The sequence below is a fragment of the Sapajus apella genome, unplaced genomic scaffold (genome assembly GCF_009761245.1).
Source record: "Sapajus apella isolate SASKATOON/1434 unplaced genomic scaffold, GSC_monkey_1.0 scaffold122, whole genome shotgun sequence".
Classification (NCBI taxonomy): domain Eukaryota; kingdom Metazoa; phylum Chordata; class Mammalia; order Primates; family Cebidae; genus Sapajus; species Sapajus apella.
The window spans coordinates 491857-618592 of record NW_022437062.1 but is presented as its reverse complement, the minus strand read 5'-3'; the positions used below and the strand labels follow the sequence as shown (position 1 = coordinate 618592).

General features: G+C 43.4%; 3 protein-coding genes across 10 annotated transcripts in view; 2 read left to right on the top strand and 1 right to left on the bottom strand.

Annotated features, from left to right (window-relative positions):
* The first annotated feature begins 14035 nt into the window (after positions 1-14035).
* BUB1B (BUB1 mitotic checkpoint serine/threonine kinase B) lies at positions 14036-84547 on the top strand. The gene is made up of 23 exons (XM_032261178.1): positions 14036-14270; positions 18445-18588; positions 22981-23040; positions 23651-23795; positions 30317-30513; positions 44189-44358; positions 45937-46151; positions 46630-46721; positions 59243-59469; positions 62277-62389; positions 63135-63250; positions 63804-63853; positions 65247-65307; positions 65428-65533; positions 70214-70488; positions 72650-72783; positions 73365-73505; positions 74155-74255; positions 76411-76560; positions 77246-77388; positions 81224-81395; positions 82178-82284; positions 83989-84547. Exons 1-23 carry the CDS (start codon positions 14236-14238, stop codon positions 84182-84184), a joined length of 3150 nt encoding a protein of 1049 aa, XP_032117069.1. The 5' UTR covers positions 14036-14235; the 3' UTR covers positions 84185-84547.
* A 17873-nt stretch (positions 84548-102420) lies between these two features.
* PAK6 (p21 (RAC1) activated kinase 6) overlaps positions 102421-126736 on the top strand; it is a 37881-nt gene continuing 13565 nt past the window's right edge. Inside the window, exons 1-4 of one of the 8 annotated variants that reach the window (XM_032261170.1) lie at positions 102993-103643; positions 104081-104290; positions 104432-104514; positions 115996-116108. The gene's annotated coding sequence lies outside the window, so the exon portion shown is untranslated. The other 7 variants (XM_032261169.1, XM_032261168.1, XM_032261171.1 and 4 more) reach the window with 7 other exon arrangements.
* Positions 113531-115708, bottom strand: CUNH15orf56 (chromosome unknown C15orf56 homolog). Its single transcript, XM_032261177.1, is given in 3 exon segments — positions 113531-115307; positions 115309-115359; positions 115478-115708. Coding segments are annotated over 3 exon segments (477 nt in total). The 3' UTR covers positions 113531-115112.

Genomic DNA, 126736 nt, shown 5'->3' with positions numbered 1-126736 from the left:
TATATTACATATTATATATATAATATGGATTATATATTATATAATATGGATTATATATTATATATAATACGTATTATATATATATAATATAAAGGGGAGTTTATTAAGTATTAACTTACACAATCACAAGGTCCCACAATAGGCTGTCTGCAAGCTGAGGAGCAGGGAGAGCCAGTACGAGTCCCAAAACTGAAGAACTTGGAGTTTGAGGGCAGGAAGCATCCAGCATGGGAGAAAGATGGAGGCTGGAAGGCTAGGCCCATCTTGCCTCTTCACTTTTTTCTGCCTGCTTTATATTCGCAGGCAGCTGATTAGATGGTGCCCACCCAATTAAGGGTGAGTCTGCCTTCCCCAGCCCACTGACTCAAATGTTAATCTCCTTTGGCACACTCTCACAGACACACAAGGATCAATATTGCATCCTTCAATCCAACCAAGTTGACATTCAGTATTAACCATCACAGGCCGGGTCAGAGAATTGCGGGATTTTATAGCTTGTAGGCCCTTCTTGTGGGCCATCACCTTCTCTTTATGGTAAGATGCCCAAACTCAAACTCTGTCATCGTGCTTCCCTTAATCTGGAGCTTAGACCACTAGTGAAGACCACTCCCTAGTCCCTGTAGAAACCTGCCTCTAAGCCCTCAGCAAGGCAGCAGGTATAAAGAGAAGAGGGGTATGGCTTCTGCCTGGGGTGGAGGGTCAGGGGTGAAGAAAGCTGGTTTATCAGCTTTCGGGCCATTCTCAGAGACCAGTAGACAGGGCTGTGTGCCTGGAGATCCAGTCCCCAAGAAGCAGAACCAGAAGGCCAGGGCACTTGGCTGCTGAGAATGGTGGAAATTAACCTGGCGTTCGACCCCATCCCCAGCGTGATGGAAGGCCAGCAGGAGGGTCCAAAGGTACCACGCCGCAAACTTAGGAAGGCCATGTGTCTGGATTTGCTTAGGACAGTCCCATTATATAATAGATAACTTTTATCTGAGCATATCTATTGGAAGTTCCCCCTTTTTCTATCCTATTTTAGACAATATTTCTATGGTCATCCCAATGTAACTCCAAGACTTTGACCACAAAGGCTAAGAGGTGGGGTTGCTGAGCCCCTGTAGTGGCCCTCTGGGGCCTCCCTTCTCCCATGCTTCTGTGCTCTGAATCATTCTAGATATACCTCCAGCATCAAGTACAGGCAGGAATATGGTTCCTTTGGGGAGATGATGCTTCTCAGAAGCCCTAGAAGCTTAGCCTGGCCACAGGGCAGCTCCAGAAGGGTAGAGAAGGCACCTGGAGGCACTCTGGGGCTGAATCAACATCTGAGATGGCTGAAGATGCCCCTTGACTGCATCCAAGCTCCAGCCAGGCCTGTTCTAAAGCTGACGTAAAGCCCTTTGCTGGGAAGAAGCAGGGCTTGGGACAGAGCACACACTTCCGGGATATTTGCATCATGAAGTTAGACTTTCCCCTCATGGGATAGGGCTGGGGAGACAGCAAGGTCTGTAGAGTGGTGAATCTCAATCCAGGAAGGCACTACCGCAAGGCAAGGTAATTAACTAATTATAAATAAAACTACAATAACTCTGTTCATTGACTACTAACTTTGTTGCAGGCTGCCTGGGGGCTAGCTCTAGCATAATTCAGCTACAAGACCACACCCTACCTACCTTGTCCCCAGATTTGCAACTCAATAAAAGTGAGAGCGTCCCGGCATTCGGGGCCACTGCTGGTCTCCACGATTTGGATAGCAGTGGACCCCTGGGCCCAAACTCTCTTTTCTCTATGTCTATGTCTTCTGTATTGTATTTCTACAATGTCTCGTCTCCACACCAGCTGGAGCGGCTCACAGAACCCTGTAGGGCTGGACCCTATACTCCACGATGCTGTCAGAAAGCCAGGGTCTCGGCTGGGCGCGGTGGCTCACGCCTGTAAACCAAGCACTTTGGAGGCCAAGGTGGGCGGATCACCTGAGGTTGGGAGTTCAAGACCAGCCTGACCAACATGGTGAAACCCCATTTAAAAAAAAAAAAAAAGAAAGCAAGAAAGCCAGGGTCTCCCTTTGCATTCTCCTTTCAGTTAACCTGTTGGCTTTTGTCTTTCTGCCTTCACCTCATGGCCACAAGACGCTGCCCATCTCTAGACATTTCACCTATATTCAAAGTAGGAAGAAAGGCAAAAGGGTCATGCCAAACATGATGTTTCTGCCCCAATCTTCTCTAGACTTCCATTTGGGTCATACCTGGATCACAAGGCTACTCCTAGAGGCAAGGGAGGCTGAGAAATTGGGGAACAGATTTGTCATGACAGAGTTGGGCAAATCATGACTCATTGCTTGGGCCACTCATGGCACATTGCCATCTCAACCAAACATCTGGTTAACAAAGGAGAGCAGGGAGAATTGGTTTTGGGCAGGCCAATAATACTAACAGTTGCAATGAAGCTTCCTAAGGCTGGGGAGGCAGCCAGTGCACAATGTGAACAGAAACTGAGAGAGCACTGTCTTTAGAGACATACTGTCCCTAAAAAGTGCTCATGCCCAGTTCCCCACTTTAGCGAGAATTATCAAAACCACAAGGTGCAGAGACCACCCTAGACACAGTCAGAAGACTCCTCTGCAAATCTTCCACAGCCGCCTCAGCATTTCTCCCTCCTCCATGTGCCCCAGCTTCATATTAAATTCCTGTTAAATCTCCAACCCCACTGTATTGCAATTATCTTTCCAGACAAAGCTGTCCTCACCCACTAGACTGGGGACTACTTTGAGACAGAAATTCTGTCTTGTTTTTATCTGTGATCCCTTGCCCAGTTAGTACCTGGCATAAAATAACAATAACAAATGCTCAATAAGGGCAAGGAGCTGTGGCTCACAGGTGTAATCCCAGCACTTTGGGAGGCTGGTACAGGAGAACTGTTTGGTGTTCAAGACCACCCTGTGCAACATAGCAAGAACCCATCTCTACCAAAAAAAAAAAAAAATTAGCCTGGCCATGGTGTTGTGTATCTGTGGTCCCAGCAACTCGGGAGGCTGAGGCAGGAGGATCGCCTGAGCTTGGGAGGTAGAGATTGTAGTGAGCCATAATCGTGCCACTGCACTCCAGCCTGGGCAAAAGAGCAAGACCCTGTCTCCAACAAAACTAAAACAAAAAACCCCACAAATGCTCAATAAGGATTTGTTGACCGAGCAACTGATTGACTAAAGGAATAGGAGCTGGGTTGTGCTGCCTATCCTAATATGCTGGTGACCTTGGGCAAATAACTTTTCTGAACCTGGGTACTTCATCTGTCAATTGGGAGAGTTGCACTATTCTTGTTCTGACATTTGGTGATTTTTTAACTCCCATCGTAAACCATAGAACTCCATCCTCTGGAGTTATTTCTTTGGCTTGAGGCATTAGCTATCCAGATATTCTCTTAAAATGTATATATACCATATGAAGAAGTTATCCAAATAAAAATTCCATCAGCAGCCCTGAAGAAAAGTCTCTGGTGTTCTGATTAGCAGGTCTTAGAGCGAAGTGTCTTGAGAGAGGGAAGCATAGAGAGAGAAGCTTTGATGTGGATAGGAAAGTCTGAAGTGGGATATCCTGTCCAGGTACTTTGGGACTCATTGGGATTCTGCAAGAGGAGGCAGGCAGCCTGGGTAACTGGAATGTAGGTGACATAAAGACAGTGGGGAGTTATGGGGGCATAGAAAGTTGCCAAAGAAAGTGCCATTAATTTGTTCATGCCTGTCTAGCAGAATAGCTGAACATGAAGGAGCCAGGCTGTGTGTTGCAGAGGGACATTGAGGCAGGGATGGAGCAAAAAGTGATGCTTTGCTCCAATCAGGGTGGCCAGAGGACCTGATGGGAGACCATTCTGGGCAGGTTGTCAGCGTGTGGCGTGCAGCCATCTGTCTTCCACTGTGAAACCAGATGGGACAGACCTTAGGGTCCCTGCATGGTGAAACTGAATGGAAGAGGGAAGAGCCTGTCACTTTTTCATTAGCCTGTATCTTCCGGACCCTTCCTCTACCATGGCATGAACAGGGCAAAAGTCACACAAAAGGCAAGTGGCATTCTTCCCAAGGTGCATACTTTTGTCTTTTTGCATAACCTGTCATGTTCTCTCCCCCTCATAGATATTTTTGCCATGAGTATAATGGCATTAATTTATTATTAGTCATCGCCATGGGTAATTCACTTTTTTAAAAACCTCATGGTACATTGGATTAATCACAGTCTTTGGTTCATAATCCTGTCTTTTTATTGATCCAGGCCTGGTCCATGTTTGTGATTATTTTTATTTAATTACTTATTTATTTCAAAATAATGTAAGAAACACTCAGAAACTACCGCCTAGGGCTAGAACTGAAATATGAAGCATATCCACATCTACCTATGTGCTCATCATCTGTCCTATCCCTCCATCTGCTGTCCTGCTACCCCGCTTAGATTATTATTTTATTGATTTATTTTGAGACAGGGCCTCACTCTGTCACCCAGGCTGGAGTGCAGTGGTATGATCTCAGCTCACTGCAGCCTCAACCTCCAGGGCTCCAGTGATCTTCACACCTCAGTCTCCTGAGCAGCTGGGACTACAGGTGCACACCACCATGCCCAGCTATTTTTTTGTAGTTTCTGTATAGATGGAGTTTCACCATATTGCCCAGGCTGGTCTTGAACTCCTGGGCTCATGTGATTCACCTGCCTGAACTTCCCATAGTGCTGGAATTACAGGCATGAGCCACCACACCCAGCCTAGAATTTTTTTTTTTTTTTTTTTTTTTTTGAGGCAGAGTCTTGCTCTGTCACCCAGGCTGTAGTACACAGGCCTGATCTTGGCTCACTGCAGCCTCTGCCTCCTGGCTGGGTACAAGTGATTCTCCTGCCTCAGCCTCCTGAGTAACTGGGATTACAGGCATGTGCCACCACACCTGGCTAATTTTTGTATTTTTAATAGAGACAGGGTTTTGCCGTGTTGCCCAGGCTGGTCTCGAACTTCTCAGCTCGAGTGATTCACCTGCCTCAGCCTCCCAAAGTGCTGGGATCACAGGCATGAGCCACCGAGCGTGGCCATCAGCCTAGATTATTTAAAAAAAAATTTTTTTTAATTCTTTTTATTTTATTTTATTTTATTTTAAAGACAGGGTTTCACCATGTTGGTCAGGCTGGTCTTGAACTCCCAACCTCAGGTGATCTGCCTGCCTTGGCCTCCAAAGTGCTTGGATTACAGGCGTGAGCCACCACGCCCAGCCTATTTTTAAAATTTGATCTCTTAAACTGTGTGAGCTATGAGGCTGTGAGCAGGTGTGAGGCTTATGAAGAATCACACCTACTACCACAGTTGATTCAACAGGACCTCAGCCAGTGCTTCTAAGTCCTAATTGGCTGAATTTGCTTATGCCTAGAGGGCCAATAGCTCAGACTATCCCATCCCCATTAAATGCTCACAATGCTCCCCAGTGCCCAAGACAACTAGACACTTCCTTGGGGTGTGAACCCCAGAAGAGGAGAGTCCCTCCATCCTTAAGACCTTGGATGAATGCAATTTGCCTGACAATAGGACTGCCTGTCTGCAGATGGGTCGAGAGAAGAGAAAAGATGCAGACGTCCCAACATCGCAGTGCTCTTCATCATGGCTTCCAGGGGTAGGGGCTTGCTGGGAAGTGCCAGATGATAAGCACTGGCCGAAGGGAGCCAGAGCCATGAGCCTAGCATATCCCAGCCAACATCCAAGCTGTGGGCAGTGAGGAGTGGAACAGAGAGATATAGGAGCCCTCCGGGAGAAGGAGGAATTACAAAGTGCTGCCCAACCAGACAGACCAGCTGGGCCAGTTCCCCCTGAGTCCCGGCAGCCTCCACGGGCTAGTTAGGATAAAGCAAATAATGAAAACAGTTTGGCACCCAAGAGCTGTGTCTGGCGTGAGGAAGGAAATACATACAGGTGGGTGAGGTGCTCATTCTGTGCCCCACCCCCTTCTCACCTGCAGGCCCTCCCAGAAGTGGGAGGAATAGGTGGCTCCACAGCTGGGAAACTTGAAAGCTCAGCAGAAGCCCCACTTAGAGAATGTAGCTGCATTCCCGGCCTGGGCTAAAAACTGAAGGGGCTGGGTTTGCTCCCCGCTTGCTGCTAGTCAGGCACAGTGAGCCAAGGTCTCCTTTCAGGTACTCAAAACTCTCCTAGGCTCCTACATGGCAACCACCTGCCCTGCACTTCCCCAGATGCCGAATGTACTCATGCACTCTCTCTCCCGCCTCCCAGTTCCTCATGCTATTCTCTCCACCTGGAAAGCTTGCCCCTCCTGTTAGTAACTCGTACTCATTTTTTATTTTTCTTCCCTTTCTTTTTTTTTTTTTTTTTTTTGAGTTGTAGTCTCGATCTGTCACCCAGGCTGAAGTACAGTGACGCGATCTCAGCTCACCGCAACCTCTGCCTCCTGAGTTCAAGCCAATTCTTCTGCCTCAGACTCTGGAGTAGTTGGGACTACAGGTACATGCCACCACACCTGGCTGATTTATATATTTTTAGTAGAGATGGGGTTTCACCATGTTGGTGTGGCTGGTCTCGAACTCTTGACCTCGGGTGATCCGCCCACCTCGGCCTCCCAAAGTGCTGAGATTTCAGGAATGAGCCAACGTGCCCAGCCAACTCCAACTCATTTTTCAAGACCCCTCTTGGCAGCACTCCCAACCTCCCTTTCTCTCGTTCTCTCAGCCCCCAGGCTCAGGTGTGGGAGGTGCCTCATCCTCTTTCAAGTTCCCCTAACTCCAGGCTCTCACTGGGACTACAGCTTATAAACTGTTATGTCATAGATTCTTTCATTTCTCTTGAGTATAGGACTGTGGCTTTTAAGACAGGGAGAATGTTGGCCAGCTCTGGCTGGGACCCACACCTCCAAGTAAAGCTTTAAAAGGACAGCCTTTAGAGAAGAAGGCAGAGATGAGAAAGAGGCAAATAGCTGTCGCCTCTCTTTAATTCTCAGAATCCCCCACATCTAGCTATAGCCAGTTTAGTTCCCACATTCAGCCAAACAAAGTTGCTTCCAATCATTTGGCCCCTCCCAGCCTAGGGGCCTCTGACCTCTGGCCTTTCTTTGGAAAAGCAACACAGAGCCCAGATCTGCAGGAGTAGCTCCCAGCTGGGCCCCTCAGGAAGGGAAGAAGCAAACTTTCCACGGTTTGCACCAAGCCCCAGGAGGCAGTGTCAGAGAGGAAGTGAGGAAGTCTGCCTGGCCGAAAGCAATAGAGGCTCCAACATATCCACCCACAGATGCTGCCTTCTCCTGCCAGTGTCCCCACACTGCATAGGCTCTGCCAGGAGCCATGCCTACCCTCATTCAGCTATCTTAGAATTGTCTCCTCCTCAAATAAGGACAGAGCATTATGTAACCCATTTCCTTAGGCCTCAGAGCTATGGAGTCACAGGCACACTAGTCAAGAGAATCCCACTGGCTCTTCCATAGGCCCCCAGGGCCACCGCACACAGGGCTGTGTGTGAATTAGAGGCAGGAGGCCCCTCTGGGCATTTTTGAAGGTGCTTTCTCTGAATAGACAAAGCACAAAAGTGTCCCCATTTGTGTGCCAGGCACTCTTGAATGCAGCAATATTTATGTAACTATACGTGTGGCCCTGAATGAGTGCCCCCCTTTGAAGCCTTCCCCAGGTGGTCTGGGTGTCTTCAGAGCATCTGTCATGTTCTTCCTGTCCTGCTCAAGCCCCCTCTGGTTGATGGCCTCTGTCTCCAAGACTACTGGAGAACATCCACTGGCGTCCACTGTGAGATGCTGATGTCTGGCTCCAGGGAGGGCCTCCTGATGCTCTCAGAATGGCCAAGTGAGGCTCTGCCCTTGGCACCTGGGCACAAAGGCAGTGTTGCTAGAGGCTGGCATCACACAGAACCAGCTTTTTTTTAAAAAAAAATGGAGTTGCACTCTTGTTGCCCAGGCCAGAGTGCAATGGCGCGATCTTGGCTCACTGCAACCTCCACCTCCTGGGTTCAAGCGATTCTCCTGCCTCAGCCTCTGGAGTAGCTGGGATCACAGGAATGCACCACTACGCCCAGCTAAGTTTTGTATTTTTAGTAGAGATGGGGTTTTGCCATGTGGGCCAGGCTAATCTTGAACTCCTAACCTCAAGTGATCCACCTGCCTCAGCCTCCCAAATTACACAGAACCAGTTCTTATGGCCACTGCCTCAGGCCCTCAGCCCATGAAACCGTAAGTCCTTGGGACCAAGCCAAGAAAGGGTCACAATCCAAGGTGGATATTATGTGCCCCTTTCTTCCAGTGCCCTCCAAGCCTACAGACAAACCCTCCTGCTTTCAGCATTCCTCTTCCTCAAAGACAAACCTTGCTTGCAGGGGGCTCCACCCATCAGTTCATGGGACATCCCTTACATATGGGAGTGAGTGGAATCCCCCACTACCTATGGTGCTGAGAGACCCTGAATTCACTTCTTCCTCAGAATGTGGTGCCCAGAAGCTGAAGTTTATTAAGCGTTAGAACAGATCAAATCTTAAATTAGAGCTGAGGTTTCTGGCACCCAGAGTTTGAAATAAGAAGTTGGCAGTATTTATATCCTACTCTGCTCTTCCTCATGGGCGACTCAACTCCTCTTTGCTTCTTAGAGTTTGGATCACCTCATGTTTAAAATAAGCACAATCATGAACACTTGGGAACTCTAAGATTCTCCAAGAGCTTCCTGGAACAGAAAATTCCAGGATAATATCAGAATAATGCCAGGGCAAAACAGCCTAATTTTGCACTTCCTCTTAGCTACATAGATTATTTACTCTACATCTTTCCTTGTTTCTTAATAACCCTGCCATAGGACTGCTTCTATTCTGAGTCTGTGGTCCCTTTTGACCTTTTGGTTCTTTCTTTCCAGATGCAGAAAAGTTGATACCTGGTATCTCTCCATTTATTGCGTATATCAATGTGGAAATTCTGGGTTAGGCTATTTCCAATGTTTTGAGAAGATCATGAAAAGTAGGCTACTTCTACCCAAAAGCAGAAGCATAGTACAGAAAGGAGTTTTCATTGAACTGAAGAGAGAAACTCAGCTCCTTGGAGAGTTCCCAAAGACCCTGTCAGCAACAGCTACTGTGAGATGCAACTGGGCAGAAGACAGCAGCCCCCAGCCTTGGGCTAATGCATCTTTTCACCTTTCACCTCCCTACCTCCTGGCAACACGAATTGGTTTGGCTTATTGTGCCCCCTTCTCATTGATTCTTCCACCTCAACATGCCTAATCACTGGTAAATGCCAGATGCCGCTGCTGTTCTGATTGGCAGATCTATTTACTGCTAAGGTAAAAGACCAGCATGGTGATGCTGCTTTCTCAGATGTGGCATCTTTCTGGCTCTCAACACCACCCTCTCCTTCAATTCTGTCCCCCTTCACCCTCCTCCCACCCCAGATAGTCCTTCCTTCCTTTCGTGGTTGCACAGTAAACAAGCAGTCCAAGGGTTCCCTGGAGGTCCAGAGATTTTCATGTTTGGAGCGTTTGGCCTACTAAAGCTGTTGTATTATCTAAATACAAAAGTCAAAGTTAGGCAAACCAAAGTTAGGGAAATCACCCTTCTCACAATTAAGAACACACACATATCCACAAACCCAGGCAAGAGATCATAGACTTTTGGACAAGTAAATCCATCTAAAAACCACTGATGCAAGTAAGGTTGGCTTTGATGAAAAGTAAGTGCATAGAATTGAGGAGTTTCCTAGAACAGTTCTATAGAGCTACCAGTTCCATAGAACAGTTCCATAGTGCTACCAGTTGCCACTGTGCCTGAAATTCCACCATTAAAATTTATTCCTGGCCGGGAATGATGACTCACTTCTGTAGTCCTAACACCTTGGGAGGCCAAGGCAGGCAGATCACTTGAGCCCAGGAGTTCAAGACAAGCCTGTGTAACATGGTGAAACCCGATCTTTACATCTCTACAAAAAGTACAAAAATTAGTTGGGCATGGTGGCATGCACCTACAGTCCTAGCCACTCAGGAGGCTGAGGTGTGAGGATCTCTTGAGCCTGGAAGGTAGAGACTGCAGAGCTGAAATTGCACCACTGCACTCCAGCCAGGATTGCAGAGTGAGACCTTGTCTCAAAAAAAAAAAAAAAAAGAAAAGAAAAAGATTTATTCCTTCATAAATTTTCTTCTCCTGGAGCCTCCTGTTATAATACAAAGAGCTCTGGAGGTGCAGTATATTGAGTAGCACGTCCCAAAATCTTTTATGAAGGAAGGAATGTGGAAAGGTTTCTTTCTTTTCTTTCTTTCTTTTTTTTTTTTTTGAGACAAAGTCTTACTCTGTTGCCCAGGCTGGAGTGCAGTGGTGTGACTTCGGCTCACTGCAACCTCCGCCTCCTGGGTTCAAGTGATTTTTGTGCCTCAGCTTCCCAAGTAGCTAGGATTACAGGGGCCCACCACCATGCCCGGCTAATTTTTATATTTTTAGTACAAAATTTTGTATTTTTAGTACAGGGTTTCACCATGGTGGCCAGTCTGGTCTTGAACTCCTGACCTCATGATCCACCTGCTTCAGCTCCCCAAAGTGCTGGGATTATGGCTCATGCGAGCCACTGCACCCGGCCGGAAATGTTTCTTTATGGTCAAGTAAGTTTCGAGATTCGAACATATTTTAATATTCACTGTGGTAGGCAGAATAACGGCCCTCAAAGATGTTTTTGTCCTAATGCACAGAACCTGTGAAGATGTTACTTTATGTGGCAAAAGGGATCATGCAGATGTGATTAAGGTTCAAGACCTTAAGGTGGAAATTGTAGCCTGTATCATCCAGGTGAGCCCAATTTCATCACACCAGCAGAGAAATTTGCCTGACTGCGGTCAGAGAAAGAGGCATGGCAATGGAAGCCAGGTGAGAGAGATGCTAAATTTCTAGCTTTGAAGATGGAGGAAGGCAACCATGAGTTAAGGTGTGCTAGTCTATGCCTCTAGAAACTGGAAAAACAGAAACAAATTTTCCCAGAGAGCCTCCTGAAAGAAACTGGGCCTTATCAATATTTTATTTAGCTCAGTGAGACCCACGTCAAATTTCTGATCTATCAAACTGTAAATAAGTGTGTATTGTTTGAAACTATTAAGTTTGTGATAATGTGTTACAATATCATTAGGAAACAAACACACCTCATCCTTGGAGAGTCATGGTGCGCTTTGGCATATTAAGAGTTCTAAGAAGCTTTTCATTTAACCCAGCACTTTAGAAACTTAATTGAACACCAAACTCTTAATCTCCGGTAACATACATTACATCTTAGAACATCATATGAAAAATACTGCATCTCAGCATTAACTTTTCTTTTTTTTTGAGATTGAGTTTTGTTCTGTTGCCAGGCTGGAGTGTAGTGGTGCGATCTCAGCTCACTGCAACCTCTGCCTCCTGGGTTCAAGCGATTCCCCTATCTCAGCTTCCCAAGTAGCTGGGACTACAGGCTCATGCCACCACGCCCGGCTAGTTTTTTGTATTTTAGTAGAGACGGGTTTTCACCTTGTTGGCCAGGATAGTCTCGATCTCCTATCCCCTATCCACTATCCAGTGACTGGTAGGAAGGGGTTAAGTAGGGTGACTCCTAAGTTTGAATTTGAACCCGTAAGGATAAAGTCCTGAACCTGTTTCCCAATGAGAATGACAAGTGCTGGGATTACAGGCTTGAGACACAGCATTAACCGTTAACATCTAGTGTGATTTAGTTCCTATGTTTTCAATGTGATTAAGTGAAAGAATGGGACACAGGACAGGTAAGTTTTGATGGCCCAGCATGGAGGTCTGAAGAGGTGAGACCTGGGTGGGAAAACTCATGGAGGAGTGATGAATAGATAGGTGGGTACATGCTACAGACAAACTACACAATGTGTGTTGTTGTGCTCAATAGTTTGTGCCAAGACCTCCTTGCCCTTCAGGTTCACCATCTTCTCTAGGATATTTTCCCTGGCCTCCTCTCCCAGGACTAGGTTGGAAGCCCGACTTACACGCTTCCACCACCTCCTGAGTTTATTTATCTCCGGCTGTGGCAACAACGTCCTGAAATGGCCTGTTTGTTTGCTTCTCCTACTGGCCTGAAGTTCCTAGAGGGCAAGTTCACTGTTCACATCTTCTGTGTCCCATCCTGCTTCAGCATATTGGGGAGAGCCTTTGTCTCATCCTTTTTAGACCACGAATGTGTACGAGCTTAATCCTGACTTTCCTTAGAATTGGTGGATACAGTTAAAGCCTAAATCTCCACCCTGGCCCCATGTTGGCTGCCCAGCTACAGTTCAGCCTAAGTACTCATGTTCCAAATAAAACCATGGAGCACCTTCTATCATACATTTTGGAGTTTTATTTTGTTTACCTACCTCCTTCTCTTCCCGTAGTAAAACATGCGAGGGGTTCAGCCTGAATGTGTTCTACATTATACCACAGTTTATGAGGCAGCCAACTAGGTTATAGGGGAGACAGATCAAAAGACCAAATGCTACACTGCCAAGATCGTTTGTAGGAAATGGTCAAAATTGAGAAGCTGTAGATATGAACAGGACACCCTGTTGAAAGGAAGTGAAGTGCTAGGTCAGTACTGGCATAAGGTAAGAGATCAAATGAGTCAGAGAGAGAATCCCATGTACCACATCTCACATAATCGAGGAAAGCTTCCTGGATGTGGAGGACTTGGATGTAAAGAGTAACCAAAATTTCCTGTGAGGAATCGCCCCTTTCCCTCTCTCAGTCCCAAGGGGAAACACAGGTCTTGGTTCTGAACAATCAAAGTCCTGAATCCACTATCCCCAGTGACTGGGAGGAAGGGGTTAAGCAGAGTGACTTCTGAGTCTAAATTTGAACCTGTAAGGATAAAGTCCTGAACCTGTTACCCAATAGAGAATGACAATAAGCCAATAACAAGAGCAGAGGCAAGAAATGGAGAGAGGGCCAGTTCACGAGTCCTGCGTTAAGCTTTATCTGAAGTTCTTTATATACAAAAGATAGTAAATTCCCTTTTTCAAGTAGGCCAGTTTGAGTTGGGTTTCTATTTCTTTGTAATCAAGAGTCCTGATGATTCAGAGGAAAGAAGGACGTATATAACATGAACAAAGACAGAACGCTGGGAACTAAGACTCAGGGAGTAGTAGACAGCATTCTCAGCACCCGCCTCGGGGAACGGCCACCTCTCCGACCATCCACACAGTCATAAAGGAGAAATTCCCTATAACTGGACCTACTTAAAAGACCCTGTTCCTGCATCAAGGTGGCTAGCACCTGTAATCCCAGCTACAGGGAGGCTGAGGCAGGAAGATCACTTGAGCCCGGGAGTTGGAGGCTGCAGTGAGCCATGATCGGGCTACTGCACTCCAGCCTGGGCAACAGAGTAAGACCCTGTCGCTAAAACAAACGCAACCAACCAACCAACCAAACAAAAAGACCCTACTCCCCTGGTCACATCTGAGCTGCCACAGTTTCTTCCTCAGTAAATTGGAATTGCGAGAAGAGTTTAATGTCAGTCAAGGCTAGTCTCCCGAAGGGGAAAAGAGGTGAGACCTTAGAAGCCATAGCATGGCTGTGTTTATCGCTTGTGGACTGAGCAGAAGAGAAAGAAAGACAATATCATCACTTTATAGATGAGGAAAACCGAGGGTCAGAGAGATTATGTAGCTTGCCTAAGGTTGCACATTTGGTATGATTTTACAGAGCTAGCGTTCGGCTTTTTAAAATTCAAGGGTGGGGCAGGAAACAGCTGGGTCAGAGTGGCGTAAGAACCCTGGACGGGTGAGATTTGGGGCAGACAGCACGGGTGGTCTCTCCAGAAGAGTCAGACCAAGTCCAAACACTCAGAGACAACTCTCAACACTCAAAACAGCAAAGAAATTCTGGTGCTTTAAGTGTTCCTCGCTTGGCTCAGAAACTTGCCTTCGAGTCAGGACGCAGACTGCACCTGCGACGAATTTGTCTCACATAAGCCTGCAGCGCTTCCGCGGCCATTGACTCCCGGAAACTACAATTCCCATTACGCACCGCGACTGTGCGGACTAAACTGGTATAAACTCCAAGCCCCAGAATGCATTGGGCGAGAGGCGAGCGCACGGGGTAGCGCAGGGGCGTGGCCACGTCTCCCGCGCGGGACCGTTAAATTTGAATCTTGGCGGCTAGTGATGTGGGCTTGAGGTGGCTGGTTTGTAACGGAGTCTTGTGCGTGCTTCGGTCGCTTCTGTAGCTCCGAGGGCAGGTTGCGGCCCAGAGGAAAGGCCTGCAGCCGAAGAGGACCTTAGCCAGGAATGCAGGATGGCGGCGGTGAAGAAGGAAGAGGGTGCTCTGAGGTAGGTACAGGAGAAGAGCTGCTAGGGGCTGGGCCTGAGAGACCCGAAGATGTCTGGTAAGTGACAGAGGCTTCGCTCGGAGCAGTCAGGGAGACCGGCACGGTCAGGAGAACAGGCCCCGCCGGAGCTTCCTTCGCTTTGGAGTCGGACGCCAGAGGTGGAGGTGAAAACGCAGTGGAGTGAGGGCACGTGCGAATCCTGCCGTATCCAGCTTCAAAGCGAAGAAGGCCGCGGGACCCCAGCGGGACAGAGAGCTTGGAAGTTGTGATGTGGCCTGTTTGTAACTCAGCTCAGCCATCTGCTAATTGTTTGACCTTGGGCAAATCGTTGGTATGGAAAATGCTGATGTTAATGCTGCTTTATGGAGCTCTGGCGGAATTCAAAGTATTTGTTAAGTAACTGCTTTCAGATAAGCGTTCAACTAATGGCAGGTGCTGTGTCAGTAGCATAGAGATCTAAAAAGCCTTTAGCCAATATAGAGATCTAAATTATTCCAGTAGCACAGAGATCTAAGCCTTTCTCTGCACGTTTGCAGCTTTTCCTTGTATTAAAAGGAACTACATAGCAGTTCTAGGTTGGAAGTCTGTATGTATTTTCACTATGGTGCCCACAATGCATTGATAAATGCTGTGTCGTGGGCTCTTTGATTCATGTAACAAATGTTTTTTGGCTAAGTTCTGGATGCAGCAAATACACAAAAAAAATCTCAACCCTCATGAAGCTTAAATTCTGGGATGGGATGAAGGTGGGTGAGTTAGACAGTAAAGACGAACTGTTAGATGGATGTGGTGGTCAGTACTTTTAAAAAAAAGCAAGTGGGGGTAGGCAATATTGGGGGTGAGGAGTGGTGCAATTTTAGCTTGAACATTGGAGCCTCACTGAAGAGATGTCATTTTTGTCAAGACTTGAATCTGAAGAGCTGGATGTTCTTATATCTGGGGGAATTACAAAGGCTGAGGGTAAGAGTTGCGGGAGGAAGTTGCACCTGTCATGTCCAAGGCTATGTCCCTGGAGCAGAATTAACTACAAGGGTAAAAGGAGGTAAAGTAAAAAAGGTGAAGATGCAGGCATTGTAAGGACTTGGCTTTTACTACAGTTGTAATCAAAAGTCCCTGGACGGTTTTGAGCAAAGGAAAGACATGATCTGACTTGGGTTTAAATGTAATCAGTTTGGCTGTTGTGTTGAATAGACAAAGGCAGCAAAGGATGGAAGCAAGGGATACCAGTTAAAAGGTTATTGAAATAATTTAGCCCAAAATAATTGAGCTCAAAAGTGAGTTGAGCCAGGTGGAAAACAGTGGAGACGATTAGAAGTGGTTGATTTCTGTATATATTTTGAAGGTAGTAGAGCCAGTAGGATTTGCTGACTGACTGAGGGGTATGAGAAGGGCATCAAAGTTGGCACTAAGATTTTTAGCTTGAGCAACTGAAGAATGGAATTGCCATTTATTTGAGAAAGAGGAAGACTGGGAGGAGCAGGTCTGGGAGGAAGTGGAGGCAGTTTTAGCTCAATTTGGGATATTTAACTGAGATTGTTTAATCACTATTATTAAGAGCAAGAGAAGAAAGGTCAGATGAATTCAACAAACATTTATTCAGGGCATAATAGTGTTATATCTTGTATTAAGTGGCGGGCATACAAAAATAAATGGCATGGCCCTTACCTTTACAGGCTACACAATATACCACAGGTCCTGGTATAATGTTTCATTATAATGTTGATGAGAAAAAAAAACAATTTATTGTTGGGCTGCTGTGTATGTGGAGTTTGCTTGTTTTCCCCATGTCTGCGTGGGTTTCCTTAGTATTCTAATTTCCTTCTACATCCCAAAGATGTGCCTGTTAATTGGTGTGTCTAAATGGTCCCAGTTTGAATGAAAGTGGGTGTGAATGTGAGTGCTCCCTGTGATGAAATGGTGGTCCTGTCGAGCGTTGGTCACTCTCTGAGTTGCTGAGATGGGCTCTGGCCACCCTCAACCCCTGAGTAGAATAAGTGAGTTGGAAAATGAATGAAGGAATGAGTTCAAATTATTGTAAAGTAAAAATCTGTAAAGTTTAGGCACGGTGTCTCACACCTGTAATCCCAGCTCTTCCGGAGGCTAAGGCAGCAGTATTGCTTCAGCTCAGCAGTTCAAGACCAGTTTGGGCAACATAGTGGGACCTGCCTCTACTAAAAAAAATTATATAAAGTGTACAATAATCATACAAATGCATGACAATAAGCAACACCTTATGAAAGTGCCCAGCAGCCCCACTATAATGTAATTGTTTGTTTTTGAACTTTGTGGTGGTAGAAGGTGCTTCTTAAAAGTTTGACTCGCAAACATTTATTCCTTCAGTTAACCCACAAACACCATGACTGCAGTCACTCACTGATTCACGAAAAATTGGGTAAATGATTATTTTTTGTTTTTATTAATTGTTCTTAAATGTATGGATAGCCCACATTTATTTCCATGTTTAATATTAAAAGTGTTTTGGGTCTTTATTTAGAAGTTTGATGATGTTTTTGTGACCAGAAATGTGCCATAGGAGCTTAACTCTTGTTTATATCAATCAGCCTGTGGCAAAACTGGTTTTGTTACACGTCATTTTGATTAAAGTCATAGTTTCCAAGAAGTTGTCTCCAACGTTAAGTGAAAACTTATCGTAGTTAAAAAGATGTGACTGATTACAACTCAAATTATTTTTATTTTTTTTTTTTTGAGACGGAGTTTCACTCATGTTACCCAGGCTGGAGTGCAATGGCGCGATCTCAGCTCACCGCAACCTCCGCCTCCTGGGTTCAGGCAATTCTCCTGCCTCAGCCTCCTGAGTAGCTGGGATTACAGGCACGCACCACCTTGCCCAGCTAATTTTTTGTATTTTTAGTAGAGACGGGGTTTCACCATGTTGACCAGGATGGTCTCGATCTCTTGACCTCGTGATCCACCCGCCTCGGCCTCCCAAAGTGCTGGGATTACAGGCTTGAGCCACCGCGCCCGGCCCCCACAACTCGAATTATTAATCACAGTTACTTTTTCAGCACTCATCTAGACCGAAGTCCCATATAACTTTCACTCTGTTTCAAAGATTAGCGCCAATCTGTCTCTCCTTTTGTTTCACATTCAGAGATAATATCTTTTAGAAGTAGTCTTCTATCTAACAATTGCAGGATTCTGAAGAGCAGAAAACATAACGATAATTACCTCCAAAATGTTTTGGGGATTCTCCCAGTAGGCTTGATAGAATTGGGTGTGGGGATGCAGGGAATTTTGACTAGTAAACTGTTTGCTTCTGCTCTTGGCTACCTATATGTACAAACTTCAGTTTTGAGTCATCTGTTGAAACATGGGACAGTAGTCTCACCAACACTTTGCTAATTTTATTTATTTTTATGAGACAGGGTCTTGCTCTGTTGCCCAGGCTGCAGTGCAGTGGTGTGATCCTGGCCCACTGCAGCTTTGACCTCCTGAACTCAAACAATCCTCCCACCTCAGTCTTCTGAGTAGCTTCAACCATAGACGTGTACCACCACACCTGGCTAATTTTTTATTTTTTGTAGAGATGGGGGTTTTCCTGTGTTACTCAGGGTGGTCTCGAACTCCTGGGCTCAAGCATTCCCCCTCCCTCAGCCTCCCAAAGTGGTAGGATTACAGGCATGAGCTACCATACCTGGCACTAATTTTAAATTAAACTAGGTGATGCATTCAGTGGTAGGCGTAGAAGTACTTGTTGCCTCTTTGCCAAATTTATAACTCTCTTGTTTCCTTCTTTTCTTTGTGCCTTAACTTCTATTCATTTTTCTTTTCCTTTCTTTTTTTTTAAAGGAAGAAGTGGGGTCTTGGTATGTTGCCCAGGCTGGTCTTAAACTCTTGGCTCAAGAAATGCTCCCACTTTGACCTTACAAAGTGATGGGATTACGGGTGTGAGCCACCGCACACAGCCACACTGTATTCTTATATTACTGTCCACAATATCCTTGCCAAATTGTCTTCAATTAGGCATTATTGTAGCCATAAACCTGAAAACCAGGTAACAGATAAAGAAGCTTAGGAGTATAATAATAATACTGTGTCATTCCACCATCTTCAACCCAAGACCATGAATAATCGCCTATTTGCAGACATTTACAATAATCTAGTGCTATAATTCAATGTTGGTATGAGATTTACTTTTGTTTCTTTCTTCACAGTGAAGCCATGTCCCTGGAGGGAGATGAATGGGAACTGAGTAAAGAAAATGTACAACCTTTAAGGCAAGGGAGGATCATGTCCACACTTCAGGGAGCATTGGCACAAGAATCTGCCTGCAACAATACTCTTCAGCAGCAGAAACGGTGTGTAGAATGGCTGAGTCTCAACCTGTCATCATTCATCCCCAACTGTTGTAGATAATGTGGGTGTAGATCCATGGGGAATGGCATAATGAGTACTCTTTAAATTTCTGTAGTACGAGAATCTGTTCCCTGCTTTCTCATCACATGACAACTATCCAAGGATATCCTCAAGTATAATTAAAAACAAAGGCTATAGGATTTAATTTCATTGTGGAGCAGGCAAACTATTTTTAGCAATAGAAATACGTTTTATACAGGGGGCAGTGATAAGCATAGTAAAGTAAGTATTACATTGCAATGTTTCCCAAAAGTATTATGTCATTCTGGACCCCTGAACAGACTTAACTCTTTGATGGTAATTGATAAGGGATATTGCCTCCTTGGATTGTGAGTACTAAGGGAGAGTGAATCTGCTATCTTTTATGTGTACTGAATTATTAACTTCCTAGGAAGTTATTTTTGAGAGTATGACAAAAATAAGTGGTCTCCAAACACATGTAAACCTCAGAAAAATTGAATTTGTACTAGAACGTTCTCAGTAATGACTTAACAAATTTAACAAATACAAATTTTTGTATCTTGAGTAGAGATGCGGTCTTGCCATGTTGGCATGCTGGTCTTGAACTCCTGAACTCAAGCAATCCTACCCACTTTGGCATCCCAAAGTGCTGGGATTACAGGTGTAAGCTACCGCACCCAGCCTCATTCATCATATTTTTTCATGTTACATGCATCAGTAGATTTTCTTTTTATTGCTGAATAGGATTTCATTTATTTATTCACCAATTGATGAATATTTAGATTCTTCTAGTTTTGTGCTTTATGAATAATGTTGCTATGGACATTCTTGTACAAGGCTTTTTGTTGACATAATTTTCATTTCCCTTGGAATGGAATTATTGGACCATAGAATAGATGTATGTTTGGCTGGGTGCAGTGGTTCACACCTGTAATCCCAGCACTTTGGGAGGCCAAGGTGGACAGATCACCTGAGGTCAGGAGTTCGAGACCAGCCTGACCAACATGGAGAAACCCCATCTCTATTAAAAATACAAAAATTAGCCAGGCGTGGTGGCACATGCCTGTAATCCCAGCTACTTGGGGGTCTGAGGCAGGAGAATTGCTTGAACCTGGGAGGCAGAGGTTGTGGTGAGCCGTGATCGCCACCATTGCACTCCAGCCTGGGCAACAAGATAAAAACTCCACCTCAAAGAAAAAAAAAAATAGAATAGATGTATGTTTAACTGTTGAAGAAACTGGTTTACCAAAGTGATTGTAACATTTTACACTCCTACCAGCAACTCATGAGAGTTTATTTGCACCAAATCCACTCCAGTGTTTGGTATTGTCAGTCTTTTTCATTTTAGCCATTCTAGTTTTGTGGAGTTAAGTTTCATTACTTCACATTTCCCTGGTGACTAATAATGGTGAACATTTTTTTCACATGCTGCTTGGCCTTTTGTATATCTTCTTTTGTGGTGTATCTGTTTAGATATTTTCCCAGTTTTCAAATTGTGTTGCAGGGGTTCTTTATTTACTTTTCCCAGGACCATAGATTCAAGTTTCCCTGATTCAAGTTTCAGGAGCATAGATTCAAGATTCCCTGAATCTGTGCTCCCCAGTAGGGTTCTTTATATATTCTGTATACCAGTCTTTTATCAAATATATGTGTCGGAGATATTTTTTTCCCTCATCCATGTCTATTTTCTGGGTGGCTTTTTTTTTTAAACTGCTAAGTTTTAAATATTGATAAAGTTCAATTAGTGTGGGTTTTTTTTTATGGTTAGTACTTTTTGTGTCCTCTTCAGGAGATTTTTGCCTACCCCAAAGTCACAAAGATGCTTTCCTATGTTTTCTTTTACTAGCTTCATGGTTTTATGTTTAGGTGTATGATTTATCTTAAATTTATCCTTGTATATGGTATGGGGTTGGAGTAAAAAAGTCCCCCCTCCCCCCACCCCTATGTGGGTATCTTTCTAGTTGTTCTGCCTCCATTTGTTAGAGAGTTTGTTTCCTTTCCTCATTGAATTGCATTGGGACCTTTTACAAAATCATTTGACCACATATGTGTGGGTTATTTCTAGACTCTGTATTCTGTTCCATTGATCAAATTGCCTATCCTTTCACCAATAATGTGGTGTCTTTATTAGTTTTATATAGAAAGTCCAGCAGGGTGAGTTCTATAGCCCTTGTTCTTTTTCAGAATTGCTTTAGTTATTGTTGATCCTTTGCCTTTGCAAACAAATTTTGAAATCATCTTGTCAATTTCTAGAAAAGAGCCTACTAGAATTTCAATTACATTGGTTTGAATCTATAGATCAATTGGGAGGATTGCTGATTTTTATCAGTAGCATCTTAGATTTTATTTTTTCACCATTTCTGCAGATAATGTCATTATCTCAGTTTAATTGCCATGTTAGCTTCATAATTGTGGTCCCTTCTAATGCCTGGCTATCCTTATAAAGTTACTTGATTAATCTTTTTGAAATCTTGTCATATTTAAGATACCCTCCATTTAAAGAACCAATGGTGGCTTGAGCAGATGGAATCCAAAGTCTTTAAATTTACATTTAAAGCATGTGCTTCTTACTTCTCCAGGTGTCTCCATTTGTTCTCAGTACTGACTTTATGTTACAGGTTAGGGTCCATTCAACTTCCTTTGGATAAACTCTTCCACCTTCATAATTTTATTCAATATTAGTTTCACTCTTTCTTGAAAAAACTGTTCTTTTTCAAATTCCCTGGTTCCTTCAGAGTCTCACCTTCAGAGGCTGCTTCTGTGATACCTCCTTTGACTTCTTAAAGCCTTTACTACCCATTCTTGGCAACTGTAATTTAGTATACTGTTTTGTATTACTAGTACATTTTTCATTTATTTACTTCTTTTTTAAATTAGAGTATAAATTCCCATGTGTCAGGGACTAATTTATTATTTTTAGATCAAACATAACTCATTATACAATTTTTGTTAGTCATTTATCCAAATTGTGGCTTATTACCTAATTCTTCTCTCTATTCTAACTGGTCAATCTTAATTTAGTCTTAGCCCTTTGCCTTTCCCAGCTTTTTTTTTTTTTTTTTTTTTTTTTTAAATAGAGATGGGGTTTCTCCATGTTGGCCAGGCTGGTCTTGAACTTCTGACCTCAGGTGATCCACCCACCTCGGCCTCCCAAAGTGCTGGGATTACAGGTGTGAGCCACTGCGTCCAGCCTCCCAGCTTTTTATAGTCATATTTTACCCTTTCTTTGATGTGTTCTCCACATTATCTATGGTATTATTCTTCTTTGACTAATGTTACCCATGGAATTTTTTTTGAACTTTAAAATTCTTACTTATATATTTGTTAATGTGTGTAAACCCTTTACATTTAATACTGGCCAACCTAATAAGAAAATACTATTATTATCCCCATTTTACAAATGCGGAAACTGAAAATATAGTTTTAAGTAGCTTGTCCAGTGTTAGTCATCTTGTGATTGGTGGAGCTGAAGTTGAATCTAGGTTGTCTTGTTTCAGAGTTTTTAACTGCTATGTAATTTTTTTTTTTTTTTTTTTTTGAGACAGTTTCGCTCTTTTTACCCAGGCTGGAGTGCAATGGCGCGATCTCGGCTCACCGCAACCTCCGCCTCCTGGGTTCAGGCAATTCTCCTGCCTCAGCCTCCTGAGTAGCTGGGATTACAGGCACATGCCACCATGCCCAGCTAATTTTTTGTATTTTTGGTAGAGACGGGGTTTCACCATGTTGACCAGGATGGTCTCGATCTCTTGACCTCGTGATCCACCTGCCTCGGCCTCCCAAAGTGCTGGGATTACAGGCTTGAGCCACTGCGCCCGGCTCTGCTATGTAATATTAATACTACTTTTCTGTATGTTGTCTTGAAATTTGTTCCTCTAATTTCTATATATTTTCTCCCTCTTATGTTATTAAGCAGAATCCTTTTTTTTTTTTTTTTTTTTTTTTTTTTGAGACAGAGTTTCACTTTTTGCTCAGGCTGGAGTGCAGTGGTGCATCCTCAGCTCACTGCAACCTCTACTTCCTGGGTTCAAGCGATCCTCTCACCTCAGCCTCCCAAGTAGCTGGGAGTATAGGTGCTTGCCATCACACTCAGCTTATTTGCTGGTGCTTGCCATCACACCCAGCTAACATGATGGGGTTTCACCATCTTCCCCAGGTCTCAAACTCCTGACCTCAAGTGATCCACCCCCTTGGCCTCCCAAAGTGTTGGGATTACAGGTATCAACCACTGTGCCTGGCCTTGTTCTGTTCTTTAGCAAACCCATAAACTCTACTGCAATAATTGAGATCAGTTACATGAATAAAAATGGAAGTGATACTTGTTCATTGGCTGTTGTCACTATTGCATATGCTAACATTTTCTGTTTAAATTTCAGGGCATTTGAATCTGAAATTCGCTTTTACACTGGAAATGACCCTCTGGATGTTTGGGATAGGTGGGTCTTTTTATTTAACAAGGACAATAGAAACATTAACAGACTTTTAATCCCAAGATTCTATGATTATATTTAATTGCAGTTGTTAAAAATAACAATTAATTAGAATTTATCTCTTTATTTTTGTTAACCTGGTGCTTGTACTGAAGAATAATATCATAAAGTAAAAAGCATAGTTTAGATCAATGCTACTGAAAGAAGGGTTTGCATACTGTTTGAGAGAAGTACTCAGATGAGTCCTTATGGCCATGTTTCTTAAATTGGGTATATGGAGTGTGTGTCAGAGTAGAAAGTGGTGTCATGGGGCCACAGAGATCCAGAATAATCATAATATATCTTCCTGAGGTGTTTAAGATTCAAGAAATTTCAAGTTTATGACATACAACATTGAACTACACCCTCCTATCCCTATCCTCAGTTTTCCCTAGAAGCATGTGTTAGAGACAATTTGGAGAAGTTTGAAGACACAGGCTTAGGGTATGTCACTGAGGACCTCAAAAGAAACATACTTATATTAAATACTTCTGCTTAAATCCAGAATGGGTCTTGGAGCAAGAACAAAAGTACATTTCAATTTAAAATGTGTTCTTAAATTTTTCTTCCCATTCAGGTATATCAACTGGACAGAGCAGAACTATCCTCAAGGTGGGAAGGATAGTAACATGTCAACGTTATTAGAAAGAGCTGTAGAAGCACTACAAGGAGAAAAACGATATTATAGTGATCCTCGATTTCTCAGTCTCTGGCTTAAATTAGTAAGTCTTTCTCAAGTGCCATCTGAGTTTTAAATATTAAACTAAGAGATTTTCTCCAGAGGAATCTGGTATACCAAAAAAAAAAAAAAAAAGTAAAACCTGAGCCATTTAGTAAATCGGAAACATTTAATAAATACTCAGTATTTTATAAATTAGTTCTACTTTTTTGTGTGTGTGACGGAGTCTTGCTCTGTTGCCAGGGTGGAGTGCAGTGGCACTATCTTGACTCACTGCAACCTCTACCTCCTGGGTTCAAGCGATTCTGCCTCAGCCTCCCAAGTAGCTGGGACTATAGGCACATGCCACCACACTCAGCTAATTTTTGTATTTTTAGTAGAGACAGGGCTTCATCATGTTGGCCAGGATGGTCTCGATCTCCTGACCTCATGATCCACCAACCTCAGCCTCCCAACCCAAACTGCTGAGATTACAGGTGTGAGCCACTGCGACTGGCCTAAATTGGTTCTACTTAAAGGAGGACTTAAATATAGTATAATACGTTTTTTTTTTTTTTTGCCCTCTTAAGATTGATTGCAGTCTGTAGATCTCTCAATGGGTATGGATTATTAATTAATTAATTTTATTTTTTAAGACAGAGTCTCACTTTCTCACTCAGGCTGGAGTGTGGTGGCTCTATCATGGCTCACTGCAGCCTAAACCTAGGCTCAAATGATCCTCCCACCTCAGCCCTCTGAGTAGCTGGAACTACAGGTGCTATGCCACTACATCTGGCTAATTTTTAAATTTTTAGTAGAGGTGACATCTCTTTCTGTTGGCCAGAGTGATCTCAAACTCCTGAGCTCAAGCCATCCTCCCACCTTGACCTCCCAAAGTGCTGGGATTACAGGTGTGAACCTACACTCCTAGCCCGCATTATTTATTTATTTATTCTAAACATAACTGGGCTGGGTGCAGTGGCTCATGCCTGTATTTCCAACACTGGGGGGCTGAGGTGGGCAGATCACTTGAGCCCAGGAGTTCAAGACTAGTCAAGGCAACATGGTGAAACCCCATCTCTACAAAAAATACAAAAATTAGCCGGGTGTGGTGTCATGTGCCTGTAGTCCCAGCTACTCAGAAGATTGAGGTGGGAGGATTGCTTGAGCTCAGGATGTCCAGACTACAGTGAGCTGAGATCGTACCACTGTACATAAGCCCAGGTGACAGAGTAAGATGTTGTCTCAAAAAACAAAAACAAAAACAGAAAAAACAACTGGACCATGAAACTGTACTGGAGGAGGAGGGAGCCAACATTTGCCAGCCATATGGGTGTTTGGGGAAAAATTCCCCTCGGTGATTCTGGTATCCCTTTCACCCCTTTATGAAAGTCATCACCATAAAAAAGTGATGTTTCAGTTTTTTATTGGTCTTTGTACTTTTTTACCTAGTATACTGCTATAGCCAAAAATATCTGCCTGGGCTGGGTGCAGTGGTTCACGTCTATAATCCCAGCACTTTGGGAGGCCAAGGCAGGTAGATCATTTGAGGTCAGGAGTTTGAGGTTTGAGCCAGCCTGACCAACATGGTGAAACACTGTCTCTATAAAAATATTAAAAAAAATTAGCCGGGTGTAGTAGCGCATGCCTGTAGTCCCAGCTGCTCGGGAGGCTGAGGGAGGACAATTGCTTGAACCCAGGAGGTGGAGGTTGCAGTGAGCCAAGATCATGCCATAGAACTCCAGCCTGGGTGATAGAGAAAGGCCCCATCTAAAAAAAAAAAAAAAAAAAAAAATGCTGCCTGACTACTTTGTACTGTTGCACTTGACATGTAGAAATAACATATTTTTCATAAAAAACAATGATCATGGTTTCTTAGACATTAGTATCATTGCTTTTATTTGAAAATGAATTAGAAAAAAAAGCAATAAATATTTAAAATTGTTCACAACCACTACATTATGATGAAATATTGACATTAAAGCTGATAAGGCTTCTTAGTAAAATCAATCTCTCTTGACATTAAAACTGATAAGATTTTATACTAAAATAAAATAAGAAATTTCTTATTAAGTCTTAAGGAAGACTTATTTTAAACCTCCAATATAGTTGACGCTTGAAGAACACGGGGCTTAGGTGTGCTCACCCCTCACCCAGTTGAAAATATGCATATAACTTTTGACTCCCCCAAAATTATTAATAGCCTGCTGTTGACCAGAAGCCTTACCAATAACATAAAGTCGATTAACACATAGTTTGTATGCTATATGTATAATATCTTTTTTTTTTACTACAATGTAAACTAGAGACTAGAGAAAAAAATGTTATTAAGAAAATTATAAGGAAGAGAACATATATTTACTAGTCGTTAAGTGGATCATTATAAAGATTTTCATCCTCCCTGTCTTCACATTGAGTAGGCCGAGGAGGAAGAAGAAGGGTTTGTCTTGCTGTCTCAGGGATGGCAGAGGTGGAAGAAAATATGTGTATATGTGAACCTGTGCAGCTCAGATCTGTGTTGTTCAAGGGTCAACTATAGTTACAAGTATAGAAAATTAGGTAAATCCTCAAGGCATAAAGTATCTTGATTTCCTCAGGACATTTTACAAATATTTTTACATCCTTAGTGAAAGGTTGGAGAAATTACCTTATGAATATTAGTTACAGAAACTTATAATGAAAAACGGCAACCAAAGAATGCTAAACAGATTTGTTAGCCTGGAGACTGTAGACCCTTGCAGTGTAACACAATGGTTACACCCAAATAAAGGATTTTGTCCTTCATTTGTCACTAACCTAAATATCTTTATGTGTAATTTATTGAAAGATTGGAGACTGGGTGTGGTGGCTCACACCTGTAATCCCAGCACTTTGGGAAGCCAAGGTGTGCATATCACCTGAGGTCAGGAGTTCGAGACTAGCCTGGCCAACAAGGTGAAATCCCTTCTCTACTAAAAATACAAAAATTACCATGCGTGGTGATGTGTGCCTGTAATCCCAGCTACTCACGAGGCTGAGGCAGAATAATTGCTTGAACCTGGGTGGCAGAGGTTGTATGAGCTGAGATTGTGCCACTTCACTCCAGCCTGGGTGACTGAGAGAGACTCATTCTCAGAAAAAAAAGAAATAATAAAAGATTGGACTAGCTGTACCTCTAAAGTGACTTTCAGTCCCAGGAATCTATGATTATATTTAATTGCAGTTGTTAAAAGTAACAATTAGAATAACTTATCTATTTTTGTTAACCTGGTGCTTGTACTGATGAAGAATAATATCATAAAGTAAAAAGCACAGCCTAGATCAGTGCTACTGAAAGACGGGTTTGCATACTGTTTGAGATAAGTACAAAAATTGGAAGTGAGCTTTTGGAAACTTTGGTAACTATTTGATATTGCTGGGACATTCAAGCACATCATCATAGTAAGTTCTAATTTTTGTTGTATTTTATGTCAGTCCATGATGGAACACACACATGCACATAGTAAAGCTGGCCCCTTCACCACAGATTATCTGAGAAACACTGGTATAGACAGCCATCAAATTCAAATGATCAACACTAGAATGATCAGCAATAATCTGAACTTTGTATGTGACAAACAAGGTACATAATAAACTATTGCTTTTTCTTTGTGGTGCTTGTCAAGAGTAGTAACAGATGAATTCTTCATACTACTTTCTTTTGCTTTGCAGAAGGAGTTCTCCAGTCAGTTATGTTATGTGACTCTTACAGTCTAGCTAAGGAAAAATTTGTTTCTAGAAAACATCTGGTATTTTTATTTAAAGGTATAGAATTATTTTAGTTTGGCAATTTAAGGGTTACCAAAAAAGGTTTATTTAACTTTTAGATCTATTAGTCTAACCATGTAGTCCTTTTATTTATGTTATTTCTGGTTTTTTTTTTTTTTTTTTTTTGAGACAGAGTCTCACCTTGTTGCCCAGGCTGGTGTGCAATGGCATGATCTTGGCTCACTGCAGCCTCTGCCTCCAGGGCTCAAGCAATTCTCCTCACTCAGCCTCCTGAGCAGCTGGGATTACAGGCACATGCCATCACGCCTAGCTAATTTTTGTATTTTTAGTAGAGTCGGAGTTTTACCATGTTGGTCAGGCTGGTCTTGAACTCCTGACCTCTTGATCCGCCCGTCTTGGCCTCCCAAAGTGCTGATATCACAGGCCTGAACCACCTCGCCCAGCCTGTTTATGTTATTTCTTAGGTGATCTCATTCAGCACTCGTATAACCTGATCTTTACTGGCTGTCCCATGCACAGGAACACCAGAACCATTCAGAAAGCTCTTCAAGTAGTGAAATCAATGTTAAACTATATTTATGTAGTGATAGATATCAAAGACTGGATTGTATGGTGGTAGCACATTCAGAATTATAACTTTTCTTGAAACACCACATGAGAAAGTATCACTAATTTAAATAAGCAAGAAAATCCATTTACTGCATTACTGCAAAATTAAACTATAAAATATGAATTATTTTTGTTAAAGATATAAAGAAAACATTTCACTTATTTAGCATTCGTTGTACTAGACCATGATTAATGGCTGGCATATAATAGATAGCAATGTTTTCTGACTTTGTAGAGCTTAGTTTATCTGGAAGACAGATGTGAAGCCATTAATTTTAACGGTAAATAGAATTTTAAAATGAGGCCGGGCGCGGTGGCTCAAGCCTGTAATCCCAGCACTTTGGGAGGCCAAGGCGGGTGGATCACGAGGTCAAGAGATCGAGACCATCCTGGTCAACATGGTGAAACCCCGTCTCTACTAAAAATACAAAAAACATTAGCTGGGCATGGTGGCGCGTGCCTGTAATCCCAGCTACTCAGGAGGCTGAGGCAGGAGAATTGCCTGAACACAGGAGGCGGAGGTTGCGGTGAGCCGAGATCGCACCATTGCACTCCAGCCTGGGTAACAAGAGTGAAACTCCGTCTCAAAAAAAATAAAAATAAAATAAAAAAGGATTTTAAAATGAGTTCTGTGGGAACACATATAAGAAAGACTTAACCTCAGCTGGACAGTTAGAAAGAGATAAATAGAAGGCATTTAGTAAAGTAACAAATGGTAGCCTCTCTAGTAGTGAAAGAACTCCGAACTAGAACCTTGAGAAATTAGGAACTGTTTTTAATAGTTTCTAATGCTAATTAGAGTCTGGTAGAATGAGTATTTTTGTGAATTATTAAATTTTAGTATTAAAAATTTTTACAACCTTCTCAGAAAGCAATTTACTTTTTAACATAGTTCTAGGAATCTCTCTTAAGGGAGTAATGTAAAATGTGAAGGGTTGTATGCATGAAGTTATTTATAATTGGGCAAAATTAGTAGTAGTTTAAATATCCAGAAGTAGATGAACAATTAAATTATGGAAGTTCTATTATATGAAACATTTGCATTAATTTAAAAATAACAGTGAAAATAATTCAAGGCTATAGTGAGCTATGATTGTGCCACTGCCATCCAGCCTGGACAACAGAGCAAGACCTTGTCTCTTGAAAATAAATAAAATAATATTGGTGAAGTAAAAGCAGGAGCATGGAAAAGTGAACAATGAAGTGTTATAGTGGAATAAAAGCCAATTTTATCATGATCAAACTTTGTAAGACAATATATATCCTTTTATCCTTAAGGAAAAAAAGACTGAAAAAATGTGTCAAAATGTTTATGATGTGGGGTTTTTAGGGATATTTTCCTCCCTCTTGCTACTAGAATTATTTACATTGTACCTGGTCTCATAATGTCCTTTCTAAAACACAGATTTGACTATATCATTCTTTTGCTTATAGCTTACCCACCCTAACACATATAACAGTTACTATTAGGCATATTCAAAATTGATTAGCTTGACATTCAAGACCGATCACAGCCTTTTTCTCCAGACTGCTATCTTGCCTGGACCCCTACATAACTTTTCGTCTTTTGTACCTTTGCTTATGCTATTTTTTCTGGCTGAAATACCCTTCCCTTCCCATTTTCCACCTGATGAAAGTCCGTTTCTCCTTCAGGGCTAAGCTCAAATGTTAGCCCCTTCCCTGCCCCTTTTTTTCCTTTTTTTTTTTTTTATTTCATACTTTAGAGACAAGGTCTCACGCTGTCACCTAAGCTAGAGTGCAGTGGCAGCATCATAACTCACTGCAGCCTCAAACTCTTGGGCTCAAGTGATTCACCTGCCTCAGCCTCCTGGGTAGCTAGGACTACAGGTGTCTGCCACTGTGCCCAGCTAATTTTTAAAATTTTGTTGTAGAGACAGGGAATTGTTAAATTGCCCAGGCTTGTCTCCAACTCCTAACCTCAAGTGATCCTAGCCTCCCAAAATGCTGTGATTACAGTCATAAGCCACTGTGCCTGGCTTATTACTCCTACATGAAGCCTTTAGTCTCCATCTCTTCTTATAAATCTCCCACTTTTTTCTCTTTTTTAGGTCCTCCCAGTATGGTCATTGTCACATTGTAATAATAGATTTTTTTTTTTTTTCAATACCGAAATTGCATGTAGTATCTCCAGTGATTGTTTGGCATCTAATAGGCATTCAATATGTAAGTAGAAATTGGTTAACTGTTAACACTTTTAATTTGTTACAGGGGCGTTTATGCAATGAGCCTTTGGATATGTACAGTTACTTGCACAACCAAGGGATTGGTGTTTCACTTGCTCAGTTCTATATCTCATGGGCAGAAGAATATGAAGCTAGAGAAAACTTTAGGAAAGCAGATGCAATATTTCAGGAAGGGATTCAACAGAAGGCTGAACCACTAGAAAGACTACAGTCCCAGCACCGGTAAACTGCTTTTTTTGGAACTTGTTTTAACTCTCTAAAAATAATAGAAATAAATGATCTCTTTTTTCAGTCTGAATGAAGTACCTTCTGGTCAATTGCCATGTTAAGTTTACTTAGATATTATTCAGTTTTTTAAAAGCTATATTTAAAAAAGTGTATTTAACATAGAGTAAAATCCACTCTGTGGTATGTGGTACTATGAATAAAAAGACTTGTAATCATCATTACCAAGATACAGAATAATTTCATACCCCCTAAAAGAAATCCCTTTGTAGTCAGTACCTATGCTTACTCCAGACCCCTGGTACACTGATTTATTTTCCAGCCCTATGGTTTTTGCCTTTTCCAGAGTGCCACATAAATGGAATTGTATAGTATGTAGCTTTTTGAGTCCAACTTCTTGATTTAGCATAATGCATTTGAGTTGTAGATTTCTTTACAGATTGTAAATATAAGCCTTTGTCAGATATGTGATTTGAAAATATTTTATCCCAGCTTAAGCCAGGTCTGTTCATTTTCTTAACTGCCTTTTTTAGAACAAAAGTTTTTAATTTTAAAGAGGTCTAATTTACAAGTTTTTCTTGTATGGATCGTGCTTTTTATGTTGTGTTTGAGAATTCTTTGTCTAGTCAAAGGTTGTCAAAGAGATTTTCTCCTAAATTTTTATCTTCAAGTTTTATAATTTCACTTTTTACATTTAGATCTCTGATCCATTTTGAGTTAATTTTTGTAGAAGATAGGGGTTAAGTAAGGTTCTTTTTTTTTTTTTTAACAGATTGTTCATTTGTTCCAATGCCATTTGTTGAAAAGACTAATCTTTCTCCATTGAATTGCCTTTGCACCTTGATTTAAAAAAATCAGTTGATCATATTTATGTAGGTTTATTTCTATTATTCCGTTTTTTCTACCAATGTATGTGTCTATCCATTAGTGTATACCATGCTATCTAGATTACTCTACCTTTATATAGTAAGTCTAGAAATCAGGTAAAATGAGTCCTCTAAATTTGTTCTTATTTGTAACTCTTGTAGTTCATTTGTCTTTCTGTTGTAGAATCCGCTTCCTGGGTTTTTGATTAGGATTATTCAGGAATATGGTATAATTCTCCATTTATTTAGTTTTTTTTTTTTTTTTTTTTAAGTAAGCTTTGGTAGATTTTTGTCTTTCAAGGAATTGATCCATTCATCCAAGTTAATGAGTTTGTGGACGTAGAGTTGTGCATAATATTCTTTTATTATGCTTTTAATGTCTGCGGGTTATGTAGTGATTGTCCCTCTTTCTCCTGATATTGGTAATTTGTGTCTTCTCAATTTGGCTAGGATATCAATTTTACTGATTGTTTAGAAAATCAGCTTTTGGGTTCATTGAAATTTTTTTTCTTTCCTTTAATGATTTTCTGTTCTTAATTTTATTTCTGCACTTTGTTTCCTTCTTTCTGCTTGCTTTGGATACAACTTGCTCTTCTTTTTGTGATTTAAGGTGAAAGCCTAGAACGCTGATTCTAGACCCTTCTCCTTTTCTAATATAAGCATTTAATGCTCTAAATTCCCTTCTAAGCACTGCTTTAGTTGTATCCCACAAGTTTTGATATACTGTATTTTCATTTTAATTTCATTCAGAATATTTTCTAATTTATCTCATGGCTTCCTTTTGACCCATGAGTTACTTAGAAGTGTATTATTTAAATTAAGAAGTGTTTTTGGATTTTTCAGATATCTGTTACTGATTTTTAATTTAATTCCATAGTGGTCAGAGAACATAACGTATATGGTTTCAAGTCTTAAATTTGTTAAGATTTGTTTATCACACAGATTATGGTCTGTATTTGTGAATGTTTCGTGTACACTTGAAAAATATGTGTATTCTGTTTTTTAGAGTGTAATATTCTATAAATATAATTTAGGGCAAGTTGACTGATAGTCTGTTCTGGTCTTCTGTATCATTGATGACTTTCTGTCTACTTGTTATATCAGTTACTAAGAGGGATTTTGAAGCCTCTTTGTGATTTTGTCTATTTCTTTGTCTCATCAGTTTTGGTTAATATATTTTGAAGTTAAGTTGTTAGATGCATAAACATGGCCCCTATGTCATTTTATAATGTCTCTCTTTATCCCTGATAGTACTCCTTGTTCAGAAGTTTATTTGATCTGATAGTACAGCTATTCCAGCTTCCTTTTTGTTTACGTGATACATCTTTTCCCTTTACTTTTTTAAAAATACATTTTTAAAAAATACCACTTTTAGAATTATATAATCATCATTACAATCCAATTTTAGAACATTTTTAAATTTTTTTTTTTTTTTTTTTTTTTGAGACGGAGTTTCACTCATGTTACCCAGGCTGGAGTGCAATGGCGCGATCTCGGCTCACCGCAACCTCCGCCTCCTGGGTTCAGGCAATTCTCCTGCCTCAGCCTCCTGAGTAGCTGGGATTACAGGCACGCACCACCATGCCCAGCTAATTTTTTGTAGTTTTAGTAGAGACGGGGTTTCACCATGTTGACCAGGATGGTCTCGATCTCTTGACCTCGTGATCCACCCGCCTCGGCCTCCCAAAGTGCTGGGATTACAGGCTTGAGCCACCACGCCTGGCCCAATTTTAGAACATTTTTAACATCCTAAAATGAATCCCATACTCATTAGCAGTCACTCCCCATTCCTTTTTTTTTTTTTTTTTTTTTCTCCAGTCTTTCTAAGGTTCAATTCAGGTATCACTCCCCATTCCTACTTAACTGCTAGGCAATCACTACTCTGCTTTTTGTCTCTATGGATTTGCTTATTTTGGACATTTCGGTTTAATGGAATCCTACAATACATGGTGTTTTGTGATTGGCTTGTTTCACTTAGCATACTACAGTATTTCCTTTTTTTTTTCCCTAGGAAAGGGAGAGTGGAACAGGGATTTTCAGCATAGTATTTTCAAGGTTCATCATAACATAGCTATGACATTATCAGTACTTTATTCCTGTTTATTGCCCAATGATATTCCATTATATGAATATACTACATTTTATTTATGCATTCATCAGTTAATGAACATTTAGGTTGTTTGCACCTTTTGGCTGTTACGAAATAATACTGTTAGGAATATTTGTGTCACAGGTTTTTGTGTGGTTTTCTTTTTACCTTTTTTGTTAAGCCAGTCAAGTTTAGCAGTGGAAGGTTATGTAGCAACTTTAGTGACACTAATGAATTAGTTTATTTAACTTTTAACCTATGTCTTTATATTTTCTATTGAGTTTCTTATACACAGCAAATAGTTGGATCTTGTTTTTTCCTGAACTCTAACGATATCTTTTTGGTTATGTTGAAACTACTTAATACAATTTTTAATAACGTTGGGTTTAGGTCTACCCTTTTATTATTTGCTCTATGCCTTTTGTTCCTCTTTCACCTCTTTCCTACCTTCTTTTGAATTATTTGAATATTTTTTAGTATTTCATTTTCATGTATATTACTGGCTTTTTGTCTGTTACAGTGTTTTAAGTGGTTGTTATAGGGTAGTTAACATACATACCTAAACTTTTACATTCTAGTAGGTTAATATTTTATCATTTATGTATATAATTGCATTTTAGGTTCTGGGGTACAAACATGCAGGATTGTTGCTTAGGTACATACATGGCAATGTGGTTTGCTGCCTCCATCCCCATCACCTGTATCTGGCATTTCTCCCCAGATTATCCCTCCCCAACTTCCTAACCCACACTGTCCCTCCTTTAGTGCCCCCTGACAGACCTCAGTGTGTGATGCGCCCCTCCCTGTGTCTATGCGTTCTCATTGTTCAACACCTGCCTGTGAGTGAGAACATGCGGTGCTTGACTCTCTGTACCTGTGTCAGTTTGCTGAGAATGATGGTCTCCAGGTTCATCCATGTCCCTACAAAGGACACGAACTCATCATATTTTATGGCCGCATAGTATTACATGGTGTATATGTGCCACATTTTCCTGGTCCAATCTATCATTGATGGGCATTTGGGTTGGTTCCAAGTCTTTGCTATTGTAAACAGTGCTGCAGTGAATGTATGTGTGCATGTGTCCTTATAATAGAACAATTTATAATCCTTTGGATATATACCCAGTAACTGGATTGCTGGGTCAAATGGAATTTCTATTTCTAGGTCCTTGAAGAGTCGCCACACTGTCTTCCACAATGGTTGAACTAATTTACACTCCCACCAACAGTGTAAAAGTGTTACTATTTCTCCACATCCTCTCCAGCATCTGTTGTCTCCAGAATTTTTAATGATCGCCATTCTAACCGGCGTGAGATGGTATCTCAATGTAGTTTTGATTTGCATTTCTCTAATGACCAGTGATGGTGAGCATTTTTTATATGTTTGTTGGCCTCATATATGTCTTCTTTTCAACAGTGTCCATATCATTCACCCACTTTTGAATGGGTTGGTTTTTTTTTTTCTTGTAAATCTGTTTTATTTCTTTGTAGATTTTGGATATAAGTCCTTTGTCAGATGGGTAGATTGCAAAATTTTTTTCCTATTCTGTTGGTTGCCGGTTCACTCTGATGATTGTTTCTTGTGCTGTGCAGAAGCTCTGGAGTTTAATTAGATCCCATTTGTATATTTTGGCTTTTGTTGTCAATGCTTTTGGCGTTTTAGTCATGAAGTCCTTGCCTATGCCTATGCCCTGAATGGTTTTGCCTAGGTTTTCTTCTAAGGTTGTTATGGTGTTAGGTCTTATGTTTAAGTCTTTAATCCATGTGGAATTAATATTAGTGTAAGGTGTCAGGAAGGGGTCCAGTTTCTGCTTTCTGCACATGGCTAGCCACTTTTCCCAACACCATTTATTGAACAGGGAATCCTTTCCCTGTTGCTTGTTTTTGTCAGCTTTGTCAAAGATCAGATGGTTGTAGATGTGTGGTGTTGCCTCCGAGGCCTCTGTTCTGTTCCATTAGCCTATATCTCTGTTTTGGTACCAGTACCATGCTGTTTTGATTACTGTAGCCTTGTAGTATAGTTTGAAGTCCAGTAGTGTGATGCTTTCAGCTTTGTTCTTTTTGCTTAGAATTGACTTGGCTATGTGGGCTCACTTTTGGTTCCATATGAAGTTTAAGGTGGTTTTTTCCAGTTCTGTAAAGAAGGTCATTGGTAGCTTGGTGGGGATAGTGTTGAATCTATCAATTACTTTGGGCAGTATGGCCATTTTCACCCTATTGATTCTTCCTAACCATGAACATGGAATGTTTCTACATCTGTTTGTGTCCTCTCTTATTTCATTGAGTAGTGGTTTATAGTTCTCCTTGAAGAGGTCCTTTACATCCTTTGTTACTTGTATTCCTAGGTATTTTATTCTCTTTGTAGCAATTGTGAATGGCAGTTTGTTCTTGATTTGGCTCTTTTATTGGTGTATTGGAATGCTTGTGATTTTTGCACATTGATTTTGTATCCTGAGATTTTGCTGAGGTTGCTTATCAGTTTAAGAAGATTTGTGGCTGAGATCATAGGGTCTTCTAAATATACAATCATGTCGTCTGCAAATAGAGGCAATTTGACTTCCTTCTTTCCTAATTGAATACCCTTTATTTCTTGCCTGATTGCTCTGGCTAGAACTTCCAATACCCTATTGAACAGGAGTGGTGAGAGAGGGCATCTTTGTCTAGTGCCAGATTTCAAAGGGAATGCTTCCAGTTTTTGCCCATTCAGTATGATATTGGCTGTGGGTTTGTCATAAATAGCTTTTATTATTTTGAGATATGTTCCGTCAATACCTAGTTTATTGAGAGTTTTTAGCATAAAGGGTTGCTGAATTTTGTCGAAGGCCTTTTCTACATCTATTGAGATTATCTATTGAGATAATCATGTGGCTTTTGTCTTTTGTTCTGTTTATGTGGTGAATTACGTTTATAGACTTGCATATGTTGAACCAGTCTTGCATCCCCGGGATAAAGCCTACTTAATTGTGATGGATAAGCTTTTAGATATTCTGTTGCAATGGGTTTGCCAGTATTTTATTGAAGATTTTTGCATCTATGTTCATAATGGATATTGGCCTGAAGTTTTCATTTCTTGTTGAGTCTTTGCTGGCTTTTGGTATCAGGATGATGTTGGTCTCATAAAATGATTTGGGAAGGATTCCCTCTTTTTGGATTGTTTGGAATAGTTTCAGAAGGAGTGATGCTAGCTCTTCTTTGTATATCTGGTAGAATTCAGCTGTGAACCCATCTGGACCTGGGCTTTTTTCGGTTGGTAAGCTATTAATTGCTGCCACAACTTCAGTCCTGGTTATTGGTCGATGGAGAGTTTTGGCTTCTTTCTGGTTTAGGCTTGGGAGGGTGCAAGTGTCCAGGAATTTATCCATTTCTTCCAGGTTTACTGGTTTATGTACATAGAGTTGTTTGTAGTAATCTTTGATGGTGGTTTATATTTCTGTGGAATCTGTGGTGATATCCCCGTTATCGTTTTTTATTGCATCTATTTGATTCTCTCTTTTCTTTTTTATTAATCTGGCTAACGGTCTATTTTGTTGATCTTTTCAAAAAACCAGCTCCTGGATTTATTGATTTTTTTGAAGGGTTTTTTGTGCCTCTGTCTCCTTCAGTTCTGTCTAACTTTAGTTATTTCTTGTCTTCTGCTGGCTTTTGAGTTTTTTTGATCTTGCTCCTCTAGCTCTTTCAATTTTGACGATAGGGTGTTGATTTTAGATTTTCCTTGCTTCTCATATGGGCATTTATTGCTATAAAATTTCCTCTAGACAACGCTTTAAATGTGTCCTGGAGATTCTGGTATGTTGTGTCTTCATTCTCGTTGGTTTCGAAGAACCTCTTTATTTCTGCCTTCATTTCATTGTTGATCCAGTCAACATTGAAATGATCCAGTTGTTCAGTTTCCTTGAAGTTGTGTGGTTCTGAGTTAGTTTCTGAATTCTGAGTTCTAATTTGATTGCACTGTGGTCTGAGATACTGTTTGTTATGATTTCCGTTCTTTTGCATTTGCTGAGGAGTGATTTACTTCCAATTATGTGGTCAGTTTTCGAGTAGGTATGATGTGGTGCCGAGAAGAATGTATATTCTGTGGATTTGGGGTGGAGAGTTCTATAGATATCTATTAGGTTTGCTTGGCCCAGATCTGAGTTCAAGTCCTGGATATCCTTGTTAATTTTCTGTCTTGTTTATCTGTCAAATATTGACAGTGAAATGTTAAAGTCTCCAACACTACTATTGTGTTGGAGTCTAAGTCTCTTTGTAGGTTATTAGTCTGAGTCTCTTTGTAGGTTATTTATGTATCTGGGTGCTCCTGTATTGGGTGCATATATATTTAGGATCATTAGCTCACCTTGTTGCGTTGATCGTTTTACCATTATGTAATGCCCTTCTTTGTTTCTTTTGATCTTTGTTGGTTTAAAGTCTATTTTATCAAAGACTAGGATTGCAATTCCTGCCTTTTTTTTGCTCTCCATTTGCTTGGTAAATCTTCCACCATCCCTTTATTTGGAGCCTATGTGTGTCCTTGCACGTGAGATGGGTTTCTTGTATACAGCACTCTGATGGGTGTTTTACTTTCTATCCAATTTGCCAGTCTGTGTCTTTTAATTGGGGCATTTAGCCCATTTACATTTAAGGTTAATATTGTTATATGTGAATTTGATCCTGCCATTTTGATGCTAGCTGGTTGTTTTGCCCGTTAGTTGACACAGTTTTTTCATTGTATCGGTGCTGTTTACCATTTGGTACATTTTTGGAGTGGCTGGTACTGGTTTTTCCTTTCTATGTTTAGTGCTTCTTTCAGGAGCTCTTGTAAGGCAGGCCTGGTGATGACAAAATGTCTCAGCAATTGCTTGTCCATAAAGGATTTTATTTCTTCTTCACTTATGAAGCTTAGTTTGGCTGTATATGAAATTCTAGGTTGAAAGTTCTTTTCTTTAAGGATGTTGAATATTTGCCCCCACTCTCTTCTGGCTTGAAGGGTTTCTGCTGAGAGATCTGCTGTGAGTCTGATGGGCTTTCCTTTATGGGTAGCCGGACCTTTTTCTCTGGCTGCATTTTTTCCTTCATTTCAACCCTGGTGAATCTGATGATTATATGCCTTGTGGTTGCTCTTCTTGAGGAATATATTTGTGATGTTCTGTGTATTTCCTGGACTTGAATGTTGGCCTGCATTGCTAGGTTGGTGAAGTTCTCCTGGATAATATCCTGGAGATTGTTTTCCAGCTTGGATTCATTCTCTCTGTCACATTCAGGTACACCTATCAAATGTAGATTAGGTCTTTTCACATAATCCCATATTTCCTGGAGGTGTTGTTCATTTCTTTTCACTCTTTTTTCTCTAATCTTGCCTTCTCATTTTATTTCATTGAGTTGATCTTCAATCTTTGATATCCTTTCTTCTGCTTGGTCGATTCGGTTATTGAAACTTGTGTATGCTTCGTGAAGTTCTCATGTTGTGTTTTTTAGTTCCATCAGTTCATTTATATTCTTCTCTAAGGTGTTTATTCTTGTTAGCATTTCGTCAAACCTTTTTTCAAGGTTCTTAGTTGTTTTTGCAATGGATTAGAACATGATCTTTTAGCTCTGAGAACTTTGTTATTACCCACCTTCTGAAGCCTCTTTCTGTCGATTCATCACACTCATTCTCCGTCCAGCTTTGTTCCCTTGCTGGTGAGGAGTTGTGATCCCTTGAAGGAGGAGAGGCATTATGGATTTGGTGTTTTCTTCCTTTTCAGGCTGGTTTCTTCCCATCTTTGTGGCTTTATCTACCTGTGGTCTTTTTAGTTGATGACTTTCAGATGGGGTCTCTGAGTGGGTGTCCTTTTTGTTGCTGATGAAGTTATTTCTTTCTGTTTCTTAGTTTTCCTTCTAACAGTCAGGCCCCCATGCTGTAGGACTGCTAGAGGTTCACTCCAGACCCTGTTTACCTGGGGATCACCTGCAGCGGCTGTAGAACTGTAAGGGCTGCTGCCAGTTTCTTCTGTTATCTTTGTTCCTGAAGGATACCTACCAGATGTCAGCCTGAGCTCTCCTTTATGAGGTGTCTCTGATTATACAGCTAGTGCTCGACTTACGACCACAGTCGGGACCGCAGACCGGTCGTAACTTGATTTGGTCGTAAGTTGAGTAGGCTATATGTATAGTTGAAATGGTGCACGTGGAGATGGTAGTGCTGCCGGAAGCTGGTCCGCACTGTCGTACGCCCAGCTGGGCAACGTTTGCGCTGCCAGACGCGGAGCAGTCGTGGCTAGCGATTGTGGTCGTAAAGTCGAATGGTCGTAAGTTGCATAGGTGGTAAGTCGATCAATACCTGTACAGGGATTGGGAAGCTGCTTGGGGATACAGTCTGTCCCTTATAGGAACTCAAGTGCTGAGCTGTGAGCTACGTTGTTCTGTTCAGAGCTGCTGGGCAGGTAAGTTTAAGTCTGCTGCAGCGGAACTCATAACCGCCTTTTTTTCCCAGGTGCTCTGTCTTGGGAAGGTAGGGCTTTATTTATAAGTTCCTGTCATTCTGCTGCCTTTTTTTAGAGTTGCCCTGCCCAGCAAGGAGGTAGCCTAGTTACAGTCTGCCAGCAGAGGTGTTGCTGAGCTGTTGTGGGCTATGCCCTGCTGCTGTGTGAACTTCCTTGCAATTTTGTTTATAGGGGTATAGTTAGAACTGCCTCAGTAATGGCGGTCTGCCTCGGTAATGGCAGTCTACCTCGGTAATGGCGGACTGTCTCTGTAATGGCTGACTGCCTCGGTAATGGTGGATGCCCTTCCCCCCACAGAGCTGGACCATCCTGGGTCCAGCTGTGCTTGCTGTTTAACTCTCAATCCAGAGCATTTCAGATTGCTGGTCTTTGTCGGGGTGGGACCAGCCGAGCCAGATCACCTGGCTCCCTGTTTCAGCCCTCTTTTTTCAGTTGAATGGGCAACTGTGTCTCTCAGGCATTCCAGTTGCCAGTTGAAATGGTGCCTGGATTTGTGTGAGTTTTTGTGCAGAGACCTGCTGCGCTGGCTGAAACAGCCGAGCTGGAGACTCGTGGTGCTTTTCCACCCAGGAATCGCCTGGTCTGTGTGCAGTAAAAATTTGTTTGGAAATGCAGTGATCACTCACCCTCTGCATTTTCTCTTGGAACTGCAATCCAGAGCTGTTCCTCTTCGGTCACCTTGGATCCTCTCCAGTATTTCATCCCTTAAAGTAAAATACAGAAGCTTTATAACCATAAAGGTTCCCTTATATTCCCTTTTCTTTTGGTATACTTGCCATACATATTATATCTATATACACTGAAAACCACACCAGACAATATTTCAAGTTTTGCTTTCAAAAGCCGTGTATTAATATCTATATATCTTAAGAACTTAGGAAAATCATCTTTTGTGTTTATTCTTTTTTGTTGTTGTTGTTCTTTTTTCATTCCTAAAGCTCCAAGTTTACTTCTAGTCTTATTTCCTTTCAGTCTGAAGAGCTTCTTTTAGCCATTTTCTTTTAGAGCAGGTCTACGGTCAATTCTCTTAGTTCGTCTTCAGCTGAGAATGTCCTCATTTCGTCTTCTTTCCTGAAGGATAAAGAATTCTGAGTCAACATTTCTTTTTCTTTTTTCTTTTTGTTTTTGAGATGGAGTCACCCAGTTTGAAGTGCAGTGGCATGATTTTGGCTCACTGCAACCTCCACCTCCTGGGCTCAAGCAATTCTCTTGCCTCAGCCTCTCAAGTAGCCGAGTATCTGGGACTATAGATGTATACCACCACACCCGGCTAATTTGTATTTTTAGTAGAGATGGGGTTTCATCACATTGGCCAGGCTGTTCTTGGACTCCTGACTTCAAATGGTCAGCCCGCCTCAGCCTCCCAAAGTGTTGAGATTATAGGCATGAGCCACTGTGCCCAGCCAACATTTCTTTTTTTTTCACCACTTTAATGATACTGTCCTACTGTCTTCTGGCCTCCATGGTTTCTAATAAGAAATCTGTAGTCATTTAGTAGTTCCTGCTTATACATAATACGTTGATTTTTCTCTGGCCTTGTCCAAGATATTTTCTTATTTAGCTTTGGGTTTCAGAAGTCTGATTGTGGTGTGTCATTACATGTAAAGAAATGTGATTTTCTTTACATTTAATCTGTTTTGGGTTCACTGGGCCCTTTGAATTTGTAAATGTATGCCTTTCACAAAATTTGACAAGTTTTCAGCCATTAATTTTAAAATACTTTGTTGTACCTGCATCTCTTTCTTCACCGTCTCTGGGTCTTCAGTTGCACAAATTTTAGGCCATTTCCCCCAACTCTGCTACCAAGAATCTGTCCAAATTAAACCTTTTGATATCATTCCATAGGTCCCCGAAGCTCTATGTGACCATTTTTCTTTTTGTTTTTCAGATTGGCCAATTTTTATTGCTCTGTCTTCAGGTTCACTTACTCTTTACTTTTCCATCTCCATCCTGCTATTGAATCCATTCAACATAAATTTTTTATTTCAGATACTGTATTTTTCAAGTCTAAAATTTCTGTTTGATTCTTTTTGATAATTTCTGTTTCTGTATTGAGAATTTCTGCCTTTCTATTCATTTCGAATGTTTTTACCTTATCTCATGGAACATAGTTATACTAGGTACTTTAAAATCTCCAGACCGGGCACGGTGACTCACGCCTATGATCCCAGCACTTTGGGAGGCTGAGGTGGGTGAATCACTTGAGATCAGGAGTCTGAGACCAGCCTGGTCAACATGTTAAAACCCCTTCGCTACTGAAAACACAAAACTTAGCTAGGCGTGGTGGTAATCTTGGCTACTTGGGAGGATGAAGCAGGAGAATCTCTTGAACTCGGGGGGCAGAGGTTATAGTGAACCAAGATTGTACCACTACACTCCAGCCTGGGCGACAGAGTGAGACTCTATCTCAAAAAATAAAATAAAATAAATAAAATCTCCATCTGAAAACAGCACCATCTGAGTCATTTTATGTTTGCATTTGCTTCTTGTTTTTTCCTTTGAAAATTGGTCACATTTTTCTAGTTCCTTGTGTGTCAAGTAATTGTACCCTGGACATTTATCCTGGCACTATGTTATAAGACTCTCATCCTCTTGGCTTATATTCTCTGTAGAATATCTATGTTTTTGTCTTAGTAGCCAATCACACTTCAAATATTACAAGTTCTTTGTCATCTTGTGTAGTTGTTGGTTCCAATGTCAGTTCAGTTTTCAAGACCTTTGCTATGTTGCTTTGGGTTTATACCATGCATATCCCACTTAAGGGTTAACCTGTGATTTGGGCAGTGGTTTATATCACAGTTCGGTTCTGAAAGCCTTTTTTGTGCTGCTTTGAGTCTACCCTGTGCATGCACAGCTCAAGAGGGAGCGTAAGATGTATGCCAATTCACATACAGAATTAGCACATCCCCTTGTTCAGCTCATTCCTTTGTAGTTCTCCTCCCATATTCTTTGGCCTTCAGAGTCCCTTTTTCCCAGTTCTCTGGCTAGAAAGATGGAGTTTCTCTAGGAGTTTTAGATTCCCATATCACCATTACAGCAGTTCAAAACCACAAGAGAAAATAGAAGAGATTTAAAAAAAAAAAAAAGGAAACAACCCTGTGTGGGTTGTTTCTCCAAGTTTTGACCCCTCTCCACAGTCCACTTGATTTTGTTGACTTTTCGGAGCCCTCAGTTACCTACCGTTTTTAATTGTATATTATCTACTGTTTTTAATTCCTATCAGTGAGAGGGAGAGAGAGAAGCTATGGTGGGCATACTGCATCTTGGCCAGTATCTGCAATGTATTCTGGGTTTTGAGGGTTGTTTTTTTAAACCTTTCTGATAATACTTCTTAAGGATAGTTGAATGAAGCAGTGGTAGGACTGGAGAATCTCTTCTGATAATACTTAAAACTGTGGCAGCAGCATAAGAAGTTTACTTTTCAAACTTCTGCCAGCTTTGCTAAAGTAAAATGTCATGTCATATGCAACTTCATTTCATATGGGCCAGGAGAAACTATATGTGGGTGTGCGTGTGCATGTGTGTGTATAGAAAAAGAGACATCCAGTGATAAAATAGATGTGGCACAATGTTAACAATTGGTGGGTCAGGTTTTCTAATAAAAAGTTGGTGGGAAACTCTGATCTTCATACATTGTGTGATTATAGTCTTAATAACCCTAACCTGATCCTCAGATCAAACTTAGTGGTGATTTTCAGAGAAATTTAAATTGGTCAAACTTGGGCAACTTAATTTTCTCTCAAATTCACTTCTAAGGAGACGGAGTTTCACTCTTGTTACCCAGGCTGGAGTGCAATGGCGCGATCTCGGCTCACCGCAACCTCCGCCTCCTGGGTTCAGGCAATTCTCCTGCCTCAGCCTCCTGAGTAGCTGGGACTACAGGCACGCACCACCATGCCCAGCTAATTTTTCGTAGTTTTAGTAGAGACGGGGTTTCACCATGTTGACCAGGACGGTCTCGATCTCTTGACCTCGGGATCCACCCGCCTCGGCCTCCCAAAGTGCTGGGATTACAGGCTTGAGCCACCGCGCCTGGCCAAACTTGGGCATTTTAAAGGGAGAGTTAAATCATTCTAGCCAAAACTTTCATGATATTAAGGTGACTTTCTTTACCTCCAAGAGAATAAACACATTCTTTGGGATATTTTTGCGTTTCTTCCCCCAGCCTGTTGTTTACTTTAAGAAATTAGAAATTTTGAGTCTGGTAAAGTAGTGGTCACCTCACTAAAAGCTGGTTGTCCATTCTGCTACTTTAGACAATTCCAAGCTCGAGTGTCTCGACAAACTCTTTTGGCACTTGAGAAAGAAGAGGAGGAGGAAGTTTTTGAGTCTTCTGTACCACAACGAAGCACACTAGCTGAACTAAAGAGCAAAGGGAAAAAGACAGCAAGAGCTCCAATCATCCGTGTAGGAAGTTCTCTCAAGGGTAAGTTTCTTAAACGTTACTTTGGAAAACTCTTAGTTTCTAGTGGTAGGCAAATTATGTAAGAAGATAATACATACATATACCTGTGGACACTGTTCTAGTTTGCTGAGTACTGAGTAGCACAAAAAAGGCAGTCAAAGGAGAGCCAATATTATAGTGTACGGTAAAATCAAAATGCATCAATAATTTTGTGTCTTAATTAAGAAAGACCTAATATTCAGGAAGTATCAAGATTTTGAGTTTGAATTGTTAGTTGAAAGAAGATATTAAGTAACATAACAAGTGTTGTCAAAGTGAAGCTTACATATACCAAAGCCTCAGAGAATGATATTAACATGGTTAAGAACCCTGCCTTCAGCCCTTTGGGACCAGAAATTAGACACTCTGTATGCCCAAAGATCAACAATAATTTTTTTTTAAAATTATCATTGACTTTTTTTTTTTTTTTTTTTTTTGGGACGGAGTTTCGCTCTTGTTACCCAGGCTGGAGTGCAGTGGCGCGATCTCGGCTCACTACAACCTCCGCCTCCTGGGTTCAGGCAACTCTCCTGCCTCAGCCTCCTGAGTAGCTGGGATTACAGGCACGCGCCACCATGCCCAGCTAATTTTTTGTATTTTTAGTAGAGACGGGGTTTCACTGTGTTGACCAGGCTGGTCTCGATCTCTTGACCTTGTGATCCACCCACCTCAGCCTCCCAAAGTGCTGGGATTACAGGCTTGAGCCACCGCGCCCGGCCAACTTTTTTTTTTTAAGAGATAGGTTCTTGCTCTGTTGCCCAGGCTAAAATGTGGTGGTGCAATCATAGCTCACTGTAACTACGAACTCCTGGCTCAAGCAGTCTTCTTGCCTCAGCCTCCCAAGTAGCTATCATTATGGGTGTGAGCCACTGTGCCTGGTCAACACTATTTTTTAAAGCAGTTTTAGGTACACAGCAAAATTGAGCAGAAGTTACAGAGAATAATAAGCTTTTGCATACTAAATGTATAGCAGTTAGATATGTAAACCAGACTGTTTTTTTTTAATCTCATTTATTTCCTGGTATCAATTTATCAATAATCAGAATGGTGCTTGGTGATTCTAGAATTAGGATATAGGGAGTGTATGATCCCAAAGGCTATTTCATCCAGATTGTGATAAAGCTCGGTTAATAACCAGCCCCACAACAGAGAAAACTCCTAATACATGAGTTAATTTTGTATTCTCTAGTTCCAGTGTATCTCTGCTGATTTCCGTTGAGAGAAAATTTAAAACTGAAGAATAAAACTTAGGTTCATTTCGGATAAAACTAGATGATGTTATAATGATGACTGAAGGAAGATATAGAATGTCTTTTTTGGAAATCTGTGAATAAAAGATGGGTGACTAAAGGAGGGAAAAGAAGGGAGAAGTAACAAAGAATGGATAAAATGGTTCTATTTTCGATTCAATAAGTTTTTTTAAGATTATTTTTTAAATTTCTTTTTTCCTATTGTAGTGGAAATATTCTCCTTGAGTTGGGGAAGAATAGGTATACTTTATCTGGCATCTAAATTGATAATGAAATGTTTTACATGAGGTTTTAATATTTTTGCTTCTAGCTCTAAGCCAGAACAGAGGACTCCAAAATCCATTTCCTCAACAGATGCAAAATAATAGTAGAATTACTGTTTTTGATGAAAACACTGATGAGACTTCTAGAGAAGAGTTGTCTAAGCCTACAGTCCAGCCATGGACAGCACCCCCCGTGCCCAGGGCCAAAGAAAATGAGCTGCAAGCAGGCCCCTGGAACACAGGCAGGCCCTTGGAACACAGGGTAAGAACTCTTAGATTCAATGTTTTGCCAACACAACAGAGACTTCACATTTAGAGTAAAGGAGTATTTTTTTTTTTTTTTTGAGACGGAGTTTCACTCATGTTACCCAGGCTGGAGTGCAATGGCGCGATCTCGGCTCACTGCAACCTCCGCCTCCTGGGTTCAGGCAATTCTCCTGCCTCAGCCTCCTGGGTAGCTGGGATTACAGGCATACGCCACCATGCCCAGCTAATTTTTTGTATTTTAGTAGAGACGGGGTTTCACCATGTTGACCAGGATGGTCTCGATCTCTTGACCTCGTGATCCACCCACCTCGGCCTCCCAAAGTGCTGGGATTACAGGCTTGAGCCACCGCGCCCGGCGTAAAGGAGTATTTTTACCATCTCTTTTAATTCTTCTTGTATAATTAGGCATGGTCTACATATGCTGTCTCAGAACATAGAACTATGGTAATTTTAGTTTTCTTCTTCATCTCCAGCCTCGTGGCAATACAGCTTCGCTGATAGCTGTACCTACTATGCTTCCCAGTTTTACGCCATATGTGGAAGAGACTGCACAACAGCCAGTAATGTAAGTGTGGTTTTTGGGTATTTTGAAGTGGGAATTATTAAGGGTGGGCAGAGGCACCTGTCCTAGTTCCCAAAGGTATTTTCTTTGTGAAGATGAAAGTAACCAGGCCAGGCACAGTAGCTCACACCTGTAATCCCAGCACTTTGGAAAGGTAAGGCAGGAGGATCCCTTGAGCCTTGGTGTTCAGGACCAGCCTGAGCAACCTAGTGAGACCCTGTCTCTTATTTATTTAAAAAAAGTATCCAGACGAGTTTTGTATATCTTTTATGTTTGTATTCCTTTGAGTATGTTAGGATCAAAAGTCCATTTGTTAATATTTTTATTAAGGAATGAACTTATTAATTAGGTTTATATTTTCATTACTGAACATTGCTTTAGGAAAATTAATGGTAGCTATTGTGGAAGATAGATTGAACATAGATAAATAAGCTATTGAAATAGTTCAAGCAAGGATATTAAGGGGGGTATTTGGGCAAGTCAGTGGTAACGGAAGGGGAAGGGAAGGTGGATGGCAGAGGCTTCAGTGGTAAAGTTAGAAAACTTATCTGATGGGATAATGGGGAGGTAGGAAAGATAATGTGATTTAAATGAGATATTCTCCTTTTGTCTTTGATAGTAATGAGAAATTATGATAGCTTTCCCTCTTACCCTGCTTTTTCCTTCTGGACATCATTTTCCCCTTTCTTTCTAATCCTTAGCATTTCTGTTTTTAAGAAAAAGTACAGTAACTGGTGGTTAAATAAACAAGCCAGCTTGAGATTTAGTCTAAAGCTTAACATTGCATAGTTCTAATACTAGGTTGAATTCCGTCCCAGTGCAAGAGTTACCTCATAACTAATTTATAGTTCCCACTACATGCTAGGAAAGCAAAAATAATAATTAAGTTTTTGAGCAAAAATTCTGCCTAATTGCCCAAGACAATAGGAAGGCTATTCTGTTTTGTTTTTGTTTTTTTGAGACAGAGTCTTGCTCTGTTGACAGCAGGCTAGAGTGCAGTGGCACCATCTCGGCTCTCTGCAACCTTGACCTCCTGGTTCAATAGGCATGGCAGCTCACGCTTACCATCCCAGCACTTTGGGAGGCCATAGCAGGAGAATCACTCGAGGCCAAGAGTTCAAGACCAGCCTTGGCAACATAGCAAAAATGTGTCCCTACAAAACAATGTTTTTAATTAGCTGGGCATGGTGGCAGGTGCTTGTAGTCCTAACTACTCAAGTGACTGAAGCTGGAGGATCACTTGAGCACAGGAGTTTGGAGCTGCAGTGAGCTATGATCTTGCCACAGCACTTTGGCCTAGGCAACAGGGCAAGACCTTATCTCTAAAAAATAAATCAATAAATAAATTATAATAATAAAGAAAAATCAGTTTGGCATGGTGGCTCATGCCTGTAATTTCAGCACTTTGTATGCTGAGGTGCAAGAATTGCTTGAGCCTAGGAATTCAAGACCAGCCTGTGCAACACAGGGAGACCCTATCTCCACAAAAAATTTAAAATTTAGCCAAGTGTGGTGGCTTGCACCTGTGGTCTCAGCTATTTAGGAGACTAAAATCACTTGAGCCCAGGAGTTTGTGGCTGCAGTGAGCCATGACTGCATCACTGCACTCCAGCTTGGGTACAGAGTGAGACCTTGTCTCAAAATAAATAAAATAAAAAAGAAAATCCTATGAGCCTTTATAGAAACCAACAACATACATTTATAGATATCTGGCTTTTCAAATGATTCAAGTCATTTTGTAGAAATATGACATGTCGCCGGGCGTGGTGGCTCACGCCTGTAATCCCAGCACTTTGGGAGGCTGAGGCGGGTGGATCACGAGGTCAAGAGATCGAGACCATCCTGGTCAACATGGTGAAACCCCGTCTCTACCAAAAATACAAAAAATCAGCTGGGCATGGTGGCGCGTGCCTGTAATCCCAGCGACTCAGGAGGCTGGGGCAGGAGAATTGCCTGAACCCAGGAGGCGGAGGTTGCGGTGAGCCGAGATCGCGCCATTGCACTCCAGCCTGGGCAACAAGAGTGAAACTCCGTCTCAAAAAAAAAAAAAAAGAAATATGACATGTTAAAATTAATACGGTATAGGAAATATTTAAACTTTTCTTGTTGTTATGGGTTTACAGTGCACATCTGATCATATCATTTCCCTGATTGAAAAGAATCCCTTGTCATCTCCCCATAACCTTTGGGATGAAATTCAAATTCCACATTTATTATAAGACCCTTCATGATTTTGGCTCTACCAGTGTCTCCTGTTTTCCCCTCATACTTGTGTTCACACTAGACTGTATGTTCCTGAACTTGTCTAGACTAGCCTCTTGGCTATCCTCACTCTTCTTCCCCTACCTGACTAATTCTTACCCTTCCTTTAAGATTCTGCTCAGATGTTATCCCTTCCAGGAAACCTTTTGTGAAGCATTTCTGTCATCCATTATCCATCCACACCATGCCCCCACTTTCTGCCTTAGCTTTACTACATGCCCTGTGTCACTGTGTTTACCTTCTGTCATAGCCTTTCTTGTTTCTGGAGTGTAAGCTTCTACTAGAGTGTGAGCTTCTTTTCGCCAGGGACTATATCTTCTAATTCTTTATTCTAGTACCTGGCATGGAATAGGTATTAAATCAATGTTTATTGATTGAACAGTTAGATGTATGGAGTTAGAAAATGAAGTACTTCTGGAAATATGTCTTGTATAATTCAATTGTAGAGATCATTTAAATAGTAAGAATTACCTGGATGTGAAGATGTGTTTTAATTTCCTTATTACTTTTTTAATCACCTTTTATTTTCCAGTAATAGAAAAGGTGCAAAGATAATACAGAAAGTTTCTGTATACCCTTTACCCAATTTCCCCTAATATTAACATTTTACATAGCCATGGTTAAAACTGAGAAATTGACCTGGGTGTAATAGTATTAGCTAAACTAATAGCTAATAGTTTTTCCACTTAAATTTATTTTTTCTATTTCTGATGTCAGCCCACAATATCATATTGCATTTAGTAAACTCAATTTTCATTGCCCTTAATTCCTCAACATTTTAAATATAAATTTAAAAAGTAATTCATTATATTCCAATCCAAATTGAAATCTTGCTTCATCTAAAAAGGTTTCTCCTTAGTTTAAGATTAATATAATGTCAATTCATTCTGTATAGCTGTTTCAGTTTAGGAAATATAAAGTGCTTCCAAGGAAATGTTATCAAACAGAAAACTATTGTGGGGTTGTTGTTAGTGTTTTTTGTTTGTTTGTTTGTTTGTTTGTTTTGCACTATTAATGAAGTAGCTACAACAGGTTTTCTAACTGCAAAATTATGTAACCAGTTTCTCAATCATAGGTATTTAGAAGCAGATCCAGGTCTAGAACCCAAGTTTTCTGACTGTCAGTTCTTTTCAACTATATGTCCTTTGTAATATGCTCTTTCTCCTACATAAAGCTTCTAATCTTTTAATCTTGTGGACAGACTGTGTTGTGTAAGTAACAGTCACTGAAAACAAACTAAGATATGACTACAAAACAATGAACAGGTCTTGTGTGAACTGGTGACTTCTTTTTACCTTTTTAATGGTCTTTTTCCCCCTTCTTTTCCATTTTCCCTATGTCGCTATTCCTCTATACTTTTGGTTTCCAGCCTTACCTGTATATTTAGAGTTACTTGGAAAGCTTGGGCTTTTTTGTTTTGTAAGGAAAGCTTGTTTTTTAAAGCTTTTTTCCTTAAACAAACGAAAAAACCCCAACTCATTGAAATATAATTCCATGGCTTTTAGTATGTTCACAGAGTCATGCAACCCTTATCACAGTCAATTTTAGAGCATTTTCATCACTCCAAAAAGAACCTTGTACCAATACCAGAAAGACTCCATTCCCCACCATTACACTAATCCCCACCCTAGCAATCAATTGTTTTTTGCCTCTATAGATAATTTGCTAATTCTAGACAGCTCATATCAATAAGATCATATACTATATGGTCTTTGTTTGTTGTTGTCGGGTTTTTTTTTGTTTTTTTTGTTTTTTTTTTTTTGAGGCAGAGTCTGACTCTGTCACCCAGGCTGGAGTGCACTGGCGCAGTCTCTGCTCACTGCAAATATCCTGGGTTCAAGCAATTATCCTGTCTCAGCCTCCCAAGTAGCTGGGACTACAGCCATGTACCACCACTCCCAGCTAAATTCTGTATTCTCAGTAAAGACAGGCTTTTGCCATGTTGGCCAGGCTGGTCTCAAACTCCTGACCTCAAGTGATTTGCCCACTTCAGCTTCCCAGACTGCTGGAATTATAGGCGTGAGCCACTGCGCCTGGGTAATATATGGTCTTTTCTAACTGGTTTCTTTCACTAAGGGTAATGTTTTCAAGGTTCATCCATGTTGTGATATGTATCAGTATTTCATTCTTTTTATTGCCAAGTAATATTCCATTGTGTGTATACACAACATTTTATTTAACCGTTCATCAGTTGATAGAAATTTTAGTTGTTTTCATTTTTTGGCTATTATAAATAAAGCTGCTGTGAATACTGTGTATACATTTTTATGTGGACATGTGTTTTCATTTTTCTTGGGCATATACCTAGGAAAGGAATTGCTGGATCATGTGATAACTCCATGTTTAATATTTTGAGGAATTGTCAAATTGGTTTCCAAGGATCTGCACCATTTTACATTCCCATAATAATGTATGAGTACTCCAGTTCCTTCCCAACACTTGTTATTGTGCCTTTTTGGTTATTGTCATTCTAACAGATGTGAAGTGATAGCTTGCTGGTTTTGATTGCATTTTCCTAATGACTAATGATGTTAAGCCTATTTTCATAAGTTTATTGGTCTTCTGTATACCTTCTTTGGAGAAATGTCTGTTTAAATCCTTCGCCTAATTTTCCTTTGGGTTATGATAGTTTCTCCTTAGCTGTAGGGCATATGTTCCAAGACCTCTAGTGGAGGCTCAAAACTTGATAGTACCAAACCCTTTATATAGTATGTTTTATCTTATAGATGTACTGTGGCCATAAGTTTCACAGTTTGAGGTGTGACAGCAAAACTAAGTTTATTTTTCCTTCTTCACAATTTCACAGATAGAAGATTCATTCTTACTGTAAATCTTGTCAACTTCAGCATATATATATTTTTTCAAATGAAAATTGAGGCTGGGTGTGGTGGCTTATGAGTGTAATCTCAGCACTTTGGCTTTGGGAGGCTGGGACAGGAGGATTGCTGTAGGCCAGGAGTTTAAGACCAGCCTGAGCAATATAGTAAGACCCCATCTCTACTAAAAATAAAAATAAACTGGCTGGGCATAGTGGCAAATGCCTGTGGGGTTTCAGTTACCATGGAGGCTGAAGCGGGAGGATTGTTTGTGCCCAGGAGTCCACAGCTGCAGTGAACCAGGGTCACGCCACTGTCCTCGAACCTGGGGAACAGATCCAGATCCTGTCTCTAAAACTAAAAAAATAGTAAAATAAAAGTTAAAAACTTTCACCTTTGGCATATCCAAATCACCAGCATCACTACTCTTGTGCTTTGGGCCATTATTAAGTATAACAAGGGTTACTGGAACATAAGAACTGCAGTGCTGGAACAGCTGATCTGATGAGTCAGCTACTTAGTGACTATTATGTGGATGGTGAACAAAAGGATGATTCACATCATAGATGGAACAAAATGGGAATATATGGGATTTCGTCAGGATAGTCAGAATGGCTTATAATTTGTTTTTTGTTTTTGTTTTTTTGTTTGTTTGTTTGTTTGTTTTTTGACATTGAGTCTCTGTTGCCCAGGCTAGAATGCAGTGGTGCCATCATGGCTTATTGCAACTTCAGCCTCCCGGGTTCAACCGATTGTTGTGCCTCAGCCTCCCAAGTAGCTGGGATTACAGGTGCTTGTCACCACTCCCAGCTAATTTTTGTGTTTTTAGTAGAAATGGGGTTTTGTCATATTGCTCAGGCTGGTCTGGAACTCTTGGGCTCAAGTGATCCACTCAACTCATCATCCCAAAGTGCTGGGATTATATGTGTGAGCCACTGTGCCTGGCCAGAATTACTTGAAATTTAAAACTGATGGAATTATTTTTGGAATTTTTCACTTAATATTTTTGGACCACCATTGACCATAGGTAACTGAAACTGCTGAAAGCGAAACCATGAGTAACGGGAAACTACTCTGTTTTTTTTATTGTTGAATTGTAGGAGTTCTTTATTCTAGATACAAGTTCTTATCAGATAAATGATTTGCAAATATTTTCTCCCATTCTGGGTTGTCTTTTCATTTTCTCAGTGATCTCTTTCGAAGACCAAAAGTTATTTAAAATTTTGATGAAATGCAATATATCTTTTTTAAAATTTGTCCCTGTGCTTTTTGGTATTAGATCTAAGAAGGCTCTGACTAATCCAGTGTCATGAAAACTTACTTCTATACATTTTCTTCTAGGAACTTTATGGTTTTAGCCCTTATATTTAGGTCTATGATCCATTCTTAGCTAATTTTTGTATAAGGAAGGAATCCAAATTCATTTTTCTGCATGTGGATATCCAGTGATCCCAAAGACTACTTTTTTGCCATTGAATGGTCTTGGGACTCTTGTTGAAATATCAGTTGACCAAAATGTATGAATTTATTTCTAGACTGTTAATTCTATTCCACTGATCTGTTGGTCTGTCTTTATGTCAATACCATACAATCTTTTTTTCCCCCCTACACAATCTTGATTCTTGCAGATTTGTAGTAACTTTTGAAGTTGGGAAGTATGAATCCAACTTTGTTCCTCTTTTTAAAGATTGTTTGACTATTCTGATTCTCTTATAATTTCATATAAATTTTAAGATTATCCTGTCAGTTTCTGCAGAAAAGCCAGCTGAAATTTTGATAGGGATTCTGTTGAATCTGTAGGTTCATTTAAGGACTCCTAAAAATATTAAGTCTTCTGGTCCATGAACATGGAATGTCTTTCCATTTATGTATATCTTTAAATTCTTTCAACATTTTGTAGGTTTCAGAGTACAAGTTTTGCCCTTTTTTTTTTTTTAATAGACTTTATTTTTTAGGGCAGTGATAGGTTTGCAGAAAAATAGAGTAGAAAGTATGGAGGGTTCTTATATACCCCCTCCCCACCCCTCAACCCTATGGACAGTCTTTTCTACTAACATCATGTATGAGTGTGGTACATTTGTTACAATTAATGAAGCAATATTGATACATTATTATTGATTAAAATTCTTTGTTTACATGAGGATTCACTTTAATGTGTTTTATAGTTCTGTGGTTTTTTAAAATTGTATAATGTTATATATCCATCATTACGCAGTGTCATATAGAATAGTTTCACTGTCCCAAAAATCCCATGTGCTTGGTTTGTTTGTGTCTCTCTCTCTCTCTCTCTCTCTCTCTCTCTCTCTCTCTCTCCCCCCCCTTCCTCCCTCCCTCCCCACACACAGACACACACCCCTCTCCACCAAAATCCCTGGGAACCATTGATCTCTTGATTGTCTTTATAGTTCTACTCTTTCCAGAAAGTCATATAGTTGGAACCATAGTATAGGTAGCCTTTTCAGACTGGCTCCTTCCACTTAATGGTAAGGTTCTCTTCTTCTGGCACAGTACCTCATTTATTTATGGTTCTGAATGATATTTCATTGTATATGTGTGCCATGATTTGTTCATTCATCTGCAGGAGGTCATTTTGGTGACTTCCAAGTTTTAGCAGTTATGAATAAGGTTACTGTAGACATTCACGTGCAGGTTTTTTTGTTTGTTTTAAATAGAGAGTCTTATTCTTTCATCCATGCTGGAGTGCAGTGGCACAATCCTGGCTCACTGAAGCCCTGACTCCTGGACTCAGGCAATCCTCCCACCTCGTCCTCCATAGTAGCTGGGACTACAGGTGCATGCAACCGTGGCTGGATAATTTTTTGTTGTTGTTGTAAAGATCAGGTTTCACTGTGTTGCCAACCCCAGTCTGGAGCTCCTGGGATCAAGTGATCCTCCTGCCTTAGCCTCCCAAAGTGCTGGGATTACAGGCATAAGCCACCACTCCCAACCAGGTTTTTATGCAGACATAAGTTTTCAACTAATTTGGCTGGATTGTATAATGAGACTAATTTTAGCTTTGTGGGAAAGTGCCAGATTATCTTTCAAAGTAGCTATACTGCTTTGCATTCCTACCACCAGTGAATGAGAGCTTCTGTTGTTCCACATCCTTGGCAGTGTTCAGTGTTGTCAATATTTTAGATTTTTTTTTTTTTTTTGAGACGGAGTTTTGCTCTTGTTACCCAGGCTGGAGTGCAATGGCGCGATCTCGGCTCACCGCAACCTCCGCCTCCCGGGTTCAGGCAATTCTCCTGCCTCAGCCTCCTGAGTCGCTGGGATTACAGGCACATGCCACCATGCCCAGCTAATTTTTTGTATTTTTAGTAGAGACGGGGTTTCACCATGTTGACCAGGATGGTCTCGATCTCTTGACCTCGTGATCCACCCGCCTCGGCCTCCCACAGTGCTGGGATTACAGGCTTGAGCCACCGCGCCCGGCCAATATTTTAGATTTTAACCCTTCTATAGTTGGGCAGCAGTATCTTATTGTTTTAATTTGCAGTTCCTTAATGACATATGGGAAGCATCTTTTCATATGCTTATTACCATCTATATATCTTTTTTTTTTTTTTTTTTTTTTTTTTTTTTTCCTTAGAGACAGTGTCTCACCCTGTTGCCTAGGCTGGGCTCAAACAGCCCTCCTGCCTTATCCTCCCTGATAGCTGTAACTACAGGTGCATGTCACCATGTCTGGCTAATTTTTTTTTTTTTTAAGACAGGGTCTCACTATATTGCCCAGGGTGGTCTTGTAACTCCTGGCCTCAAGTGATCCTCCTGCCTCAGCCTCCCATAGTGCTGAAATTACAGGCCACTGTGCCCAACCTCCATCTATATGTCTTCGCCCACTTCCTAATTTTAAATTTATTATGAAGTATTTTACTATTTTTGAAGCTGTGAAAAATAGAATTGTTTTCTTAATTTCATTTTCTTTTTTCACTTTTTTTACATGCTGCTTTGAGATGAGATTAATTTTCTTTTCAGATTGTTCATTGCAAATGGATAAAATACATTGATTTTGTATACTGATCTTGGATTCTTTGACTTTGATGAACTCATTTGTTATCTAAGACCTACCTTCTACAAAGAGAGATAGTTTTGCTTCTTCCTTTCCCATCTGGACTCCTTTTATTTGTTTCTCTTGCCTAATTGCCTTGGCTAGAACTTCTAGTACAATGTTGAATAGAAGTGACAAGAATGGACATCCTTGTCTAGTTCCTAATCTTAGGGGGATAGTATCTAGCCTTTCACTGTGAATTACGATGTTAGTGTGAGTTTTTCACAGAAGTCCTATAGCAGGTTGAGCAAGTTGGGGAAATTTTTAAGCGTGTAAATTCTTGGACCCTACCATTACAGTTTCTGATTCACTGAGTCTGGGAAGGACCAGTACCTTTACTTGTACAAAGGTATATAAGAAAATAAAAGGTATGAGGCCGGGCATGGTGGCTCACACCTGCAATCCCAGCACTCTGGGGGGCCGAGGCGGGCAGATCGCCTGAGGTTGGCAGTTCAAGAACAGCCTGACCAACATGGTGAAACCCTGTCTTTATAAAAAATAAAAATAAAATAATTAAAAGAAAATAAAAGGTATATGTTATTCTGATCCACAGGGTTGAAAATACCTGCTATATCATGGTTGTATCTTATACTTCGTTCTTTTATTTTATTTTATTTTTTTTTTTTTTGAGATGGAGTTTCGCTCTTGTTACCCAGGCTGGAGTGCAATGGCGCGATCTCGGCTCACCGCAACCTCTGCCTCCTGGGTTCAGGCAATTCTCCTGCCCCAGCCTCCTGAGTCGCTGGGATTACAGGCACGCGCCACCATGCCCAGCTAATTTTTTGTAGTTTTAGTAGAGACGGGGTTTCACCATGTTGACCAGGATGGTCTCGATCTCTTGACCTCGTGATCCACCCGCCTCGGCCTCCCAAAGTGCTGGGATTACAGGCTTGAGCCACCGCGCCCGGCCTACTTCGTTCTTTTAAAATCTATGCTACCACTCTCATTCTTCTCCCTCAACTGAGCACCTTGGACTTAATAGTATCAGGTTCCTAATGCTAAGCTAATTCTTTCAGACACCAAAACATGAAAAAATGGGTTGTATTGCATAGGTTAACTTCCTTTTATATACTGGGTATGATTAGAATATGGTATTAAGATTTATTTTCACTTATAAGTAATATAAACTACTTGATGATCCCACTTATGGCTAATTTCCTTCCTTATAGCAGAGGTGGTACTCAGAGAATAATAATATTTTACTTTTTTTAAAATTTCAATAGGTTTTTTGGGAACAGGTGGTGTTTGGTTGCATGAATAAGTTATTTGGCGGTGATTTTGGAAATTTTGGGTGCACCCATCACCCAAGCAGTTTACACTGTATGCGATGTGTAGTCTTCTAACCCTCACTCCCCCCACCCTTTTCCCCAAGTCCTCAAAGTCCATTGTATCATTTTTATGCTTTTTTGTCCTTAGAGCTTAGCTCCCACTTACAAGTGTGAACATATGATGTTTGGTTTTCCATTCCTCAGTTACGTCACTTAGAATAATGCTCTCCAGGCCAGGAGTGGTGGCTCACACCTGTAATCTCAGTACTTAGGGAGGCTGAGGTGGGTGGATAACCTTAGGTTGGGAGCTCCAGACCAGCCTGAGCAACATGGAGAGACCCCAGCTCTATTAAAAATACAAAATTAGCCAGGCGTGGTGGCACATGTCTGTAATCCCAGCTATTCAGGAGGCTAAGGCAGGAGAATCGCTTGAACCTGGGAGGCAGAAGTTGTGGTGAGCTGATATTGTACCATTGCTCTCCAGCCTGAGCAACAAGAGCTAACCCCCATCAAAAAAAAAAAAAAAAAAAAAAAAAAGATGGTCTCCAATTCCATCTAGGTTGCTTTAAATGCCATTATTTTGTTCCTTTTTGTGATGAGTAGTATTCCGTGGTAGCTAATATACCACATTTTCTTTACCCACTCGTTGATTAATGGGCACTTGGGGCCGGGTGCGGTGGCTCACGCCTGTAATCCCAGCACTTTGGGAGGCCGAGGTGGGTGGATCACAAGGTCAAGAGATCGAGACCATCCTGGTCAACATGGTGAAACCCCGTCTCTACTAAAAATACAAAAAATCAGCTGGGCATGGTGGTGCGTGCCTGTAATCCCAGCTACTCAGGAGGCTGAGGCAGGAGAATTGCCTGAACCCGGGAGGCGGAGGTTGCGGTGAGCCGAGATCGCGCCATTGCACTCCAGCCTGGGTAACAAGAGCGAAACTCCGTCTCAAAAATAAAATTAAAAAAAAAAAAAAAAAAAAATGGACACTTGGGCTGGTTCCATATTTTTGCAGTTGTGAATTGTGCTGCTATAAACATGCGTGTGCAAGTACCTTTTTCATATAATGACCTATTTTCCTCTGGGTAGATTCCCAGGAGTGGGATTGCTGGATCAAATGGATCTACTTTTAGTTCCTTAAGGTTTCTCCACACTGTTTTCCATAGTGGCTGTACAAGTTTACATTCCCCCCAACAATGTAAAAGTGTTCCTGTTTCACCACATCCACACCAACATCTGTTTTTTTATTTTTTTGATTATGGCCGTTCTTACAGGAGTAGGGGGGAATCGCATTGTGGTTTTGATTTGTATTTCCCTGATAATTAGTGATGTTGAACATTTCATACGCTTGTTGGCCATTTGTATATCTTCTTTTAAGAATTGTCTATTCATGTCCTTAGCCCACTTTTTGATGGGGTTGTTTTGTTTTTTTCTTGCTGATTTGTTTGAGTTCCTTGTAGATTCTAGGTATTAGTCCTTTGCTGGATGCATAGATTGCGAAGATTTTCTCCCACTCTGTGGGCTGTATGTTTACTCTTCTGATTATTTCTTGCTGTGCAGAAGCTTTTTAGCTTAGTTTAGTCCCATCTAATTATCTTTGTTTTTGTTGCATTTGTTTTTGGGTTCTTGGTTATGAAGTCTTTGCCTAAGCCAATGTCTAGAAGGGTTTTTCCGATGTTATCTTCAAGAATTTTTATGGTTTCAGGTCCTAGATTTAAGTCTTTGATCCACCTTGAGTTGATTTTTGTATAAGGTGAGAGAGGGGGATCCAATTTTATTCTCCTACATGTGGTTAGCCAATTACCCCAGCACCATTTGTTGAATAGGGTATCTTTCCCCACTGTATGTTTTTGTTTGCTTTGTCAAAGATCAGTTGACTGTAAGTATTTGGCTTTATTTCTGGGTTCTCTATTTTGTTCTATTGGTCTGTATGCCAGTTTTTATACCAGTATCAAGCTGTTTTGGTGACTATGGCCTTAGAGTGTAGTTTGAGGTCAGGTAATGTAATGCCTCCCAATTTACAGAACATAATTATTGATAGCCCTTGTAAATTATTTTTAGCTTCTTTTATTACTCTTACTGATTTTTAAATTTTGACCTGTATGAATAATAGTAATTTTGCTTCCTTAGGACACCATGTAAAATTGAACCTAGTATAAACCACGTCCTAAGCACAAGAAAGCCTGGAAAGGAAGAAGGAGATCCTCTGCAAAGGGTTCAGAGCCATCAGCAAGCATCTGAGAAGAAAGAGAAAATGATGTATTGTAAGGAGAAGATTTATGCAGGAGTGGGGGAATTCTCCTTTGAAGAAATCCGGGCTGAAGTTTTCCGGAAGAAATTAAAAGAGAAAAGGGAAGGTATGTGTAATTCAAGTTTATGAAAAAGACTTAACCTAGTTGTGGAAAGATTGAGCTGATCTATTAAGTCTAAGGAAAACTAACCTTATAGTTTGCACCTTTATGTGATATGTCTATGGTTGTACAGTTTCTTTTTGTGTATTAGTCTAACTCCTATTGCTGCCTTCTATGAACATTCCTTGTGGTGTGGGGGCACTGAGTATGTTTAGAAGTAAAGGAAGAAGTTCTGAACAATGTATATTCACCAATACCATAAGCAGGCAGCTATGATCCCTGACATGTATATATATGCATTCCATGCATCCCCATTAACTACTTTTTCTAATGTTGTTGCTTGAAATATTTCACTTTACCTTTGATACTTTGCCTGAAATTTCTCCAAGGGCTTATTTAGATGAAGATGCTTGGTCACACTGCAATGTTTTAGATCACAGATAATTCATATTGTTGCTTAAATACATTATATTTCTAAATTAAAGGAAAAGATTTACTAAAAATTGAGATATGGGGGATTTTTGGGAAATAGGAAGCAGCTCTGATTCTGGATCTTGGAGTACTTGGAGGCAAGAGATAGGGCAGAATGGGCTGGAAAGTAGGGAAGTAAGTCATATGGGGCTTAACACAGGAGAAGGTGAAGGAGAATAAAGAAGCGTACAGAAACTGAGGTAGGGGAGTGTCCACTTCTTCAATTTAGACATTTTTATTAGGATATATAAGAACAAAGTAATGTTTCTTTTATACATGGATATCCAGAATAACCTACTAATAGAGCTCAGCTCTCTTATAGGATGTGGTGTTTGTGGGGTTAGCTAGGAAACTTAACTGTCACTTATACTTTGAGGAGCAATCTTTTCTGAGTTCCAGGTGACAAGCTGGAAGCAAACTTTGGTAAAGCAGACTGTTAGTAAGTTTGGAATTGCCATCATTGTTACACTAAGTAGTGTCATCCAAGATTGTCAGAAGTGCTCTGGGTTCAAATAATATATTCAAAATGGAACCTGTATGTCTAGGTAGGGAGAGGGATGGTTGCAAAGCAAATAGGCTAGGAGGATGGCCAAATACGAACTAGAAAAGGAACTAGGTATCAAGATAAAAACTGTTTCCAAAGGGAGAAGTCTGGTCTGTATCAGGTATATAGAAGGAAAATGAAGGTCCATTGTAAGATGGGCACAGTGGCTCATGCCTATAATCCCAGCACTTTGGGAGGCCAAGATGAGTGGATTGCTTGAGCCCAGGAGCTTGAGACTATTCTGGGCAACATGGTGAGTTCCCCATCTTTATGAGAAAAAGAGAAAGTACATTTTGTTTTCAGCTAGCCAAAGAAGGACCTATTCTAGATTAGATGGGATATAAGGAGACATTGACCTCAGATAATTTTTTAATATTCATTTCTATTGTGTTTTTTATTTTAGTTTTTTTAAAATAGAGAGCCAGAGTCTCCCTGTGTTGCCCAGGCGGGTCTCAAACGCCTGGGCTCAAGCCATTCTGCCCCTTTGGCCTTTCAAAATGCTGGGATTATAGGTGTAAACCATCATGCCAGACTTATTTCTAAGCTGGTCTCTGAATCCATTTCATGAACTTGTATAAATTCCCATCTGTGTAAAAGTTTGTACCCTTATATAAATCCTCATTTCAATAAATGTGGTTTCTAGTTACTGTCAAAAACTGGCTTCAAAGACTTGCTAACTACTTACTCTCAGGGAAGAATACAAGAGGAATCCACAATCAGGGCCTACACAAAGGTTGTTCTTTCTTTGCATTGGACTTCCAAGTCATTTTTTCCACCTTCTTTCGAAAACTCTGGCTTCTTTCAGATTTCTGTCCTCTAATCTTGTTTTTTTTTTTATCTCCTGAGTCGCCTTAGTGGACTCACCTCACACTTTTCAGTCACACCCATAATTTATTAATTGACTAATAAGCACATGGCTCACTATCAACAGTTCTTTACCCTAACCTGCAAAACCCTGCATGGCCAAGCATGGTGGCATGTGCCTTTAGTCTCAGCTACTCAGAAGGGTGAGGCAGGAGGATTGCTTGAGCCCAGAAATTTTTGACCAGCTGGGGCAATATTAGTAAGAACTCATCTCCAAAAACAAACAAAACCCCACATGGCTTAGCCTCTGCCTATCTCTCCAACCCCATCTTTTCCTATTCACCCTTTTACTGTGTCACAACCACACTGGACTTCTTTTGGATTCTTAGACATGGTGGTCTTTTCCTGCTTTAGGGTCTTTGTGCCATCTAGTTTGTTGACTTAGAAGCTTTCTCCAGAATTTTGGTCCCTTATCATTTAGGTTACAGGTTAATAATATCACTTTATCAGAATGATCTTCCCTGATCACTGGTCTTTAGTAGCCCTCCCTTGAGCTCCATCTTCCTACCCAGTCACACATTCTCACATCACACATTTTATTTTTTTTCTAAACACTGATTTTCTTGTGTGTGTGTGTGTGTGTGTGTGTGTGTGTGTTTCCCTAAAATTTGAATGTTAACATCACATAACCAAGGACTTTGTATTATGTGCCACAGAAACCTAAGTACTCAGAGTTGTGCTTGGCACATAGTAGGTATTCAGTTTTTTTTTTTTTTCCTTTTAGTAGAAACCTGTGTTGTTCAAAGGTATTGTATTTTTTTATTGACTGGATAAATAAAAGAATAGAGGCGTGGACCCCAAGTTGAGGATCTTGTTCCACTTAGTTTCATCTGTATTAATAACATATATGTTGAGGATATGAGTTCCAAAGGCAGTTTTTGACAGAATGAGTTACTAAGAGGAATAATACCTCAAGCCCCTTTACTGTTTCTAGCCGAGCTATTGACCAGTGCAGAGAAGAGAGCAGAAATGCAGAAACAGATTGAAGAGATGGAGAAGAAGCTAAAAGAAATCCAAACTACTCAGCAAGAAAGAACAGGTGATCAGGTAATTTTTCTTTTTCTTTTCTTTTTTTTTTTTTGAGATGGAGTCTTGCTCTGTCACCAGGCTGGTGTGCAGTGGTGTGATCTCAGCTCCCTGCAACCTCTGCCTCTCAGGTTCAAGTGATTCTCCTGCCTCAGCCTCCCAAGTAGCTGGGACTACAGGTGCCTGCCACCACGCCCAGCTAATTTTTGTAGTTTTAGTAGAGACGGGGTTTCACAATGTTAGTCAGGATGGAATTTTTCTTTTTTGAATACACAAAACTAACATTTACTGAAACAAACTTAAACATTATAAAAATATAGAAGGTTAAAGTCCTCCCAACCCCCATTTAGAGTTTCTGCTAGTTTGTTGGCTGTTAGTAGCGGGAAAACTGAATGGGAAAGTAATTTAGCAGGTGACTTAAAATGGAATTTGTGGCATGTGAGATAAGTAGTATAGTCTATTGACTTCTTAGTTATACTCTAAACTGTTATTTGGTTAATTCCAGCTTCAGCTTTTTATTCTAGCTATGCTCCATTAAAATGGGATTGCCTAAAAAAATTTAGCATACGCCTGGCACTCTTCAGTTGAGCTCAACAGTACCAGTTTGTAGTAGGAACATAAATTATTGGAAATGACTTTTATGGCATAGTCATTTATATTGTTAGTGGATGTCTCGGGGAAGAGTACAGTAAAGCTAATGTTAGAGCTTGAAAATAGCATTTTCTGGATGGGAAGGATATTGATTTTGTTTATTTAATGCAAACAGCAAGAACAGAAGATGTCTACAAAGGAGACAGCTAAACTGCGAATTGCTTCCGAGTCCCAGGAAATACCAGGAATGACTCTCTCCAGTTCTGTTTGTCGAATAAACTCTTGTGCCAGGTAAGATCACATTGGTGGAAGGGACAATGCATATAGGAGGGCATTTAGAACCAACCTTTGACTCTCTAGTGTCCTGAAGTCTCTGACTTTTACGGTATTGAGACATGGTTTTGTAAGTCTCTATCACAACATAAGCTTTGGTGCTGATGAGGGAGGACAGAGCATTGACTATTTCCCATTGAGGAAACATATTTCTTATAGAAACAAATACATATAATGTTTCTAAAAAACGAAACCACCCATTTCTACCACTAAGAGATAACTACTGTTAACACTGTTCTGTCTCTCCTTTTGTGTTGTATTTTTGTTTTGTTTTATAAAAATGGCAGCTTACCATTTTGTAATCTGCTTATACTATTAATGCAACCTGACATCTATTATCAAATATATTTCTGCAATAGTTTTGATAATCAAAGGTGCTATCTTTTCTAAGAGAATTTGGATTGACAGTAATAGTTTATCTTAAATAGTATATTTAATGGAAAGCCTCTTGGAGATAAACAGTTCTTTCTGTGAGTATTTAGCACATGTTTTAAAACAAGTTTCTTCACAGAGAAACTTCATTTTCGGAGAACATTTGGCAGGAGCAACCTCATTCTGAAGGTGAGTTGTCGTTGACAGCCTCGGGAAGAACTTGCTGATAACAAATGGAACTTGCTGATAACAAATGGATTATGTAATAAAGGGTAAATATTTTTAAATTATGATAAAGGGATTGAAAGAAAGCAGAGAGGTGGGGACTAAGATACTAGGATGTCTTCGAGTCATGGAATTTAGTATAAGCATATGCTTTTAAGAAAAGAAAGACATTTGAAAGAGTATTTATTTAAGACTCCTCAGTGCTTCAAAATATTTGGTTTAATTATAATTCTAAATTTATACTAACTACCAAATCTTATACTTTAGCTACTGTATACTGAGCAGTGAAGACCCTGAGGAAAGTGTTTTGTTTTGTTTTTCAGGGAAAAAAAAGTTTAAAGCTATTTTATATTCAAATTGGTTTTCTTTTCTTTGGAACATGTTAAAAGTGGTGAAACATGAATATCCACTTGTAAGTAGTTTTGCAAAAATAAAAATAAAAAACATTAAAATTAAACCTTTATTTCTAACCGACACTTTGTTGGAAATACAAAGTATGGAGGAACATTGTTAAACAACACAGGGGGATGGAATTGGTAAAATACAGCATTATGGGGCTAGCAACCCAGTTTGTTCAACAAAAATTTCCCCCAAAATCCTATAGAATAAAAAAGATTTAAGAGGCATTTGAACAGTCACAGTATGCGGATCTTAACTCTGCATTCCCTATTCAAAAAAAAATTTTTTTTTAATTGGTAAAATGTGAAACTTCTGATTGGATATTTGATATTCATAAATCGTTCATTTTATAGGTAGGTATGTTTTGGGATTGGGATTTTTAAAGAGCCTCTTTTAGAAATATGTACTGAAGATCGATGTGGTGACGTCACGCTCTCCCGGGCCGCGACCGATCCGTGGCGGGTGAGGGACGGACATTCATGGTGAATGGGACCGCTCTTCTCGCTCCGCCCGCGGGGGCCCCTCGTCTCTCCTCTCCCCGCCTGTGGGGTCTGTGTTGGGAGGCGTTAGGGGTATGGAATCCGGCTCGACCTCGCTGTGCTTCCCCCGTCCTCTGCCTGTAAAATTTTAAAAAATTAAAAAAAAAAAAAAAAAAAAGAAATATGTACTGAAATATTTGTAGATAAAATGACATGTCCGGAATTTGCTTTAAAATAATCCTGTTGAGTTGGGTTTGGGGAGTAGTGACTGTGGTAGAGCATCTAAATGAAACAAGATCGTCTATGTTTAGATAATTGTTAAATTGTTTAATGACCTTTTATATGTTTGAAGTTTTTGTGATTAGAATAAAACAGATTGCCTTCCTTCTTTCAAACAACACAATATATTAATTTATGTGATTGTCTTGAAAAGTAAAGCATTTACTCCTAGAGTATATATCTGGTCTCTCTTTCTTTAGGTCCCAGTATACCTTTCTCCATTTTTGATGAGTTTCTTCTTTCAGAAAAGAAGAATAAAAGGTTTGTCTGGTTTTTTTAGTTAGTTTTTTTTTTTTTTTACTTAGGAATTTTCTGTTGTTATAAGTGAGGATAAATTAGGGGTTACTGTTATGAAAAAAGCTCAAGTATGTCTTTTTCCAGTCCTCCTGCAGAACCTCCACGGGTTTTAGCTCAACGAAGACCCCTTGCAGTTCTCAAAACCTCAGAAAGCATCACCTCAAATGAAGATGTGTCTCCAGATGTTTGCGTAAGAGGGAGTATCCTTAAGTTAATGTAAACGGGCTAGTGGATTGTTTATTCAAATCCACAAAAGCTTAAGGTTAAAATTGAAACCACTGACTTGAATTAAGCACATGAAAAGATGCTCAGCATTATTACTCACCAGGGAAATGCAAATCAAAACCACAGTGAGATACTACTTTATATCCACTAGGATTATAATAAAAAATTATGGACAATAACAAGTATTGACAAAGATGTGGAGAGATTATAACATACGTTAAGGTGGGAATGTAAAATGGTGTAGCCGCTTTGGAAAACAGTTTGGCAGCTCCTCAAAATGTTAAACACAGTTAACCATATGATCCTGCAGTTCTCTGCCTAGGTATACACTCAAAATATTGAAAGCACATGCTCACACAAAAAACTTGTACACAAATGTTCATGGCTGCATTACTCATGATACTGGAAACAACCCCAAATGTCCATCAACTGATGAATGGATAAACAAAATGTTGTGTATCCATACAATGAAATATTATTTGGCAATATAAAGAAATGAAGTACTAATACATGTCATGCCATGGATGAACATTGAAAATGTTATTTCAAGTGAATGAAGCCAGATACAAAGACCACATATTATATGATGTCATTTTCATGAAATATCCAGAATAGGCAAATGTATTATGGATTCAGGTTTTCCAAGAGATTAGGGAGAGGGTAGTGGAGAGTGACTGCTAATGGGTATAGGATTTCTTTTTGAAGTGACGAAAGTATTCTGGAGTTAGGTAGTGATGATGGTTGTATAACCTTGTTAATATACTAGAAACCACTGAAATATACTTTAAAAGAGTAAATTTTATGGTATATGAATTATATCTCAATTTTTATAAGTGGAAAAAAATCACTAACTTGAAAGCATTTTGCACTTTTCTAACCAACATAGTAAAGGACATTTGTTCTGTTTTATATAAAATACCTTTTGTGGCAATGCAAAAGTTACGTGGGCCAATCATTTTTCTTCAGTAATGTTATATATTAACCGCTGTAGACTAGTGACATAATAATACTTAGGGTAAACAGACCCTGTGTAGGTCTGGCGCAGTGGCTCTTGCCTGTAATCCCAGCACTTTGGGAGGCAGAGGTGGGCAGATCACGAGGTAAAGAGATCGAGACCATCCCGGTCAACATGGTGAAACCCTGTCTCTTCTAAAAAAATACAAAAATTAGCTGGGCGTGGTGGCATGTGCCTGTAGTCCCAGCTACTCAGAAGGCAGAGGCAGGAGAATCACTTGAACCTGGGAGAGGCGGAAGTTGCATTGAGCTGAGATGCGCCACTGCACTCCAGCCTGGCGACAGACTGAGACTCCGTCTCAAAAAAAAAAGAGACTGTGTAGACATTTAAGTTAAAATAAGTAACATTTATCTTTGGCATTTTATTAAAGCTTTAAGGAAGAAGAATCATTCTCTTCAAACCAGCATCTGGAACCTTGTCATGAGACTGAAAAGAATTGAATATATTTAATTGGAAGACTTTTAATGGGTGATGTGAGCAGTAGCTTTAGTGACTTAAAGCATTATTTTCCACATCCCTGGGAATGAAACATTTGGAGGAAGTTTTTTAAAAATACTTTTTCTTTTTAGTTTCTTCTCTATTGAGGTATATTTTATATCTAGTAAACTGCACACAAATACTGTACAGCTAGATGAATTTTTACATGTGTGAATATCCATGGAATTTTTTCCCATATCATGATAATAGAATATTTCCGTCAACTCAGAAGAGACTAGGGAGTCTTCTGTGACTAACAGTGCTTAAGCCCCTTTCCATCTATGTGGCACTGGAATTTCCAGGGAAAAGGTCCAAGCATGTATTTTTGTCTTTTTAAAAATACTTTCCCAGCTAATTCTGATATAGTTAGTCCACTGACTGCTATGAAAATACAGTGATGTAAAAGAGTAATTAATAACATACTGTGTTCTGGAGTATACCACCAGAGAACATGATGAACAGGCTAGATTTGGATGCAGTGGTTCTAGATTCAGCTGTTCAAGGATACACTTAATTGTTAAAGGAGTCCAACTTCATCTACCTTTCTTTTTTATTTTTTTTAACAATCTTTTACTTGACTTTTGTTAATAGGTACCTATCAGATTTTTCATCTCCTAAAAAAAATTGTATTTAAAATGTCTAAGTTAATAGGGCCATAAGAAGTATTTGCATAAAATGTAGGGGTTATAAACATGTATTTTACTTTAATCACTTATAATACATATATATACATTTTTTCTTTATTTCTTTTTCTTTTTTAGACAGGGTCTCTGTCACCTGGGCTAGAGTACAGTGGCATGAGGTCTGCTCACTGCAGCCTCTGCCACCTGGGCTCAAGCAATCTTTCCACCTCAGCCTCCCAATTAGCTGGGACTTTAGGTGTGAGCCACCATGCCTGGCTAATTTTTGTATTTCTTGTAGAGACAGGGTTTCTTCATGTTGCCCAGGCTGGTCTCAAACTTCTGTGCTCAAGTGATCCTCCTGCCTCAGCCTGCTTCCCAAAGTGTTGGGATTACAGGTGTGAGCCAATGCACCTGGCCAAATCTTACGATTTTTTTGTTTGTTTGTTTGAGATGGAGTTTCACTCTTGTTGTCCAGCCTGGAGTGAAGTGGCACGATCTCCGCTCACTGCAGCCTCCAGCCCCTGGGTTCAAGCGATTCTCCTGCCTCAGCCTCCTACCCTGCCACCACGCCCAGCTACTTTTTGTGTTTTTAGTATAGATGGAGTTTTGCCATGTTGGCCATGCTGGTCTTGAGTGCCTGACCTCAGGTAATCCACCGACCTCAGCTTCCCAAAGTGCTGGGATTACAGGCACCCACCACCATGCTCAGCTAATCTTTGTGTTTTTAGTAGAGATAGGGTTTCACCATGTTGGCCAGGCTGGTCTTGAGTGCTTGACCTCAGGTGATCCACTCACCTCAGCGTCTCAAAGTGCCACGATAGGCGTGAGCCACCATGCCCAGCCTATAATTTTTTTTCAACTATACTGTGTTTCTTCTAGTTGTAACTCCCACCTTTAGTTACTAAGTCAGAAATTCAAAGTATATGTCAAGTTGGTAATGATCTAGAAAACTAATTTCTAGTATCCATGTGGGTTAAATCAAATAGGTACTATTTTTATACTACAGGTAAATGTGTAAAGTGGTATAATCTCTCTGAGGACAGCTAAGTAATTATATATAAAGAACTTTAATATTTATAAACTTTTGCCCTGATAATTCTACTTTCTGAGGAATTAATCCTAAGAAATTAAAGTGTTTATTATAAAGATTTATGTATAAGGATGTTTAAAGTGGTTTTAAACTAGCAAAAAACAGAATAACCTAAAAGTTGGTTAATTTCTTGTAGACACACAGTGTGACCATTATGTTTATAAAGAACTTTTAATAGCACAGAAAAAAATACAAAAAGTATGAGAAAGAACAATACAGAGTATCATGAATGCTACAGTTACACTGCTTTTAAAACTTCTTTTTAAATGCATAGAATATGTATGCTATGCATGTATAGCAAAAAATGTAAGATTGTTTAGTAGCATTTCAGGTGTTTTTTCCCCCTTTATACTTCATGTTTTCTATATTTTCTGCCATAATCATGAATTATCTTTAAGAAATAAATAAAAATTAGGTATGTAGCATAGAGAAAGAAGACGTAAAAACCAGGAGGATAGCATATTATCAGAATATTTACTAAGTGAAAGCCAGAATAAAAATAGTATTTGTGCTTTAGTTAATAGGTTAAATTTGTTGAGGAACAAAACCATTGCCCAGTATTTTTCCTTGTGTGGAGAATCTTCATGGCACATTTTTTTGGATGAAGTATAGTTTACTGAGTTCATGATCCAAAAACCTTTTACCTCAAATGCTATAACGTGCTTCTTAAAATTATCTTTCCCTAGATATTCTGACATGCTACTTCTGTACCCTGTGTCACTGAGCTAATGTGTCTCTCTCAGTGAAAAAGATAGGTTCGCCGGGTGCAGTGGCTCACGCCTTTAATCACAGCACATTGGGAGGCTGAGGCGGGTGGATCATGAGGCCAAGAGATTGATACCATCCTGGCCATAGTGAAACTAATAATACAAAAATACTCTACTAAAAATACAAAAATTAGCCTGGTGTGGTAGCATGCGCCTGTGGTCCCAGCTACTCGGGAGGCTGAGGCAGAAGGATCACTTGAACCCAAGAGGCAGAGGTTGCAGTGAGCCGAGATTGCGCCACTGCACTCCAGCCTGGCGACAGAGCAAGACTCCATCTCAAAATAATAATAATAATAAAATGTTTTAAAAAAGATTCTTCATGTGTTGAAATATTTTAGCTAGTTGGGTGCGGTGGCTCATGCCTGTAATCCCAGCACTTTGGGAAGTTGAGACAGGTGGATCACCTGAGGTCGGGAGTTCAAGACCAGCCTGACCAAGCTGGTGAAACCCTGTCTCTACTGAAAATAGAAAAATTAGCCAAGCGTAGAGGCAGGTGCCTGTAACCCCAGCTATTCGAGTGGCTAAGGCAGGAGAATTGCCTGAATCCAGGAGGTGGAAGTTGCAGTGAGCCAAGATTGTGCCATTGCACTCCAGCCTGAGTGACAGAGTGAGACTCTGTCTCAAAAAAAAAAAAATTTTTTTCCAGCTAAACTTTATATGGTTTTTATTTCAGGATGAATTTACAGGAATTGAACCCTTAAGTGAGGATGCCATTATCACAGGCTTCAGAAATGTAACAATTTGTCCTAATCCAGAAGACACTTGTGACTTTGCCAGAGCTGCTCATTTTGTATCTACTCCTTTTCATGAGATAATGTCCTTGAAGGATCTCCCTTCTGATCCTGAAAGACTGTTAGAGGAAGAGGATCTGGATGTAAAGACCTCTGAAGACCAGCAGACAGCTTGTGGCACTCTCTACAATCAGACTCTCAGCATCAAGAAACTGAGGTGATAAGGGATTTACAGGTCTTAAAAACCAGATTGTTTGCTCTGTCTTTCTGTGTTTGCTTGCCAGTTACAGTAATCATTTATCAAGTTCTTACTAACTGCCAGGTACTGTGCTAAGTGCTTTACATGAGAGTAGGGCTGCCTCAGATAAAATGTCAGTGGGATTTAGTGATTTGGACGTGAGGGTTAAAAGTAAATTTTGATGGTGAATAAACTAAGCAGTCCAAGAGAAGTATAGTACCATAGAGGAAAGTTGGCAAAGTATACATGATTGACAAAAAGGAGGCATTTAGTTTTTCTGTAATATTGAGTTTATAATAGTGGTAGGATAAATTATGTTAATTTTATATATTTATTCATTGAGATGGAGTCTCACTCTGTTACCCAGGCTGGAGTGCAGTGGTGCGATCTTAGCTCACTGCAACCTCTGCCTCCCAGGTTCAAGCAATTCTCCTGCCTCAGCCCACCAAGTAGCTGGGACTATAGGCGTGCACCACTATGCTCAGCTTATTTTTATATTTTTAGTAGAGACTGGGTTTCACCATGTTGGCCAAGGCTGGTCTCAAACTTCTGACCTCAGGTGTTCCACCCGCCTCAGCCTCTCAAAGTGCTAGGATTACAGGAGTGAGCCACTGTGCCCAGCCAGCTTATTTTTAAGTAGACAACTAGAGATGTGTTTTTTAAAAAAGTATCTTTTGATGGAGAGGTGGAAATGAATTATGAAATGGATGAGGGAATGGCTTACAGCCAGGGTCTGAGCCTTGTTTAAAGTCAGCTAATTTAAACTCATTCCAGTTTTAGGAATACTTTTTTTAATTTGCCGATTTTTGCTTTTAAAGTGACATTTTGAGAGGCCAGGTGCGGTGGCTCACATTTGTAATCCTGGCACTTTGGAAGGGTGAGCAAGGTGGATCACTTGAGACCAGGAATTGGAGACCAGCCTGGTCAACACGGTGAAACCCCGTCTCTACTCAAAAAAAAAATTTTTTTGAAACTTTTCCCTATCAGCTTTTAAGCACATTTGCTAACATGTATTCACATTGCATGATTTCGGTTTCTCTTTTCTTTGCCTAACCTTTTTTTTCTTTTTTTCATTTTTCTGGCTCATAGTAGAAAAGGTAGATGGTATCCAACCTTTTCTTACTGAAGAAAAAAAGTCCAGAGGAGGGATAAAGAGGAAGAAAGTTAGTGTCAATGTTAGTGTTTCTCAATATAGAGTAGGTATTTGCTATAGGTAAATAAAGCATAAATCCAGAAGTGTATGGTGGACATGGCTTGTTCTTCAGGTTTAGAGGAGGTTACCTAGATTCTGATTTGGAAAAACAATGGATTTGAAAAATGAAACTATTGCTGAATGCAGTGGCTCTTGCTTGTAATCCCAGCACTTTGGGAGGCTGAGGTTGCATGGTACCACTCACCCAGCTACCATTTCCTGGGCTCAAGTGATTCTCCCAGCTCAGCCTCCCAAGTAGTCCCAGCTATTAGCTTTTTTGTTTTACAACCGTTCAGCTACTCAGGAGGCTGAGGTAAGGGAGGATCACTTGAGCCCAGGAAATCAAGGCTGCAGTGAGCCATGATTGTACCACTGCACTCCAGCCTGGGTGACAGAGCGAGATCCTGTCTCAAAGATAAAATGAAAAGTTTAAAAACATGAGACTGTCAAATAAATTTATAACAAATTATAAATTATTTAAACCTAAATTTTATTAAGTTGTATTTAAAAACAAAAGTATAAAATTTATACTTTTTTATAATTTTAAAAATTATAAAATTATTAAGGCCAGGTGTGCTGGCTCACTCCTGTAATCCCAGCACTTTGGGAGGCTGAGACTGGCAGATCACCTGAGGTCAGGAGTTTGAGACCAGCCTGGTTAACATGGTGAAACCCTGTCTCTTCTAAAAATAGAAAAATTAGCCAGGCATAGTGGCAGGTGCCTGTAATCCCAGCTACTTGGGAGGCTGAGGCAGGAGAATTGCTTGAACCCGGGAGATGGAGGTCACAGTGACCCAAGATCACACCATTGCACTCCAGGCTGGGCGACAAGAGCAAAACTCCATCTCAAAAAAAAAAAAAAAATTAATACATTAAGAATTTATGAAATTATAACAAAGTTGATATATATTGTTCCTATAAGAATTGACTTATTTGTGATTCTTTTAGCCCAATTATTGAAGATAGCCGTGAAGCCACACACTCCTCTGGCTTCTCTGGATCTTCTGCCTCGGTTGCAAGCACCTCCTCCATTAAATGTCTTCAAATTCCTGAGAAACTAGAACTTACTAATGAGACTTCAGGTAGGATCATACATACCACTGTATCCACACCTGGTAAACACTAGTTTGTCTCAGCAAACTGAGCTGTATGTTTTTCTTACTTTCTCTTTTCGAGACAAGGTCTCACTCTGTCACCCAGAATGCAGTGCAGTGGCACAATCACAGCTCACTGCAGCCTCAAACTCACTGGGCTCAGATGATCCTCCTACCTCAGCCTCTTGAGTAGCTAGGCAATGCTTGGCAAATTTTTGTATTTTTTGTAGAGGCGAAGTTTTGCTATGTTGCCAAGCTGGTCTCAAAGTCCTGGCATCAAAGTATCTTCTCACCTGTACCTCTCAGAGTGCTGAGATTATATGTGGAGACACTGTGCCCAGCCTGTATGTTTTTCTTTCCCAGAGAAGTTGCCATAAATTGTGAAATTTCTAGAATAGATTGTACAAACTGAACACAGTTTCATAAAGACCTGAGACGGATGAAGGTAATTAAATTAACAGTGCTGACTGTGTAATCTTGATTTTTTTTCCCTCTATCCCGTTATAATATCCATTTTAAGCATTAGGTTTTTTTTGTGATATCTTTTCACCTTTCCCTCCCACTGGCAGAAAACCCTACACAGTCACCCTGGTGTTCACAGTATCGTAGACAACTGCTGAAGTCCCTACCAGAGTTAAGTGATTCTGCAGAGCTTTTTATAGAAGACAGACCAATGCCTAAGTTGGAAATTGAGAAGGAAATTGAATTAGGTAAGTACCATTGAATGCATGTCCTCTGGTGTATGACAGTATATAAATAAGTGATTATTTGTATTTAAACTTGATGCTTGAGCACTGTAAATATCCCTAGATTGTATTTTTTAAAAAAGCAATATAGACGGTAACACATTGATAACTTCATGTTCTCGTAAATAGGAATTAAGTCTTCCCCTCTTACAATTGTTTTGTTGTTGTTGTTTTGTTTTGGTTTGGTTTGTTTGAGACAGTCTTGCTCTCATTGCCCGGGCTAGAGTGCAATGGCACGATCTTGGCTCACCGCAACCTGTGCTTCCCGGGGTCAAGCAATACTCCTGCCTCAGCCTCTGGGGTAGCTAGAATTACAGATAACCACCACCACACCCGGCTAATTTTGTATTTTTTTTAGTAGATTTGGGGTTTCTCCATGTTGGTCAGGTTGGTCTTAAACGCCCAACCTCAGGTGATCCACACGCCCTGGACTCCCAAAGTGCTGGGATTACAGGCATGAGCCACCACGCCTGGCCGCAATTGTTAACAATTTTTTAAAGTATTCTAGATGCTACAATATACCAGTGCCTCTATCCTTTCAGCCAGGAGGTAAAGGCTAGAGGGCCATATATGTTCACAGTGATTTTTAAATAGAATCAAATCTTCTCAACAGGTAATGAGGATTATTGCATTAAACGAGAATACCTAATATGTGAGGATTACAAGTTATTCTGCGTGGCACCAAGAAACTCTGCAGAATTAACCATAATAAAGGTGGGACTGATTCTTTGGAATTCCAGTTACTTTGTAAAAAACAGGGATTGAAGGAATAACTGTCCTCATGGTACCATTAAATCTTCCTAATAATCTCTCTCAATATGTCCCAAATATATTAAGTATCCTTTCAGTTTCATTTTTGGAGGAAATCTCTGCTGATACTTTCTTGTCTGCCCCAATCTGGACAAGTTATACATTAGCTTTTACACACATACCCCACACACAATCACCTTGGAATTTCCACTTATCATCCTAGATACTCACATTACCTTTTTCTTATATTGGATACCCAGTTTCTTTTTCTTTCTTTTTTCTCTCATCTCCCCTCCCCTTCCCCCTCCCTTCCCTCTTCCCCCCCTCCCCTTCTTCTTCTCTTTTCTTTTATTTCTTTTTTAACAAGGTCTTACTCTGTCACCCAGGCTGGAGTACAGTGCCATGATCACGGCTCCCTGCAGCCTCAACCTCCCAGGCTCAAGCAATCCTCCCACCTCAGCCTCTGGAATAGCTGGGACTATAGGTACATGCCACCACTCCCAGATAATTATTTATTGTAGAGACTGGGGCCTCTTTGTCTTGCCTAGGCTGATCTTGAATTCATGGCTCAAGCGATCCTCCCACCTTGGCCTCCCAAAAAACTGGGTTACAGGCTTCTATCAAAATGCCTGTAACCAAATGGCATCTAACTTTGCTTTTGATTTTTTTTTTTTTTTTTTTTTTTTGCCATTCTGAGTCTCAAAGTTTTCTGTGAAGTTATTTTTCCCTTTTTGTGGATCCTTATAGGATCTTATTCTTGTCCCCACTATTCTGAAATGTCACAGTTACATGCCTTGACATAAGTTTGTTGTCACTTAAGTACTAGGCACTCAGTGGCCATTTCAATCGGCTAGTTCCCTCAGTTCTGAGAAATTTTCTTCAATGGAAAAATTTTTTTACCCCTCAGTTTTCTCTGTTCTCTTATTTTCTAATTCCTTTTATTAGAGGTGCATATGGCAACCATTTGGACAGAATCTTTGAAAAATATAACTTTTTTCTCCTATATTCTCTTTGTCTTTTTACTTTACTTTCTGAGTAATTTATCAACTTAATATTTTTGGTCTTTTGACTAGGTTTTTATTTCTTTGGTCTATATTTAATTTTCAATAGCTTTTTTTTACATTAGAATTTCTCTGTAGCATTCTACTCTTCATTTCAAAGTTAGAATATTCCCTATCTTTCTGAATTAATGATTTAAAATTTTTTCTCCCTTCATGATGTTTGTTCCTATTTCTTTTTGTCTGTTTTGATCTCTTTCATACTACAGGCTTTCTTCAAGTCTTTCGCTCTGTATTCATATTTAAGGTATGGGACACTAAAAGCTAATTGAAAGTTCTGTGTATATGGAAGGACCTTGACAGCTGTGGACTTCAATGTAGGATGATCTAGCTTGGCCATTTTATTGGAAAATCCTCCAATCTTCAGATCTTTTCTCTTGAGCTGATCAGAGGTCTTCTCCGTCAGAGGAGACTTCTAATTTTCTGCCTGGAGCACATAAGCCTGGCTTCTAGCTTTCTGAAAGCTGAGGAAACTGGTCTGAAGAACGGAAGGGCAGGCAGGTGCATCTTAACATCTGATATATACACTTTTTCCTGTTTTTCTATGTTATTTCTACCCTCACTGGTGCCTAGTGCCCTCTAGTCCAGAACCCTTCTGTTTTATACTCACTAGGGAATAAACTTCTGGTCTTCGAGAATAGGGCAGAGGTGGTTGCTGGGCTAGGCTATGGGAGCAGAAGAGGGAAGCTGGAGCCTACTTTCATGTTAAATGGGATTCAGTCACTCCTGTTTTAGCTCTACCCTCAACCTCACTTCCATGGGTAATTGGTGCTTCCAGTTATATAATATAGGGAAATAGCCTTGTAGTGTAAATGTAACTCAGCTTTCTCCACTGCCAAAATCAGTTTTTATTCTAATTGGATTGTTTCCTCTTACTGTCTTTCCAGCTGATTCTCTTTCCAGAATTTGTTGCTGTTTCCTCCTTTATAGATTTATTCCTCTAAAAAAAATCTATTTATTATTATTTATCTATCAGAAGGACTGGAGGGAATGTGTTTCAACCTGTCAGCCATAACCATAGACTTTAATGGAACTTATTTTTAAAATATAATGTCTTACAGGTATCGTTTCAACCTGTCCCATGGGACTTTTATATCAACCACAAGTTAAAAGAGCGTTTAAATGAGGCGTGTGATCATTTGTGCAGCTGTTATCAATATCAAGATGGCTGTATTGTTTGGCACCAGTATATTAACTGCTTCACCCTTCAGGTTTGCAATACTAAAAACATAATTTAAAGTTCTCAAGTAAAGAGATGTGTGCTCCATTTAGCAAAGGAATTTAGAACAAAATCCCTGTCAGTCTTCTAAAAATAGAGCAATTCAATTATAAGTTAAAAGCATTGATCCTTTTCTCAAGTTATTTTGACCAAAGATCTCTTTGATATTTTCTTTTAACTTTTTGTCAATTTTCAAGCATAAACAAAAGTAAAAAGAATCGTACAATGAATTCCCATGAACTTAGTCATCTATGATAATCTTTAGTTCATGGCCACTCTTGTTTAGCTATACTACCCTCACTGGATTATTTTTAAAACCCAGACACAATATGTCATTTTATTCTTTGGTTTGTTCTTAAGGTTTGCTACAGATTTTGATGATAATATGAATTCTTTTAAAATGGTTGGAATGAGGGTATTTTAAAACGTTTATCAAGTGCCTATTTTGGGCCAGGCTCACTCTTGATGCCATTCATCACGATGTCATTAAATCCTTACAAAGAATCTTATGGGAGATCAAAGTATGTTAAAACTGGGAGTTAGAGTCAGTCTACAGAGGAGCCTACCTTCCAGTAGAGAACAAGGAAGACTACAATCCATCAGTTATCAAAGTATTGAGTATAACTACAATCTGCCAAACTTGAGAATGAGTGAGTTTTCTATCCTTCTATTTCTAGGAACTTCTCCAACACAGTGAATATATTACCCATGAAATAACAGTGTTGATTATTTATAACCTTTTGACAATAGTGGAGAAACTGCACAAAGCAGAAATAGTCCATGGTGACTTGAGTCCAAGGAGTTTGATTCTCAGAAACAGGTTGGTACTTTTCATTCTTATAATTCTATCAGCTTTCTCTTAAAACATGGATAGCTGACACTTTTTTTTTCTTTTTTGAGGCAGAGTCTCACTCTATCACCTAGGTTGGAGTATGGTGGCGTGATCTCGGCTCAATACCACCTCCGTCTCCCAGGTTCAAGCAGTTTTCCTGTATCAACCTCACTTGAAGCTGGGACCACCACACCTGGCTAATTTTTTATATATTTTTGGTAGAGATGAGGTTTCACCATGTTACCTGCGCTGGTCTCAAACTCCTTGCCTCAAGTAATCTGCTTACCTCAGCCTCCCAAAGTGCTGGGATTATAGGTGTGAATCACCATGCCTGGCCAAGTTGCCTGTTTTTAAAGCCTTTCGATAAATGCCATATCAAGGAACACAGCAGGAAATAAGAAATGAAGCCTAAATACTAAGAATTGAGAAAATATAGATAACATTCAGGCATTAACTAGGCAAATACAGTCCAACATATTTGCTTTGTGAAAAGGACTAGAGGACCACTACATTCTTTTAGTGATCATTGATATTACAGTACTTGAGTAAAAGCAGCCTTGTTTAAAGATGTTTTGTCACCTGGGCAAGGTGAGTCATGCTTGTAACCCTAGCACTTTGGGAGGCTGAGGCGGGCAGATCACCTGAGGTCAGGAGTTTGAGACCAGCTTGGCCAACATGGCAAAACTCTGTCTCTACTAAAAGTACAAAAATTAGCTGGGCGTGGTGGCGGGCACCTGCGATCCCAACAATTTGGGAGGCTGAGGCAGTAGAATTGCTTGAACCTTGGAGGTAGAGGTTGCAATGAGCTGAGATCGCCCCATTGCACTCCAGCCTGGGCGACAAGAGTAAGATTCCATCTCAAAAAAAAAAAAAAAAAAAAAAAGATGCTTTGTCTGCCCCACCCTATGTCTTGCGTGAGGCGTTAAGTTTGTTTCTGAGGCCACTGATATACACTAATAGCTGGACGCTGAACTCATTCTTTACATTTCTTCTGAATACTTAATCTGTAAGAAGAGATTGAATTAGACTCTAAATTACAGTTGGCATGGAAATTAAAAGAACCCTCAATGTATTCCTGTGATTGTAACCAAAAGAACTAGAGAATCCTACCTTCTCTCTGAGATAGCAGTCAAAGGCTTTCTCAGACATAATGTAGCAGCATTTCTCATCCAGGGCACCAAAGGTATTTTGGATGAAACAATTCTTTGTGCAGGCATGTTCCAAGCAATGCAGAATGTTTTATATTCCTATTCCCCCAGCCACCCAATTAAGTGCAAGTAGCAATCCCCTAAGCCGCTGTAACAACTAAAAATTCCCCCAAATTTCCAAATATGAGAACCCCTGGTATATTTTCACTCTACTTCACAACATTAAAATGACAGTGCTGATATTCCCAGGGCTATGGAAATTGGAAACAGAGGTATTTTCTAAGCCTTTTAGAATTGGGAATTTGTGGTCTATGGAATATGATAGCCCTTCTCTCGGCCACCAGACACTCCAGGAAAGTACATAGTTTCAAAGAGACAGTGCTTTTTACTTTTTCACTATTTATCAAATTTCATCAGAAATTTCACATAGATTCATAAGGAATTAAAAGCCAGAAAGGGACCAGGCATATGGTGGCTCACACCTGTAATCCCAGCACTTTGGGAGGCTGAGACAGGTGAATCACCTGCGGTCGTGAGTTTGAGACCAGCCTGACCAATATGGAGAAACCCTGTCTCTACTAAAAATTCAAAATTAGCTGGGCATAGTGGCGCATGCCTGTAATCCCAGGATTTGGGAGGCTGAGGCAGGAGAATTGCTTGAACCCAGGAGGAGGAGGTTGTGGTGAGCTGAAATTGCGCCATTGCATTCCAGCCTGGGCAACAAGAGCGAATTCATCTCAAAAAAAAAAAAAAAAAAAAAAGCCAGAAAGAGCTGGACGTAGTGGCCCACATCTGCAATCCCAGCACTTTGGGAGGCAAAGACAGGAAGATCTCTTGAGGGAGTTCAAGACCAGCCTAGTCAACATAGCAAGACTTCGTCTCTACAAAAATAAAATTAAAGCCAGAAAGAACCTTTTGAAATTGCTTAGTTTAGTTGCTTACCTTAGTTTCTACGTGTTTGTTAGGGAAAATGAGATCCGAAAAATGGAATATCCTTCCCAAAGTAACGGTGAGTTCGTAGCTGATTAGAGGGCTAAGAGACCTTCATGCATGTTTCTTTTGATTAATCTATGAAAACTTTTACCTGTGTCTCCCAAGTTATATAAATATTTTACAATTACACTGGGCACAGTGACTCAAATCTATAATCCCAGCACTTTGAGAGACCAAGGCAGATCACTTGAGCCTAGGAGTTAAGACCAGCCTGGGCAATATAGTGAGACCTCATCTCTACAAAAAAATTTAAAAATTAGCCAAGCATGGTGGTGCATGCCTGTAGTCCCAGCTACTCAGGAGGCTAAGGTGGGAGGATCGCTTGAACCCAGGAGGCAGAATGCAGTGAGCCAAGATCATGCCACTGTATTCCACCCTCAGTGACAGTGTGACCTTGTCTAAGAAACAAAACATGGCCAGGCGCAGAGGCTCATGCCTATATATCTGGCACTTTGGGAGGCCAGCGTGGGTGGATCACTAAGTCAGGAGTTCAAGACCAGCCTGGCCAACATGGTGAACCCCCCCGCCCCCGTCTCTACTAAAAAATACAAAAATTAGCTGGGGATGGTGGCTCATGCCTGTAATCCCAGCTACTTGGGAGGCTAAGGTAAGAGAATTGCTTGAATTGGGACCTGGGAGGTGGAGGTTGCAGTGAGCTGAGATCACGCCACTGCACTCCAGCCTGGGCTACAGAGCGGGACTCCATCTCAAAAAAAAAATAATAATAATAATAAAATACACACATATAATATATATATATATGTTTTAAATTATAGTATAGTTTTATCGTGGTCAAAAACGGTTGGATCTTACACTAAAGAAAAATGGGAGAAATTGTCAATTTTAAAGTAATACATAGATCATTCTGTGCTGTGGAGTTATATAATTGGAGTAGTTAAACCCTGTATTTAGGAATATAGAAACTGCACCAATGTCAGTCAGGAGTTTGAGGGAACTAATTGAGAAAAACTGAGACAAAAGTAACACATGAAAACCCACTCTTTCCATTTATAAACGGTTCCTGTGGAGAATAGCTTTATTACATGGGATAGATAAACCCAAGGAAAACAGAATTGATCAATAATTAATTAGTATTATGAATTTTTTTTTTAGTAAATAAGAATTGGAATTACAAATAAGAGTAAGATAAACTATGGTGTTTTACAGGAAATTTTACAATATAGATCAGACTTTGTAAAACAGACTTGTATTGTTTTCCATTAAACTCTAGAAGGAAGAATCTGAACAAAACTTGGAAAGCTTATCTAGTAAACAAGAAAGGCTATGACACCTATAAAAGTTTAATTTCCTCCATTATAATTCCTGTCAGTGTATAAATCGTTGCAATTGTATGTGTTAATGTGTACAGTACAGGGAAAAAGCATGTGCTCTGCTTCCATACTTACTTTATATAATATGGAAGCTTGATAAATGTTTAATGTTGGCCATGCACCGTGATTGAAATATAATGTGGGACCAAACTGGTGACATTCCTTCCCTATTGAGTGGACACTGCCTCTGCTGAGTCTTACCGGTGCATTTTCAAAATTAACCACTGGAGGGAGTTATTGGCATAGCTAAGATGTACCTTTTTTTTTTTTGTCCTTCCAGGATCTGAACCGTCCGAAAGCCTTTGTTCATGGCCTGTTTTTATTATCTCCTTCTCTTAAATCTGGGCTCAGAATCCACGATCCCTATGATTGTAACAGGAACAATCAAGCTTTGAAGATAGTGGACTTTTCCTACAGTGTTGACCTTAGGTTGCAACTAGATGTTTTCACCCTCAGCGGCTTTCGGACCGTACAGATCCTGGAAGGACAAAAGATCCTGGCTAACTGTTCTTCTCCCTACCAGGTAAGTGTAAAACAAGCCTGAGCAAATATGGAGAGGGTTACTTAATCCCTTTATTACCTAGACAAGCTAAAAAAGCTAGTGTTTACTGATACTGACTCTCCTAGAATAGATGACCTAGTTTTCAAATATCACCAAGTCAAGCAAAATGTAACATTTTTGTGTTACAGCACTGAAGAATATACACATACACATGCAAACACATGACTAACTCAGTAACCTAAGTACCAGGGCCATTCCTACTGCTCACCACCCTTGTGATCCTTTGTAAGTCATTTTCTATGATCTCTGCAAAATAGGGATAACAGTCTCTGCTATATGTTTGCCAGAATTGTTGTGAGGAGTAAATGAAGTAATGTGTATAAAGAGGACATTATTGCAAATTAAAGTCTTTTGTATGGTGGCATTATATGCAGAAATTCCTCCTACCTCAGCTTGAGACACAAGACATTTGCTGATTGAATAGTAGTATGAACCTGAACTAATTGTGTGGACCCCATTTAGATCACAGCTGGAGTTCTTGCAAAGTCAGTAGGTCTACAAATTTGAATGTGATAGTCCAAATATTTCATCTTTTGTTATTAAGGATAATTCCTAGAGTTGGCTCTATTCACTTCTTTGGAGAGCTTCTCCCTTTACTGTAAGGGTAAGGAACAGTCTACTAAAATTATGTCGTAAAATATACTTAATTAAACGCTGTAATACCTTTCAACTTCCTACCGAAATAAGCTGCCATGGTAGAGACAGAGAATTATTTCAGCTGATGGTGCTTTTTGTGATTTCAGGTAGACCTGTTTGGTATAGCAGATTTAGCACATTTACTATTGTTCAAGGAACACCTACAGGTCTTCTGGGATGGGTCCTTCTGGAAACTTAGCCAAAATATTTCTGAGTAAGTATTGGTGAATTTCAGGCTCTCTGCCGTTTTCATTCTCTTAGGTGCAGTCTCTGCTTTGGCAGCCTTAATTTTTTAATCCAAATGCCATGATTTTAGTAGTTTCAGCCAGCTTTCATTAGAATATCAGCAGAGCATCTTGTGCAGGATAAAGGAACTGCTTGTTAAAAATAAGACTCAAAACTATACAGACCTCAAGACATCGTTCTGAACCTAGCTGTATCTTACAGACTACAGCTATAGTATGGAAACTTCTCTGTTTAGATATGTGAACAGAAACAATTCATGAGAATAATTTTCTAACCAATTGGTATTAGCCTTAAATTCCTTTTCAATAGTGATTATTACCAGAAGTTAATAAGCATCTCTTGAAAAGACTTATATTTCCAAACTGTATGCTAATTTTAGGCTATTATTTATTTAATAAGTTGGTAGAACCAAACAAGAGGACTGAGTCTCCTGGTGAAGAAGTAAATGATCTCTTAATAAAAGCTGCTTGGTCTCAGAACCTTACTACTTCCTCAAGCCTGCTCATAGAACTTATTAAGTTGGCTGGGTATGGTGGCTCACACCTGTAACCCCAGCACTTTGGGAGGCTGAGGTCAGCAGATCACCTGAGGTCAGGAGTTTGAGACCAGCCTAGCCAACATGGTGAAACCCCATCTATACTAAAAATACAAGAAACTTAGCAGGGCACATGCCTGTAATCCTAGCTGCTTGGGAAGCTGAGGCATGAGAATCACTTGAACCCGGAGGCAGAGGTTGCAGTGAGCTGAGCTCACATCACTGCACTCCAGCCTGGGTGGCAGAGTGAGACTCCATTTCAAAACACACACACACACCCCTACCTTAATAAGTATCTATGTTCTACTTTAGCTTATCTTAGCAAATAACTTCCCAGCATAAGTTTGCCAGTCTGTCACTTATTTTTATATTCTAAAGTTTAAAAAAAAAACATTGCTGAAGATTTAATGCCTCTTCTCCTTTTTCCTCTTTGAATAATTGAATTGTATTTTCCTCTTTATTTAATTCAGAACTTGGCCAGTGTTGTCTCTTACATGTACTTTTAAAACAGGCTTGAAATACAGTGTAAGACATATAGGATAGATACAGGCATGTCCACTTGGCTATCATCCAGGCAGTTCTGACTAACACAAGCAGAAACAAGTGGGGTCACTTGGGGTTTCTTAACAGTCCTGCCTTATATAATAAGAGAAGTTTCTCTGATCAAAAGAAAATAGTAATAAGCAAAGGTACAGACATATTAAGCAATAGCTACTGTAGTTAAGCTTAGGATTCTCAGAGAATTGTAAAGATGATCAGCTACTGGGGTGGGAGGAAGGAGCTGTAGTCTTTTTAATGACCTAGAGTCTATGAAGGTTAGAGGAAATAAAATTTCTTTTTCTTCTATTTGTAGAAGAAAAGTGCTATGTATTAGTACACAGAGGAAATTTATAGATTGGGATGAGAGAACTTCTTTCCCTTTATGTGCATTGTATCTTGGTGTTTCCCACTATGGTAGCCCTTTTTTGTAGTTCTTCCCTGGGCTTTCAAAGGACTGTCTGAATGATCTCTAACCCTGGAGTTCTAGGGATTACCTTAAACCATTTTGGTGCATAAATGTACCACTGAGTTAAAGACAAAAGGAATTATAATTTTCATATGCCTAATCTTGATGGAAATGGTTTTATATATTTTTAGGCTAAAAGATGGTGAATTATGGAATAAATTCTTTGTGCGGATTCTGAATGTCAATGATGAGGCCACAGTGTCTGTTCTGAGGGAGCTTGCAGCAGAAATGAATGGGGTTTTTGACACCACGTTCCAAAGTCACCTGAACAAAGCCTTATGGAAGGTAGGGAAGTTAACTAGTCCTGGGGCTTTGCTCTCTCAGTGAGCTAGGCAATCACCTCTCATAAATTCCTGCCTCAGAACCATGGTTGCATTGTGAAACACTGAAACTGTACATGCTGTAATTTAATTTGGGACACATTTAGATGCACTACCAATGCTTTTCTACTTTTTGGTAGAGGTGTATTTCGAAGTAACTGACATATTTTTACATAGCAATATACTTACTCATGGCTTTGTCTAACTTTTAAAGAGAACTATTTTATTCTAAACAGGCTCATTACAAATGGTTACCTTGTTATTTAACCCATTTGTCTCCTTTTCCCTGTACTTTTCTCACTTGTAATTTGTAAACTGTTCTCTTATGATCACTATGTATTTTGTAAATAATAAAATAGTATCTGTCAAATTTGTGCTTCTAACATGTCATGTACTTTTTGCAAACTAAAGTAATAAATGGCTTAATTTTGCAGAGAGGAGCCATTTTGCCATGGAAATTAATATATCCTAGACTTAGCACTGTTAGGATAATAACGAGACAGAATAGCCAACTATTTCTTAAGGTGTGTCCGACCTTCCAATAAGTGGTCTAGACTGAAAAGAAGGTAAGATGATATGCATAAGACCAAATTTCCTTAAATTTCAAGTGGCATGATTGTATTTGTGGCTTATGTTTTAATGTTTTCACTTTTTTTTGGAGACAAGGTCTCCTCTGTTGCCCAGGCTATCTAGCCTTGACTTCCCAGGCCCTGGCAATTCTCCCACCTCAGCCTCCCAAGTACGCCTGGAAGCACACCTGGCTAATTTTTTGCATTTTTGTAAAGATGGGGTTTCACCACTTTGTCCAGGTTGGTCTTAAACTCCTGGGCTCAAGTTATCTGCCCACCTCAGCCTCTCAAAGTGCTGGGATTACAGGCGTGAGCCACCATGCCCAGCCCTAATGCTTTCACTTTTATCCACCAAGCTCCTTGGTCTATTTATATAATCTAGTGGCACTGCTACTGGGTCTCTTGATTAGGAATGTGACTGTTAGAAAGTAAAAGCAAACGTGTTAAACAGGGTTTAGCAACCTTTCAGAAATGGAATAATCAACATTCTATTACATGCAGAATGACTTGGAGGGGGCAAGGGTCAGTGAAGGAATAAAAGGAAATTTTATTTGAAAGATTTAAGGAAGCAGGAGGTCAGAATAAAAAGATAAGTTTGAAGCATGAAATAATTTGGGAGTGAAGGCCTAGATAAAGTTGGACTCCCAAAGAGAAGCATGAATTACACCTGGCCTCAAGGATAGGGAAGAAAATTGGTAGAAAAAGGCAATGAAAATCATCCAATTATTAGCTAGGCACCATGACTCACACCCGTAATCCCAGCACTTTGGGAGGCCAAGGAGGGAGATTCACGTGAGGCCAGGAGTTTGAGCGCTGCCTGGGCAACAAAGTGAGCCCCATCTCTACAAAAAATAAAAATAAAAATAAATTAGTTAGGTGCAGTGCCACATGCCTGTAGTCCTAGCTACTTGGGAATCTGAGGCAAAAGGATTGCTTGAGCCTGGGAGTTCAAGGTTTAGTGAGCTATGATTGCACCATTGCACTGCAGCCTGGGCGACAGAGCAAGACCTGGCCTCTCAAAAAAAGAAAGAAAATTATCTAATTATTTCATATCCTAAATATCAAAATTATCTAATGTTCCTCCATGCTAGTGCCTTATTTTTTTTACTCTAGTAAAAAGTCACTGTTCCTGCCCTAAGATTTCTGGAAAGCAGAAAATCCTATGTATGTCTTAACTAAAAATATTTAAGCATATATAGTTGAAGCAATGCAGCATGACTTGGATCTGAAAGATAATCAACTTAGAAATATTTGCTCTTAACTAAAATACAGCTCTCCAAACATTCTCACATTTGCTTCTCCTACTGATGATGTAAAATGATATATCTGTATCTTTTATATAAGCCGCTCTCCTCTCTGCTCTCCTCATTTCTTGGTTCATTGTGTTGACACATGAAGTTATTTCTCTGAGACTGGACAGTAAATTTAGATTCCTTCTTATTATAGGCTTAGCTACTATCTAGTGAATTCTTTAGCAAGCTTGACAGCAGGCTGCTGTGTAAATAAAGCTTTGTTTCTGAAAGTAGGCTGTGAGGAAAGGGAGGGGAATCTGAGGAAGCTACTTTGTTAGAGAACTTGTATCTGTTTTACCACCCCTCCTTCCATTCCAGTCTCCTCCAACCCCAGCCCTTCTTTGTAGAGAGGAGAAAATGGTAACTGACCAATTAGGACTTACAGTGTCTTAGGTTTTCTGTTTGCATAAGCATGAAACTACAAAGTGAAATCCTTTCCATTTCCCTTATATTATATGCTTGTTTGTCTTGGAAGAAGGAGGCCTTTCCTTTTTGGCAGAAGTTTCAAATGGATTTTATTTCTTGTCTCACTAAGGCAGTAATAGTATAGTGATGGACCTGATGGGGTAGTGGGGGACAGCTGAAAAGACAGGAGTTTTACTTTTGTTTGAAAACAGACCACATAACATATAGCATGTCACCATTCACAGTGTTGTTACATCCGCCAATCTTACTGCACTGTTAGAGCCTTTATCCTCCTATGGCAGTAGTGTAAGAAAACTTCCGCCAAGTCAGAGTGCTCTTACTGAAGCCAAACCTGAATCTGGAAATAAAAAGATTTTCCTGGAGCAGTAGGACTTCAGACTGTTGGTTGAGCTATTATCTCAATGCAGATAAGAAAGCCTTTCAGGTTAGCACAAGGTTCTTGGAAGTAACTCACTGGTGGCTTTAAGCAAGGACAGCAAAGAGGTGCTTTTCTGTTGCATCTGAAAAGGAGGAATTCTTCCAGCTGCACCAGTTCTTTCTAATATTCTAAAATTTCCTTCTAATTTGGCTCCTAAAATTAAGGTTTTCCTAGTGAGGAGAATGCATTAAAAAAAATTTTTTTTAATATGGTAAACTTCTACCTTAATGTAATCCTTGGTTCTACCAAAGATGTAAGAAGCAATGAATATTTAGTATGTCAAAGGTGGCATTTTAAGTCAGTAGGTGAAAAGATTATTAAATAACTGGTATTAAAACAGCGGATTAGGGACCGGGTGCAGTGGTTCACGCCTGTAATCCTAACACTTTGGGAGGCCGAGGCAGTCGGATCATGAGGTCAAGAGATGGGGACCATCTTGGCCAACATGGTGAAACTCTGTCTCTACTAAAAATACCAAAATTAGCTGGGTGTGGTGGCGTGTGCTTGTAGTCGAAGCTACTCAGGAGGCTGAGGCTGGAGAATCACTTGAACCCGGGAGGCAGAGGTTGCAGTGAGCTGAGATTGCACTACTGCACTCCAGACGGGGTGACAGAGTGAGACTCCATCTTAAATAAATAAATAAATAAGATGGATTAGGCGTGTGGTGGCTCACGCCTGTAATCAGCACTTTGGGAGGCTGAGGTGGGTGGATCACCTGAGGTCAGGAGTTTGTGACCAGCCAGGGAAACATCATGAAATCCCTTCTCTACTAAAAATACAAAATTAATTGGTTGTGGTGGCTCATGCCTGTAATCCCAGCTACTCGGGAGGCTGAAGCAGGAGAATCACTTGAACCCAGGAGGTGGAGGTTGCACTTAGCCAAGATCATGCCATTGTACTCCAGCCTAGACAACAAGAGTGAAACTCTGTCTCAAAAACAAAAAATGAAAACAAAACAAAACAAAAAACTCACAATGGATTAAAGCTTGAACTCTATCTCCAGTGCCACCAGTAGTTCATATAGCACCTTTGTGCAAGTTAGAAAAGACCCCTTCCTCTAGGATTCAGTACCTCCCAGTGTGCCATTGCCTGACTCAATTTCAGTCCCCACTTACTCCCTCAGCCTGGTACCCTTGTGCAGCAAGTAAATTGTGTGGCCTTATGCATTGATCTTGCCTATTTCACTGCTTATCCCCAAAATGATTTCAGAGAAATCAGAAGTTTTAACCAAAATACAATGTAATAGATCATTTTGTAATCTTTTGCCTGTGTGACATAAAAGCAAGATATAAATAAGAAGATTGCTATTACTATAGCCGTTAAAAAATATAGCATGGCCACCTGTCCTTCCCTGCAAAAAAAAAATTAAAACACCATAAAGTTAAAATTTACTGGCAACAAATATTTACATCTTTTTTTTCTTCGAGTCAGATCTTGCTCTGTCGCTTGGGCTGCAGTGTAGTGGTGAGATCAGTCTCCTGGTTTCAGGCCTCCCAAGTAGCTGGGACTGTTGGTACACACCACCACTCCTGTCTAATTTTTAAAATTTTTAGTAGAGACAAAGAGTCCTGCTGTGTTGCCCAGGCTTGCATTCACTTTCATCTGGCCTTATGACTCATCTCTGTTCCTATCCACCTTCAGATAAATCAGAACCCTCCAAAGACTTTACTATGGCCTATAAGACCCTACCCTATCTGACCCCACTTTCTCTGACCTCTTCCCTGACTCCCTTCTTCCTCACCCACACTGCTGTAGTCTGTCTGCCTCCTTGCTACTTCTGAAATGTGCCAACTAATTTCCCTCTCCCTCTCCTTGAAGCCTTTTGGCTTTAAAGGCCAGATGTTTTTTGGCAGAAAAAACATTTCTGCCTGAAATGTTTTTTTCCTTGATCTTTGTGCAAATTATTTCCTTTCTTTCAGGTAGGTGCCTTCTCAAATCTCCACTCTATCAGTGAGGCAGTCCCTGACCACTCTGTACACTGTACAAAACAGCATCCCATCCCACACACAATGCCGTCACTTTCTATCCCTTTTACCCTCCTTTGTTTTCTGTAGCACCTGTCACCACCTCATGCGTGGGTGTGCATGTGTGTGTGCATGTGTGTGTGTCTGTGTGTGTACATAGGATTTTTTTCCTTCATCTCTCTACAAGAATTTAAATTCCTTGAGGGCAGGGATTTTTGTTTTGTTTTCTGTTTGACTACACTGTCTAGAACAGTGCCTGAATGAGTGAAACTATTTTACCTAAAGTGCAAAAAACTCTTGAAAAAATTGAAAACCAAAAGAAATAGGCGAAGAGCATGACCAATATACTAAAACATTTTAATGGCTCACATACATGAGATGTTTATTCCTAATTAAATGCAAAATCATTGAGAAATTGTCATCTTTCACTGTAAATGGTGGAAAATGGTATTTGTAAAGATGATAAGAAACAGGTACTCATATATTAGTTGGGATACAAACTGGCACATTATTAGAAGTTCATTTGGCAAAATTCACTTAAATACTACCTTTAGCTGAGAAATTTTTCTAAGAATTTATCTCACAAAAACATTGACACAGGGGCTCAGAGAAAACTCTGATCCTAATACTTGTCTTCTCTGCTTCTAAGGCTCGTCAGTCTCCAGAGGGATAATCCACATGACAGACCCCAGAAAAGTAGTCCTGGAACTAGTACAGAGGAGCTGGCAGAACATCTCTAGGCTTCAGGGTACCCCGTCATTGGCAGGGAATGTTCTTCCAATTTGCCATGAGCCCTTGAAGAGAGCAGAACCTGAGCTAGACAGACATTTTCAGCCTACGTAGGGAAAAAAGCTGTGGGGAAAAAGTGATTGCCTTTGGTGGGGAGAGTGTATGGGAGAGGAAAGAATGAAAGCTTTTTCTTTTTAATTTGTATGTTTATAAGCATTTTGAATTTTCTGACCATGTATATGAATTGCTTTTTTTAAAAAAAGTACTGAGTTAATCTAGGCTAAGAAATTATAGGCCATGTTTTTGTCATCTTTTCCCTCCTATATGTTATAAAAAGCCTTTTAAGTGTTTGTTTTTTAAAAAACGAACATTTGGAAAGCTTTATTATCTAAATATGAAAGCAAGGTTGATATGGAATTCAAATGAGAGTAAAACTAATTTTAAATCATTGATGATAATATGAGCTTTTATTTTTAGTATATAAAAATTCATTCATGTTTAAATGTTTAATGTTCTATTAGAGATATGCTTTGTAAAATTACCGTCTTACTATTACAACTTCCTGTGTCTGTGAACAAGATACCAAATTACATAAAATCCAACTATTTTCAAAACAATATATTTTTTTATGGCTTTCATATAAAAACTTGAGTTTCCACAAAGTTATATGTTTAAGAAAAGAACAAAAAGTGATGAACTTAGGATAAACATCTATAGACACGGACATTTTTTTTTTGAGATAGAGTTTTGCTCTTGTTGCCCAGGCTCAAGTGTAATGGCACGATCTCGGCTCACCACAACCTCAGCCTCAGACTCCCAAGTAGCTGGGATTACAGGCATGCGCTATCACACCTGGCTAATTTTATATTTTTAGTAGAGACAGGGTTTCTCCATGTTGATCAGGCTGGTCTCGAATTCCTGACCTCAGGTAATTTGCCCACCTCAGCCTCCCAAAGTGCTGGGATTACAGGCATGAGCCACCATGCCCAGCCCGACATGTGCTTTTTTTTTTTCCATCAAAGCATATTACTTCCAATAATCTTGCTCTTTAGAGGCTTGTGTAGCAAACCTTTGGCTTCTGAGCACTATTGTTCTGTAAATTCACGTTAGCCTTTCCATCGGAGACTGGTTGTCCCATCAAACTGCTAGTTTTTAAGCCCCTTGTGAGTAGGGAACTATGTCTCTATTAATTTTGTATACTCCCAGAAATGAGCACATGGTTCTTAAAAATAAGTAGTGAATTAAAATATTGGAAAGTAGCAGCCACAAGTTCAGAAAGTAGTTATATTGGAGCCTTGGTGACAGGGAAGAAATTTGAGTGAGCCTGTAGATACAGCTGAAAGTGTAATCTCACTATCATTTTTAGTATTTCACTTTATACATGTTTCTTTAACATGTAATAATTGACTGCTCACCTTACATTGCAATACACTTCATCTTGTTTACTCCTTTTTAAATTAAATGTTATTTTCTCAGGTATGTTCCACTGAAATGTGTACTGTATTTCCTATTAAATTACTTCAATCTTAAAGTGAGGATGGCATTTCATAAAAATAAATACCAATTAAAATCTGTGGACAAAAGATATGTATTTTGTTTTCTTTTTAAATGTTTAGTTTTTGGCATTTTAAAGCCTAGCTGGCCAGGCGCAGTGGCTCACGCCTGTAATCCCAGCACTTTGGGAGGCTGAGGTGGGCAGATCACATGAGGTCAGAAGTTCAAGACCAGCCTGACCAACATGGAGAAACCCCGTCTCTACTAAAATTACAACATTAGCTGAGCCTGGTGGTGCATGCCTGTAATCCCAGCTACTTGGGAGGCTGAGGCAGGAGAATTGCTTGAACCCGGGAGGCGAAGTTTGTGGTGAGCTGAGATCGCACCACTGCACTCCATCCTGGGCAACAAGAGTGAAACTCTGTGTGTGTGTGTATATATATATATAAAGCCTTGCTGGTTTTTTTTCCACCTAAGAGATGGGGTTTCACCATGTTGCCCAAGCTGGTCTCAAACTCCTGAGCTCAAGCAGTTTGAACACCTTTGCCTCCCAAAATGCTGGGACTACAGGCATGAGCCGCACCTGGGTTTTATTTGTTTCCTTTTTCATTTTAAACAAAAATGAAAAATCTAGTATCACTAGAACAAAGTGATAACACAATTTAAAAAGATGAAATGCATGAAGCTTCGGTGATACTGTCTCATTCAAGGAAACAATAGCTAAGGGTGAATGAGCGTGCAGTGAATCCAGAGTCCCAGCGAGTCAAGGAGGTCAGGCTGGGAGTAATATGAGCGAGGCAGAATAGACAAAAGCTAACTAGCATTGCCAGGAGGGACATTTCAAGTCAAGTGTACCCATCACTGAATAGATATAAAAGCCATCGCTCAGGACTCTGGCATGTTCAATATCCTACTACATGGACCAGTGGTCGAGGTTCTGGGGTATAGGCCGTTGGGGGCAGCAGCATAGCTCCTCCCTGTACCATTCCTCTGCAACATTTTATTATAAATTGCCTTGGACTTGTCTATGTGTATGGCCTTACCTCTCCAACTCAGATGAGTTTGTTGGGGGCAAGTTCTCTTTTTATGCCCTAGTTAGGACTTCAATATAGTGCTCACATTGTAAGGGGTCAACTTTATAGGCCCAAGGTCTGCTTAGAACCTTCTCAGCATTCGATGACTCTTCCTATGGTACCGAACCAGACACTACCATGGTGGCTAGTAATTCTGTCTTTAGCCAGAATATTTGGATCTGAATCCTAGCTGTGTAGCACTGGATACGTTACTTAACCTCTCTGAGTCAGTGTCATCTATGAAATGAGGATAACCGAAGGGCCTACTTGACAGAGTATTGAGAACTGAAGCTTTAAGTACACATACTTGTAGATGTTTGTATTAATTTAGTTCTAATGTTTAATGGTCTGCAGTTCTCTGGAAATCTCAAGTAATTTGAGATCTCAGCTGGTTGGTCTCAGCCTTTCTATCTTTTGACTTAATATATATAGTATAGCTAAACGTTTAATATAATAAAAGTGAGGGAAAGAAATGTGGTATTCTGTAACTTAAAGATAAGGGAAGCTTTGTTGTTTCTATTGGGATAAGTTTCAGGAAACCAAATATTTATGCTTAAAGAGATAGTCCTTAAGATCAGCCAAATACCAAGGTATCAGGAAAGTCCATCCAGTCCCCATTCTCAGTCCACAAGGCCATTCCCCAAAGGACCTCTGGCTTGCAACTGGGCTGCTTCTGTGCCATGTTCAGAGCACAGAGATCTTTAAAAGGCTGTCTTGGGTCCTGTTTGCTCTGAGGTACCAGGCAGGGTCTTGCTGCCCACCAGCCACTTAGGTGCCTCTCAGTCTTCCTCTCCGCAACCAGGAGAAATGGCTTTCTAGCTTAGGGGACATGGCCTACTGATGCCATTTAAAGCATCTAGTCTCTTCCTGAGACTCTCTTGTTGCTACAGCATCTAGCCACACAACAATGTTGTGGTCAACAGTGAACCACATATCTGACCGTGGTCCCATGAGATTATAATAGCGTAATTTTTATGTACCTTTTCTATGTTTAAATATGTTTATTTTTATTATTTTTTGAGACAGAGTCTCACTCTGTTGCAGGCTGGAGTGTGGTGACATGATCATAGTTCACTGCAGCTTGATCTTCTGGGCTCAAGCAATTCTTCCACCTCAGCCTACCAAGTAGGTGGGACTATAGGTGGATGCTACCACATCTGGCTAATTTTCTTTTTTTTTAAATTAGAGACATTATCTCACTATGTTGCCCAGGCTGGTCTCAAACTCCTGAACTCAAGGGGTCCTCCTACCTTGGCCTTCCAAAGCTCTGGTATTACAGGTGTGAGCCACTGCCCGAAGCCTAAACATGTTCAGTTACACAAATGCATACCTTTGTGTCCCAACTGCCTACAGTATGCAGTACAGTAACATGCTGTGCATGTTTGTAGCCTAGGAGCAGTAGGCTACACTGTATAACCTAGGTGTGTAGTAGGCTTATACCATCGAAGTTTGTGTAACTATACTCTGATGTTTGCAGGATGAAACTACCTAACGATGTATTTCTCTGCATCTCTGTCATTAAGCGAGTATCTGTTATTAAACAATGCATGACTGTATTTCTGTATTATGCTCTGCTATGTCCCTCACCTGAGCCAATGAATAAAAGGTGATCACCTGCTTAATAGGAAAAAGGAAATGGGGAAATTGTAGGAAGCCCTGTGAACACAATTCAGGAACTGAAAAACCTGGGCTTAACAGCTGCTTGATCTGGTTAAGTCACTCCGCCTTTGCTTGCCCATCTAAACTAGTACTGATGGCTCCTACCCCAAAGGGTTCTTATGAGAATGAACACAAGACAGTAGATGAGCATGGAAGTTCCTTGGCTTATAGCAAGCAGTGATTTGCATCTGCTTCCCCAGCATCTAGCCCTGAGCAAGGCACATGGGAGGCAGTAGGAGCTGATGCAAACCACTGCTGAATCTAAGCCACTGTTGAGAGAGATGCCTGACATTCTTACTCACTCAGGCCCGCAGCTGCAACCTGTTGACTCCTGTTTTACTCTTTGTTGAACATGGAAATGTGTTCATTTTTGCCCTCCAGGGCAGCAAATAATATCCTGGAATGTGCAAAAAAGATAAGCCACTATATATTAAGTTCTTCTGTGGCCTCCACATTGATGATGGTACCATGAAAAATATAACAAAATGTAAGGCATGCTCACTCCCTTCAGAGTTTATAACTTAGAGAAACATGCCACAACACTTAAAAGCCAAGATAATATATGAGAGAAATAAGTCCGTCAAAAATGGACATCTCAAGGGAAGCTATGAATGAGAGCGAACAGAGTGGCACGGTGTATGTAGTAGACTGGAAGTAAGGGCTAGTGTGGCATGACAGGCTGGAGCTAGCTTATGTTAGGTAGTTTTCAGCTGCAAAAAAAACCCAGAAAAGCAACCCAGAATATCTTACGGGGTAAGAATATCTGTTACTTCACATAACAGCAAACCTGGAGCTCAGAAGTTCATGCAGGGGCCCAGCTGGTCCCCTGTGGGTCCCAGTTGGCTACCACAGTTCCAAGTATCTCAACAACTTAGAGCAGCATAAGAAAACTTTCTCCTGAGACCCTCCCAACGGGCTTCCTCACATGTCTCTTGGTCAGATTGTCACATATCTGGGCCTACGCCAATCCCTGGCAAAGGGAAGGGCATTACCAAGATTAGTTTAAACTTAAGATTCACCCCTAGGGCTGGGGCTGGGGAAGGGCCTTTCGCTGAGTACACAGGTAGGAGAGGAGTGTACATTCTAATAAACTGGGTTTCTCCCAGCAAGGGAGGCGAGATGCATTTAGAAAGGCAACCAGGCGAGGCGTGGTGGCTCACACCTGTAATCTCAGCTACTCAGGAGGCTGAGGTGGGAGGATCAATTGATCCTATGAGTTCGAGGTTACTGTGAGCTATGATGGCACCACTACACTCCAGCCTGGGTGACAGAGCAAGACCCCATCTTTATTTTTTTTAAAAAAAGCAATCAACAGTGTCTATAGGTAGTGCTGGGAAGAAAAAAGGAAGGATTTGGTAACAAAATAGCATCCTGGACTCTGAAACAGATCTCCTGGGTTCAAACCCATGTCCTGTCATTTAATGACCTGAGCAAATTAGGAAACATCACAATGCCTTAGTCGCCTCATCTCTGAAATACAATAACAATGGTTCCTATCCAGACAATAAATTTCATGGGCAAAGGGTCTCGTCTTGCTCACTGAGCTCTACCCAGCACCTAGCAGAAAGCATTGTACCTAGCAGGTACTCAGTAGATATTTGTTGAATGGGTTAGTTAATTGTGTTGTGAGGATTAAGTGAGTTAGTGTATTAGGGTTCGGCACAGTGCATAATCTAAAGTATGTGCTCAAAAAAGTTGTTTCACTGCAGGCTTTGTAGAGACCTTGGGACCTCTACATCAGTGGTCCCCATCCTTTTTGTCACCAGGGACCAGTTTCATGGAAGACAGTTTTTCCACAGATGGGGGATGGTTTCATGGTAAAACTAGATTTTCTTTTTTTTTTTTTTTGAGACGGAGTTTCACTCTTGTTACCCAGGCTGGAGTGCAATGGCGCGATCTCAGCTTACCGCAACCTCCGCGTCCTGGGTTCAGACAATTCTCCTGCCTCAGCCTCCTGAGTAGCTGGGACTACAGGCATGCGCCACCATGCCCAGCTGATTTTTTGTATTTTTAGTAGAGACAGGGTTTCACCATGTTGACCAGGATGGTCTCGATCTCTTGACCTCGTGATCCACCCGCCTCGGCCTCCCAAAGTACTGGGATTACAGGCGTGAGCCACCGCGCCCGGCCAAAACTAGATTTTCAACCTGGATCCCTCACATGCCCAATTCACAATAGGGCTCACTTGCCTATAAGAATCTAATGATACAGGCAAGCGAGCCCTCTGAGTATCAGGAGGCAGTGCTCAGGCAGTCATGTTTGCTCACCTGCCACCCACCTGTGGGTCCCAGTTCCTAACAGGCCATGGACCGGTGCCAGTCTGCAGCCCAGGGGTTGGGGACCCTGCTCTGTATGTGTCTTTCAGCACCTTTGCACCGCCTGTGCTGCCAGGCCAGGGTCTGCAGGGGTGACCGTTTCACTGACAAAAGGCTTTTATTTTTGGTCCTATCCCTAGTAAAGTCCCAGTCAGTCTTTGGTAGTCCCCCCCTTTTCCTGCTCTGACAGAGACAGACCAGCCCCTCATAGGGGCTGCTCCCGGGAAAGCCTCATCCATAGGCTAGGCCTCTGCCTGGCCTGCTGCAAGCCACTGAGCCTCAGGAGATTGAGAGCTGACCCCCCCACTGAGTGTAGGGCCGCATCCATTCAGCACAGAGGGAGGTATATCCCTTGTAGCAGTACCCACAGCGCCTGTCACAGCAGGCTGTGGCCAGACCCTGGTTGAGTGGCTCCCTCTCAGCCATCTGTTCAGTCACCCAGAAACAGCTCCCAGTGAGTTCCTGCCTCAGCCATGTGGTGTCACATGGAAAGCCAGGGCGTTGCCACTTCCTAATTTGAGACAAGATATGTAAACACATTGAGCGTCAAGCTCCTTATCTTAGAACTTGGCGTGATGATACCTACTTCATGGTGTTTTGAGGATTGCATGGAATCACAGATGGAAAGAGCCTAGCCATACTATGCCTGACATTGGAGACTTTACATAAAAGGGTTTTCAGCTGCTGCCACCCCCACCTTTGAAACCAAGTATTTTCACAATTCCATACACCTGGTCCTGGAAAAAACTCCATTCCCCATTCACTTACTTGAAAAACCTTACTCTTTTTTTTTTTTTTTTTTTTTTTTTTCCAAGAGAGGGTCTCGCTCTGTTGCCCAGGCTGGAGTGCAGTGGTGCAATCTCAGCTCACTGCAGCCTCAACCTCTCAAGTAGCTGGGACTACAGATGTGCACCACCATGCCTGGCTAATTTTGTTTATTTTATGAGACGAGGTCTCGCTGTTGCCCAGGCTGGTCTTGAATTCCTGAACTGAAGCGATCCACTGGCCTCAGCTTCCCAAAGTGCCAGGATTAAGGTGTAAGCCACCATACCTGGCCTGAAAGCCCTTTCTCCTGAGAGAAAACTGTTCTGGAAGTCAACAGCAGAGTCCCTTGCCAGGGCCACTTCTAATCCTGATGAGATTCTGGCCTTTACTCCCCTCCCTCATATTTTGTATAGCATTGTGATTAGAGATTGGATAAAAAGGGAAGACCTTGCCAAATGGTACCCAACTGCTACCCTCTCCGGCTGTCTGCTGACATTGCCCACTTGTGTTGAATCTCATCACTGCCTGTGCCCGCACTCAGCCCCTGCCAGCATCTTCCACATACCTTGCCTGCAGGAGGACAGTGGGAGCAGGGCCACAGGAGAGGGCACGCAAGAGACCTAGAGCATCCCTATCTGACAAGGCCCTGAAACTTCCCTCCCACTGAGGCCCTCAGGACTTGATCTAGTCACCCCCCAGTTTGCTGCCAATACTTTAGGAGCAGGCAGGTGTCCAGATAATGTCTGTTCCTCTGTGCCCACCCTGCCAGGGAAACAGCTTGGGAAAAATCTCGTCAGGTGCCGCTGAGGTAAGGCCAGCTCTGGAGTGTGGGACATACAGGCCTCCAGCGGCAACACCTGCTCATTAATCAAGCCCTTCCTTTCCGGAACCTGCCCTGGCTTGGGATGGTGGGAAGGGAGGAGGGCAGAATCTGTTCCTCCCTTCCTGGCCCTGCGGTGAGAGGCGCTGACTAGTGTGGGCGGGTGGAGACAGGCCCATCAGAAGGCCTGAGTGAGGCACCCTCTGTACATGCAGCAAAGCAGGTGGGGAGTGCAGGGAGGAATCTAAAGATCTAGAAACATTTGGCAGCAAAGGAATTTTACCCACACACTGGAGCCCTAGGCTTTGTTTCTAAAAGTTTTTATTATTCTTTGGGAAAAGTTGGGAAGCACTGGTTTATGAAAATGTTTAACACTTCATTGCTACATGGCCTTTCCAAACACATCCCCAGATGTTTTTTTAAAACCATGCAGTGGGACAAGGTTGATATAAGCAGTTGTTCCAGCTGAATCCAACTCACCAAAATAGTGCAGGTGAGGCAATTTACTTTTGAAGCTGCAAGTACTGTATATGTCCATTAACAGAAACACAGTAAAGTGAAATACTTTAAGAAATTGCCTCGGCCTCCCAAAGTGCTGGGATTACAGGCAAGAATTGAAATTAATATAGAACACCCAGTTCGTGTCTGCTGGAGAACAGTTTGGTGTGTGGGGAAAAAATTCCCCACATCTGGTCACAGAAGTATTCTGTGTTAAGTGTGTGAGATTAAAAAGTTTTTTTTTCTAGGCCGGGCACGGTGGCTCAAGCCTGTAATCCCAGCACTTTGGGAGGCCGAGGCTGGTGGATCACAAGGTCAAGAGATCGAGACCATCCTGGTCAACATGGTGAAACCCCATCTCTACTAAAAATACAAAAACATTAGCTGGGCATGGTGGCGCGTGCCTGTAATCGCAGCTACTCAGGAGGTTGAGGCAGGAGAATTGCCTGAACCCGGGAGGCGGAGGCTGCGGTGAGCCGAGATCGCGCCATCGCACTCTAGCCTGGGTAACAAGAGTGAAACTCCATCTCAAAAAAAAAAAAAAAAAAAAAAGAAATTGCAAGGACACTGGCTTGGCTGATTCCCACTGCTACAAATCCCTGGGAGCCAAAATTCAAAGGCAGAAATGTCTTTGGTGACAGCACCACCACTGCCTTTGACCAAATTATAGATCTGTCACACTCAGGGCTTGCTGCTAGCATGGGCCTGCCATTGGCAGCAAGGGGAACTCCATGGGCCTGTGAGGAGGAACAGCTGAGTTCCTGACTTCCTTTAATTTTCTCGGAGGCTTTGCTGAGTCACCTAATCTCGTGGGGCTGTGGTTTTCTCACCTGTAGAAGGAGGGGTGGGACTGATATCCCTAGAGTCCTTTTCGGCTCTGGGATTCACGCATTCTAAGGAAGGTGGCTAGTGTATAGAACCTCTAAAAATGTTTATTGGTTCCTTCAACAAAGTTTCAATGAGCACCTGCCTTGTGCCAAGTACTAGGGCCCACCACTGGCCCAGAAACCCAAGCATCTGCCGGCCTGCCCCCTGCAGCAGCAGCAACCTTTGCAGGCCAGCAGAGCCCCACTTTCTACAGCCTGTGGAAACAATGGTTCTAAATTTGCAGATCTTCTCATCAAGACAGGAAGTCATGAAACATGATAGAATAGAGGAACTGGTCTCAGTTTGCACAGGCCATCAGTTTCACAAGACAGGAATCAACGATGGCCGATTATCACACTCAGGAATTGAAAACGATTAGAAAAAGAGGCAAAGATGCTATGGCAACCATTGGCTGGTGTTTGGCCTTCAGCACTCATTCCCCTTTGCTTTAGTAACAGCACCCTAACTTTCCTCCCTGCATCATGTGGTAACGGAAGCCCTGTCTCCAGGATAGGATACCCTGCCTGAGAGATAGGCATATGAGCCAGCCAATCAGATTCCTTCCCTGCAGGGATGCTCTGGGTGGACAGCATGGTGGTAGCACCTCTCATCCAGGTGGGGGTGATCTGTGGGACTGGAGTCAGTCCTGGCACTTAGAAGACCCCTTGATGGGCGTAGGTCCTGTCTTGGACTTGATTTTCCAGACTGGCAGTTGGAGAACATGACTGATGCAGATTCAGGGGAGGTGGGTTTTTTTGTTCTCAGTTCCTTTCATGAAATGACTATTATCTCTGCTAGCTACTGTAGCAAAAATCTGGAAAACATGATGTTTCTTGATTTATGAGGTTGCTGTTACTTCAGGAATTTCTGCCTGCTTCTCATAAACTGGCAGAAACTTAGAAATGTTACATTTCTTAAAGAGAGTCATTGTAATTATTATCTAAATGAGATGATAGTGTTTTGAATTTAACTTAATAAACTCTATCTCCTGCCTTAGTGCCTTTACATCTTCACGTTGCCCCTCCCTCTAAGACAACATTTCTGAAACTTTGAAATACATGAGGGAAGAAAAAGTGTTTTCTGTATCTCCACATCGCCTTAAAGTGGAATTTATGGAGAAAAACGTTCAAATATATAAATTTTAAGTCCTCTCTATAGCTCTTGAGTTTCTGTTATTAGGTTTTTGTTTTGTTTTGTTTGAGACTGAGTCTCACTCTGTTGCTCGGGCTGCAGTGGCACAGTTTGCTCACTGCAACCTCTGCCTCCCGAGTTCAGACGATTCTCCCTGCCTCAGCCTCCCAAGTAGCTGAGATTACAGGTGTCCACCACCACGCCAGGCTAATTTTTGTATTTTTAGTAGAGACGGGTTTCACCGTGTTGGCCAGAATGGTCTGGAACTCCTGACCTCAGGTGATCCACCCACCTCGGCCTCCCAAAGTGCTGGGATTACAGGCATGAGCCACTGCGCCCAGCCTATTTATTAGTTTTAAAAACATACATTCCTTTAGTTTTAATTTTGTATTGTTTAAACACATGTTCACTGAAACAATGCAAGAGTGTAAAAAGTCCAAATTGAAAGACCCCTCTCACCATTCCTGTTTCCAAGGATAACCACACTGATAGTTTGTGGTTAAACATACGATATAGAAATAACTTTAAATAAAAAGCTTATATGAGATTATGCCATCTCATATTTTCAAGTTAACATTGTTCAACGTGGTCTTTTCTCTCAACTATCATGGTCATCCTTCCTCATACATACGGATGACCAAACTCATATTTTAAGGCTGTAGATATTTCATTGCATAGGGTTGTACCATCCTGTATTAATCCACCCCCCAATTAATCTGCCTAATTGATATATATTTTGGTGGCTTCCAATTCCAATTTTTGCAGGTACAAACAGTGCTACAGTGAATATTCTTTTTTTTTTTTTTTTGAGATGGAGTTTCACTCTTGTTGCCCAAACTGGAGTGCAATGGCACGATTCCAGCTCACCACAACTTCTGCCTCCCGGGTTCAAGTGATTCTCCTGCCTCAGCCTCCTAAGTAACTGGGATTACAGGCATGTGCCACTAAGCCTGACTAATTTTGTATTTTTAGTATAGATGGGGTTTCTCCATGTTGGTCAGTTGGTCTCGAACTCCCAACCTCAGGTGATCTGCCTGCTTCAGCCTCCCAAAGTTCTGGGATTACAGGTGTGAGCCACCATGCCCAGCCAAGTAAATATTCTTATACGAATATCTTCAGGCTGATATGCAACTATTTCTTAACTTGGATTCCTAGAAGTACATTTGCTGGATCAAGTACGTACACATTTTGAAATATTGGTCAAGACTATAAAACTGCCCTCCCAAGAAGACTGTACCAACTCACTCTCCCACCTGCCATATGTTTTCCCCCTGCGTGATGACAGGGAGTGGCATATCCCTTTTGTTTTAGTTTGCATTTCCTGGATTATTTGTTAGTGAGAGAGAGCAGAAGTGGATTATTTATAACTAAGTTTACACACAGAATTACCTGGAGATACAAAAAGAAAAATACCGAGTTCTTCTCTAAAAGAAACTGATAACCTAGTTAAAGGGAAAATGTTTCATGTCTACCACAAATTGAAGTTCTTATATTTAGTGCCAGGACATCTAACACTGCGTTCAATCAAGATGTCAATGCCTGCAGCTTGAGACCTTTGCACAGAAGGTGTCTGGGGTCATGGTTTGTGAAGATTAACCTGCCACCAGTGGGTGGGTGGATAAAAACTAATATTTATTGGGATCAAAATGAGCAGAAGCTTTATTCATTTAATTCCCACAGCCCTGTGAGGCAGGTGAAATCATCCCCATTTTATGGATGAGGAAACTGAGGTTCAATTGGTTCAATAGCATGCAGAAGGTCACTCAAACTGATGAACAGTGCAGCTGAGATGCGAACTCAAGACTGGGTTTTTAACCAAATACCACAGGGCTTCACTACAGAAGAAAGAAAGAGTTTTCAAAAATAAAATGTAGAGTTGAGTGCCACCTTGGATATGAGGGACTGGGGAAGAGTCAAGAACTCCCAGGCTTCCCTCTGGCTGTCAGTAGCAGTAGGTCCTGGCAGTGGGAGCTGGGCCATCGGAGGTGGTGCCTGAAGTGGGGTAGGCACAAAATGGATTCTGGGGCGAGCCACAGAAAAAAAGAGATTTTGACGGGAGTGGTGGCTGAGTGTGGGGAGATATGAGCAGGGGACCAGGCCTGGAGCCTGGGCAGCCCACGATTGGACACTAGGAGAAGAAAAGGAGCCAGTGGAGGAGACACTGAGGTTAGGGGTGGGGATGGCACTGGGAAGGCTGGGCTCCACCTGGCACTCTGGGGAGCTGCTGGCAGGGGGTCACACAGAGAGCTCAAGCTGCCTTACCAGCAAATGCCTCTTTCTGACCAGGGGCCGTGAAATAAAGGGACGCGGATGAGTAACTGGTTTCTGGTCCCTGCCAACCCAGGAAGCCAGCGCCCACCCTGCTTCACATTCCCTGCGTGCTACGCTCAGCCTTCCAAGCAAAACCAGCTGAGACCAGCACCTGCCAGGTCTGAATCCGCAGCTCCAAGTTCTGGGGGTAGGGGTGGGGGTCAGCCAAGGAAGTCTGACTTCTCGGGGTCAAAAGTAGGGAGAACAGCAGGGAGGCTCACCCTGAGCCCGGCAGGCAGCCCTTCCTTCTCCTCCCTTTCAGCAAAGAAAGGCAGAAAAAAACGTGTTTTTATAAATAGCTCCAGCCCCAGCTGATTTGTAAATTCAGTGGGTTTTTTTGTGTCAATGACATCACCTTCCTCCCCATGGCAACCCCAGACGATATCAAAATTGCCAAGCAACGTTGGAGCAGCTCGGCACCCCAAACGAGCAGGTCGATGCCTGAGGATTTAATGGAGAAATCCCAAAGTGAGCCGGGGCGAACTGTGGAGGAGGGGCGCGCCGCGGCCCGAGCCGCCGGGCCCTGATGGGCGGGAGCGGGGTGGAGCGGCAGCGCCTGCCACGCAGCCCTGGGCGCTGGGCTCCGCGGCCGCGCTCCCGAGACAGCCGCGGGTCCAGGCAGGTGGGGGAGGGCGCTGCTCCCGTCCTGAGGTGCCAGGAGCCACCAGCAGCCATCCAGGTGACTAAGCCGGCCCACAGGCATTGAGTCACCACCCGCCTCGAGCTGTTCCTGCTTCTCCTTTGCATCTGATTATTTTGGGAGCTGGAAACTTGGAGCTGCACCTGAGTCCCGCCCCTTCTAGCTCCCCCCTCCCTACCTTGGGCTCCAGGAAGATGGGACGTGCTGTGAGTCTGCTCCCACCCCCTAAAGATATGGAAGATGCTGTGGGGGCCAGAGGTGCCCACAGGGCTGTGGCAGCAGGCAGAGTGCAATAGCAGATATGGTGGTCAGGCTGCCGCTGTGTGTCCTCTGGAGGTGTCGGGACAGAAGGGCAGTCTTGTTCGAGATGACTGGAGTCCTTCCGGGCTGGCTCTGAACTCATCTCCCACGGGGATGTTTCTGTAAAGGAGTGGCTTCTGGGGTCGGAGTGGCATTTGGAGAGCGAGGCTGGATTGGCTTAGGCTGGCCTGGGCAGGTAGGTGGCTCCGTGCTGGGCGTGGACCCACGTGTGTGTGAGTGCAAGAGCGTGTAAGCCGGGGTGTGTGCCATCGCTCTGCTGGGGCAGCAGCTGGGTCCAGCAGAGAGCTGGCTGGAGGCTTGACAGCAGTTTATCCTAATTGATGCTGGGTGGGCGCAGGCCCTGAGATGGGCGTCAGGGAGAGGGGACGCCAGACACACAGCCTGAGCAGGGTGAGGAGCAGCTGCCAGCCCCAGCAGGCCCAGGCCCTGTCTGGGTGCACAGGACAGAGACACAGCAAGATGCCCAGGTAGGAAGCCGTCCAGAGGGGCTGGCCAAGGGTGGGAGCCCATCACCCGGGGGCTGGACAGACCATCAGCTGCCCCCTCATTCTGGCAGGCCTGGGTACCAAGGAAACAGCTTCCTACCGAGAACCTTGTCACTCTCCCATGCAGGGCCAGGCAGCACCCATGTGCGTCTCTGCTGAGCTCACAGGGACACATTCAGTGAGAAGGGCGCTGGCCAGGGCATGGCTTCCCACAGTCAGGACCCAGTGGGTGCCACCCTCAAGCCCCTGGTCCCCACAGGGCATGCCCCAGTGTGTGTCAGGAGAAGGGGGGAGGTCCCACCTCCCCCACACAGCTGGCAGCTTTGCGGGCACACCGGTGAGTAAGCTGCTGGAGGGAGGGGGGCTGTGTGCCCACAGAGGCAGGACCACACCAACCAGGAGCCTTCAGGAGAAGAGGCTGGGAGAGAAAAGCACTGAGGTTTCTTTTCCTTTTTTTTTTCTTCTATTTTGCCTGAAGGGAGTGCCGCTTCCTGGGTTAGAGACAAGCACCAGCCTGCAGTGGAGAACGTGGGGCCCCGCTGCCCAGAAGCAGCAGCCACGGTAAGGTCCCCACTGCCGCTGCGTGCTCAGGCTTCCTGGGTTAGGGACAGGAGTGCCCAGGTGTCCAGGCTGCCCCCCCCATCTGGTACAGGGTGGCTAACTCCACAGCTGTGGGTTCCTGGGTCAAGGAGCCCCATCCCCACCCAACCTGCACCCCCTTTCCAGATTGACTGTGAAACAATCCAATCCCAGCTGCACTCTGGCTCCCCAGCTAGAGGGAGAGATGCTTGTATATGCTGTTCCTGCAGGTGCTTCCTGCACCTTCTGGGCAAAGCCAGTGCCACCAGGACAACCCTCTACAAGGCCTCTCTCGCCTTATCGCCTCAGGGACATTTCCCTCACGTATTCATTCCACAAATACTTAGCGCGTACTGCTGGGTCCCGGGCTCCAAGTCACACTGTTTTGCTGGGCATGACCTGGCACAGATTCTGACTCTGAAACTCAGCATCAGGGCAGGTTCAGGGAACTGCCTGGCCAAGCATGGTCACTCCTCACAGGCCTTGGGCTCCCCACCTCTGCTGCAGGGAGGATGACCTGGTCAGCTTCAGGGACATCGGGCCCAGTGAGCTTGGGCCTATAAAACACTGGGCCCACCAGGAAGAAGGCTAATGTCCTGCAGGCTCCAGTTGTCCTTTCCCTGGCATTGTACACCAAGAGGTTGATGCAGTTCTGCTTGGGGCCTTCCTGAGGCTGGTTCTGGTGGGAACTGGGCTGCAGGAAGAGAGGATGAGTTTAGGGGCTGTCGGGCCTGGGATTCAGCCCCATGGGAGCTCATCTAGCTGGGGTTGAGGCCTTTGGGCCAGGCAAGGAATCCCCTCTGCAGGCAGGCTTTCCTGGCAGTTGTCCCAGTCCAAAGCTTGGAGGTGGCACCTGGGAGCCCTAGTGGACCAGAGGACCTGGTCCAGAAAGGGTCGGCACCAGAAGAAACCCTTCTGGGAGCATCTGATTTGGCTGGAAGCTCCGTGCACCTGAGCGTGGGTTGTGGGGACTACACGGCTGGCCCAGTGCCCTGAGGACAGACTGAAGCTCTGTGAGCGCTCTGGGCCCTCCCAGACTTGCCAGGCACAGGAAGGGTGGAGAGGGTGAGGTCTCCAGCCAAGGAAACCCCGCTCTGTCCACAACACCTAAGGATGACCAAAAAGTCCCCCAACCTGGAGGACCACATGGGCTCAGAGTCAGGAGGAACCCATAAGTGTCTCTCCCGCCATGAATTCCCATACCTGGCTCCAGATGAGGAGAATGACCCAGCTGTGGGGTATCTCCTGCTTCCTCACAAAAGGTGACTCTCTCCCTGGGAGTCTTCCATGTATGTAGACCTGGGCAGGGCTGCTGCCCAACTGGGGACAGAGGGACAAGGGTGTCGAGCACCAGGCAGACAGCAGGCCAGCAACAGGCAGCAGGCGGGGCCAGGAGGGAGCAGAGAGTGGGGCCCAGGGCAGGCTGGGCAGGAAAGGAAAAGGCTGCCTGGAGTCCTGAGGGCTCAGGGAGGACTCCAGACAGCTGGCTTTCTTATGCCAGCCTGCATCTATGGGAGAGGCCCTCTGCACAGGGGACTGGGCAGGGAAGAGGCCGAGACGCCGAAAGACTGCATTCCTCACCCAAATGGCCCAGAGATGCCTACCGCACACAGTGTCCTGGGTACAGAAGGCAGCAAGGACCCACGGGAGGCTGTCCTGTGGCCTGAAGCAGAGAGTCCTTCCTCTAAGATACTCACCACCCTGAGCAGGAAGGCCAGGCTGCAGGAGCAGTGCCTGAGACCTGGGCAGCAGGAAGGACCCCAGCAAAGCTCATCAGGAGTCATTTGGCCGCCTGCAGCTAGTGGGCCTCAAGGAAGGAGGCCCTAGGTAGAAAGAGGTGGACTAGTCAGCAGGTTGGGGTGGAGCATTGTAAATGGAAGCTTCTGAGGCAGAATGAGTTCTCAACTTCCTGAAGCCCACAATGTCCCTCCTGTCCAGGGCAAGCAGTCTGCCTGGGCCTGGGAAGCTCCCCCATCTGAGGAGGTACCCTCCACCCCATCAGAGCTCGGCCCTAGGGCCCAGGAAGGGCTAAGATGAGAAGAGTGACACGTGAGATAAAGGGGAACATGTCTCCTCCAGGCAGGGTGTGGGGTCCCGGCAGCTCCTTGTTCTGGTGCACAGGCTGCCAAGCAGATGACAGCCATGGCCTGATCACTAGGTGCAAGCAGTGGTGGTGGGAAGAGGGGGTGGACATGGCAGGACAGAGCTCATGCCCTTACAGGCCTGCAGCAGAGGAATGTTGGAAAAGCTGAGCTGAGCGTGGGGCCAGCCCCACCAGAAACAAGTGGAGCCACAAAACCACGATCAGCCCCCGGGTGGCTGCGTCCTTTTGCCCACGCTGGGCCCCAGACTCATTGCTGAATTTGGCAGCCATGACCCATCCAGTCCAGATAACTTATAAGTTTACACCAATACTGGGCAATGGTTGTTCACATAGAACTTTATAAAGATGGACATAAAAAAGATAAGTTGAGGATGACAGGCAAAGGAAGAAGCAGCTTCTGTCTGCAGTTGCAGGCAGGAAGAGCAGGCTCAGGGAGAGACACCAGGGCGGGAAGAGGCAGGACGGTGGTTGTTAGGATGGTGGTTGGTTAATGCAGTCAGCAGCGTGAGCCTCAGGCCCCTGGCTGCCTCTTCCTGGTGACTCGGGCAAGTTACTTCATGTCTCTGGGTCTCAATTTCCTCTACTGTCCGACAGAGATAAGTATAGTACCTGTGAGTTAAGGTTGTTGAGAGGATTAAATGAGATAAGTGAATGCTCTGAACAGCATGGTTGGCATGCACGTATTCAGCAAAAGAGAACTGTTACCAATGTGGTGATTACGGGTACTGGAGGAACAAAGTGCCCGGAGAGACCTTCATGTTCAGGGGAATCAGGAAAGGCTTCATGGAGGAGGTGACTTCGAAAGAACCCTCCTCTGAGGAGAAACGAAAGCGCTCAGAATGCCCAGGAAGGGTAGGAAGAAACATGATGCCAGGTCTATTTTTTTTCCCAAATAGCACATTGTTTGTCCGCTGAGGCTTTCGAAGTAATACTGGAGACTCCTCCTTCTGGGGTCTAGACTTGAAGTGGCTGCACCTATTGGAGGTATTAAGAGTGCCGCTGTGGCCCTGGCCCCACTCCTTTCTGGGCCTGGAAGCTTTTGTCACATGCTGGCCCTGACTCCACAAGGAGCTGTGTTCTGCTGAGCCCCATCTAAAGCAGACACTTGGCGGTGTGGCCGGCAGAGGGGCAGACGGGGCACGTGGGCTCCTGGACCACTCTGGCAAATGGAAATGCCTAGTAATCGGGAGGCTCTGTCTCAGAGACTTTCTGTTTTTTCTACAAAGGGTTATCCATTCTGTGAATTTAGGAAAGGTAATCCTGAAGTCTATTCACCTCAGAAAAACGAGGCAACTCCAGAGTGTGACCGGCTTTCATGGGCTGGGGGAGCTCACGTGAGAAAACAGGTTCCCTCATAACCACACAAGGAGTCACAACCACCTCGGCCCCAGCAAAGGGACACCACTGCTGGCCAGGATTTCCTACAAAACCTCATCACCGCGTACAGGGACAGTGATGACTTTTTTTGTACACCTGTGGATTCTCTGTGGCAACCTGTTCTTCCTGTTCCCCTAAAGTGCTGCGTCGGTCAGCAAACCCTAGTGTCTCTCAGCCCAGGCAGCAATCTCCTGTGCTCTGGTCTGCCCATAGCCTCCATGCAGTCAGCTCCCTGGGCCTCTGGCTAAGGGTCTGGAAGCAGAGCTGTGTCCTTCAGGCTGTCAAGGACCTGGTGAGGGGTCCTCTGGGTGTCCAGGGAAGCAGGTCCAGAAAGCTCAGGTCAGCTGGGGCTGTGTTTTGATCTCTGTTCCCATTGCAGTGGGGACCAGCCCACTCAACTCAGGAAAGAGCAACAAACCAGTCACCTCACCCAAGGCCTCCTGCTGCCTGCCTGGTGACCAGGACCCTAAAGGCTGCAGCAGTGGCAGAGTTAAACTTTCAAACCGGGAGGACTCGTTCTGTGGTTCAGCTTCCTGGCCTGGAGAGTCTCCAGCCTCCATTTCCTTGCTTACGGAATTGTGCAATAAAGCACAGAGGGTGGATGGAGTGAGGGGACCAGTTATGCCGCAGCCTCCTGCGCCACCGGAGCACAGTCCCAGGTCAGCAGGGAGGAGCTCCAAGGAGGAAAAGGCTGCCCAGGAAGGAGCTGGCCGTCTCAGACTGCCGTAGCACATTCAAGCCAGAGGGAGTCCCTGGAGGATGTTTCATCCAGCCCCATGATTTTAGAGTGGGAAGCAGAGGTCCAGAGAAGGAAAGGGGGTACTGAGACCACACAGCTAATAATGGCAGTGTCGGTTTCCAGCCCAGGGATCCCCAAATGCCTGCCCAGGACTCTTGCTACCCAGGCTGCCCATGCTTTCAAGGGGCCCTTGCGGGAGCAGGCAACAGCCACTGGGTAAACTGATGTCTTGGGAGAGGTGGCCTGGCCTGATGTATTGGGAGGCTAGGCAGGTACCCTTCGATCCTGGGTGCCTCCTGCCATCCCTGCTGCATCCTGCTAGACACAAAACCACAGCCCAGCCTGTGCTTGTCAGTCAAGTGCTTCCCAGGGAAAAACTTTGCACACAGCACCCGGGCCACTCCTGCGGACCAGGCCACTCGCTGATGAAGAGATCTAAGTAATTTATAAATGGATTGACTCAAGTTCTTTTTGTCCCAGGTAACTTCATGTCTTAAGCCAAAGAAGGGAGTCATGCTGAGTGTCAGAGATGAAACAGAGATTCTGGGGCAGAGGGTAGGGAAGTCACCTGAGAGGCCCTGTTCCCCAGGCGATCTTCCCATCGGTGGAGATTTTTGACCGCAGGCAGGCATTTACATGTCCAATAGCCACCATCAGAGGTCACTTCCCAGAAGCAGGAGGCCTGTCACCTGTTACCAGTCACAAGGCCCAAGTTAGACAAGAAGACTTTGTCTATTCCACTAGAGTGGATCTTGCTGGAAGGTGATGTGTCTGGGATTCAGAAAGGCAGGGAGAGGTAGAGGTCTCAGATCCTGGGAGGGATGGAGCCGGACCCAGGGGGAAGAATGCAAGGCCAGGAGTGAGCAGGCATTCAGGGCTCCTGTGGAGGAGAGGGCGGTCAGGACAGGAGGAGGGGCTGCCTCATGGATGATGAGGCCCATCATCCTAGCAAGGGCTGTTGTACCAGCCACTGATGAGGGTATGGCAGTGGTGTCACCAGGATAGCACGGCCCCGCCACATGGCAGTTAGGTCCTGCCTTCTGACCTAGGGCACATGCGGAGGCCACAGACTCTGGGCCAGCTAGTTAGTGTTCCTCGGGGGCCGCACAGCCCAGGGCCTGTGAGTTTTGTGCATCTGGAGCTAAGGTGCTCTGCCCGAAGTGTTGGGGGCGGGCCTCAGGCAGCCAATATCCTGCTTCCTCACACCCTTCTCTTCCCTGGGGGCCTGGGCCCTCACCTAGTCAGACACAGGCCTCTGCTCCCCCACACTTACCTGTCCTTCCTGAAAGTCAGGCACTGGGCTCCACACAGGGGTGTCACAGTCTCAGCCCTGCCCCAGTCTCAGACCTGAAGCAATCCCTGGAAGCTCAGAAGAGAGAAGACAAGACAATGAAAGTTTTCCATTCAAGGAGGCATCCAGCTGTTAGTTCTGCCAGCAAAACTGCTAGCCAGAGAGCTAAAGTGCCAGTGAAAGGTATTTGGATAGAACTTTGGAGGCCATAAAGAGCAGGCACTGCAAAACAATTGTAGCGAAAGATATGAAATGAATCTGTCACATTTAAAATGAGTGTCCTTACCACAGATCTGGCTCTTGCTGTTCCCCAGCCCTTCCCAGGGTAGCCCAGGATGCACCTGGGATGGGCATCGTAGCCTGCAATGGTCCTGCATCTGAGGGGCTCCTCCTGGGTCACCGGGCCCCTTTGGGACTGTTAGTCAGGTTTAGCCCCCAGTGTCAGCTTGTGTTTGGGGAGGATGGCTTTATGGATTCTCGCTGGCACAGGAAGCCTAGTACAGATGCAGAGCTTGAGAGAAAGGCAGGCAGAGAGAGGATCGAGGTTCTGCTGAGGCCCAAGGTATCAGCAGGACACGTCTGTCCAGCAGCCAGGTGGGGACCCATGGGCTTTTCCTAAACACCTAGCCAGGCCCCAGATAGTGCTACTCCCCGGTGCTGGGCCCTCCTTCTGGAATCTGCGGTGAACAGACCTGTCGGGTTGATTTAGCAGCAAGTGGTAGCCTTGTCTTCTGGACAAATCTGCAGATTCTACTTTATGGCACATCAAACCTGGCTGCAGTGTGCACGCCCGGGGGCAGGGAGGGGAGCTTTCTCCTTGGTCCCTTCTGTAGCTGTGAGGGCTGAGGATTAACAATCTCTTGCCCCGTTTGGGGGTGCTGCTACTCCACAGCCCTGTACCCCAGTGCTCTGGACCCCATCATTCTACCACCTTCCTGAGGGAGAGAGGTATGCTTTCCATTACACACATCAGGAAACTGAGCCTGGAGACATGCTGTGAGTCTAGAGGCAAGAGAGCTCCCATCCACCGGACCCCATGGCTATGCAGCTAGACTCCGTCAATTTGCCTTCTGCCTGGGTACCCCAAGGGCCTGGCAGTGTCAGCTCCCTTGGCTCCCACTTCCAGGCACTCGGAGGTTGGGAAGTTTGCATCTCCCTCTTGGCCCTATCAGCAGAGAGAGATGGGTCCCATCGGGGTGAGAAGCAGGAAGAAGCAGGTGCTGGGCAGCCTGGAGGAGAGGGAGAAGAAAGGATTTTCTCCAAAGAGTGCCTCTCTCCCAGGCCTCCAGGGTGAGAAGGCAGCAACCCTCTGGGAGCCCAGGCTCCACAGGGCTCCTCCTGCCAAGCGTCCAGCACACATGCCCCACCTCCCAGCAGGTCCTGCCTGAGGGTCTGAGGGAGCTGGGCCCACTCTAGGTCTGTGAAGGGCAGATGTGAGAGGCAGGGACTTCAGGCAGTTTCCGGCTTCTGGCCAGGGAAGCTTAGCACCCGATTCCTAGCAGGGAACTCAGTGACAGAGTAGGGGAACTCGAGGACCCCTCTGCCCCTCACACCCAGTGCCAACTGGGGATCCTCATGTGCTACTCAGAAACAGGGGAGGGACAGTCCTCCTACCCCCACGCCAAGCCCTTTTGTGTCTCATGTGACAGCTTTCCTGGGCAGTGATTCTTTTAAATGCAAATACCTTCTATTAAGGTCTGAGTTGGTCTCCCCCCACCGCCCATTCAAACATTCCATGGAACCAGAGATCTCTGAGCAGCACAGAGTTGAGAGAACCAGCTTTGGGGTCAGATACACCTCGGTTCAAATTCCAGCTCCTCCATTTGGTAACTGACTTTGTCTGGACTGGATAACAAAATACTATGGACTGGTGGCTTATAAACAACAGAAATTTATTTCTCACAGTTCTAGAAGCTGAGAAGCCCAAGAGCAAGATGCTGGCAGATCTGGTGTCTGCTGAGGGCCTGCTTCCTGGTTCAGAGGTGGCTGTCTTTTTGCTATAACCTCGAAGATGGAAAGGGCCAGGGATCTCTCTGGGGGCCTCTTTCATAAAGGCATGGACCCCATTCATCAGGGCTCTGCTTTTGTGACTTAATCACCTGCCAACAACCCTACCTCCTAATGCCCTCATATTGGTGATTAGGTTTCAACAGATGAATCTTGGGGAGACACAAACATTCAGTCTGTAGCAGGACTTGGGAGACCTTCAGCTGTTCTTTAACCACTCCGAGCCTCAGTTTCCTCATTTGTTAAATGCGAATAGTAATAGTATAGGACTTCCATCCCAGGGTTGTGGTGAAGACTGACTGAGGCAGCACAGGTACATAGCTTCGTTCGGGGCCTGGCCCACGGGAAGCATTCCATCATTGGCAGGCATGATTATTTCTGTTATTAGAGGAGAGTGGAGTTGCCCAGAGGAAGGCACCCTGGAAGGAGTAAAAGAGCATGTTAGTCTCCTTCCTCACCCCCAGGAAGACGCAGGAAAGGGATAATGTGTTTGTCTTTCTAAACCACAGGCTGACCTGTATCTTTCCTCTTTGGCCCTAGCCCGGGCACTCAGCCCTGGCTGTTGGTGCTCAGATGTTACAACAGGCCCCGACAGCCACAGGCTGAAGGATAACCAGGAAGCGCCTGCCCCACCTGATGTGCCCACTTGCTGCCCTCCCGTCCATACTGGTCTGCCAATGCCTCTGAGATGGCAGCACTCCAACAGCCATGTCCCGTGGTAAAATGTCTGTGTGGGTGTCTCTTCCATTGCTCCTGCCCAATTTGTAGAATGGAAGTACCTGGACAGCTCCTTCAACCAGAAGGTCTGTGCCAGCCGCCAAGGCTCCTCAAAGGAAGGTGTGCCTGGAGCCCCCTGGGCTCAGCACAGCAACCTGGGAACAAGGCCAGAGGGTGGCACGTGGATGCTGCAGGAGACACTGTCCCCAGACTGCTCCTGATGCTTCCTGTGCTGTTGTTCTGCCCTTTCCTCCTGGGCAGGGCTGAGCTGGGCATGGATCAGAGGAGAATAGAGAAGGGAGAGAGTCACACACAGGAATTAATCACTCAGGACCTACCCTGAATGGCTGACTCAGTGTGAATCCCCAGCTGTCTCAATGTGCGGGAAGAGCTGTCTCAATGTAATGGGGAACCGTGCAACCCAGTGCAGCTGAACCTCGTGTAGACAAGACTGGAAGTCCAGAAAACTGGCGTTGTGCTGGACCTGAGAGGTTCCCTACTCTAGTCTTGTATCCAGTTCTCTGGCCTGCCCGACTGATAGTTATTCTTGAATACCTCCAGTGATGGGGGACTCATTACCTCCTTGGTCAGTCTAACTTGAGCCTCTGCCTCTCTCAAGGCCCCAAACCCACTGTAGCTCCCAAGGGGTGGGAGGAACCCAGGGTTTCCTAGAGTTAGTCTCTATAGGGTGAGGATGGGACTTGGCTAGTAGCCATTCTGGGGTACCTAAGCCTGGATTCAAACCACATTAAAGACCAGTCCATTTCTGGTAAAATTCTAACATTCATACTTTATTGTAGTTCCATTCAAAAGTACTGCTTGGAGCTGTGGTTCTGGTATGTAAGACATTTGTAGTAAAAGAAAATAATTCGCATGTGCATTCATGAATCAGTAAAAATAATTTAGGGTGTTGACTCTAGGTTAGACAATATCATGCGTTTCATTCTAGCTTTGGTTCATGGTTCATTTCAAATCCTCAGCAACCAATCTCTCCCGCCCCCTACCCGCCTCCACGCAGCACATTCTGCTTCTGTAGCCAGCATTTGGCCAGTGCGCCCATGTCCCTGGGTAACTAACCTGTCGGGGGAGCAATTCTTGTATCACCTGGTCCCCCTCCCATGGCCCCTTTACCTGAGGCCTAGCAGTCAGCTTCCTGGGTGACCACAACAGGTCAGAGTTTGTCAAAGAGAGTCAGATCTACCGTATTGTCCAGTCAGAGGAAAGAGAAAAAATCCGTGTGGAAAAGACACAAAGAGGAGGAGGAGGAGGAGACGGAGTAAGGAAAGGAGAACAGAGACTAAATATAAGTATGTGTTGGGGATGTTGGGGACAGCAGTGAGGACCTATGGTTAGCTGACCGCCTCCCATACCACTGTCCCATAGCACACAGGACCAGCATCTGCAGCTGGCACCATGCTTTCCCTAGGAAAGCTGAGGGTATCAGGCTTGTGATGCAGCCACACAGGGTACAGACCTGTTTGGGGCTGGCGGTTCCCACGGGTTGCCTGAGCTCTATTTGGTGGGTGCCTTAAACTGTGTGTAACCAATAGAGCCTGTACTACAAAGGATTGAGCCATGAGTAGCACTGATATGTCTAAAGAATCCGTGAACAAAAATAGGTGGCCATAGTGACCTCAGTTAATCATTGAAGTCTGAGGTGCCTCACAGTGATTTTTGAAGTCCCTGCCCTGTCCTTGGTCCCTGCTCTGTGACACTGGCAGTCACCCAGCCACCACTTGAGAGCAGCCATTTGGAGTCCAGATGTACTGAGTTTCCAAGCCAGAACCTCCTCAGCACTCAACCAGCAAGCAGCCTCTCTCTGGGGTGATCCCTGCCCCTTCCCCCAATATAGAAAAAACCCTGTACCCCAAAAGAAACATGGTACAGGGTATCCAAGAGTGAGTCCCTTGGAATGGCCATTCTGATCTTAGGCAGGGACCACTGAGGACAAGCAGGCAGAGGGCTCCGGAACAGTCCCCAGCCTCTCCAGGGGCAGGGTGCTCCTGGAAGCTCTCTGTCTGCGCGGGTCTTTTGCCCTAGGACTTAGGCTAGAAGGTCCTCAAGACTCAGGACTGTGCAAGGTCTGACAAGGGAATTGTAATCTCTTAAATCCCGCTTTCCTGCCTGCACAAGGGGCTACCCCAGCACAGTCTTGGGGCCCTGTCCACATAGGACAGACCATCCAAAGTGCCAGGGTTTCGGACTCCCGCGTGGGCGCTCCAGGATGTGTGGGTGGACACAGGCGGCCTGGCTCAGGTCCGGGAGAGTCCGCCCGCGGCTCCGGAGGGTGCATCTGCTTTGAAAGTGAACTAGTGGATTACACACAGAGCCGGCGCTCAGCTGGTTCACCAGGTCGGGTCTCTGTGCGGCAGCCACCTAGCCGTGGAGCCGCAGGCAGGTCCCCGCGGCTGTGGCCAGGCCAGGGCCCGGAGGCGAAGGGCGGGCGGGAGCTGGGGCCAAGCAGATGGAGAAAAAGAGTTGGGCAGCGGGGCGCCCCTCGGGCAGAGCGGCTCCTGGCCAAGGCCCCAGCGACCCTCGGCAAACTTCTCCCGGGCTCTGGGTTCGCCGCCGCGTCCTACCTGAGGCCACACCCTGAAATCAAAATTACGGCCAGGTGAAGCCGACGCCGCACCAACGTGTAAGCGCGGCCCCTCCTCGGCGTTCCCGCGCCGAGGTTCCTCCCGCGGAGGGCGGGCCCGGCTCCCACGGCCTTTTCGAGCGTTCCTGGGCTTCCCGCTCCTCAGGTGGGTGCCCTCGCCGCCCTGGAGGGTGGCAGCGAGGGGATGGACCTCCAAACACGCGCGGTCCCCTTCCCAGAGGTGCATTCTCCGAAGTTCGGGACCAGCCGGTCCCAGGCGAGGGGCCTTGCGCGCAGGCACCGGGAGCTCCGAGCCCCTGAAGCGGGACCTCCCTCCGCGAGCGCCCGCCCGGCGCGGGGCATTCGCGTCCCCGAGAGGGCGCAGCAGTGGGGCCTGTGAGGGGGGCCGGGTGGCCGCGCCGGGTCGGAGTGCGGCTGGAGAGGGGCCGCCCCGGAAGCGGTGCTGCGCCCAGCGTCCCCTTCTCCCCAGGAGCCCCGCGAGGAGCCTGCCGCCTCTTGCACCTGAGCCAGGAGTTCATTCGGGAGGCGGGCGCGGGGCGGTTCCCAACCCTGGACGCCGGCCAGTCGCAACACCCGCGGGGACACTTGCTACATTTGCCATAATGCATTTCTGATCTGTTTCTGCGCAGGCCTGCGGAGGACTGGCCCAGGAAGGTCCCAGGTGTTCTCTCTCCTCCGCGCCTCAGAGAGCAGCCCACTGAGGGGTGAGGAGTCGCGAGAAAGAGGCGGAAGGCACCAGGAGGTGAGTGAGCGGCCCTAGGGCCTTCTGCACCCATTTCGAAGAGCAGTCAGGGAGGGACAGTGGGCAGGCGGGTGGCCCTCCGGGGCTGGCTCTTTCCTGGTACTGCTAGGCCGCAGAGGTGGTCCCCCTTCTGGGTGCTGTCTCTCGACCCTTAGTGGGTGCATGTTAATTCACTTCCACCGTTTCGCCCCATGGCCCCACGGTAGGCTGGGAGACGGCAAGACTTCAAATGGCCTGCCCTGCCCCTGGGCCCATCTTCAGAGGTCTGATTGCCATCAGGTCTTCTGTTTGGGTTAAGGGTGTCGCTGAGGCAGAGTGCAGGGAATTCGTGCTGGGAAAGAGGTTCCCAAACAGGAAGGGTGGTGGCAGGCCCAGTTCTCCTGCAGGAGTCACAGGTAAAGCTGCCGCTCATTCGCCACCTCTCCAGGCCTGCCGAAGTGGCATCCTATCTGGAGTGTAGGTGCTGCCAGAAGCACCAGAGGCTAAGCCATGAAGAGCTCCCCAGCGTAGGCTGCGTTTTCTGTATCTTACCCTATTCTAGTGGGTTTTGGGGGGTTTTTCTGATGTTTTTCTGGATGAGGGGGGCATAGGTTGCCACACTGGGTGGAAAAGCCGCCCGATTCCATGCAAGGTAATGATCAGCCTGCAATGCCATGAATTCTCCTCCATAGGATATAGAACAGTGGCTGAGGACACATTTGGAGCCAAAAGGGTGGGCTTTGAATCCATCGGACTTTGCCTATGACTCCTTAAACAAGTTGCTTCACTTCTCTACACACTTTTTTTTTTTTTTTTTTTTTGAGACGGAGTTTCGCTCTTGTTACCCAGGCTGGAGTGCAATGGCGCGATCTTGGCCCACTGCAACCTCCGCCTCCCGGGTTCAGGCAATTCTCCTGCCTCAACCTCCTGAGTAGCTGGGATTACAGGCATGCACCACCATGCCCAGCTAATTTTTTGTATTTTTAGTAGAGACGGGGTTTCACCATGTTGACCAGGATGGTCTCGATCTCTTGACCTCATGATCCACCCGCCTCGGCCTCCCAAAGTGCTGGGATTACAGGCTTGAGCCACTGCGCCCGGCCTCTACACACTTTTAAATGACCTCATCTGTAAAATGGGAACGCGACTGCCTTCCTCCTAAGGTGGTCGTGGGGAGTAACTCTGGCAGTTGGCTGCCCGGTAAGCCTCCAGCTGCTGTGTTGGGAAGGACTAAACCACTACAAGGTCTCCCGTCCCGGACAACTTTGAGGGCAGTCTGGCTGTTTGGCAATCTATTGTCAGAGGGTATTAGAGTAAAGCTATAGGAGTAAAGTAAAAGTAAGAGACCTTGGAGGGCACATGGTGGGAGACCCTAATTCAGGGTCTCTGGACCTCGTGGTAACCAAGGGAAGGGGCCATTTCTGGAATAGGATCTGGCCTGGGCATCAGAAACAGCTGTGCCCCCTGCACATGTCACACATGTTTATGTGTTCATGGGTGACGGTTGAACTGTCAGTGTTGCCTGGCACAGAGGGAGCCTCTGGCGTGAGCGTCCAGTCCCATCTCTGTTCTGCATAGCTGTGTGATGCAGGGCAGGTAGTTTGACTTTTCTGGGCACTGGGCATTGTGGATGAGCTTGGAGTTTGGAGTCGGAGAGATCTGGCTTTGAATCCCAGCTCCACACTTACGATCTTGGACAATTACTTCTCTCTGAGCCTCAGTTTCTTCATCTGTAAAATGGAGCTGGCAATAGCTACAATTAGCCATTAGATGCCCTAATAAAAAGCACCTAGCACAGTATCTCCATGTGTTAGGCACTTTATAAGCATTTCCTTTTCTCTTGTCTCCTCCTCTCTCCAGCTCCCTGCTGTCTAAAATGGGCCCAGCAAAGCAGGTTCAGCTCAACTCACAGTGGTGCTGTGAATGTAAAGTGAGGAGGTGAAATAGGGGTCTGGAAAGTTAAGGGCTATAGAAAAGAGGCAGTCCTGTGATTAGGGATGCCAGAGGCTCCTTCTAGCTAGGCAATGAGGTCCCTATGCTGAGGGCCCAGACCTCTGTGTGCAGAGGCTTTTGAGAATCTGAGGTAGTGAGAGTGTCCCTGGCTTGCAGCCATCCCAGGAAGCCATTCTTCAGGTCTTCCCTTAGAAACAACCGCATGCCCAGGAAAGCCCAGCGCTGTGTACCAGGAGGAGAGAGGCAAGGGTTGGGATCCGAGATTCAGTAAACAGAGGTCAGAGGCTAGTCTGGCCTGAGCTGCTGCTGGACCGCAGCACTGTCCCTGCGGGCTGGAGCTGGGTGCAGGAGCAGGGCCTGAGTCAATATTGACCTTCCTTGGCTGGCTGACCTGCTCTTCAGCCTCTCATTTAGCTGGAGTGTTGACACAAGAGACTGACCGAGCTGTATTATTGTATTCTTTTAAACAGCAGCCCATTATCTCTCCCCTGGGGATTCACTGGGCCTGTGGCATGGGAATGGTGACAAAGGCAGGGAGCCCAAGCATTTTGGCAGGTTACATGCGGTGCTCTCTGCCTAGCGCATGCTGCATCTCTCTGGATCCCTCAAGTGGGACAGCAGAGCTTCAGGGTCCTCTCCGCACTCCCGCACATTGGCCCTGGGCAGGTTCTCTGAAGCTTGCAGGCATCCACATGAGCGCCACAACCTGGGTCTAGGACCCTCCTCCCCTGCGGGTGACAACCATGTAGAAAAGCAGATGACACATTTCTTCCCCTGTGTATTTTGAGGGCCAGGATAGGGAGCTGGGTCCCTCGAGTCATGTGAAGAGGAGCAGATGGCAGACTCAGACCCCAGTGAAGGCTGAAGTGAGACAGAGTTCAGCTCCACACAAGAACCATCGGGGGGATGGGGGACAGAAGTCAGGGGCCGCAGGGGGAGCTTTTCATCACTGAATGAGTTCTAGCGGAGTGGGGCAGCCTCCTGTTGGGAATGGCAGAGGGACTGAAATTTGGGCCAAGGGGAAGGTCAGACCCTGTCAGGAGCCCCATAGACCCTGCATTCCCATCTCTTCTGGCTGCAGAAGCTTGGCCTAGAGCAACATCTTTGAGGATTTTCTCTTGTTTACCATAGTCCCCAGAGCCTGGACTAGAGTGGGTGCATAATAGATACTTTTTGAAAAAAGGAATAGTATAATTTCCCAGTTGGGCACGATTGTACGCTCCTCTAGTCCTAACTACTCAAGTGACTGAGGTGGGAGGGTGCGTTGAGGCCAGAAGTTCGAGGCTGCAGTGAGCTATGATCACGCCACTGCACTTCAGCCTGGGTGACTGAGTGAGACTCTGTCTCTAAAAAAAAAATCTTTTTTTCTTTTTTATTAGCCACAAGATTAGAAATTTTAAAAAATTTTGAAACAAACTTCTGGAAGTAAAGTTTGAGAAAAATCCTTCTCACCAATGGGAATATTCCAGTGAAAGGCCGTCTTCTGTTCACAGTAATTCTCAACCAAGGGTCGAGTGAGGCCTGTCTGTCAGAATGTGTGTGGGGTGACAGTTCCCATTGGGGGTTACAAAGAGGTCAAGAAACCCTGCTGCAAATCTCAGGGCATCAGGCCCAGTCCTGGAGGTGACGGGGTCCTCTGGAGGCCACTCTGACAGGATGCGACGGTAGCAGGATACTTTCCTACATTCTGTAGAACTCAGGGGGGGCTGTGATTCTAGGTTAGGCCTTTCCCCAGAGTGTCTTGGGTGGGCCTGAGAATAACAGAAGCTGGTGTTGAGAGCAGATGGCGGCCGCAGCCAAGTTCATATCAGGGTCTGCGTCCGGCTCATGTCATGTCTGCCCCTTCTTTGCCTCTCGGCTTGCACAAGTCCCTTGCTCTCTCCTCCTCTGCATCATGGAGACAGTACTAGCACTACCTCACGGGCTTGTGGCGAGGAGATGACGTGGGTGAAACGCTCAGCCTGGAGCCCGGTACTTCTGCTGGGCCTTTCCTGAGTGACGACTGTGAGAAATACCCAAAGCTCCTCCGTGAGCAGGAACAGATGCTCCCCTCACCGTGCCTGGAGAAGCTGGCAGAGGTGAATTAATCCATCCCTTGTCACCTACAAAAATACCAAGGCCTACGGAAGGTGAGCAGGCCAAGGTCACAAGCCAGGACTTAGGAACACCAAGCGCCAGGTCCACACTGAGCCAGCGCTCAACCTTGTGGCCCAGGACATGAGCCCTGATAAGCAGTCCCGGAGCCTCCCTGCAAGAAAGACTGGGTGTGCCACCACCCCCCTCACTCCCTGGGGCCTTGAGCAACCCAGGAGCCAGGTCACTAGGCAGCAGCCTCCTCTCTTCCCAGTCACCCGGAAATGGCAAGGAGTCCCATCAGCCTTGTTTCTAACAAACAGCTTCCCAGCAATCCCAGTGCTTACACATACAACCCAATGCTGACCCCTCCAGGTGGCTGCAAACCCCTTTAGACTCACTTTCGGGAAGCCAGCTTCCCAGCCTCGGCGCGCTCTTGTTAGTCCCCTCAGTGGGCTGTGTCCTTTCCTTGAAAGAGACTCAAAACGTGGAAACACTGCCGGGTGCGGTGGCTCAAGCCTGTAATCCCAGCACTTTGGGAGGCTGAGGCGGGTGGATCACGAGGTCAAGAGATCGAGACCATCCTGGTCAACATGGTGAAACCCCGTCTCTACTAAAAATACAAAACATTAACTGGGCATGGTGGCGCGTGCCTGTAATCCCAGCTACTCAGGAGGTTGAGGCAGGAGAATTGCCTGAACCCAGGAGGCGGAGGTTGTGGTGAGCTGAGTCCGCCCAATTCAACCCCAGCCTGGTGAAAAAAGGTGAAAACCACACTAAAAAAAAAAAAAAAAAAAAAAATGTGGAAACAGCCCAAAGTCACTCCAGACCAGGTCTGGAGGGTCAGGTAGGTGTGGTGTGACCCTGTGGATACCACCACTTCTGGTGAAAAGCAGGGTGACGGGTTAGGAGGACAGCTGACGTGGGCTCACAAGGGCCCCAAAGGCGGTTCCCAAAGAGGCGTTCTGGAAATACCAGAGCACGTTTGGAACAGGCAGGTACATTCCCGAGGGGTCTGCCTCATACAGCAATGCTCATTTGAACGTCCATGCTCTGGCTTGAGGTTTAAATGCAGACATCCTCTGTAGTGCCACCCTGCATTTATGGGGCCCCAATGGCTCTGGTGGCTCTGGCATCCCAGGGCCCAGCCCATGGGTGTCTCCTCTCCCAAGAGGAGACCTAGTTGGGGAGGATAGCCTGCCCACAGTGCAGCTGCTTTTCTCATCCCAGATGTGGACACTAAACCAGCCAAGCCTCGGTGCCATGCTCTGGGAATCATTTTGTGTCTGTGAAACAGTAGCATCTGCCACAAAATTTACCCACCACCCATCAAGCCAAGGTTTCGGATTACCTGAAGTCAGGCTAAGACCCTGCAGAGGGGCAGTGGCTGCATCCTGTGCTGGAGGGAACACACACCTGCTGTTTCTGTAGCTTTTCATGGATGCCAGGCCCTGACCGTCACAGCCCCCACCATGACCTCTTTGAAACATTTTACTCACCACTTGCTGGGTGAAAAAACACCTGGTTCCTTGCAAGATAAAGGTCAGCCTGCAAGTTAGGAGAGCCCCAGGCCCCCTGGCCTCTGACTCACAGGTCAGCCCAGGAAAGAACATAGCAGGCTCCTTCCCTGGAGGGTCTGGCCCTGTCCTACACACTTCACACACATCCCGCGTGTTTCTGTTCATAAAGACCTGCAGGGAGGGAAAATAACCACAGCTGACTCCCTCTAGGGTAGGCATGGGGGATGGAGCTGGGGCTCTGGAATCAGATCTGGATTCAAACCTTAACTCAGTCATTTCCTGGTTCTGTGACCTCAGGCAAGTTGTTTAACCTTTGAGCCTCATCTGAATTTGTGGATAAGAATTCCTTCTTTCAAAAAAAAAAAATAAATAAAAAATAAAAAATAAAAATAAAAAAAAGAATTCCTTCTCTCAGGGTTGCATGAGGATTCAATGAGCTAACCCTCGGAAGGGGCTTAGCATGTAATAGGTGCTCAAGAAAATTTCTTCCCTCTCTGTCTCCGAGACTGCTGCTCCTGCAGCACCACTGTGGCACTCTTCAGTGATCCCAGGTACAAGGCTCCCTGAACTGTTCCACCAGCTCCGCCCTTGGGTTTACTGGGGATAGCAGCATTTCCTCCAGAAAGTAGGTGCCAGGAACTGTCAGTCCCCACCCGCCAGGCTCTGGCTGAAGGAAGCCCCACAGCAGGGAATCTTCCTTCTTCAACTGGTTTGGGCTGGACCCTTCCCTCCCAGCCCTGGGCATCGTCGCCTCCACCATGCAGTCATGGTCCAGCCAGCAGGAAGTTGCCTGCAGACATCCAGAAGAGGAAAGTTCAAAGTAGTCCTCGGAATCCTCAATGTGGCCTCCCTCCCCTGTGTTAGGGTGAGGTGTCAGCAAGGAAGGGCTGGGCCGTGCCTGAGCTGGCCGCCTGCCTCTGCCTGTTTCCACTTCAGGGCCTTAGGCCCACCTCACTTCTTTCAAGCTAGGCAGAAGAAAAGGCAGGGTCTGGTTCTCCAAGGCGAAGTCCTCCTCCTTCCACCTCCTGGTGTCTTCTTGGAGGAAATCTCCTCCTCTAGATGAATTGCGTGCAGATGGAGATGCTAGAGGGGAAACAGTAACAGCCGGCATGGCCCGTGTGACTTAGCCTTGGGGCCTCATGGCTGGTGCAGTATCCACCCTCCCTCAGCCCAGGGGCCTTGGAGATATAGATGGAAAAAGGCATGGCCCATGTGACTTAGCCTTGGGGCCTCATGGCTGGTGCAGTATCCACCCTCCCTCAGCCCGGGGGCCTTGGAGATATAGATGGAAAAAGGAGCCGTGGCAATGACAAGTGGAGGGCCCCTGGCTGGGCGAGTAGGTGTGCTCCAGGACGTGGCCTGATGCTGGGGAGAGGTAGGGCATGTTTTGTCCTGGGTGATTCACTTGTGATGACCAGGGCAGCAATAGCCCGTTCAGGAGGGCAAATGTCTCTTAGGCTCTCAGTCTCCATGGATCACTCTTCTTTTTAAATATTTTGTTTTCCATGGTGACTCACGCCTGTAATCCCAGCACTTTGGGAGGCCAAAGCGGGTGGATCACCTGACGTCAGGAATTCAAGACCAGCCTCACCAACATGGTGATACCCTGTCTCTACTAAAAATACAAAATTAGCTGGGCATGGTGATGTGTGCCTGTAATCCCAGTTACTCAGGAGGCTGAGGCAGGAGAATCACTTGAACCCAAGAGGCAGAGGTTGCAGTCCGCTGAGATTGCACCACTGTACTCCAGCCTGGGCGAAAGAGCAAAACTCCGTCTCAAAAAAAAAAAAATTTTTTTTTTTTTTTTTTTTAGAGAGGCAAGCCATTGTCTTTAAGGAAAATTTAGAAAAAGAGTAGAAAGATAGAGTAGAAGGAAATCACCTGTAGCCCCACCAGGTAAACAGGACAACTAATATTTTGATGTATTTCCTTCAAATAGCCATTGTATTTATACTGCACTGACAAATTACCATAGGCAAAATCTTCAAAGCTAATCCCCTACCCCTAATCTATATCATCAAGAATCCTACTTTGGGCAAAAAAAACCTTGATGGTTTAGTTTGTGTCTGGCACCCATGAGTGTGGACAGGTTTAGACCCCAGCAGGTCATGGGCTCCAGGAGTGCCCACCAAGCAGGGGGCCCTCATAATGACCACACTGGACCTGAGGGACGGGACAGCCAGGCTGCGGGTCCGCACCATCACTCCCACCAGCTTTATTATTTTACCTTTCACATTGAGGTCTGATCTGTCCGCATAATTTTGGGGTATGAGATGAGCTCATTCTTCCAGGTTCATTTTTTCCATGCAGATATTGAATTACTTCAGCTACATTTATTAAAAAGATCATCCATTCCCCCAGCATGTTCCAGGGTCACCTTTGTCATCCATCAAGTGACGTCATAAGAGTGGGTCTATTTTTGAATTCTCTCTTCTGTTCCATTGGTTCATTTGTCAATCTTTTTGCCAATTCCATACTAAATTATTGTAGCTTTATAATAAATCTTGGTATCTATTTAGTATAATTCTCCAACTTTGTTCGTTAAGATTGTCTTGGCTATTCCTGGTTCCGTTTCTCTATGAATTTTAGAATCAGTTTATCAATTTCTACCAAAGGAAGCATGCTGAGATTCTGTGTGAGACGGAAGTAAATCTGCAGGTTAACTTGGGAATAATTGACATCTTTATAGTATTGACCTTCTAATCTATGAACATTCTTTAATATCTTTAATAATGTTTTGTATTTTCCAATATAAGGACTCTGTATATCTTTTCGTTAGATTCTAGATATTTTGTATTTTTAATGTAAAATGGCATCTTTTTAAAAACTTCATGTTGTTACTGGTATGTAGAAATCCAGCTGATTTTTAAAAAGGTTGACCTTGAATCAGGGACCTTTTAAATTCACTCCCCAGTAGTTTTACGTAGATTCTCCTGCATTTTCTACTTACACAGTCAAGCTGCTTCACGCAGTGTTGGCCTCACCAGATTTCAGATAAGTCCGAGCGGCCTCCCTTTAGGTGGTTGATTTTGCAGGGCTAAATGATGGCCTCTGGTTTCTAAAGCGTTACTCCCTAGCACCACCCCTGCCCCCGCCCCGAGCCTGAGCTCAGCTGATTGCCTCTGCCAACTCCCACCCTCACCACCACCCCACCTGGCCCCAGAACAGCCTTGGGGGTCCTTCTTTCTCCTTTGGCCTCCCTGCTGCCTCTAGAAAGAACTTGTTCTGGAATGGCTCGCTGTCAGAGTGGACTCAGGAGAGGAACCCAGAGTCACTGGGACCATTTCCTCAAGATGCCCTCCCTGGGCATTCCTGCAGCAAAAGCTGAGCACTTGGCTGGGGCAGGGGAGTTGGAGAGAGGGGTGTTCTATGTTGGGGGGATTAGCCAGCTCTTCTTCAGCTGCAGTCTATGTCCCTGCACCTCCAGAAGACTTCACAGAGCTAGGGAGGAGGATGAAACAGGCAGCTCAACTCATCCAGGGATAGAGAGTATGTTCAAGAGACTGGGGGCGTAGACCTGCTGAATAGAGATTCTTCTGTAGCAGAAGGCAAAGGCCGTAATCCCAGTACTTTGAGAGGCTTAGGTGGATCATTTGAGGTCAGGAGTTTGAGACCAGCCTGGTCAAGATGGTAAAACCCTGTCTCTACTAAAAATACAAAAATTAGTCGGGCCTGGTGGTGGGCGCCTGTAATCTCAGCTACTTGGGAGGCTGAGGCAGAGAACTGCTTGAACACAGGAGGCAGAGATTGCAGTAAGCCACGATCATGTCACTGCACTCCAGCCTGGGCAACAGTGAGACTCCATCTCAAAAAAAAAATTAGCCAGGTATGATGGTGGGTGCCTGTAATCCCAGCTACTCAGGAGGCTGAGGCAAGAGAATCATTTAAACCTGGGAGGTGGAGGTTGCAGTAAGCCAAGATGGTGCCAGTGCACTCCAGCCTGGGCGATGGGGTGGCAAGACTCCGTTTCAAAAAAAAAGGCAGAAGCCAGGAGGGAGAACGACAAATTTTACCAAGCCATGATATAGATATGGCGAGGTCCCCAGGTCCCAGACCCCTGAAAGCTGGCATGACCCCTTTAACTGGTAAGTCTGAGCAAAAAGTGGTTTAGTGTTATTCCCAGACTTGTATCTGACCAAGTGCCAGTGTCTGGAGGGCCTGAGCTTCAAGACAGAGATGCAGAAAGGTACCATCACGAGAGGAACAGCCATCATATGTGGGAACTCTGCTTACTTCACACACCCGAAACCCTATAAGCTGTCTTTCATTAGCCCCACTGGCTTGGATCATTTCGGTAACTTGTTTAAAGTCTCTCCAAATTAGTGGGACCCTCCCTGAAAGTCACCTGCAACTCACACAGATTATTTTATTCCAAAGTGCTTGGTCTGTAAGGGTCCCACATGCATGGCTCTGCCCCTAGGGAGTGTTTGGTGGACTCCCAAAGCTGAAGGCACAGAAGCATGGCTGACACTGAGATGCGGCATGGGTGCAGATGGAGTCATGCATGGAGAACTCCCAGTGGGGAACCACTGGCCATCCAGGGCCCCTGCCTTTCTGCCAGCTGCCTCCCAGGTCTCTGACCTCCTTCAGAGCCTGCCAAAATGCCTAGAAAAATGCTGTTTCCAGAGCAGGAGCCAAAAGAGACCATGATGGCCTGTACTCCAGATCTTCGGGTGGATGAGTAGTCCAAGTGTTCAATCTAAGAATCATGTTTCAATTTGTTTATTGAAGCCTGGAAGTGACCTTTTCAGGTGACATAAGAACCCAGGGAGATGTTTTGAGCTTCTTCAGATTCAAAAGCGTTCAAGCGGCAGCCCTGGCCCTGTCTGCCATCAACCTGTGATCTCAGGCCCTGGGCTCCCCAGAAAGAGAAACTAGAGCAGCTCTTTGGAAGTGTCCCTTCCCTTCCCAGGCTCCCAGTGCCCCCCCCCCACTCAGATCTCGCCATGCTATCCATTGCAAGCCTGTGTCAATTCTGTGGATGGAGCTCAGCATGACCTTAGGCAAAGCCAGAATCAGCAAGGCAGAGGATACAGGCTTGATTGCAGGTTATGGTTTTTTTGGGTTTTTTTTTTTTTTTTTTTTTTTTTTTTTTTTTTTTTT

Bases quoted from the DNA above. Each gene is read 5' to 3' on its own strand.
- BUB1B (XM_032261178.1), top strand. From the start codon at position 14,236: ATGGCGGCGGTGAAGAAGGAAGAGGGTGCTCTGAG. The intron at 23,041-23,650 runs GTGGGTCTTTTT...CTTCCCATTCAG, and splicing joins CCTCTGGATGTTTGGGATAG to GTATATCAACTGGACAGAGC. The intron at 59,470-62,276 runs GTATGTGTAATT...TACTGTTTCTAG, and splicing joins ATTAAAAGAGAAAAGGGAAG to CCGAGCTATTGACCAGTGCA.